This window comes from Pelecanus crispus, chromosome 21 (genome assembly GCF_030463565.1).
Source record: "Pelecanus crispus isolate bPelCri1 chromosome 21, bPelCri1.pri, whole genome shotgun sequence".
NCBI lineage: Eukaryota > Metazoa > Chordata > Aves > Pelecaniformes > Pelecanidae > Pelecanus > Pelecanus crispus.
This window is the reverse complement of record NC_134663.1, coordinates 775,033-899,069: the sequence shown is the minus strand read 5'-3', so window position 1 is coordinate 899,069 and position 124,037 is coordinate 775,033. Positions and strand designations below refer to the sequence as shown.

The following is a 124,037-nucleotide window of genomic DNA, read 5'->3' as shown; positions in this document are numbered from 1 at the left end:
GGAATTGCTGTAATAAAGTGAATTTAAAAAGCGATTCTCCTCCTCCTTAAATACAACAAGGCACCAAAAATGGAGGCGACCTAGAAAAGGCTTTCTCTCTCTCTTCTCCTCTCTTCTGTAAATTCTAAACACTTAATATTAAGCATTAATATTAAGGCTAATATTAATATTTGAGGGGTCCTGATGTTCCTGCAGCTGAAGCAGTCAAGGGATGAGAATATATTTTCTTTCTGATTCCTTTTGACAGCTAATGAACATTCTGACAGGAATTAGTTTTTCCTCCATTTTTCTCCCATTCAGTTTTCTTTCGCATTACTTTTTCCTGCTCCTGATACTCTTTACTGGAAATGATCTGTCAGTTGGGAAACTACACGCAGAGCTAAAGCTGAGTGCAGATGAGGGAAGCACCACAACAGCGGCTTCACCATTCTCAGTCCCCGAGGAAGGCGGGATGATCCGTGCAGGGAAACATAAAACGCCGTTTTGCTTGCCCTGTGCAGGGACTACAAGATACAACCGGCTACTCCCAGCAGAATGCACCATCACGGTAACGAGCGATCCTTGCCCGGATCACCACTCAGCCTGCACCGAGGAACCGGTGGTACTTGACCCCGGCCCTCAGACAAGCACTTCTGTTGCTCCGCAGGCACTCGGGACCTCACTGCCAGACTCCACATTTCCAGCTCTGGGAGACCATCGCACGCGGTTCAAGCCAGCGAGCGACCGCAGCTCCATCAGTAACAGACCCCAGCATTCCTTATATGCCACACACTCGAGTGCTTTACAATAACCCTGAAGACATACACGAGAGAAAACAACATTCTTGAACAATCAAAGAGGTGCTGTGCTCTCCCTGGGGAATGTTCCCCTTTAAATGCAGCACGCTAATTGCTTCCAGGAGCTGTGCCCCAAATCGTACTGCCTGTGTGCTTCAGAACAGTTCAGAACCGATGCCTGTTCCTGGACAAACGATCGGTGCCCGGTGCCGTTGCCAAAAAGAAGGGGTGGCATTGCTAAGGGGGCTCTGAACAGCAGCGCAGAAGCTGCAGCTCCTCAACAGGGCTTTAAGCGGGCAGTGTTGAGGAGGGGCTCTGCCCCCTCCCCGCTTTCGTGCCTTTCCTAAAGGCCCAGCGCTTAACATAGCGAGGGAGCGTCCATGTATCAGTCTCCTTTGAAACAGGAATGTCCAGCCCTCATTCATGCAGGAAAAACTCTTGAAGACGTAATCTACGTATGTTTAAATCACAGTTTTGAACAGCGTGAAAACTAGAAGGCAAATAAGCACGGCCAACAGACTCCGGTCCGCACTGTCTTAGAAGCCATCTCACGAATTCACATGGAAATACGTCTCTGAGGAGACAAAATCAGCGTTTCCAAGTTCTTGAAAGCCGGAGCGCTAGCGCAGTAATGCAGATCTCTCACTCTAGCATGATGAACAAAGGACACCTTCTTGAGCTGGGTGCAGAGGACAGGACTTTGTGTTTGCCTACTCATCTAGCTTTAATTTCCTATTCTGTCACCTCCCCAAGCAAGAACCTCTCCCAAGGGTAAAAAACCCAAACCAGAACCCTCTTCTGCAAGCCGGGGGACGTGGTTTTAGCAGAACCAACTCTGGAAGAATAAAGCACAGAGGAACTAAATTGTAGTATTACATGGTCTGCATTAACAATGCAGAAATGTTTTCGACAGTAAAAAAGTACTTGGATTAATGGTGGGGTGGGGTTTTTTTCAGAACTTAAAGGACTTGGAGACCAGCCCTTTATGGGAAACGTGCTTTCCAACCGATGGAAAACACAGCAATGTGCCGAGAGCTCTGGCGGCAGACCTTGGGAGCTTTCTGTCCCACTTCTTACCCATGTTTCCCAATTTTATTTTCTACTTTTTAAAATACTGTTCATCTGTTTAGGCACCCGTTAGCTTGGTTGCCAAAGTGTTACAAACCTTTTTCATTGTGGGTAATAAAATGTTTTTTAGTCTCTCAAACACAGAAGGCATTTCAAGAAACCAAGCCTCCTGTCACCTACTGAGAACGTTTCTCCAGCTGCCTGCGTGTTTCATCGGATCCGCAGATCCACAGTATTTGTCTCAAACACGTCAGGGCTTGAAACTTCCTTCTGACACCTAATTCCATGCAAAGCTGTTCTCAGGCGGTAACACACAAAAGCAGACTCTCCTCTTACATGCCCCATCGCACACGCAGCTGCTCGGAGTAGGCTCTGCTCTATATATAGATACAAACTGTGATCACTTGAACGGGAATCTTTTACATAGAAGCAAAGTTTTGTTCCATGCAAAAAACCCCAAAGGTATACTATCAACGTTTCGCTGGGTAGCACGGGCTGCTGAACTACCAATGGCGTTTGCCCTTTTGAAAAACCTTTCAATGCACCAGGAAACATCCGACACGGTCGCCAATGACACGACATTAGCATGCGAGCCGACCGCTCAACGAGCTCTCCTACCTTTCGCCACGACTCGAGCCAAGGCTTTGCAGGCTGCCGCAGGCACGCGGAGCGGAACCAGAGGGTCCCTTCCAGCCAGGAGCCCGTCTCCGTGCATGGCTCCCGATTTCTCCCCCGCTCTCCGGGCGCTAGGTAAATAACAAGGAAAAGGTGCGGCCGCAGGCAGGCCGGCAGCGGCGCCCCTCCGGCCTCGCCGTGCGGGTAGGAGCACCCCCGGCTCCCGAGAGCGCGCTGGGGCAGCCGGCAGCAGAACTGCGGGCAGGTGGCACCCGGGCGGGAGAGGGGGGGGCCCCGGGGCCGCGCCGAGGGCCCCGCGGCCTGCGCCTGCCCCGGGCCGGGGAGGAGGCCTCGCCTCGGGCCTCACCTCAGGCCCAGGGGCCGCCCCAGCCGCTGTCGCTCCCGCCGCCCCAGGCCGATGCCGAGCGCGCCCCCTCCTCGCTCTCCCTTACGTCACGCCTAGCCTCACCGCCTCGCGATGGCGTCACGCACCGGCCCGTGACATCACCCTCCAAGGCCCGCCCTCCCGCACGTCGCCCCCGCCGCCCACGCAGCCAATGAGCGGCTCCGCCTGAGGGCATCTCGGGTCAAGCCCCGCCCCACCCCGCTCCCATTGGGTGGCCTCCGGCAGGGCCGCGATCCTGCCTTCTGATTGGCCGCCGCCGCAGGGGCTGTGACGCAACGCGATGGCGTGACGGAGAGGGAACCATAGAGCGCCACCCCGCGGGCTAGAGCGCCGCGGCCGGGCGCGCTGGGGCGGCCCGGGAGGACCGGGCCCGGCGGGGAGCGGGGGGCCGGGGCCGCGCTCGGGGCCGCGCCGGCCCTGGGGAGGGCAGCGGGGCCGGGGCGGGCCAGCCGCGGGCGGGGAGGCACCGGGGCGCCGTGGCCCGGCCCGGCCGGGGCGGGGCTGTGGGGAACCCGCAGGCGGCGGCCCCGGTGCGGCCTCGTCGGGCGCTGTCCCGCTGCCAGCCCGGGCCGGGCGGTGCCGCGGGCCCCGCTCACGCCTCCCCTCGCCCCCCCGGCAGCGGCCCGGGGATGTGCCGGCGGCCCGGCGCGTCCTGCCGGGGCCCGGCCCCGCGGGGGCCGCAGCGCTCCCCGGCCGCTCGCCCCCGCTGCGGGAGATGAGGGTCCCGCCGCCCGCCGCGCCCCGGCAGAGCCCGTGGCTCCGTGCACCATGGCCTTCCGCGGCCCCCGCACGCTCCTTGCGGTAGCCAGGGCCAGGTAAGACGCGGGCGGTTTCGCAGGCGCTCCGTGCCTCGCATTCCCCCCGTTCCTCGTGCTGGGTTGGGATCATGGCACCAGGCTCTAACCAGCCGAGCTAACCAGGCCGGGGTGAGGCAGGCGGAGGAGCGTCGCGCCCAAGGGAGCGAGGGCGGCCTGATGACGCTTTTCTTGAGCGATTTATTTGCGGTGACTGGTGCCGTTCCGGCGTTTGCTAGTGTACGTGTTCAGTGTAATACCAGTGCTTTACACCAGAGCACTTTTGCAAACTTCTGCGAAAGATTACCTGGCTAAACGTGAGAATGACAAAGTTTGATTTATCCAAAACTAACGGATTTCGGCAGTTGTCATACCGCATAGCCGCCTGCGAGCTCTTAGCTCTTTTATAAATAACAGATCAAGCCATCTAACCACTTGCCTCTTCAGCGTGCAGCCTGTCTTTTCCAGCTGACGTTGCTGGGGGAGGGAAGGGGCAGGAAATGCAGGGAGCTCTGTTCTAAACGCTTGGTGAGAGGAGAAGGGGCTTTGGTTTTTCTTTCTTTGCAGCTGGCAAATTTTTGCCGATGCAATTGGTAGAAGGGCTTCCCAGAGGCAGTCTGAAGTCTTGAGTTATTCTCCCCCAAGAGAAAAGTTGTTAGCATGAGACAAATTCTCGATATTTTATCCACTGCTGAAGGATCAGAATCTCAGATACTGAGGCAGCCCCAAGATTAATTTCACGAGTTTAATTTGGCACTAAGAATGCTAATTTGTGTGTAATGCCTAGGTGCCTTAGCCACAACGCACTATGACTCGCTTAAATACCTCTCCAGTTTCAGAGGCTCCCACCTTCTTGCGCACTCCAATCCTCCATACTCTCCAGCAGTTGCTTTTGTCCAGCTGGTGGATTCTCAGTTCAACCGGACTCGCGTAAGAGACTCTGAACACCGGCCATCGCCGCACTGCGCGCGGTTGGGAGCTGGCCTACCTCGCTCACCGGCTAAAGTTGCGCGAACGTTTCACACGTCTGCCTGCTTGCGGCAGGAGCTCCGAGATGAACCCCCGCCCCAACGAAGCGCTGTAAACCGGGGTGCGAAGCCTGCTAAAACTCCAGCGAAACAAGTCATAGACACTCCCGTGGGAAAAAAGCCTTTACGCCAAAAAATTGTGGATGAACTGAAACACTATTACAATGGATTCCACTTGCTTTGGATTGACACTAAGGTGGCTGCCAGGATGGTGTGGAGGCTGTTACATGGTCAGGTCCTCACGAGGAGGGAGAGACGAAGGGTAAGCGCCAGACATATGAACACCTTGCTAAAATGATGCATTAAGAGGCTTTACAGTAAGCCACACTTCTTTGGAACACTTTTTTTCTTTTTTTTTTTTTCCTCTGGTTGAATAATAATTTCTGCTGTGCTCTTCCCTGTACAGTTGCTGAGAACTTGCGCAGATCTCTTCCGGCTGGTTCCCTTCCTGGTGTTTGTCATCGTCCCCTTCATGGAATTTCTGTTACCTGTATTCTTGAAACTCTTTCCTGAGATGCTGCCCTCGACGTTTGAGACCGAGTCAAAAAAGGTTTGTGTCCTTTCTGCAGGTGCAGACTGTGTAGTCCAGCTTGTTAGAACACCTGTACAGCTGCATAAAGAGCTGTTGTTTCCTGCCTGCTGCTGTAAATGAGCATCGGCCTCACACACACGTCTAGGTCAGACATTCCTAGACAGGGCAGCAGAATTTGAAGATGGTTCTGTAAACAGTGATCAGTAGGAAAGTGCACAGCAATTTCACTTTCTACAGTAACCAAAGCCTGTTTTCTTTCAGTACTGAAGTCTTATTTCATCTCTTTCCCAGAATCCCCTCCCTTCTGATTTTCAAGTGGAATTTCTAATTATGTTCTGTTTCCTAAATGAAGGAAGAAAAGCAGAAAAAGAAATTAAATGCAAAACTGGAGTTAGCAAAGTTCCTGCGGGAGACCATTGCGGAGATGGCCAAAAGGAACAAAGCGGATACAGGAGAAGGAAAACAATTCTCTTCTTACGTACACCAGGTAAAAGGGTCTGTGCTGGGGGTGGCAGCAATAGCACTTGTACCCGCTTTAGCGCTGCTGTTTTGGGCAGAGACCATGGGTTTTGTACAAAGATTGCAGAGATGTTTGACAGCACAGAGCTAACACTAGCTTTTGACCCCATGTGTCAGAGCCATCTGTACAGACAAGCATTTCCATCCTGGAGCAACAGTGAAAGTTTTACCATGTGAAATCCTTCAAGCTGCCATTCGAAAACACTGTTTCACTTTGGCCTTTTAACTATATCATTCCATTCCCATCAAGAGACGATAATGTGAGTGTGAGAAACAGGAAGGGCTTCGTCCTCAGAGGGGGAAGAGGATTCACAAACCGTGATTCTGTTTTAGTTTGGCTTTTGGCCCTGACACCTCTGCTTTGTTTAGATTCGTCACAGTGGCCATCAGCCCAGTACCCAAGAGATCGTACGCTTCTCCAAGCTGTTTGAGGATGAGCTGACCCTGGAACACTTGGAACGGCCGCAGCTGGTAGCTCTTTGCAAATTGCTTGAGCTGCAGCCCATTGGCACCAACAACCTGCTGCGCTTTCAGCTTCTGCTGAGACTCAGAACTATCAAGGCAGATGATGAAGTAAGTTTAAAACAGCACAGCTGTACTGCTTTGGTGGAATGCACGCTTTTCGCGATCTCAAGCTCTGCCCTCTGAATCACAGACTGCCTGCCTTACATAAGGCATGTGTCACTGCCCACGCCATCCTCAGATGTGAAGTTTAATATTGATGGGAGTGGGATTCTCCCCATGAAAGATTCTAGGAAAAAAACGGAATGGGAGGTCATCTTCCTGCGCCCTTGCTGCCTTTGGTGAACCCTAACGAGTGTGGCACTGCGGATACTGTCACTGTTTAGAACACCCTTACATTCTTACTCTGGAGTCTTACTAACTTGTAAAAAAGGGAGGTTCCAATTCTGGAATAAATATTTTTTTTTAATATTTAAAAGATTTTAAGCAACTGAATTCAGTATGAGTTTATATTAGTTTATAAAGTGGCTGGATTTATTTAGCCTGGAGAAGGCCAAGGGAGAATCTGCTTGCTGTTTTCAGCTGCCTAATGGGGTTATTAGGAAATGGAACCAGACTTAGAGGTGCATGGTGAAAGGACAACTGATAACGGTCATAAGCTGCAGCAAGGGAAATTCCAATTTGATAAGGAAAAAAAAATAATCAGTGAGTGCGTAAACAGTGGAATAGGTTGTCTAGAGGTTGTGAAATCCCCATCCCTAGAGAGATATGGAAAAGGCTGAGCAATGTAAAGAAACTTCTAAGGTAACCCTGTTTTGAACAGGAGGTTGGACTGGGGACCTCCAGAAGTCCCTTCCAGCCTGCATTTTACGATTGTGTTGGAACTGTAATTTGAAATGGTGTTAAGAATCCTATTACGACATGGAGGAAAGACCAGAAAACTTCTCGCTAGTAAGAGGTGACCAGTTCTGAAAGGCATGTGCAACTAACCGCAGGTTCAGCTTTAAAGCCTGCAATCTTCACGGTTCTCAGGGTTACCTGTCTTTGAGTCAGTTCTTCAAACCTATAGGATCACATGTGAAAGTGAAATTCTCAGTACTTGGGGGAAAAAAAAAATCAGGATCAAAGGTTTTCATCCTCTGTAGCTGAAGACTGTCAGCTTTCAAGGACAAAATGAATTATCTACAAAGTCAGTTCTGTCTCAGCTTTGTATTGGTATGACTTTATGCACGTTTACCTAAACAGACATTTCTTTGGGCTCAGACTCATCAAGTACATTGGTGTTTTGGCTTACTCTGCCTAGGTAGGAACGTGCCTTTTCGTTTCAGATGATTGCCAAGGAAGGAGTCAATGGCCTAAGTGTGTCTGAACTGCAGAGCGCATGCAGAGCCAGGGGAATGCGATCGTTGGGTCTCTCAGAGGAGCAACTAAAGGAACAGCTCAGACAGGCAAGCACACTCTGCTCTGGTCTTGTTTGACAAGGTTTCTCCTAGGACAGAATGGCGTGCAGCGTTCAGATAGAGCAGGCACAGTTTCACTAAGAATTCGTGCAAGTGTTTCTAGATGGATCCTCGCCTGCATAGCTGAGCTTTAAGGCATGAAGCATCCAAGTTGTGTCTTAGACTAAAGAGAAAACCAAGTAGCATCAGGGCCAGCTAGAAGCAAGATGAAGCCGGGGGGGCAGAATATGTTTTAAGCTTCTAAAGTAGCCAGGACTTGTAGTAGAGCCAACAGTAGCGTTTTATAAGCATTCAAACAGATTACAGATTTGGCTGTAGGTGCCTTATTTCAGAGAAGCTGTAGATAATTCAAAGTACTTAGCTTTCACTGTTGGCTGTTTGTCAGTAGTGATGTTGGTACCTCACTAGTAGATGGAAACTTCCTCTCTAGTGTGTATTCCATACGGTATTCTTAACTCTTCAAAACTATTTCTTCTCATTGTGGTAAAAAAAAAAAAAAAAAAACAAAACCAAAACTGGCTTAGCCAAACTCAAGATAGCTTTAAGATCTTTAAGGACAAAGAGTGCTCTATAAATAAGTACTGACATAGAGCTGATATGAAGTAACTTTTCCTTCTGTTTTCTTCTAACAGTGGCTGGATCTGCATTTAAAAGAGAACGTTCCACCTTCTCTGCTCCTGCTTTCCCGTGCCTTGTACTTGATAGATGTAAAGCCACAGTCTGTTCCGGTGCCACAAAATAAGGTGAGTTGTTTGAATAAAACTTTCAGGTTAATAGTTTAACCATTACACATTATAAAAATGAAGCACTGTGACATGACTCTTGTTCTTTGATCCTCCAGGCAGACTGAAGTTATAACTGTACTGAACTATATGTTCTTCCGTAGATAGGTGAAACTGCTGACATCATGCTGTCCGTTCCTAAAGGTCAAGAGACCCTAGTGGATCCTGCCCCCGTTGTACAGGGAAGAAAGGTTAGAAAATAGCAGGCTACAAGTAGGAAAATGTGTGTAGTGCTGTAATCTTTGGGAAGAGTGTGCAAACAAACCTTTCGGAAGCTAGACGAAAAACAATGTTTGACACCATTGCACAGAGCACGTAAGGAATGTATATTCTTGCATTGTGTACATGATTTTGCCTGAGAGCCTCACAGGTGCCTACTTGGACTTAAGAGACACTGAAAGGATACAGAGATGTGCTGTGGCACGTCTGGTCCTGTTGCTGAAAAGCTGGTTATTCAATACCATGTTCCTGGCTTCCAGCAGAGGAGCACTCACAGGCCTTTAAGTTGCTGTACTCACATAAATACAGAGACTTCAATCCAGGTGCATTTAGCTCAGAGAAGGCAGTTAAAGTTGACTTGTTTTCAGCTCTCCTAGTGGACTTGGGCCGAGTTGTCCAGGACAAAAAGAGCCAAAATATCTGGAGTAAGAAAGCCAGAGCATATGGTTCTCAGCATAAGGCCGAAGTGAATTCCTTAGATTAGTCCAAGCTGATAACAGCAGCAACAGAAATTCAAGGAGAATATTGCATCAACTGCTAGAAGTATTTCCAAATAGCTCTGTTAAATTGCATAGGGGAAGTGATGGAAATGACAACATATAGCTTTCACAAACAGGCATTGCAGGGAACAGCCTTATTCAGGAAGGAGATGGGACTGCATGGGGTCTAGCTAGAGCTTTGTTTTCTGAGAGGGTTCTGTGACTTAAAGCTGCTTTTTCTTTAAAGAATGAAGAATTTGTATCTCAGCCAACAGAGAAATTGCCAATCTCAGAAGTGTCAGTTAAGCCTCCCCCACGAGAGGTAAGCTTTTCAAAATCCTTAAGACTTTCCAAAGGAGATTGTTCTTCACACAACTTACAGATAAACTGTGGAAACTTGTGCTACAAGATGTTGTGAATGTCAAGTTCAGGGAGCGACTGGAGAAATTGTGGACGAGAACTGCATTGAGGGCTGTTAAATACAAAAATGCCGCGTGTGACTGAGAGACTGCAGTCAAATTGGGGAGGGTAGCAGAGCATTGTGGGGAATTACCAGCACGTCCTCTCCTTGTATTCTTCCTTAATAATCTGCTTTGGGCCACTAGGATAGACCAGCCTTCCCTCAGAACGACCATAGCGTTCAGTGCCATTTTGTATCTGTAAAAATATTTCTACAGTGACTTGCCTTTTCTTTCGCCAATTTTCTTTCTGTGAATAGTTTATTTCAATTTAACTGCTTATGTATAAATCTGGGATGCCCACTGACGGCACGTTTGGGCGTCCAGACTCACTTCTATCGAGAGGAGAATCCTCCTTTACCCTGAAAAACTTTGTTCTTAGTCAGCTGGTACATTCCAGAGAGCTTCCCATAGTAAATGGGAAGATCCCTTCTTCAGAAAAGGTTTTGAATTTTAAGCAGCATTTGTATTGGTACTGCCTAAAATCTGCAACTTGCTCTTACACCTAGACTAAAATGGAAGCATCTCAGAGCAGCAAGGCCGGCGCCAACGGAGTCTAGCCCGAAGCCAGCAAGGACTGTCTAACTGGGAGAGAAGAGCTTTCATCTCCGCACCTCCTTAAAAGGGCAGAGTGATTTTCCAGGAGGCTGCTTTACGCGAAAAGGTGTCAGTAGCCCTCAGGGGCCTCTCTGTCTATTCCAAGCTTATTAGCAGCGAGGCTGTGCTAAGGCTATCTGGATGGCACCGGCTTCTCATTTGTACTGGATCCCCTACCCCTGCCATTTTAACTTATCTTGTAAATATGTGAATAATGATGCTGCTGTCTGTACAGTTACTGAACAGGCATTTGTGCTCTTAAACCTTAGGAAAGGCAGCTTTTCATTGGCGTAAAGGCCTGGGTACAGAGTGAGCTAGGCTGCAAGTCTGGTAAAGCCTGTTCTACGGTTTGAAATCCTCTGCAGGAACATACCCACAAATCCAGGGCTTGCAGCTTGCCCTGCTGCCGTGGCTTTACAAGCTCAAGCTCTTGATCCTAGTTAGCGTGGTTTAACCAATAACTAGTGCGCAGAATGACCTGTGTGGCCATTGTATTTAACTGTCGCGTTTGCACCAAGGAGAATAACCGCAGCGAAGGGAGGACCAGCGCGCTCCTCAAGGGTGTGGTGGAACTTAACTGTTCAGAAAGACTTAAGAACTTGCTGGACAAGAGCAGAGCAGTGAAGAGGACAGCTTCTGCTGCCTGAGCGTTCGCATCCGTCAGTAAGAGCCGCAGCAGGTGCCAGACTGTTACAGAAGGCAGAGACTTGCGTTTTTAGGATCCCGCTGGGTCACGTGAGGTAGCAACCTGGGGACCCACACGCATTTCCCAAGTCCGATGTAAGACTTGGTTAAACCTTATCAGGCTCAGAGCTGCACAGCAGCAAGTGCTCTCAGGCTTACTGTACTTTACAAAATGATTCTTCACACACTCCAGCGTTGAGTGGTTTTTTTGGTAGACTCTACAGGAGGATACTGAAAAGCTGATTTTAGCATTTGTTAATTTTTTTACTTTGTCCTATGTAAATGTTCAGAAATTACATTATGGATTTTAAATAGGTATATTTATACTTACTCTAAAATTAAAGTTAGACTTGGTGCTAAGTAGAATGGAATGTCTACTCTAGAGGTCAGACAGCCTTTAGAACAATCCGACTCAAAAAAAGCCAGTCATCTCAAGGTCAAGTGTTACCAGCACTTCAAACGTGTGACTTCAGGCTTTTACTAGCAAGGCAGAAGCAGCTTGCAGAGGACGGCTCCCGCTGTACTGTGTTTTGAGTTCTCTACCTGCGCCCCTGCCTTGTTAGTACAGCCAGTATGCAGTGCTCAATATTTGTATTTAATCGGTGGTTAGTAAATGAGAACAAATATTATTTCAATAAAATAACAGCATTGCTCGAGTGTCACTCCTGTCTCCGTAGCGCGGATGAGGTGTTGCTGGTAGCCATTACTTTGCCGACTGAGACAGAATAGCCTTTGGCTACCTGTCTATTTAAAAGAAGCCTGGCCTCCTTGATAACACTGACAGTTGCTGTTATTTGAACTGAACTGTGACCTAACATCTGCAGAGCCCGCTTCGTCCAGAAAAGCATTTCACCCCCTAAAGAGCTGAGTGCAAATGTTGTTCACTGCAAGATTTCACTGGTGTCGAGCACCGAGATTAGTGTGCAGGAGTAAAAGAACGCAAGTAATGTCTGTGTTATGGCTAAAGCGCGTAAATAGTGAGGTGGAATTCCTGAATTCAAGGTAAGTGGGAAGAGCGGTGCATGGGAAAAGTCTCCCTGGTTTACAGCACACAAACTGCGCTTGCAGAGCCAGCCTAGTTCACTGAACCGTATCAAAGCAAGAAGGTCGCAGACAGGAGGCAAGCTAGTCTTTTTGATAAGGCAAACAAGCTCAGTGTGACTGTGGATAGCATTTCCTGAAGTGCCAAAGAAAAGAAGTGGCAGTGAAATAAGCTTGAATAAGTTGTTGCTGTGGGGACTGAGACAACTCCAGCCAAGCCACGCTGCAGGAACTTAGAATCATAGAATCGTTTAGGTTGGAAAAGACCTTTAAGATCATCCAGTCCAAGCATTAACCTAACACTGCCAAGTCCACCACTCAGAGGTCTGATGCGTGTAAAGTTATTTCTCAGCAGCACAATATGCAAATCCCTGCCTTTATTCAAAGCAATGATCGGGGGAAGGTATTTCATACTCTACAGATTTCCAATAGAAGCACTTAAATAGTATGCCACGTATATCTTGAATTGGATTACACAGAGTTGCATATTTACACAACTGGAAGAAACAGCAACACTAGCTCCCACTTACTGCTGAACTTCCATTTTATTACTCCTACACGACCTTAGTTCCTTTGTTACCTTCGTGCCACTGAAGCTGCTGTGTCAATTCAGAAGCCACGGTAAGCTGCGCGTGCTTTCGTGGAGCTGCGCGCGTAGCTTCAAGAGGAGTAGAAAAGCGGGTGCCATTAACCAAGGGGCTGCTGCTGCAGCGCCAGGGTTGGACACCTCCGATTTGTTCACAAATGGTGTTGGAAAACCGCAGCCGGAGAGCCATCCCCGCTGGAGGGGTGGCTCAGCCAACGCTAACGCAGTCGAGGGAATCGATCCCTGTCCCATGCTAGCAGGTACATGCAGTAATTCCATTACTATTGATGAATTTTTCCAGCTCTGCCACGCTGCCCCAAGCCCCCGTTCTCTGCCAGCAGTCAATAGTTTACATTCATGGAATCATAGAATCGTTTAGGTTGGAAAAGCCCTTTAAGATCATCCAGTCCTACCATTAACCTACACTACCAAGCCCACACTAAACCAATCAAGGGCAGATGAGACGGAACCATGTCCCCAAGTGCCACCTCTGCCCGTTTTTTGAACACTTCCAGGGATGGGGACTCCCCCACCTCTCTGGGCAGCCTGTTCCAATGCTTGACCACCCTTTCCGTGAAGACATTTTTCCTAATTTCCAACCTAAACCTCCCCTGGCGCAGCTTGAGCCCATTTCCTCTCGTCCTATCGCTTGTTCCTTGGGAGAAGAGCCCAACACCCCCTCCCTGCCCCCTCCTGTCAGGAGCTGCAGAGCGATCAGGTCTCCCCTCAGCCTCCTCTTCTCCAGGCTGAACACCCCCAGCTCCCCCAGCCGCTCCCCACCAGCCCTGTGCTCCAGACCCTGTTACTAAGGGACGCGTTTTTCTAGTACGACATGAAGTTCATCAGCCTCCGCACCAGCGAAGCCAGCCGGTGCTCTCCCAGGCTGGGAGCCGTCGCCGGTGCCTCGGCTGTGCCCCGCTCCCCGGCTCTGCCCCCCGCACACCCGGCTCCGCTGCCGGGGGCTCCCCGGCACCCACGCGTGGGCAGCGCCGGTCCCGCCCGGAGGCACGGCCAGTGCCGCTTCCCACCGGTAGATAGCAGCACCATGCAAGCCTTGTGCCGAATGAGGCCCGAAACGGGCTGCTCGGAGTTAAACCGCCTTGTTTGGGAAGAGCCCAGCCCCATGGGTGCCCAGCTGCAGCCCCGTGGGTGCCCAGCCCCGTGGGTGCCCAGCTGCAGCCCCATCCCTGTGGGTGCCCAGTCCCAGCCCCATGGGTGCCCAGCTCCAACCCCATCCCTGTGGGTGCGCAGCCCCGTGGGTGCCCAGCCCCATCCCTGCGGGTGCCCAGCCCCAAGGGTGCCCAGCCCCAGCCCCATGGGTGCCCAGCCCCAGCCCCATCCCTGTGGGTGCCCAGCCCCATGGGTGCCCAGCCCCAGCCCCGTGGGTGCCCAGCTCCATCCCCATGGGTGCCCAGCTGCAGCCCCAGCCCCGTGGGTGCCCAAGCTCCATCCCTGTGGGTGCCCAGCCCCATCCCTGTGGGTGCCCAGCCCCATGGGTGCCCAGCCCCAGCCCCGTGGGTGCCCAGCTCCATCCCCATGGGTGCCCAGCTGCAGCCCCAGCCCCGTGGGTGCCCAAGCTCCATCCCCGTGGGTGCCCAGCCCCAGCCCTGTGGGTGCCCAGCTCCGTCCCCATGGGTGCCCAGCTGCAGCCCCATCCCTGTGGGTGCCCAGCTCCGTCCCCGTGGGTGCCCAGCTCCAGCCCCATCCCTGTGGGTGCCCAGCTGCAGCCCCAGCCCCATGGATGCCCAGCTGCAGCCCCAGCCCCATGGGTGCCCAGCTCCATGGGTGCCCAGCCCCAGCCCCAGCCCCATGGGTGCCCAGCTCCGTGGGTGCCCAGCCCCAGCCCCAGGCCCGTGGATGCCCAGCCCCAGCCCCATGGGTGCCCAGCTGCAGCCCCAGCCCCATGGGTGCCCAGCCCCAGCCCCGTGGGTGCCCAGCTCCAGCCCCGTGGGTGCCCAGCCCCAGCTCCAGCCCCGTGGGTGCCCAGCCCCAGCCCCATCACCGTGGGTGCCCAGTTCCAGCCCCATTCCTGTGGGTGCCCAGCCCCGTGGGTGCCCAGCTCCAGCCCCAGCTCCATGGATGCCCAGCCCCATGGGTGCCCAGCCCCATCCCTGTGGGTGCCCAGTTCCAGCCCCGTCCCCGTGGGTGCCCAGCCCCGTGGCCGGAGCATCCCGCCCTCCGGGCTCTCCTGCAGCGGCGGGCAGGGCTGTTGGCCCATGGCTGGCAGCCGAGGCATGGCAGGGCCAGGCGTGGCCAAACCAAAGCCTGCAAAACCCTTTAAAACCAGGTGCAAAACCTCGCGCGTGCTGGGCGCAGGTACCGCTGCCTGCGAACCCTTCGGATTTAAGCCAGGATCCTGCCTCCAGACACAAGTGACGTTCAGCAACCAGTACTACAAACACTCAGACCCTGTAAAGCCGGGTCACGCTCCTAACTGCGCCAGGGTCTCGCTGTTCCTGCTGCTCCCCGGTGTCTGGGGGTCCCGGAGCCAGCGCGGGGGGGACAACCATGTGCTCTCTCCTCCAGCTCGCGCCCAGCCAACAGCCCTGCGGGGTTCAAGCTCCAGCTCCCCAAGCAACACATAAAAGCCACGTGTACAGGGCGCGTTGCGAGCCCTTTCTCATTTTAAAGAGCTGGCTGCAGCCCCGTAACAACAGAGCAGCACATGGAGAGTCTGGGCCTTGCACGCAACCCTACAATAACAAGCCGACGTCAGGGAAGGCAAAGTTTGGTTGAGAAATTGGTTTTATTTCCAGGGGCAATTAAGAGCCACAGGAGGGAGCATTACCCAGAAATGCCCTCTCGATGGAGCCGTCTGAAGGCACCCATCACGGCTGAGGAATTTCAAATTCCCAGAATCAGCCATTCATTAGCGCAGCGTAATGAAGTGTTTTCAGCACCAACCAGACTTCAAAGGTTTCTGTTTTCTCCGCGCCTGCAGCAGCAGCTGAGCTTCAAAGCTCAGACCCCGGCGCTGCGTCCAGGCCAGCTCCAGCCAAGGGAGGCAAAACAAACCCACGGGGCCGCGGTGCTGGCCCCACGCTGCGCGGCGCTGGCCCCAGGCTGCATGGTGCTGGCCCCACGCTGCGCGGCGCTGGCCCCAGGCTGCATGGTGCTGGCCCCACGCTGCGCGGCGCTGGCCTCACGCTGTGCGGCACTGGCCCCAGGCTGCATGGTGCTGGCCCCACGCTGCACGGCGCTGGCCCCAGGCTGCACAGCGCTGGCCCCAGGCTGCTCGGCGCTGGCCCCACGCTGCATGGTGCTGGCCTTAGGCTGCATGGTGCTGGCCCCACGCTGCGCAGCGCTGGCCCCACGCTGCATGGTGCTGGCCCCAGGCTGCGCGGCGCTGGCCCCACGCTGTATGGTGCTGGCCCCACGCTGCATGGTGCTGGCCCCACGCTGCGCGGCGCTGGCCCCACGCTGTATGGTGCTGGCCCCACGCTGCATGGCGCTGGCCCCACGCTATGCGGCACTGGCCCCACGCTGTATGGTGCTGGCCCCATGCTGCGCGGCGCTGGCCCCAGGCTGCATGGTGCTGGCCTCACGCTGCGCGGCGCTGGCCCCAGGCTGCATGGTGCTGGCCCCACACTGCGCGGCGCTGGCCCCACGCTGCGCGGCGCTGGCCCCACGCTGTATGGTGCTGGCCCCACGCTGCGCGGCGCTGGCCCCAGGCTGCACGGCGCTGGCCCCAGGCTGCATGGTGCTGGCCCCAGGCTGCTCGGCACTGGCCCCACGCTGCGCGGCGCTGGCCCCAGGCTGCACGGCGCTGGCCCCAGGCTGCATGGTGCTGGCCCCAGGCTGCGCGGTGCTGGCCCCAGGCTGCGCAGCGCTGGCCCCACGCTGTATGGTGTTGGCCCCACGCTGCATGGCGCTGGCCCCACGCTATGCGGCGCTGGCCCCACGCTGTATGGTGCTGGCCCCACGCTATGCGGCGCTGGCCCCACGCTGTATGGTGCTGGCCCCACGCTGCGCGGCGCTGGCCCCATGCTGTATGGTGCTGGCCCCACGCTGCATGGCGCTGGCCCCACGCTGCGCGGCACTGGCCCCACACCGCATGGCGCTGCCCGCGGGCCAGGCAAGGCAGCGGGGAGACGCTGCCTGCGACCCGGCCTCCCCACCCACTCCTGCCCCTTCCACAGCCCCCAGGGCAGCACATCGGTGGGCACAGGCGCGGCGGAGATGGGGTCCCCAAGGCTCCCGCGCTCGCGTGGGCATCGCCGCCCGGTTGCTGCTCCTGCAGCCTGCGCGGGAGCCGGTGCCGCAGCCGTGCCCTGCCGCAGGCTCCCCAGCCGAGCCCCCGCGCGAGCCACGCCAGCGCACAGACACGCTCCTGCAGCTCGCCAAGCTCGTCGCTACTGCGCTTGCTGCCTGGGGAAGCGAGCCTGCCTGCTGCAGCGGGCGAGCCCAGCAGGTACCTGCCGCACAGCCACGCTGAACTCATCTTTCCCCTCCCTTAACGCCGCATCCGATACGGACCGGCGTGCCGGCAGCACTAGCAGCTGAGTAGGATCAGGCTGTCAGCTTCTCAGGGTAAACGATCCAACAGGGATAGGCTTGGAAAAGCTACAGGGAGGAGAGTCACTAAAGCAGAGTTATCGGAGGTGTCTGAACACCTGACTCTGGGAACAAGGGTTTTGAGTGAAAGCACATGCCCACAGCCCTCCGGAGGGGCAAGGGCCGAGCACCCAGCTTCTCCACAGCCAGGCGTCGTGGCTCAGCCCCAGCCCCAGCTCAGCACCACGCAGCCATTGCTCCCCCTGCCCCGGTGGGATGGGGGAGAGAGTCGGAGGAGTGAGAGTGAGAAACACTCCTGGGCTGAGATAAGAACAGTTTAATGATTGAAATAAAGTAAGATAGTAATGATAATAATAACAATATAATAATAATAGTAACAATAATATCCAAAGCAAGCGATGCACAATGCAATTGCTCACCACCCGCCGACCGATGCCCAGCCAGTTCCCAGCAGCGATCGCTGCTCCCCGGCCAACCCCCCCAGTTTCTATACTGCCCATGACGCCGGATGGTATGGAATGGCCCTTGGGGCAGTTGGGATCAACTCTTCTGGCTGTGCCCCCTCCCAGCTCCTTGTGCCCCTGGCAGAGCCTGGGAAGCTGAAAAGTCCTTGACTGGCATAAGCAGTGCTGAGCAACAACTAAACCATCAGCGTGTTATCAATGTTATTGATATTCAATGTTATTCTCCTACTAAATCCAAAACACAGCACTGTGCGAGCCACTGGGAAGAAAATTAACTCTATCCCAGCAGCTGCGGGGAGAAGACCCCTCTCAGCCCATTCCACAGCCTCAGTTATGCAAAAAATAAACCATTCCCTAGAGAACAACAACAATAATCATAACAAGAGCACAGCCCCGGAGCTGGGGAGCACTTACCGGTAGAGCCCAGGATGCTGCGGGGGCTGCGGGCTATAGGGTGGCTATAGGGCAGGAGCCCTTCTCCTGCTCTGGATTTAAAGGGACCCGCTCCCCCCCCCAGCACAGGGCTCCCTGGGGGCGGGGTGAGCCCTGCTTCCCCAGGTGCTTCTGGCAGAGCCAGGGGGTCCCGGGGGCGGGCAGGGGAGCAGGGCTTTGCTTTCGGAACCGGTCCCGCTTTGCAGATGGCAGGTGAGCGGTGCTGTGCGGGGGGCACAGCGTCCTTGAGTGCACCCAGCCCGGGAGCTGGAGCAGACACCCCCCCCCCTGCCAGGGGTCCTGCTCGGAGCACGGCGGTCCCGGAGGCAGCACGGGGCTGCGACAACGTGCACAGCTCACAACGTGACAGCTCACGCGTCAGGTCACCCAGCAAAGCGGGCGCTGCACCCGGGTGCTCCTGCCCCCAGAGGAGAGGGAGAAACGGCTCCGTCCTGCCCACGCACGCTCGGAGCACGGGGGGGCTGCTGGGGCTGACGCCCCAGTCCCTGGGGACGGGCTGCTGCAGCCCTCCTCCCGCGCACGCCTCGGAAACGCTCCGCAGGCCTTGTCGCTCCGGGGATGCTCCTGTCTGGGGACGCTGCGCAGCTCAAACCCCAGCCCTCAGCCTGCTCGGCGGCGATCTGTGCGGGTGGAACGGGCAGGGACATCGCCCGTGGCCACCCAAAGCTTGTCTCCCCATTCCAGACCTCTCTGCCCCGGCTCCCGGTGCTCCTGCCCTGATACAGATGGGATTTGGGACTCAGCCAGGGAAGAACAAGCTCTGCCAGCGAGCCCGTTGGCCACGGAGGGGCAAAGACACGTGCCCCCCTCCCGGGGCTGCTTTGGCTCTGCCGGGCTCGCGGGGAGCGGGTGCCGGCTGCAGGGAGAGCCCAGCCAGCACCGGGGGATCCCGCATCGCCCCCGAGCCGCTCTGCTTCCCCGCTCCGGGTGGGAGCCCCTCCCACCGCCGGGCTCTGCGTTATTCTGGCAGCCTGGGAAGTTTTCCGGGTGTTTGGAGAATTTGGAGTTGAATTTCAAATTGTCAGGGGCTTTTCCGGTCTCGGCGCAAGAGGTAGGCAGAAAATTACTGAGATAATACCCTTAATTTCCTGCAAATGGGTAATGTTCCCTTGAAAGACTGCCACTCCAATAGTCCTTAAATACATCGTAGGAGAACATCTTATACCACGTAATACAGGATAATGAGGGAAGTCATCTTCTCCTGCCTGGTGTTCCAGGCCTGTGACTGCTCCGACTTCTGAACTCGACTGAACTCTTCCTGGCAGTGTTTAGCAACCGCCTAGGGAAGTTTGAGGTGAAATGCTCAGAGAACAGCTCCTTCGGCAGCCGCTTTGCCAGCTGGGCTCAACCGGCCCAGAGAGGAGCAGCGGGTTTGTCCGAAAGGTCCAGCATCCCTGGAGCATCCCGCGCTGCGTGAGAGATGCCTTTGGGTGGGGGACGGGTCCGTCCGCTGGGGTCAGGCATCCCCCCCAGCCCTGCAGCTCTCAAACTCCCCCGCCGCTGCCATCCTCGAAGGGGGGGCTTAAACACAGCACATTTCCTCCGGGTAACCCAAGATCCAGGGGAGCTGCTCAGCTCCGCAGCCTTGGCAGCTTCACCGGGGCGTCAGGGGCTGCGAGTTTCCCGGCCGAGGCGCGGGAGCACGAGGAGGCCTGTTGTCTGCTGGTTTTATGGTCGTTAACAGTAATTAACACGGGAAGCAGTGGCTGGCACCCAGAGCCATGCTGGCAGCAAGCTGTCCCCGTTGCCTACCTGCTCGCTCTGAGCGCCAAGCCCGTGCCGGCTCCCAGCAGCTCCCTCGGGATGCTCCTGCCCGGCAGCCCCTGCTCGAGGCGGAGGGAGAGGAGGAGGAGGCTGGCGGGGCGTCCTGGGCGGGACGAAGGCAGAGCCAGAGCCAGCCTGCGCCTGCCGCGGAGGGAGCAGCACATTCTTCTGCTGAGAGGTTTTGCAGATGGAGAGCGAAGAGGGGCTGGCGGGGAGCCTGCGGCATCACCTGGGCGCTGTGCTTCGGCCGCCGGCGAGCTAAGGGCGAGCTAAGGGCGAGCTAAGGGCGAGCTAAGGGCGAGCTAAGGCGCTCCCCGCAGCCCCGTCCTCCCAGCTGCGCTCTGCTGTGACCACACCACGCTGGCACGGGGTCGCTCCGTGGCTGTTTCCCTCCTGTGTTTGCAATTTAGAAAGATCTGGAAGCTGGGGCTTGCTCTTCCCTGGTTTTCCTGCGGTGACCCCCCAGCCGCGCGGCAGGGTTGCCAGCTTCGGTGTTCAGCCTGCAAGCGAGCACAAATCCTGAGCAAAGGCTCCCTTCTCGGGGGGAGCAGGGCACTGGGGCTGGGCGGAGGTGGATGAACCCAGAGCAGCCTTGCGCCACTCACGCATCTCTGAACAAACCCATTTCCAGACCAAAAATCTCCGCGCACACCCCCCAGCTGCTTCCCCCCAGCCCTCGCAGGTCGCCGGCCGCCGCAGGGCTTTTGGTGGGGCCGGGGCTCGACCTCCTCCCTGCCCCGGCAGGCAGCCGGCCCCTGGCCTGGGAGAGGCAAGTCCTTCCCGGGTGGATTTGTGCTGCAAAGCTGCGGAGAGGAGCTCTGGTCCCCCGTGCCCTCGGCAGGCGCCTGCGGGTGCTGCGGGGCTGGCAGCGCGTGCCCGATCCTGGCTCTGCCCGGCGTGCCGGCACCGCTGGCACCTTCCTGGGACCCCCTTACCCCACAGGCACAAGAAGGGGAGAGTCAGCGGTTTTGCTACACGACCCCCCGAGCGAGCGGAGGAAACGAACCCAGCAGAGCCCCATAAATTACTGGATTCTGTTCTGCAACATCGGGCAAATTAAACGTTGCAGAGATCCAAGGCCGTGTGTGCTTTGGCGTGGGGAGAGCTTTTCCAGCCACGCTGGTGCCAAACACCTTTCAGCCCTCCCCTCGGCCCCGAGAGCCGGCTCCTCCGCTGGTTTATCCTTCCCCCGGGCATCCCCACGCTATCGCTGCTCCCGGCTCCGAGCCGGGCTTTACTGCACCCGTGTCTGCCGCCATCCCGCCAGCGGACGCCGTGCCGGTGCGGGGGCAGCCGCTTGCCCGGGAGACGGGGGATTTGGGCTGGATGCTGGTCGCAAACACCTCCTGTGCCACCGCCAGCCCTGGTCCTTGCGTCAGCCTCTTCCACAGAAAGCTGTCGGGGAAAGATGCACTGGTCAGCACTTCTCGAGTAGATTAATATTCAGAGGGAAAAGCACTGATTTAGTGAGGCCCAAGCACAACAAAGGCGGAGATTTATAGCCTCCTGTATTCGAGCATTGCATTCCTAGCAGGCTTTCTGTCTCTGTTATAAATTTGTAACAAAGGAGACAGGGGCTTACACCAGCTTAAAGTAACGTAGAACAAGGGCTCGACGGCCAAACCTTGCGCGGAGCGTTACGGGGCGCAGGCGGCAACGTCCCCGGGTTGTCTGCCAGCGATGGTCCCGTCTCTGCCCGTCCTTGCACCGCCACGCGCCCCGGCTGCACCCGACGGAGCCCCGGCTGCAGCGCAGGGGTGCTGGGGGGATGCTCGGCCCCTGCCCGGGCTGCAGGGCTTCCCCCCGCGCCCGGAGCTGAGCCGCGGTGCCGCCACCGGCCCGGCACCGGCTGCGCTCAGGATTTGGGAGCATCCCATCCCGGAGCCACACTGCGAGAGCAGCCGTGGAGCAAGGCAGCACGCAGGGGTGCGGAGGGTGCAGGATCCCTTCGGAGCCCGCCGCACAGTGGCGGGGCTTGGCCAGGAGCAGGAATTGTCTGCAGCTGCCCTGGTTCATGACTGACGTTTTGTTTGGATGAAATGAAGCCGATCCGTGGTGTTTGACAGGGTCTGGTGCGCGAGCTGTCAGGGCGGTGATGTGCAGCAGGGGAGCCTCGCCGAGAGCCGTGCCAAGTTCCCGCCTCGGCAGGGCCGGAGCGGATGGTGCGACCGGGGCTGGGACGCGCGCCAGGACACCGACAGCCACCGCAGGGCTCGGCACGGGCACGGACCCCCGCGTGCCAGCGGCCCTTTCCAGAGCTGCCCTCCTCTGCCGCTGCCTCGCAGCCCCCCGCGCCCAGCAGCCCCCCACGGATGGGGCTGGGGTGGGAGGGGGTGTGAAGGGGCGCCTGCTCCTGGACATCGCCGGGGTTTTGGGGAGTGCCGCCCTGAGTGCCGGGCAGAGGAGGGCTGCCAGGGGCTGCGGCCGTGGCCCTGCTCCTGCTGAGCTTCCTGCGGTCTCCGCTCAGCAGCCCCCCACCTCTTGGGGCAGGGGGGGCAGGGTTATTTCCTCGCAAGGAAGCAATTTACGGCTGGAAAGCTGCCCTGGCTTCACCACCGCAACATCCCTGCCGCTCCGCTCGCCATCGGCCGCGCGGCGCGAGGGGCTGCGTGAAACCGCGCGGCGCTGGGGGCCGCCGGCACCCCCCTGCCCACCCTGCTCACCCGCGCTGCCGGCGGGGCTGCCCTGCCTGTCCCGCCGCCCGCACCGTGTGGCGTGCCACACGGCTGCCGCGGCGCGGCGAGGGTTCTGGGGGGAGCCGCGTGCCCCCTTGCCCATTGCCTCTGCCGCAGCTGCACACATCTGGCTCCGTCTTTGCTCAGCTGACACCGGCCCATCGCCGGGCTGTGGGTGGCCGGGGTGGGCTGCAGCCGGACCCCTGGGTTCCGCTGCCTCGCGGCGGCGCTGACCCTGCAGCTGGGTGGGAGGCACGGGGTGGGGGGGTCACTCCCCACGCACCCGCTGAGCCATGCCCCGGGAGCTGGGACCCCGCGTCAAGGTGGAATTGCAAGGAAGGTTTCCTGCCATGGCTGGCAGCCGGACAAAGCCCAGCTCAGCGCCGAGCGGAGCAGCCAGGTCCTGGGCGCGGGCCAAGAGATTGTCTCGGTCCTGCACAGCCGGAGGGCTTTAAAAGGAGAGAAAGAGGAAGGCGAGGAGTGGAAGAGACAAAGGATGCTGTGAGAGCCAAACATGCCGTCGTGAGCTGAGCGCTTGGCGGTCACCAACACCCAACGCCCCCGGCCACCCGCTCGGGGGGCTCCCGCAGGCAGTGACTCCGGATCCCCTGTTGTTTTGGGGTCGTTTCCCAAGGGACCCCGTCCCATCCACCTTCCTAAATTCAGTTGCAGCAGGGAGGGCCCGGTGCCGGGCAGCGCTGGCGGGGCCACAGGCACCCCCAGGCAGGGACCAGCAGCGCTGGGCGATGGGGACGGCGATGGGGACGGCTTTGGTCCTGCAGGTCCCCGCGCAGCCCCGAGCGGGGCTCTCCCGGGCGTCCTGCGCAGGGGTCGCAGGATTTGCTCCTGCAGCCTCGTCCCGGGCTTGCTGCCGCCCTCGGGGCTGGTGGCTGGGGGTCCTGCTCTGTGCGGGGGCCACCCGTGCGCTGGCTCTGTGAGCGAAGGGTGCTGCCGCCAGCTTTGGGGTACCTGCATCTCCTGGAGTTGCCCACGCGAAGAGAATGCCGTGCCGGGAAGAGCTGAGAGGAGCCAGATCTCCCTGCTCCGGGGCCAGCGTCCAGGCAGCACCGTCCCTGCGGCCCCCCGGGGCTTCGGCTCGCTGAAAGGCAGCGCAGCATCCCCGGGGCTCTGCCGGAGGGGCCGTCCGTGCCCGGGGCACCGGCTCCCCCAGGGGATGCAAAGAGGGCACCCGGCCGCGCGTGCCCGTCCCTTCCCCAGCCCTGCGGCGTGCATTAGCAGCGCTGCCGGAGTCGCTCTGCTTATTATCATATTTAATTGCCCTCCTGGTAACCCCAGGAAATGAGCAGAAGATTGTGATAGCAGCCATTTCTGATGATGTAAACACGAGCTCCATCTCTCCCCGCCGCCTTGCCAAGTCGGTCCCAGGGAGAGCGGTGATTTATGGAGACCCCCAGCCCTGCTCCTGGCTGCCTGGGCTGCGAGTTTAATCTAGGACTGTGAATTCAACATAAATCACTTGATTAAAAGCTCTACTTAATTTAGGGAGGGGAGGGGCAAAGCGCAGCTGATCGATTTAATTTGCACAGGGAAATAGCAACAAGCAGATGCTTTTAAAAGGGCCAGCGAGGCCGGTGAGCCTGCAGCCATTTCATCTTAACCATTTACGTGCTCGGCAAAGGGGCTGGCAGCCGCTCGCCCCTCCGGGCGAGCCAGCACCCCTGCCCGGACCCCGTGTGCGCGAGCAGCTTGGGGGGCTGTGGGGCGCAGGATGTCCCCATGATGCCCAAATTGAGGGTCCTCAGCAGCATCTTTAACTGCCCCGGGCTTCTCGGGCAATGAAACGCCTTTCCCAGGGCCAGCAGTTTCTGGAGGCAGCAGGTCAAGTTTGAATGCAAACAGGCTGGGGCTGGCACCGGCTCCATCCTGGGAGGAGAAAAAAAGAAGTGGAGAGATGGAAGCGGAGCCGCCAGCGGTTACGTCAGGAGGGGAGGGCTGCCCGGCTGGACGCCCACCGCCCCAGCCCCGCCGGGGGCTCGCGGGGCTGCCTCACCCCGAGCCCGCGGGGACGGCAGCACCTCCTGCCAGGTCCTCGCGTGGGGACCAGCGGGACCCGGTCCCTCGGCAGGCGGGCGGGTCGTTCCCGGGAAGGCACCCACCAGGCGACACTTTCTGACACCGTCCCAGTCGCGCACGCGTCCTTTTGGTAGCAAAAAGGAGGCGAATGGGTTTTGGTTGTTGAACGGGAGAATGTTTCGACGGGGAATTTTGAAGCCATGAAAAACAGAGCTCGCACAAAACCAGCCGCCACGCCTCGCCACTCTCCGCACATCGCCTTCCCACACTGGTCGCTTGGATCAGCTTTGGCGCCTGGACCCCTTACAGCCCCTTCCCCACCGCCCCCCCAGGGACGGGGCCATGGCTGTAAAGTCTCGGTTAAAGTCTTTAATAATTACAAGAATTCCAGATTCATTACAGAAGAGTTTACAACAAATAATATTTCTCCATACAAAGGCAAAATAAACTTTCAAGTAATAGTGTCCTGGCTCTGAAGTCTCAACGCCAGTGACGGGGAGGGATGGGGGCACGCGCGGCCCCATCCCCGGCGAGGGAAATGCCCCGGCCTCCCCGGCACAGCAAACCGGCACCAGCTCCGCGGAGCAGAGCTCGGGCAGCCAGGCATTGCAGCCACCCCCGAGACGGAGACCGGCGGGCACGGAGGGGCAGAGCCGGGGGGCACGGTGCCCTGGCCGAGGACGCTCCCCGGTAAGGCACTGGCGGCATCGCCCGGGGAGCGGGGGCTGCGCGGGGCTGCGACCGGGCACCGAGCCGGGCCGGAGGGGTTGGTGCCACGTGGCACCGCTCCGGCATCCCGGGGGCCGGCATGGGACCGGCGTGACCCCAGGCGCCCCGCTCCTTCCCAAGGGAGCCGGCCACCGGGGCGGGGGCTGCAGCCCCCTCCCCAGGGCACCGTCCCGACCCCTCGCCGCGCTGCCTAAAACGCGGGCACGCCTGCGCCCCGGCACCCCACGCACCAATATGGTGCCGCGGGCGCTTGGCAGGCGGTGCCCGGCCCCAGCCCCGCCAGAGCCCGGGGGGACGCGGGGGCCAGGGAAAGGCCAGGCACGTAATGACAACGTATTCCCAAAAGGCATCGACACATTATTATTATTGTTTAATACAACCCCATATAAAACTGAAGCAGCAGCAGCAATTCTTATTGAGGGACCTAAACTGAAATAGGTTTAGAACATAATTTAAAAAAATAAAAACAGCAAAAGTAGCAAAATATATGAACTTTTTTTTTTTTATAGCAACTGATATCTACCAGCCACTAGTACCTTACTACCAAACTGGTATATCTCTGGTAACAACCCTTTTAAAAAGACATGTAAATATATATTCATATTTATACATATTTTTAGCTATGTACACAGGACTTTCGTTTTTAGCACTGGTGTATTTGGCTGCCTCTACTATCAGTGCTGAGCAATGCACACGCTGCGTCTCCCGCTTCCAAGGTACCAGGGGCTTGGTCGGCGAAGCCCGTCGGTGCTGGCGCTGCCGAGCTGCAGGACCAGCCCCAGAGCATCCCAGGCAGCGAGGCTGCGGCACGCCGATGCTCCCCGGCTTGCGTGGCTGCGGTAACCCCGGCGCTGGCTTCGGCTTCGCGAGATCTCCAAGTCGCAGGGAAGCCCGGCTCTCCGCGCCCTGCCGGGACGTGCCGCCCCGGGAAGGGTGGCTGGCTCCCTGGCCAGGCGCTGCCCACAGGAGAGGATTTCAGCTTAACCAAGTGGAAATATTCAAGCACAGACTTCATGGAAAAGAGGGTTTTTTGAAAAAAAAAAAAATTAAAAAAAAGGAAACACCAAAAAACCACCAGAACAAAACCTTTGGGCTGCAGAGAGCTCACAACTAGGGCGGCAGGAGAAGCTGGCATGAGAGGTGGGTGGTTTTGGTTACGTGAGATGCTACGGTTGTGTCTCTGCACCCTTTCTGCAATAGCTCAGCACGACCGGGCTGCGCGGGCAGCGTCCGGGGGCAGCCCGCGGGCACGGGCACGGCACGGCACGGCAGTCCCCGCTGGCAGTGCCACCCTCAGTGTCGCTTCAGTCCGCCGTTGGTGTGCTGAGGGGGGAACTTGGGAAGGCATGGCTCGTCTGGAAGAGGGTCGTGAGAGAAAACAGAGTCCTCTCCCGAGGAGCAGGTGGAGCTGCGGGTGTCCGGGAAGCCGGGAGAATACTGATCCAGCGGCATGGAGAGGTCCAGGTACTCCTGGGAGGGACGAACCCCGAGGACGGGCTCAGGAGGGCACCGGGCACCCCCGCGGGAGCACCCACCCCAGGCAGGGTGGGTGCAGGCGGGGGCTCGCGGGTGCCGCCTCTCCTACCTGGTTGGAGGTCATGGCCACAATCCTGTCCAGGTCCTCCACCAGCTGCTTGAAGGTGGGTCTCTGGGAGGGGACGGCGTGCCAGCAATCCCGCATCATCATGTACCTGGGTGGGCAGAGGGGAGGCGAGGGCTGAGCCCCGAGCGAGCGGCTGGCGCTGGGGACCCCCACCCACGGGAGCGGAGCAGCGCCCAGGGACGGCCGCCGGCACTGGGGCTGGGACCTGCGGCCAGCAGAGACGGTACTGGGGGGATTTAGGGTTAATCCCCTGCGTGGAAGGAAGGGAACTCCCCGGCCGGGAGGCGTGGGGCTGTTTGGAGAGGAGGGTGGAGGGGAGCCGCGCTAGTCCCTGCTCTGGGGTCATCCTGGGATTCGCTCCTGCCGAGAAGCAACGAAGGGAGATGTTGATGATTGCAAACAGATTGAGCCGATGTTTTTGCAGGGCTGGGAACTGCTGGGAAAGTAACTCTGAACATCTGCCTGTCCCCCCCTGCACCTGCCTGCGCCCTGGGCTGGGCGGTCGCACTCGGAGGCTCCCGACCCCGTGCCGCCGCCGCAGCCCCGGCTCCGGGGGCGCGGGGAGGGGAAGCGGGGCCGGTCCGCGGCCGGGCGGGGGGCAATGGGGTGCCAGCGTCCCCCTCCTTCCCCAGCCCAGCACCGCACTCACAGCTCGTTGGTGCAGTTGCTGGGCTTGTCCATCCTGTGACCTTCCTTCAGCAGCTTGAAGAGCTCCTCGACCGGCACGCTGGGGTAGGGCGAGCCGCCCAGCGTGAAGATCTCCCACAGCAGCACGCCGAAGGACCACCTGCCCGGGGCAAACACAGGGCAGATGCTGGGGCACCGGCTCCGTGGAGCTGACACCCCCGCCTCAAAGCTTCGGGTACAGTCAGAAGTTCGTTCGCTGGGAGGGACAAGCGCTAGCAGCTCTGACTCGCTCTGCAAGACGAACGAGTCCCAGCGCCAAATGCAATTTGGATGCAATGTATTTTGTCTGCTGATGCTCATTATATTTTCATTAAATTAAGATGAACCACATCTGTCGCGCTTCGCCACGGTGCGTATCGTGTTCACCGGCGGGCGCTGGGCGCTGCTGCGTGAGATGCGGCAGGGCAGGATGGGACCGCAGCAAGACGCTGCAAGGTGCGGGCAGCGGTGCGGGCAGCAAGAGCGTTGCTGGACGGGGTGCCCAAGAAGGGCCACGTCCCCCAGCAGAGCGCCCAGCAGCCAAGCGAGGGTTCCCCCTGCGCTGGCAGTTTTGGCTCCCCGTCTCCCCCCGACCCAGCCCGCTGCTTGCAACACCCGGCAGGGAGCAGGCGTCCCTCGGCCGCTACTCACACGTCGCTCTGATGAGTGTATATTCGGTCGAACAGAGCCTCTGGGGCCATCCACTTCACCGGCAGGCGACCCTGGGACACGAGAAAGCCCCGCGTTGGCTCCGTGCCACCGGGGAGCAGGGGGATGTGGGGGGGGCCGCCCTGCACGCCCCTGGCATCGCCAGCGCGGGTTGGAGCATCCCCGGCACGGAGAGCGCTGCTGCCCTCGCCCACCCCGGCGAAGCCCCTCGCCCACCACTCACATTCGTCGTCTTCTTGTAGTAATCTATGTGGTGGATGTCACGGGCCAGACCGAAGTCAGCGATCTTCATCACGTTGTCCTCGGTCACCAGGACGTTCCTGGCCGCCAGGTCCCTGTGGATGCACTGACCGAGCGCGGGACCGTCAGGCGCTCCCCAAAGCCCCCGGATGGTTCCCCACGATGAAACGGGCTGGGAGGGAAGGGTGCATCCCCGCCGAGCCCAGTCGCTGGGCTCCCCGTCCCACCATGGCCCCCCAGGAGCTCCTCACCTTCTTGGAGGCCAGATACTCCATGCCCCGGGCCACCTGGTAGGCGCAGGAGACCAGGTCCTTGAAGGAAAGCTGCTCCTCAGGGATGCGGGCGGGGTTGTAGCAGTACTCCATGCCCGGGGGCCGCCGGGCTTGCAGGTACTCCCGCAGGTTGCCCTTGCTCGCGTACTCCACGATCACATAGAGGGGTCCTGCGGGGACGGCGGGATGAGCGGCCGGGCCACGGAGCGGGGGCTCCCGTCCCCGCGGGTGCAGGGGCACCCCCGCACCAGTGCCAGGACAGGGGGTGGAGGGGACGCCTCCTCCCTGCTCGCGCGCCCTCACCGTCCTGCGTGCAGGCTCCCAGCAGGTTGATGATGTTCTTGTGCTTGCCGATCATCTTCATCATCTCCATCTCGGAGATGAGGTCGGACAAGTCCTTCTCTGTGGCGTCGGCTAAAGCAGCGGAGAAGGCAGTGGTCAGCGGGGGCCAGGCTGGGCCCACCCATGTTGCACACACCCAGCCAGGGCTGCGGCATCGTGCCGGGACCCCCGCTTCTCACCGCCACTTACACTTGAGCATCTTCACTGCCACCTTGGTCACACGGTTTGGCTTGTCCTTGTCGAGGCCGATGGCTTCCGCCAGCACCACCTGCCCGAAGCACCCTTCTCCCAGGGGCTTACCCAGGATCAGCCTGGCGGGAGGAGAGACCCTGACGCAGGGGCCAGCGGCCACGGGGGGAAGCAGGTCGGCGGCCAGCGCCGGCAAACGCCATCGGCGGTGCCGCCATCCTCACCCGGCTCCCAGCCGGGCTGCTCCGGCAGCTCGTGCCCGGGGCAGAGCGCACCCGGCACGGACGGGACCTTACCTGTCCCGGGGCAGCTCCCAGCGCGGGTCCTCAGGGAGCTCGTACTCAGAGACGCCGGCCAGCATGGGGGTGCCGCTGGAGGAGAGCCGCGAGGGCCGGACCAGCATCACGCCCGAGTTCATGGAGGAGCTGGAGTCGGCCGACACCTGCAGCGGGGAGCGTGGGTTACCTTCACGCAGCGCCGGGCGCCGTGGCCGGCTGCCCCCGCCGGGAGGGAGATGCTGACAGGGAGCCTTCGCGCCCCAACCCGCAGCCCCCCTTCCCTTCCTGCCCCCCAGCGCTGCCCGCAGGCGTGGGGCCCCGTCAGCGCTGCTTCCACGTTGAACCCGGACTAAATAATTTTTAATTAATTTCCAGCGTGCTGACGGCCCAAAATACACAGCCTGGGAGTCCTCCTGTCTCCTCAGTGTGTAAAATATGCTCTTCTGCTCGAACATTAAATCGCTGCAAATCCTTCTGGTCCTCCTCATCGCCCTCGCTGAGCCGCGCTGGGCGGGGGACGAGCAGGGGCTGCGCAGATCCCCCTGCTCGCTGCGCTGCCGGTCGAGGGCACAGCCCCCCACGGTCCCCACACCGTGCCATGGACGGGCGCAAGGCTGGAGTGGGTGGCACATGCAGCAGGGCGAGATGGTCCTGCGTCTCCCCCCATCCATCCTCATCCAGAAAACTCCCCCCAAAAAGGGCAGGTCCCCCAGGAGGGGCAGTAGGTGCAATCAAACCCCCTCTCTACTTTCTGTTACCTGTCTGCGCAGGGGGATGCTCTTGGCCAGCTTGTGCACGGCCAGCTGGCTGTTGAAGTCCGTCTTCTTGGTGGTGCTCTTCATCTTGTAGATGATGACGGTCACCACCATGCAGGAGATGAGGAAGGCCCCCGTGCAGTAAATGATGATCTCCAGGTAGAGGGGGGACGTCATCATGGCCGGGGTGTCTTCAATAGCTGGGTCAGCGTGAACAGGGCGTTAGCACCCGCGAGCCCGCCCGGGGCCGAGGAGCAGAGCGGTGCTGGGGGAGCCCCCCCGGCTGCTCCCCGTGCTCGACGGGGACAGGCTCCGCATCGCCAGCGGCCTCGGCGCAGCGTGCGGCAGGGACTAGGGGGGCCGCCCCCCGGCCCCGGCGGGGAAGGCGTGTGCGTACCCCCAGGCTCCTAACCCCCGCAGCTGGGCAACGCCTCTGCCGCGTCCGCAGGCAGGTGCCTGGGGCGGGATGGGGCCCTGGGCTGGGAAGGGGTCAACTGAGGAAGGCGTGAAGTTGGGGGGACAGTGCCCGTGTCCCCTCGGCCGAGGCCGTGCGGGACAGCAGTGCCGGCTGCGCCGGGGCAGCGGAGCTCCCCCATCAGGGCTGCGCTGGGGATGCTCTCCTGCATCACCCCGCAGGGACAGGGCATCGCCGGCATCCCCGGGGACGGGTCCCCTTCCCAGCTGCTGTGCTCTGCCCACACTCGGAGCTGCGAGTCCCTCAGGGTCCGGGGGTTACTCGAGCACGGTGGGATGGAGGGGGCCGTCCAGCAGTGCTCGGGGCTGCGGAGTCCAGGCGTTACTGATAACGACCGGGCAGAGCTCAGGCAGAGCGGCCAGAAGCACCTCCAGCGGCCGCGATCTGCCGTGGGACCCCCAGGCTGGCGGGGAGGAGGGTCCCATCCCCACCGTGACGCGGGGCAGTCCTTGCTTTGGTGGCCGCAGGTGGCAGAGGAGGTGGCAGTGCTCTGAACCGCTCAGAGCAGCTGCAGCCATGCGGCACAGTCCAGCGCGGCCGCAAACCGTGGTGAATCTGGCAGGGTGGGAGCTGCCACTGCATCCCCGCCAGCAGCTCCCCCTGACCTGACCCCCCCCAAAGAACAGAGCCTCAGAGAGAGGTGTAAGAGGGAGTCAAAGCTTTCTGTCCCACCTCCAAGCACACCCAGCTGATAACGGGGAAAGTTTTTGGCTGGAAAGCAACCACCCACGCAGCACCCCAAAAACTTTCCCGGCTGCTGTTATCAGGCTTTGGTCCGTGCAGCATTGATGCCCGGGGAGCAGCATCAATAGGGACAGGCGTAGCTGACCCCGGCAGCGCAGCAGAAGCGACACACAGCCCCAGCACGGGTCCTGCGCCGCAGGGCAAGGCCAGCTCCGCAGCAGGCAGGCATGCAGGCAGCGCTGCCAGCACCCCCCAAACCCCGCTGCCACCCGGGCGCTCCATGCCCCCCTGCGAGGGCAGCGCTGGCCTTGCCCCGGGGTGTGGGACCGTCCTGCTCCAGCCGAGCAGCCCCTGGTTAAGTTCCCCCAGGTATGCATCGCCTGGGCCAGGGAGAGAGCGGGGGGCAGACCCCAATCGGGGGGTGTAAGGGGGGCACACAGTGGGGGGACGCGTGCGCCGTCCCGCTCCGGCTGCAGAAAGCAGCCCTGCAGCTCTCCCGCTGCACGCTAGCCAGCACCGGGTGGGCAGGGGCTGGGGAGCGCTCTCTCCCAGACCGCAATGCATACATTGGAAAGGAGGGAGGAAAGGGAGAGGAAGAGGAGTATATACCTTCGAGAACTGTCAACCATGCAGAGTGATGGGAGATCCCAATAGAATTACCCGCCAAACATGTATACTCCCCAGCATCCTCAAATGAGACATTCCTTAAGTGAAGGACTTCCATTTCTTTGTCGGTTGTGTTAACGCCAGCCGTCTAGAAGGACAAATGGAAGCAAAAAACGGAGAAGCAAACGACATGAGATCTTCTGGGAAGGAAGCCAGAGAGGAGGGAGAGCCCAGTCTCATTTGCCAGACCCCCGGGGAGCAGACAGAGACCACTGCAGACCTGCTAGAGAGACCCTCCGGATGACCACTCATCCAGGCGGACCTAAGGAGATGCTGGTTAAAAACCCTTCACCAAACTGCGTGTCCTGCCCATCTGAGCATGCTGGCAATGGGCTACATGGAGAAATAAACCTCAGGCGGAGGCGGCCGGCTGACGTGCACGACACGGGGAGGCACAAGGACGGAGACAGGACGGAGACAGGAGGGCAGCACGGATGGGGGACGCGGCACCGTGTCGTCCCCAGCCACGTGCAGACGGGGTGCCCGGGCCGGGTGCGAAGGCGCGGGCTGGCCCGACGGCAGCACCTGCGGGGACCTGGGTCCGGTGGTGCCGGACCCGCCAGGCATCCAGGCAGTCCTGGTGTCGGTGCGATGGGGTGGGAAGCACACAGGAGAAACATCAGGGGACACACGCACAGAGCACAAAACCTAGCCGGCCCCGCTGAGTATTTTTCCATGGCTTGTTGCACCAGAAACACAGCAGAAACAAGAGAGCCCAGAGTTTTGTTTTCCACCGCCGGGGACTGACGGTCCGAGGAAACACCCCGCCGGGCGTTCTTCCGATTACCTTTTGCCAGAGGTCTGGTGACAGTGAGCCACGCAGACTGGTTGGCCTCGCCAATATAATTGGAAACCTTACAAACATACTCCCCGCTCTCCGCCTCTGTCACATTATACAGGGTCAGCACCTCCGCATCAGAGCTATTAATCCCCGAGTGCTGGAACAGACCAACAACATGGAGTCACATTGACGCGGTCAGAATCGGCAGCGCCCGGAGCATCAGCACCGGCTCTGCCGGCGCAGGGGCTGCTCCCCGCCGATACCTGCTGCCGGGCGGGCTGGGGCTGCGCACGGGGGTCACGGGAGGCAGGGGCAGACAGCGATGGGGCTGTAATCCCGCTCTGCCCCCCGACCCGGCCGGGGGCACGGCTGGGGACGGCTGCGCGCCCCGGGGGCTGGCACAGAGCCGCGTCGCTCGCCGTGAGCGGGGCCGCTGGCGTGCGGAGGGAGCTGCTCCCGCCGGGACGGAGCAGGGGCTCAGCTCCCCACCTCCAGCGCCGAGCTGGCTCCCCGGGCTGGCCCACCCAGCCCCTCGGCACGTGCCTTTAGGGTTTCCAAAGGATTGCGCTGCCGGCACGCGGCCGAGGAGCCAGGCAGCCCTCCCTGCCCACCTCTCGCCCCGTGCTCCTCCGGGGCGGCCGGTGCGGAGCGGCGCACGCTGGCGACGGCTCTGGGGCTCCAGCTGCCTCGAGGCCGCTGGGCTGCCCGCCGGTGGTCCCAGCCCCAGGCAGCTCCTCTCGCCCGCCACCCCCCAGGGCTGCCCCTGCCCCGCTCCTGCCCCACGGGACCGGCGAGCCTGCGGGGCCGCGGGCTGGGGCGGCCCGGCGTGCGGCGTTACCTTCAGGATCTGCACGTAGGGCAGGTTGTCGGGGCCGATCTTGCTGCCGTTCACCTCGATGTGCTTCAGCCACTGGATGTGGGGCTGGGGGTCGCTGTAGACCTTGCAGACAAACTCCACGTTGCTGCCCAGGGCCACCGTCTTGTTGGCAGGCAGCCCTGCCTGCAGGATGGGCCGGTGCGGGGACCGCTCTGCGGGAGCCGGGGCCGCCTTACGACGGGGCTCGGGGTGCTGCGCCGCCCGCCCGCGGGGCAGGGGTGCGCCTTGCAGCCCCCCCCTCCCCCCCCCCCGCGCGAGGACCCCCGGCCGGCGTGGGCACCGATGCGCCTGGCAGCACCGCGGCGTCCCCTTCCCCAGGGGCCCCCCTGCAGTGGGGCGAGAGCGGCCAGGAGGGGCTGGGGACGGGGACAGGTGAAATTCGGAGATGTCAGTACCTATGCGGGGGGGTCAGAGGTCAAAGAAACCTAACGAGGGCCCCATTAACAAAGCGGCTGCCACTGTGGTGAGTCAGCATTAACAAACCCCTTTGTCCACCTTGCTGACTGTTCCCTTCAGTTTGCTCAGTGTAATCAAATTAAATCACATTTTTAATGGTTCATTTACTGGCATTTAGAGCAGCTCCACATGTGGAACTGCTCAGACCAGCCTTCCCAGCTGGGAATTATGGCTAATAAGGCGATTAGAAAAAGTTTCTGTCTGGTCTATGAAATTATTTCCACCACAATTAAAAATCCCCAGAACGGGCTGAGGTGAACCTTCCGCCTCGCCTGCTCGCCGGCCCGCCGTGCCGCAGAGGCGCGCACCGGGGCGGGCGGCCGCGGGGACGGCGCGCGTGCCCCGTCCCCCTGAGCGCTCCCCATCCCCATCTTCGCCGGGCGCAGCACCCGCTTCTGCTCGGGGAGGCTGGGGTGGACGGGGACCCAGGGCGAGCCCTCCCAGCCCTGCGCTCCTCACCCACGACATCCAGCTGGTAGGTGTGGTTGATGCTCCCGTATTTGTTCTCCACGATGCACGTGTAGTTGCCCTTATCGGACGGCACCACCGAGTCCATGATGATGCTCCAGGTCGCGTAGCGGACCTTGGGGGCGTGGAGATGACGACAGAGCCGGTTATGTGCGAAGCACCGGTGGGCTGGAGCACACGAGCCCTCGTTCCCGTTCCCGTCAGAGCTGGCTCAGCCCCCCGGCCCCCGCCATACAGGCAGGACATAAATCTCCCTTTGAGGTCACCTTTCCCCTTTCCTACAGAGGGACCGTAATTGCTCCCAGCTGTCCCAGGACAGCCTCGCCACGGAGCCAACTGCGCCGAGAAGCAGATGTTGTGAGCCGAACGTGATGGGCTCGCAGGGACACCCCTCTCCGGCGGCCCCAGCGTGCGGAGGGAATAGACCGGCATTGTTCCCCTGCTGCCGCAGCCCAGGAAGAGACGCTTCCCCTGGCTGACCCTGGGGCTCGGACCCGTGCTGCTCCCCGTGGCCAGCCCCGCCGGCAAGAGGGCACGGTCAGCGGGCAGCGTGCAGCCTGGGCGTTTTACCCCATGCAGCCGGGACGGCTCCGTGGGTGCTGCTGACCAGGCACATCTCCTCTGGGATGGGTCCCAGCAGCTCAGCGGGGCTGCGAGTGCTCCCCAGATCCCTCCCGGCCATGGGGCGCAGGGATGGCTTTCCTATACCCAGCCCCTGCCGCTGCCGGCTCTGGCTGCGGCTCCTCCTGGCAGGACCTCCCCAAGCCCTGCTCCCTGCCGGGGCGGGCTGCGTTCCTCCCTCCCAGCTGGAAACTGGTCATTTCCACAGTCCGGCATTTCAGCCCCATTAGCTATCCAGGGCACCACGCCGTCACCGGCCAGGGAGCCGCGGCGCTGCCAGCAGCCCCTCTCCTCCCCACCCTTGAGCCCGCGTCCCTCCCCAGGACGTGCCGCGCGGAGCCGAGAGCCGTGACGTGGCCGCATTCCTACTGCGCATCCCTGGCACCTGGCCAGGTCCCATGGCACGCAGGGCCGCGGCCGGATCCCGTCCGTGCAGCGCAGCACAGGACTCAAGCACCCAAAGCCGCGGCCCCGCAGCACCCAGCCAGGCTGGCTCGGGGGGTCCTACCCCTGGGAGGTGCCCGCCAAGGGGTGCAAGCCCAGGACAGGCTGCAGCCCCGCTCCAGAAAACTAAAAGAGGTGAAAAATGGGGACGGTGCTCCCTGCAGGGTCAGCCCGGGGGGTCCCTGAGCTGGAGCTGCCGCCAGCGCGACAGCAGCCCCGGATGCCGGGCAAGCGCGGCCACCCCTCTCCTTTGGGGAGGGGAGAAGCTCAGGGGGTCCCGGTGCGCGGGTCCCACCGCTGGGGCTCTTCTGCAGCGGGAGCAACCCCACCGCGAGACTGGAGCCGTGAGAAGGGGAAAGCCGAGCCCCCCATCCCGCCCCGGGGGGCCCTGCAGCCTGGACGTGCTGCGGGTGCTGGGAAGCAGCGCTGCGGCCACCTGCCCAGCTCGGGGAGCGAACACGGCCCCCGTCGGCGGGCTGGGGCCCCCTCCCCGCCAAGCTGGAACCCCTGTGCTGCTGGCACAGCTCCTGCTGACCACCGCTGGGCAACGGAGGGCCCCGTCCACCCCCGCAGCCCCAGGGCTGACCAGCCACCCCCGGGAGCCCCCACGCCCGCCGGGGACGCCAAGAGCCGCTCTCCTTGGCGGGGGGATTAGGCGAAGGCAGGCTGGCTTCGTCCCCCGCCCCCTCCCCCAGAGGTCGAGCTGGTGCAAACATGACCCAGAAGCAGGTCACTGCCGTAGGGCTCCTTTGCAACGGGAATGTCAGAGGGGCCCATCTGCCCCCGCCGGGGCTGCGTGGGCAGGGGGCTCGGTGCCTCTTAAGCTGCAGAGCCCCTTCCCGATCCTCCCCCTCCCCACGCCGCTCCGGAGCGAGCCCTCCAGCCCCAGCCTCTCGAGGTGCCCAGAGCCTGCACCCGGCCAGACTGAGCCCGGAGCGGCTGCCTGCGGCGTCCGCGCAGGCAGGGCCAGGGGCTGCATCCCCATCGCCTCCGCAGGGGGCTGCCCCGCACCCCCCCAGCCCCCCGGCTCCAGTACCTTGTACCCCCCGATGCGGTGGTCGGGTTTGAACTCCTTGCCGTTCTTCAGCCAGCGCAGCGTGGGGTTGGGCGTCCCGCTCGACGGACACTTGAATTTCACCGTTTTGGCGGCAGGGACGGCATGGAGCTTCTTCTCCATCTTCTCGGGATAGGTCCAGTAGGGAGCGATGGCCTCTGGGGAGCAGAGCGTCGGGGCTCAGCATGGCCAGCGTGGGCACCCGGCGAAACCCACTGGCCAAACCCACCAAAACCCACTGGCCAAACCCACCAAAACCCTCCGGCCAAACCCACCAAAACCCTCCGGCCAAACCCACCGGCGCTTGAGCCACAGGGAGCTCCAGCTGGAAGCCGGAGAGGTGCAGGCAGCTGAGCCCGGCTCTGGCCGGGAAGGGAGCTCCTGGACACGGGGTGTTATCCAGGAGTCAGAGCAGCCCTGTGTGGCCCTTTCTTTGCGAGGTGAACGCTCAGCATACGTGGCTGCAGCAGCAGTTAGCCCAATGCAGCCGTGCCGGCACGTCCCCTAGCTCCGACCAGGTTGCTTCGCCCGGGTGCGCTCAGACGCGCTCCCCGCACCGAGCCCTCGCCACCACCGGGCGCCCTGGGCTGGAGCGGGAGCCCCTGCCCATCCTCGCCTGCCTTCCTCCATCCCTGGACAATGCTTGCAACTGTGCCCAGCTTCTCCTCAACACCGCGCCCCCCGCCCAAAAGGCCAGGGCAGCATCGGGGGCAAACCCATCTCACACGTACGGTTCGGCTTGGTGTTATCCGCCTCCTTCTCCTCCGAAGAGGAATCATCTTCATCGTCATCATCCTCCGCAGAGGGGAGCGCGTCTGCAAGAGAAGAGACGGCCCGGCTGAACACCCATGCAGGGACCCTTCCCGAGCGGGACGAGCCAGGGACCGGAGCATCGTGGGCTGGTGGTGCGGGACTGTGCCAGTGGGGCGGCCGGGGCAGGGCAGCGCTGAACGCGGTGGGGAGGCGCGGGGATCCCGGGTGAACACCGTGCATGCCCACCAGCACAGCCAGGGCTGACAGCGCCTGCCGTCCCGGTGCTCGCAGCCCGTGGACACTGTGGAGCAATTTGCCCCCAGAGGTGATTTCAGAGCTCCATGCCGTGCGTCCAAGCATGGCTCCTCGCCCCGCGCCTGGTGCCACCAACCCCTCCGGGGCGGCAGCTGAGACCCTGCGGGCACAGAAACGCCCCAAGCCTCGGCGGACACCTCCTGACCTCGGGCGGTCGTTCTTCTCCAGCCTCACGCTCCATCAACGCCACCGTGGACCTCGGCTCACGCCCAGCACGCGCCCGCTCCTGCAGGCAGCCCCGCAGCCCTCCCAGCCCCATGGAGACAAACAGGCGACAACCTCCGGCTGCTTCTCCCTGCACCGCAGCAGGCGGGAAGTCACTGCACCGCGCCGGTAACTCCTCTGGGCACCCCCAAATCGCAGGTCCGCCCTGAACTCACCGGGCAGCCAGACAGATCCGTGCGTGGCCGGTGCACGTGCCGGCGAGCATGCAAAGGCGTGCAGAGGCAGCCTGCTCCTTGCTCCGCAGCCCGGGCCCGGGGCTGCCCCTTCCCTGTGCGCCCGGGGCCACTACGAACCTGAGACGTTCACGGAGAAGTAGGTGGTCTCGCTTCCCGAGGGGCTGTTGGTCATGCAGGCATAGAGCCCCGAGTCCTCGGGCACTGCGTCCCTGACCTCTACCTCCTCCCCGGTAATGCGCGTCCGGTTGTTCTCGGCCAGCTGGACGCCGTCGCGCACCCAGTTGATGCTCTGGACGTCATCCCTCAGCCGGCAGCGCAGCTGGAGGAGGTCACCGGGGTGGGCCGAGTAGGACTCCACTTCGATTTTTGCTTTGGGCAGAACTGGAGGAGTTAGGAGAGAGAAGAAGAAAAAAAAAAAAAAAAAGAAAAAGGAGAAAAGAAATAGAGACCAAAGGAAACCATGCTGCTGCTGCTGCTGCCGCGGCTCTGTGTTAATGAGGCAACATGCGCGGCTGGGATGCTCCCGCGGTGGCACCGAGGACCGGCGGCCCCGGCGAGCCCAGCGGAGGGGAGCCGGCGGCGGCGGCTGCGGAGCAGAGGGGAGGCAGAGGCTGCAAGCACCCCAAGCAGCACCAAGCACCTCACCCCCGCGGCAGGACCTGCTCGGTGGCCGGGGAGTTCAAAAGCACTCGCGCACCCCTCGGTCTCTTACTAAGCACTGCTCGGCCCAGAGGGAGCGTGCCACGGCAGGGGCTTTGAAATGGGGGAGAAAGGGGCAACTTGAGACATCCCAGGCAGCGCCGGTGGCTTGGGAAGGATCCAGCCTCTCCCAGGAGCAGCCCAAATCCCTTCTGGGCTCTGCCACTGCGCAGGGGTCCCGGGATCCCCACCACCACAAGCGGACAGCCAGCGAAGCAGGCCAGGGTCCCCGTGCCTGGCCCTGGTTAGAGCGTTTCGAGGCAGGGGCAGGAAGGGCAGGGGGATGCGGGGCTGCGCCAGGTCAGCAGGCAGCGGAGCGAGGGTCTGCGAGAGCGGCATCGCTGGGAAAGGTCAGCCCAGGGGGGCTCTGGCAAAACAGGCGCCGGCCGCGGCATTCCCATTCGCAGCGACCCTGGGCAGGGAGAGCTGCAGCTGCTCCCCGCTGCGACATTTGCGTGAGCAGCACAAAGATCCTTTCTCTCCATCCGCCGCTACACGATCTTGCCTCTCCTGGCCCTGGGAGCGCAGGCACAGCTCCGTCCTCAAGCGCTGCCTCCCACCCTCCGTGGTGGTGCGCGAGCGGCTCTCACAGGGCTGGGTGCAGGCGACTGGGTTTCAAACCATCTCTTCAAATTTCGCAGCCCAAGGAAGAGTTCCGGCTGTTGCAGCTCCGCGGGCGCTGAGGCTCCCTGCGACGGTGCCGGGCGTACGCAGCGCGAGCATCATCCCAGGAACGAGCACCACGGGCCGGCACGCACGGCTCCGGGTCCTGCTGCGGGAGCAGCACGAAGGGGCACCTGGCGCTGCTGCGGACCCCGCTCTCGGGGGCCAGAGCTGCTTGGCAGCGTCCTGGAAGGAAGCACCGCATCTCCAGCGCTCCCCGGGGCCGGCGGCAGGCCAGCTTCGGGCGGGCTGAGGGCAAGAGCCGATGGTGCCGTGGGGGCACGGCCGAAGGTCTCCGCAGCACAACTGCTCTGTATCAGAGGGGTCCGGCGCGGGGGCTGGAAAATCCCAACAAATCCTATGCAGGCAGCCCAGCAGAAACGGTCTGGAAACGTTCAACTTCAGCTGATCTGCAGCTCGAGGGCTGCCCCCGCCAAGGACCGAGGGGCTTGGCAGGCACACAGCCTGCAGGCACCGTACTCCGGCCACGGGGGCAAGAGCAAAGCCGCGGCTCTCCCTTGGGACCCACGCAGCCCGCAGCGAGGAGGGCGGCGATTTGCAAAACCGCAGCTAATTACGAACACCCGCAGCAGCCGAGCGCGCGTCGGAGGGGCTGCTCGCTGCAGAACTAACGCACGCTGTCACCCTCGCCTCTTGGTGCCCGCCGAGCCAGACGAGCGCAACCTCTTGCCCCCTCCTCTGCGCGCACCCCGGAGCAGCTCGGAGCAGCTCGGCCTGGGCCCATCGGCCGCCAAAAGCCGGCACAGGGTCTCCGCCTGCACGAAACCCTCCTGGTCAAACATCCCCGAGCTGAGCCAGCGCAGGCAGGGAGCGCAGGCTGGCCGCGAGCAGCACGGCACCGCTCCTCCCAGGACCCACCAGCGGCTCCGTATTCCCAAAAATGAAAGCTCAGCTCTTCAGAAACTCTCATTTACCGCATCGTGACCTGCACTTCGCTTTCTGGCCGCTTTTCTTTTCCTCGTAGTGATGAGAAGCTTCATGGGGGAAACATCTACGAGCAGCTTGAGAGTTTCTCCTTTTTCTTTTGCTTAGCACTTGAAGGAAAACAGCGTGCTGGGGAAAAATTCGCTTTCCTCAGCTGCTAGAAGAGCAAAAGCCAGGGCTCCAGATCCATCAGCAAGAGGTTACAAAGTGTTTTAGCGTGGCAGGTGAAGACTGGTGGGAGTCCCTTAGGTGCTGGGGGAAGGGTCTTGCTTTTGCAATCCTGTTTTCCCCCCAGTTTTCTGTCGCAGCCTTGCAGGACAGGCACTTCTAGTAGCTCCGATTTGTGTTTCAAGTGATTAGTCACGGGCATCTTCCAACGCACACAATGCAGCAGCGGTGTCCCGTCGCCGCCTGTCTGAACACCACGGGACTCGGTAACACAACGTCCTCCTGTCCGTCCTGATTCCCTTCTCAAACAGAGCAAGGTAATAAAGAGAGCGATAAATGGCCGCAAAAACCCAAACCAACCCGAAACGCAGCCACAGCCGTATCTGCCCTTATCTCGCTCCCTCCACCCCCGCTGCGCTCAGGTCTGCCCCTCCCGTGCACCGACAAACTCATTCCTTATCGAACAGAACAACCTGCAGAAGGCGGCTGGAGCTGCCAGGGACCCCCGCCGCCCACGAACGCCCCCCGACATCCCTGTCGCCCAGCCCCGGCCACCCGCACGCCGGCGCACGAGGAGCCACGCGCAGATCTGGGGTCCGGCGTCCCACGGCCACGGCGCGGTGGGTGCTGCAGGACCTGCGGGGTCCCGCCACGCTGCAACTAAACCGATGCTGGGCCAGTGCAGGATCAGTTCCAAGCCAGCGAAACACCACTGTGGTCCAAGAGCTCATACAGGTCACCCCCTCACCGAGCCTGCCCTCGGGACCACCACGGGCTCCTGCCCACCAACTCGCCCAGAAAGGTCTGCAGGAAAACCTGCCCGTGCTGGCGCTGGGAGGGAAGCTCCTGCCAGCTCCGTGCTCTGCAAACGCCTCTCAGCCGGACCTGCAGACTGGGGAGAAGGTGGCCTGGGGGTAGAAAAAGTCTTTGGAGGGAGGGAAAAACTTCGAGCTACCCCAGTCTGACGCGGGGGCTCGGGAAGGCAGCATCCCAGGCTGAGGGGGGTCCCTTCCCACGGGCACGGCATCGCGCGGGTCCCCGGACACCCCGTGCAAGTGCCACCGCTCCTTCAGGCCATCGAACCACGGGCTCCGCTGCGCCCGGGAGCCTGGGCAGGCGGGGGCTGGGGGTCTGCCGGCGTGTGGCCACATCAGCCCCCTTCCCCAGCCCCTCCGAGCCAGAGGCTGTTTTGCATTAGCAGCATGACCGGGGAGGCACGGAGGCGTCGAGCGTGATGGACGGGAGAGGGGAGGCAGAGGGCAAGGCAGGATCCTGCCCTTTGGTAACCCAAAGCACATCTCTGGCACTCAGGGATAAGGCGGAAAACGCGGCATGGTGGGAACAGCCTGAAAATGAATTCACAGGCTAATGAGCATGTCCAGGTTAGCTCACCCTCCGGGCGGGAGCGGGGCCGGGCCAGCGCGCGGGCTTGGACGATGCTGCTGCGGGGCGGCCCCGCTGGCACCGGGGCGGCCCAGCTCACGTGGCAGCTGATGCGCAGAAGTCCCCTTGGACATGCAGCTTCCCTGTAAAACCAGGGATCGCAGCGGGTGCAGCAGGAGCAGCGTGAGCTCGGGCTGCCCCTTGCCTAGGAGCATCCAGCGGCGTGAACCACGTTACCGGCGTGCCCTGCACGTATGCTAATTAGGGTGAGCCCGTTTGATCGCTGGGCTCCATCAGCCTGAAACGTCTCTTTCATAGGTTCTGCTTTTCTGTAACCTAAACCAAGGCACCAGGTGCAGCCCCTCTGCAGAGCCGCCAGCCCGGCCGGCTGCTCCCATCGGGGCGCGAGCAAGCCCCAGGCAGGCCACGTTACCAAAAGTTTAATCAGCCAGACAAACGCTTGGCGCTCCTCCCCAGGCCCTTGCCAGCCCTCGCGCTGCACAGCGAGGCTCTGCATGCCCCCAGCACCGCACAAAGGTTGCTCGGTGCTGGGCGATCCCCGGGGCGGGTGGGATTCCTCTGCCCAGCCAAGCTGCAGCAAAGCCAGGCTGCAGCAGCACCGGCCGGGAGCTGCGCGGCTGCAGGGGTGCTTACAGCCCGCTTTGAGCGGAACAGGGCAATGGCGAGGAGGAGAGCAAACAAAATACCAGCAGCGCCTGCTGCTCGCCTGCCTGGAGAAAGCAGCAAAACGCATGTTAGATCTGGCACATCTAGACTATCTGCGGTTCCCTTTTTAACAAACTCTTCTGGCCGGGGAGGTAGCTCCAGCTTCCCAGGCTGGATCCCGCAGGGCAGAGCCCCGTCCCGTCCCGGTGCCGCGGGGACAGGAGTGCTTACAGCCCGCGGGGAGCCCCGAGGGCCCGGGCGAGGCGGGGGGGGCAGCTCCAGCCCCGGCGGATTGCACCTCCGCTTTCAAATGGAGCCCAAAAAGATGCACGCTCCAACGGCCAGAGCAGCCCGCGGTGGTTTTATTACTTTATTCCAGCTTTGAAATGGAACCGAAAGCGGAGCCGAGCCTGGCGAGCGCTGGCCAGATGGAGAGTGTCACCAAGTGCATATAACTGTCAGGGGCTCCCCCGGGGCTGGCCCCCGACGGGGCTGGCAGGGGATGGGGACACAGGGCAGCAGCCCTGGGGAGAGGAGCAGCACAGACTGACCTTCACCCCCGGATTCTCCGCACAGCCCGCGCCCCCCAAGCACGCACGCAGCGGAGGAGCCCGGCGCGCAGCCCCCCAGAGCGGCGGGAGCCGCGGGCCGTGCCGGCGGTGGCAATGGCAATAAAGCGGCCAACAAAGCGGCGCGGGGACAATGCGGGCGGGGGGCGCGGGGCCGCGGCCGCCGGTTGCCCTGGAGACCCCAGCGGGGCTTTCCGAAGGTATTTCCTGAAGAAAAAGCACACACATGCCCAGCAGCCCCACTAATCCCAACAGGAAGCGCTTACCGGGACGCGGGGATTGGCTTCTTTCTTATTTAAAAAGCTCCTCGCCCCGTTGCCCCCCGCCAGAGTCCGGGCTGCGTCGGCGGGGGATGCTCCCAGCAGCATCCCTGCACCCCGGCCGCTCCCAGGGTGATGCACATCCCTGGCTCCCCTTCCCCAGGGAACTGCAGCAGGGAGATGCCAGCAGGCAAGCATCAGGGGCTGAAGGCACCCATGGCTCTTCCCGGGGGGGCTCAAAGCACCACCGGCTCTTCCTGACCAAGCCAGCCCGGGAGGCAGCCGGCTTCTCCCCACTCTCCGGTCCCTGGATGCTTCCTCCGGCAGGGAGAGAGGGATTTATGTACTGCTCCGGGCACTCCCGCTCTTCCGAGCCCGCACGTCAAACGAAGCAGCACTTAATTAACAGGCGTGTTGGTAGTTTGCAAAGCTGTCAGAATAAATCCACCCCTTTCCCCCCGGGACACCCCCGGCCACGCTCAGAGCTCTGCAGCAGAGAGGAGCCCTCGGGGGCAGCAGCTCGGGGCGCAGGCACCCACCCATTGGCTCCCCCCAGGCGTGGGACAGCCGGGGGTCCTGCCCATCCCGGGGGGGGCACAACCCACCCCGCAATCCGCACACGTGCCTCTGGCTTTTTGCAATAACCGCGGGCTTTGCCTGGGCCCCGGCTCCCTGCCGGCGCGGGCAGAGTTTGTGTTCCTCTCCCCGCGTCTCTTCTGAGCAGCCCCGGGGCCGTTGCACGTGGCGGGGCCGTTGCACGTGGCGGGGCTCCACAGCCAGCCCCAGCCACACGGACACCCCCTCGCACCCCCCTCGCGCGGCTCCGCTCACCGTGGGGCAGCTCTGCAGCCCAGGCTCCGGCAGAGCGCTGCTGCTTTTCCCAAAGACTCATATTTCTTTTTTTCCTCCTCAATTAAGGGCCGGAGTGACAGCATCCGAGTGGAAAGGCGGGAGGCGGGGAACAATGCCCGCTCGACAGGCTGGGAGGGGAAGGCCAGCAGCGCGATGCTCCAGAGGACACGGCGATGCCCCGGGGGAGCTGGGGACAGAGCGGCTGCAGCGATGGGGGTCTGGGGGGGAGGAGGGCTCGCAGGTGTGGGTGGGGGCTGCTGGGCCCCCCCCGAGCTCTGGTACCGAGCCCAGGCTGCTGCCATCAACAGCAAAAGTGCAGGAGGCTTCATGGCTTGGCAGGGGATCTCTAAGCTGCTCTCAGGGCTCCAGCGAGGAGTCGGCTGCTCCAAACCTGATCCCCTGGGACAAGGGGTGGGGTGACACCAAGGGCTGCGGGGGAAACGGGGAGGGGAGGACAAAGCCGAGGGCCAGCAGCCCACCTGGGGAGCAGCGGGGACAACCAAGGACCCTCGCCGTGCCACCTCCGGGGATGCTGTGGCTGGTGAGCGCACGTCCCAGGCTACGGCCGTGCCAAACAGCCCCAAACATCTTTGTGCTGGGAGCGGGAGGGGGGCGGATTACAGCCCCCGGGTTCACGCGCAACGCTCCTGCCAGCACCGCGCAAGTTTTGGGGAGAGGAGGAGGAGGAGGCGGCAGCAAACCCCACGCTCGCAGAGGTGCCCAGGGCTGCCCGGGCTGAGCGCTCTCCCAGCCCCGGACGTTTGGCTGCCGTTGGGTCCGGATCAAGACCCCCTGGACGAGCCAGGCACAACAAAGCCCCCGCTCCCCAGGAGCCAGGGCCCCCGCTGGCCCCGCAGATGGGGCCGGGGAAGGTTAAGCCTGCGGCCAGCTGGGCGGCCCGGGGAAATGGGGCAGCCCCCCGCCCCAACGGGGGCCCTGCGCCTCCGGCGGGGGCTGCAGCCCCGGGCGCCTCTCCCAAACCCTCCCTGCTCCAGAGGGCAGATGCATCCCCCGGGAAAGTATCTGCTGCACCGGGGCGGCCGTCGGGGTTCAGCGTGCCCCAAAACGAGCTGCCCGAGGCAGGACCCCCACCCCGGGACACGGCAGTGCCCGCCTCCCCACGAAAACCCGCTCAGCTGCTTCGCGCCCCCAGCACCCCCCAGGCAGGGATGAGGCAGACCCGGCGCGGTGGAAATGCCTGAACAGCGGCGAGGACAATAGCAGACAAGGAGAGAGGAAAAAAATCCCCTCGGCAATTTTCTGCAGGTTTCTATTTAACCTGAAGACAAAGACCGGCTTTGTGAGGGAGGGCGACGGAGGTTGCTCATGGAAATTTCTTGGCTTTCCCCCTTAGCTAGGGGTTTTTTTACCACCTCCAAATTTAGGTAACTATAAAATGCAGTAAGTGCCCATTAATATTTTATTTGCTGCAGATTTTTCAGTAACAGGAGTGAGCCCCTGACAAAGGCAGAGTTCCCAAGCCCCCTCCCCACGCCATGAGGAGAGGCGGGCCAGCGATCGAAAATCCTCTGCAGCGAGGCAGGGGCCGCTGGCTGGGCGCAGGGGATTACTCGCTCCCTGAGAAGGGAGCTTAGCTGCCTCAGAACCGGGAGTAAACTGAAACCCCATAAACATCCAGAACAAAGTCCGGGAAAGCTGCTGCCTCCGCCACGGAGGGGACCTGAGCGCGGCCGCCACCGTCCCCCGGCCGGCGCGGGCGATGCTCGCGAGCTGGCGGCGATGCAAGGGCGAGGACAGCGAGCCCGGCCCCGGGGACTCGATGCCCCACGGCACGGAGCTGAGCACCCATGCACACCCCGCGGGACCCTAAACTCCCCCCGGGGCTGGATCCAGAGCCTGCCCCGGCAGGTGACCTGCAAGGTGCCGGCGGCACAGCCCCGGCCGCGGGTCCTGGCCTGGCTCTTCCCATCCCGCGTGTCCTGCCGGGAACATTTTGTTCCCACCAGCCGGCCCTGGAGCCAAGGGATGGACTCTGCTCCAGCCAGGCTCCTGCTGTGGCACTAATTGGGCCGCCCTGATGAGAACCATGTCGGGAAGCGTTTCCAGAGGTTATTGTTAGCCCTGGCATGAGGCTGGCGAGGAACCAGCTCCCTCCTCTCCAACCTCTCCTCCACCGCCCAACGCCGCTCCCCAAACCCTCCGGGCACCGCGGGGCTCCTTAAGCACCCCGAGCCCCACCTTCGCTCAAATTAACCCTCGGCCCGAACACCCCGACAGCGTTCCCAAGGCGAGAGCCGGGGCCGCCGGCGCCGCTCTCCCGGCGGCACGAGAACCATCCTCACCCCAAACGCCACCAGGAAACCTCTTCCAGGAAGAGCGATCTCCAGAGAAAAACACGTTTACCGCTGTCAACCACGTCATCTACAGAAGTGGGGAGTAAGCATGCCAATGGAAAAATCTCGGAGATGGTCCCCGTGAGCGATGCTCTGCCCGGGCTCCCGTCTGGAGCCCGCAGCTCCCCAGGGACCACGCGCGGCTCCATCCCATCCATCATGGGATGGAGCTGTGCCCCAGGGTACCTGCTGCTCAGACCGAAGCACCGACCCCAGCCCGCCGGCCACAGCGTCACGGCTTGCTTCCAGCCGGGATCACCCAGTCGCCCCCCACCGAGGCCGGCGCAGGGACCCCAGCCAGTGGGTTTGCTCGCCAGTGCCAGCTCCCGCCCTGCCCCGAGCCGCGACGGGACCGTGGGCACGGGGAGCACGGCCGTTCACCGGGACGCCGCGCAGCGCCGGGACCGCGCCGGCAGCGCCAGCGATCAGCCTCTCGAGGTTTTGGTGGGAGGCAGAGGGAAGGGGGAGCGAGCCTTAGAAAGAAAAGCAGTACCCCACAGACCAGACATTCTTGGGTAATTAAAACCAAAAGGCAGTAAGTCAGAAGTCCTGCGCGGCGCTGCCTGGTCTGTTTATTCTCTGCCTCACCGAGGGGAAGGCCAAGGCTTTGAAATGCTAGAGTGGTGATTTCTGTCGGGGCCAGCTGTCTCCAGGGCCAGGTGACCCACTCAGCCCATCCACCGCACCTCGGGGTGCCACCGGGCTCCGGAGCTTTGCAGAGCTGCGGCAGGAGCGAACCCCCAGCCTGCCCGGCGCGGGCCACAAGCCCTCGTTAGGGGACAGCAGCGATGAAAAGCGAGGGGGATGCCCTCATCTGGGGCTGTGCTCTCCGGCCTCGCAGCAGTGCGGAGATCAGGGCTGCAGGAACCGCCTGAGCCAGCCCCGGCTTCGAACCCAGCCCCAGCCGGGAGCAACGCTGGAGCATCCCGGGGGTCTCCGCAGGGTGCGTTCATCCCACGCGCTGTCAGCTGGCAAAGCCTGCGCCGCTACCCTGCGCCCAAATCCTCGTCCCCACCGGCTGAAGCCAGGATCTCCCAGTGTCAAGCAGGAGTGGCAGGGGTGGGAGAAGGCTTCACGCACGCCTCGGGCTGCAGACTGTCACAGGGAACCGAGCGCCGTGACACGCAGCGATCCCCCTGCCAGGGACGCAGCCCCCAGGGCTTTGTATCCTTCTCCAAACCAACGACGACGGGATTTGCCACGGTTTCCCTCTGGGTTTAGAACATCCACAGGCAACGTTGGAAGCGCGCCCGCGCTTTTTGCCCCCGCGCGGATTGCTCTCAGCAGACAACACGAGCCACGTCCCCACTGGCACCAGCCGGCAGCTCCCAGGCAGCCGGGCGGCCACGCGGCACCGTGCCGCTGCCGGGGGACGCGCCCGCGCCCCGCTGCAGCCCCCGCGGCTGGACCTCGCACCAGCCTCTGCCGCTTCCGCAAGGGAGACCGGCTACCTTATCGCCAGAAGAGAAACGCAAAGGACGAGGGAGCTGGGCGCTCCCCGGCACGGCCGCGGCGGTTTGCTCGTCTTACCTTGGTCGGGCAGGGTGGGGGCTGGCCTGGCAGCTGAGAGCGCGGCTGTGACCAGCACAGCCCAAAGGATGAGGCACCGCCAGGTAAACATCCCACTGCTGCGGCTACTGCTCGGCGACTGGGCTCCGCAACTCCCACTCCATGGGGACCCCGGGCTGGCCCCGGGCGGGCGCGGGGGGGGGTCTCCGCCGGGCCGTCAGCCCCTCCGAGCTGCGAATGAGGAAAGCAGAGTCAGGGCAGGGCGAGAAGCACCCCCGCAGCCCACCACCACCCGGCCCCCTCTGCGCCGCACGGCTCCGCGGGTGGGACGCGCTCGCTGTCGCAAGCGACGCTCCTCGAGCATCCGGCCCGGGCAGCGAGATGGCCCCGGAGCTGCGCTGGCAGGTCCCCGCGGACCCCTCCGCAGCCTCAAGTGACCCAGCGCTGACTGGCAGGGTTATGCTTTCCTGCATAAAAGCGCTGATGTGTCGAGAGTAAAACCGCTGGCGAAGCAGAACCGAACGCAGCAAAATCTCCCAGAACGGTAGGAGAAATTTTCGAACGCTGGTTAAAAAAAAGGGGAAATTTTTGCTCTCCTCTTCCTGCACTTAGTTTGTGCTGAAAACAGGACCTCCCATTCAGTTCAAAATGCTGCAACATTTTTGAAGCAAAAATCCCCTTGGCCCAAGATGGGTCATCACAGCGTGGCAGCTCCCAGAAACGTCTTAAGTTTTCTTTAACTTTGCTCAGATGAAAAAAAAAAAACTCAAAATCTTGACAAGTTCTGTGGGACAGGAGAAATGTTCCTGTTGGGCTCTGAAAGGCCACTCCTCCCCTGTGCGAGCACACCTGCGGGCAAACGCCCTCCTGCCGCTCTCCCCTGTTTCCACAACATCTTCTGCCCCAAATGCCCTGGGACCCAGACTGGACCCCCAGGACCAGCAGCACCTTGCTCCGCTGCGGCTGACCCAAGGCTTCGCTGCGGCAAATCCCATGGATCCAGACCAAAATCTGATGTTGTTCACATCACCGTGCATCCCCGGCAAAACAGATCCTGCTGCAAACCCTCCATCCCCCATAGGATCTATAGGGCATACACGCAGCCACCCCCTATGGAAACGCCTTCCTGGAGCCGAAGGGGTTAGCCGGCGCCTCGCCCCGCTCCTGCATGCAGCGGATCTTTCCACCAACAGCTGTTTTTGGAGCGGCCGTTTGGGGAGAAATCCCCTGGCTTCCACGGCCCATACTGCAATTCGCGCTCGTCCCTGCCAGCTCTCACGCCGGGCTCTCCAGCCCGCCTGCCCCCTCGGGTCCCTGTCCCCTTCCCCTGCCTGGGCACCGCTCCGTGCGGGGAGGCACCAGAGCTGGGTTCTGGCACAGGGAGACCCCGCGGAGCCCAATCCCGGCTCAGGGTGCCCTGGGGATGTGCCTTCCACGGCCCCCATCCCTCCTTCCCTCTGACCATCCCTCCTTCCCGCCAGGCTAGGAGCGTGGAGCTCTGCCAAAACACGTTCGAGGGGGACGCTGGAGCCAAAGCCCAAGCCCAGCCGCCCCTGGCCAACTGCTCCCAGCAGCGTGAATGCGAGCAAACCCCCGTGCTCCACCCCCGCGACACATCTGCGACTCCGCGGGAGCCTGGGATGGAGGTCCTGACACCGGCTATCCTTAATTGTCCCACTGGGCTTTGCCGAAGAGCTCGCCAGCGAGATCCCTGCCCAGTTAATTGCACAACGCGAGCACGGACGTGCCGGTCCGGCCAGGGTGCTGCTGGCAGCGGATGCTCCGGGAGAAGCGCAAGGACCAGGGTGTGGACGGGATGATACCATCCCCGAAACCCTCCTCCAGGCTCCGGCAGGCAGGGGCCAGAGCAGCGCCCTGGGGTGCAGCCGTACCGCCGTGCCCCGGAGCCCTTGCCGGGTATCCTGAGCTCACCCCCTCCCTCTCCCGACCGCCTCGTGCTCCCCGAAGCCCCGTGCCGAGCCGTTCCCAACCTGCCGGCTGAACAAGCGCTTCCTTTTGCCATAAGACGTCTAACCTAAAGTATGCGCTGTTAAAAACAGTGAGTAATAATCGTAGTGAGTAATAAGCCGCTACTCATCCTCCCCACGCACTCGGTCCGTCAGCGCTCCGGCAGCCCGGCCGCTACCGCCTCTCCCGTGCCGGCGAGGGAGCGGGACCCTTCGCTCTCGCCCGAAGTGCCGGCTTTTCCCTGGGGATGGGCTGAGCAGCTCAGACCCCCCGAACAGCCTCTGCAGCCCAAGGAAAGCCAGCCAGGGTGCAGGTTTGGGGGCTCCAGCCGCCTCCTCCCTGCCCCAACCGCGCTGGCTCCGGCCGGCGCAGGAGCATTTGGGACCTAAAATATTGACACAGGCAGGCAGGGAAAAGCGGCACCCAGCAAACACCAGCGTTATCTCCAAGCGCCAGCGCTCCCAGTCGCCAGGCAGCGCGCTTTAAAATAGTTATTGAATGTTAACAATTTATCAGGGTTTGGAAGGGGGAGGTGGAATTCTTCGTGGAAAAAAAAAAAAAAAAAAAAAAGTCGTCTTTGGTATTTCTGGAAATTATTTTCTGTCTCTAAGTGGTTTTGTTTATCGACAGCACATGCTCCCCGGAACATGCCCTAATGCGGAGCGTCTGCGTGGGCCTCCCGAGCCGGCCCCGTGCCGAGGGGAGGGAGGGATGGAGGGAGGGATGGAGGGAGCGCAGCGCCTCCAGAAGTGGCAGTTCCTGAAAAATGAGTCAGTGCTGGCTCGGCGCGCAGCAAAGCCCTTCTCCAGATACACCTCGGAGTGGGCGCCTTCCAGCTGATTCAGGGGCTCGACAGCAGCATATTTCCATGGCGTACGGATCACCCGGCAGCGAAGAGCTGCCCCGCGTCCGGGAGAGTCTCTGGGAGGGCGAGGGAGGGACGGACGCGGGCCAAGGTCCGGAGGGAGTGCACGACGGATGCGCGGCTCCCCGGGGCAGAAAGGGAGGCGGCAGCGGCTCCGGCTTTGCTAGGAGGCAGCAGGTGCGGGACAGGGACGCATCCTGCACGCGGGGGTCAAACCAAGCATCCCGCCAGCTCCCCCCGGATGGGCTCAGCGGCACCCTCGGGAAATCCTGGCGTTCAGAGGGGAGCGGATGCTGAAGGGAAGGGGCAGCACGCACCCTTCCCTCCTTCCCAGGGGAAAAGGGAGCCCCGGAGCCCCACGGCGCCTGCCTCCCCGGGGCTCCTCTGCGCCCGCGCGGCGAGGAAGCGGGGAGAGCCCTCCTACCTGCGCAAACAGCGGCATGGCTCTTCTCCGTGTTTATACCGCTTTTATATAAATCCTGGCAGGAAACCGTTTGCCCGGGAGGATGGCAGCTCAAGCAGGGTGGGTCCTGGCTCCTGCCGGGCACCGTTCCTGCTCCCCGCGGCCCTGGCACACTGCAATTTACTGCTCAAGGGTGGACTCAACCAACTAAAAATGGAAGCAATAAGAGCGGAGCCAGGGCTAAGTGCCCCTCGGAGACCTGCCTCCGAGGCTGCAATTACAACCGGCCATTACACCCACGCGGCTATTTCGGAGCGGCGACAGGACGCCCCTGTGCCCACCTGGGCACCCTCCCAGGGGCACGCGCGCCCCGCACACCCGCGCGTCGGGAAAGATGCCGTCACACAGCCTCGGCACGCCGGCGCGTTCACGAGAAGCAGCCTCGTGCAACCTGTCTCCCCTGTCGTCCTCGGGGATCCCAAGGGCTGCACTTTTGCCTCTCGCCTCTCCCACGCCGCTGAGTCACAGGGCTGAGCTGTCCCAGGGATGCGGCGCGAGACGGGATCTTCCACGCTCGGACAGCAGCCTGTGCCAAACGTTTCTGAGCTGAGTGTAGCGGGGAAGCCCCTTCCCGTCCTGCGGCTCATCCCCAGAAATGCGCCCAAGGTGCCAAAAGCAGGAGCTGGTGCAGGAGCAGGGTGCCTGGCTGCGGCACCCGGGGGTCAGAGCCCAGGCTCAGCCTGGGGCTTCCCGCGACGCCGTGCTGTCCCGCGGGGGAGCCCCGACCCGATCCCCGGGAGCAGGCTCCGTGGGCTCGCGCTGCCGGCTGCGACGGGGCTGTAGCTGCCGCCGGTCGGCTTGGTGGGGCCGCGGCGGTTCTGGACCCAGGCAGCTTGGCCTCCGCTCACGCAGCCGCCGCCTGGACACCACGTCAGAGCGTCCCGGAGGCAGGCAAGCGCTGGGGTGCCTCGGCGCCAGCAACCAGCGTGTAGCGCAGCAGGCAGAAAAACAACAAGGCAAGGCCAAATTCAACAGGGAGAAGAGTCTGAGCTCGCCTCCCAGGTCTGCAAGGCTTCAGGAGCCCGGGGCTGCACCCAGCTCGGGGCCACACGTTCCTTGGGGTGGAGAAGCGGTGGCTGCCAGTGGGAGACCTTGCCTGGCACAGACGCCCTCCAGCTCCAAAATACAGAAAGGAGGAGACTCAATTTTTCTCCGAGGCTCAAGGCAAGCAGCCCTCCAGGCGCCCTTGGGGAGGAAGGGCACGCCAAAGGCAAAATTCGTGGGCGACGCCGAGAGAAGCCTTTCCTTCGCCCGGCGCTCCTTGCCCCAGCCTGCAGCTCAGGTCAAGAACCAAGTATTTGCTGAAATAAAAAGCAAACACAACTGCAAATGTAACTATAGGGAAAAACTATAATGCTTAAAGCAGACGCATGCTTGGAAAAATAAATATCCAACTGTGCAGCACAGATACTGAGTTAACCCTTCCCGGTCGTACGCGCTGCAGCCTGCCGCGAGGCCTTGCGGCTACCGGGGCTATCTCCAAGCACTGAGTTCACTGCACGCTGTGGGCATCCAGTGGCAGGGGAGCCTGGCACGTGGGGCAGGAGGGGTGGCGAAAGGCCCAGCCTCACCCACAGATCTCTGAAAAAACAGTTCCCTTTAAGAAGCATCCTCAGTTCAGGGCCCCCTACCCGAGGGCTTGATTTTCACATCTGCAGAGCATCCATTCGTACCCGAAAATCTCCACTGGGCTGGTACCGCTGACTGCTCTGGCAGCGGACTGGTCCAGGACAGGGACACTGGGACACAGCCACAGCCTGCCATCCCCTGGAAGAGGCAGACGCCTCTTATCCAGCCTCGGAAAGAGCTGGATTGCATTTTCGCTACGTTCAGCTCTCCCAAGGAAAGCTGCTGGGAGGGAAGGGCACCCACTTCTCCAGCACGCGTATCCCCAACTGTTCGCGTTTGCCTTCGTGCCCAGAAGCAGAAGGTCCCCAACGGGGGAGAAAGCTGAGTCGCCAGGATGGGACGAGCATCTGTGACCCAGCCCCGGTCGAGCGGCCCCTTCCAGCAGCCACGCTTGGGGGGGGCAGAGCGCCAGGGGGAAACCAGCTGGGGCTGGAGGCAACACAGCTCCTAGTTCCGTTTATGTTTTTAGGTAGATAAACAGGGAGCTCCTGTTCACACCTGAAAGCATCCTGGGCTCCTTCCCAGCACGGCTGGGGCAGGCACCTCGCACGCAGCAAAGCCCGGAGCCGACGGATGCGCACGCGGGGCTGCTTCTGCAACGGCGCTGCTCCTGCCTTCGCCCCGCCAGGGCAGGGACTATTTATTTTAATCCTCTCCGAGCAACACAACGAAAAGGCAACAGTGCATGCCAGCCACCGCAGAGATTAAGGGAGGAAGTGCTCCTGTGTGGGGAAAATGGCTGCTAGCCAGAGCGGTCTGCGGGGGCCGCGCTCCTGCAGCATCCCCAGGGCCGGGCAGGGCGGCTGCCCCCTGCACCCCGCTCCCCTGCGCGCACGCTCGCAGCCAGCTGGTCAGCACCCAGAGATCTCCGGCCAGAGCAAATCGCCGCCTCCGCCTGAACGCAAATCCCAATTTCACTCTGGCCGGGACCCCGGCAGACCAGCAGCCTCCGAGCCCGTCTGTTTTATTAATGCGAGCAATTGGGCGAACCGCACTGTTAAGGTTTAAACATTGACGGGAAGGAAGCCGCACCAGCCAGCCGTGACACTCAAGACACGGGGCAGTAAATCAACAATCCGGGCAGAGAAGGGAATCGCGAGGCAGCTTCAGCGCTCCTCGGCGTAACCTGAACACGGACACGCTCTGCTCCGGCCTCGCGCAAAGCCAGCTGGCCGCGACTGCGGCTCATGGCCCCAACAGCAAAAATCACAAAATGCCGCGAGCAAAACTGCCACCCAAAACCCAGCCCGGTGCTGGCGGGCTGCGCGCATCGGCCCAGCCGATAACCGAGCATCGCACGCGCAGCCGGCCGCCACGCCGCGCTCCCCGCGCGCTCGCCATGTACGAACGAGAGCGATTCCCAGAGACCTGCAAAGAGTTGGGATAAAGGAGGCTCCCGGAGCCCCCCACCTCCCCGCGGGCAGCTTGCAAACACAAAGGGAAACAAACTCCAGGACCGCATTATTCCGAGCACCTCCACCCTCCGTGACCACCGCAACGCCCCAGGATCCGAAATCTTAAACAAAACCAAACCCAGCTCCTCTTCCATCTCCTTCTGGAAGCCGCGAGGCTCCCGCTTAGCAACTTTTCGGGAACAGGGCCCAAGCAGCGACGCGGAAAACAGCCCCCAGCCCCCCGGCCCGGCTCCCCCGCAGCCGGGAGGGGTCTCGGGCCCCCGCCCGCCCCGGGGCCGGGGCTGCCGGGCGGTTTCCAGCCGCGGCTCGGCCCGAAGGACGGCTCGGACCCGCCGCCTTTCAAAACTGCCGCCCGCCGAGCGGCTGCAACCCGGGGGCTACAACCCGGGGCCCCCCGGCACACGCACACCGGACCACCCCGGTGCCCGCAAAGCCCCGCCGTCCGCGAACCGGAGCCCTCCCGGTGCCCGCAAACGCCCGGCGTCCACAAACCGGAGCCCCCGCAGCGTCGCAAACCCCCGGTATCCGCGAACCGGAGCCCCCCCGGTGCCCGCAAACGCCCGGGGTCCGCGAACCGGAGCCCCCCCCGGTGCCCGCAAACCCCCGGTACCCGCGAACCGGAGCCCCCCCGGTGCCCGCAAACCCCCGGTACCCGCGAACCGGAGCCCCCCCCGGTGCCCGCAAACCCCCGGTACCCGCGAACCGGAGCCCCCCCGGTGCCCGCAAACCCCCGGTACCCGCGAACCGGAGCCCCCCCGGTGCCCGCAAACCCCCGGTACCCGCGAACCGGAGCCCCCCCCGGTGCCCGCAAACCCCCGGTACCCGCGAACCGGAGCCCCCCCGGTGCCCGCAAACCCCCGGTACCCGCGAACCGGAGCTCCCCCCGGTGCCCGCAAACCCCCGGTACCCGCGAACCGGAGCCCCCTCGGTGCCCGCGGGCCGGGGCCGCCGATGGGCGCCCCGGGGCGGGGTGGGGGGGGTCCGGCCGCGGCGGGTCCGGCGGGACGGGGTGCCCCCGGGTCCCCGAGCGGGCCCCCGCCGCCGGCCGCGCTGAGCACCCGGCGACGCCCCGCGGCCCCGCTCCCCGCCGCGGTGCCGGCCCCGGTACTCACCGGAGCCCCGCGGGCGGCGCGGCGCCCGCCGCTCCCGGGAACAATGGCGGGGAGCCCCGGCCGGGGCGAGAGGCGCAGCCCCGCCGCCGCCGCGCTCACAGCGGCCGCCCCATGGCGGGGCCGGCCCGAGGTGGCGGCGGGAGGCGCTCCCGGAGCCGCTCCCGGAGGCGCGGCCGCCCCGACGGCCGCCGCTGCTCTGCCGCTGCCCGCGCCGCCGCGTCCCCGCCGTGCGCCCGCCGCCGCCGGACTGAGCCGCTCCCGCACCGCCCCGCCGCCTCCCCCCGGCTCCTCCCCCGCCTGCCTCCCACCCTCCTCCTCCTCAGCGGCCTGATGGGGCTTGTAGTCGCCGCCGGGCCGCCCCCCGCCCCGCAGAGCCCCCGGGCTGCGCTCCCGGCAGCCTCCGGCCGGTGGTGGTGGGGCCCCGGGGGTCCCCGCCGGCTTTGCAGGCGGCCGGCGCCCCGAAACCGGCCCGGGCTGCGCGTAGCGGGCGCTCGCCCCGCGGCGGGGGGATGCTGGCCCCCTCGCCCTGCTGCGCTGGGTGGCAGCGGGGAAGCCTCGGGGCCGTGGTGCGGGCGAAGGGGTCCCCTGCACACCCCCGTTTTCCCTGCCCGGCGCCCAGGGGTCCCCTGCGCCCCCCGTTTTCCCTGCCCGGCACCCAGGCAGCGGCACACAGGCAGCGGTGCGGGCAAAGGGGTCCCCTGCACCCCCCTGTTTTCCCTGCCCGGCACCCAGGGGTCCCCTGCACCCCCCGTTTTCCCTGCCCGGTGCCCAGGCAGCGGCACGCAGGCAGCGGTGCGGGCGAAGGGGTCCCCTGCACCCCCCGTTTTCCCTGCCCGGCGCCCAGGCAGCGGCACGCAGGCAGCGGTGCGGGCAAAGGGGTCCCCTGCACCCCCCTGTTTTCCCTGCCCGGCACCCAGGGGTCCCCTGCACCCCCCGTTTTCCCTGCCCGGCGCCCAGGCAGCGGCACGCAGGCAGCGGTGCGGGCGAAGGGGTCCCCTGCACCCCCCGTTTTCCCTGCCCGGCACCCAGGCAGAGGCACTCAGGCAGCAGTGCAGGCGAAGGGGTCCCCTGCACCCCCCCATTTTCCCTGCCCGGTGCCCAGGCAGCGGCACGCAGGCAGCGGTGCGGGCAAAGGGGTCCCCTGCACCCCCCGTTTTCCCTGCCCGGCGCCCAGGCAGCGGCACACAGGCAGCGGTGCAGGCGAAGGGGTCCCCTGCACCCCCCCATTTTCCCTGCCCGGCACCCAGGGGTCCCCTGCACCCCCCCGTTTTCCCTGCCCGGTGCCCAGGCAGTGGCACACAGGCAGCGGTGCGGGCAGGGCTTTGGGCAGCCCGGAGCCCGCAGCGTAGCCCTTCTGCAAAGCAAGACTCGGGGGCACCCGCTTTTTGTGAGCAGATTTTTAAAGGGTTACCAGGCCCAAATCCTTCCCGGGAACCACCGCTGCTGCAGCCCCTGCCCCTTCCCAGCTGCGTACATCGGGCAACCTTTCGCCAAGGTTTGGAGCGGGAACACGGCAGCTCTAACACAGAGCACCCCAAAAACTCTCTACGTGCACAGCAGCGCGTGTGCCTTCGGCTCAGTCTCAGCCGGGACCGCGCTGGGTCCCCGAGCCGGAGGGCAAGGTGGGATATTGCCAGGCCAGTGAACCCAGCCTGTCTCCTGTACTGGCCCACGCCGGAGCCCACCCCGCAGAGCCCCAGCTCGTGCAGCTCAGACGAGCTGCCCCAGCGCCGGGCTGGCTCGGGGTAACGCAGACGGTGCGGGGCGGCTCGGCCGCCGCGCAGGAGGCACGAGTACGGGAGCAGCCCCGAGTCAGGGCATCCCAGAATGAAGACATCTCTGGCTGGCAGTGAAAGACCTGCGCGAGGCAATGTGTGAGTGATTAAGTTATAGCAGGGAAGAGGACAGGCTGAATTAGCCCTGTCAATCACCAGAGCTATATTTGAACCAAATGCCGGGCATCCATCTTCAGCAGCAGCCTCTTGCTGGTTCAGGCAACTGTTCCGCTCACCATGCCAAGACCCACCGAATATTTTCTTTCCGGGATGACAGACATGTGGACAGGGAGAAGGGGGGAAGGTAACACACCTGCCGGGATACTGTTCTCCCGGCAAGCTGAACATGGGAAGAGTTTTGATGACAGCAGGGCAGCAGAGCCAGCCCCAGCCCCCCGCCAAGCACAGCTCACCCCACGCACCTTTGGGGCAGCCCGAGCAGCCGCTCAGCCTCAGCCCTGCTCTCCTCGCCCCTCATCGCCCACCAGCCGGGAGCCGGGCCACCTTGTGCTGAGGGTGCTCTGCTAGCCAGGCTGCTGGGGCCCTGGCCGGGCACCCACATGAGCTGGGGGAGCTGCCCTGCACAGCAGCTCCGGACCCCGCTCTCCTCCAGAGCGGCCGTGCCTCCCGCTGAGCTTTTGTCCCAGACTTATTAATGTTGGCCCCAAAGGGACCTTATGGGACTGCAGCCTCATGACGGAAAGGGGATGGGGTCATACCTCTGCTGCTGCTCTTCCTTGGGGATAGTTTTCTGCTTGACTTCTGCATCGACAGGGCACAAGTTCTCGGACCTTTATAAGCAAAGGTGTTTGCAAATGGCAGGAAATGGGGAAAACCATCCCCTGCTCCTGGGAGGCTCAAGGATTTGGCTGCATCCCCAGCCTCAGCATCGCATCGGGGCTCAGCGCAGGAGCGACCAAGAGCTGTCACCATCTGCGGAGCGTGAGCAGGTCCCCCAGGATGGACAGGGAGAGGAACGCTCCCCCAGCACGGATCGGGGAGTGCCGAGGGCCACGGCTGAGACCGAGGAGCAACAGGGCCCCGAGGACCAAGCTGGAGCTGCCTGCCTGTGCTTGCCGGGGCGGGCAGAGGGCTGGCGGGCTGTGCCTTGGAAGCAGCGGGCAGCACCAGCCCCTGCCAGCCCGTGGCCCTTCTGGACCGGGGGGCACGCGTGTGTGTGCGCGGCGGGGATGTGCTGGGCCCTTCCACACATGCATTTGAATTGGCGATGCAATTTCGAGGCAATGCAGATGCTAATTTCACGTGAACCTGGACTTGTTTCAGTTTAGCTGCAGTTAATCAGGAGCAGGATTAAGAAAAACTTAAAGTAGGTCTCAGTTACCACAACAGCTGAACAACTTACTGTGTGTCAGGCAAATCCCCGGGACAGCCTGCAAGAACCAGCTGGTGGGGAGCAGCATCAAACGCGCAGGTTCAGCTCGGCCAGGGAGGTTTTACCGTCCTGGCGGGTACTGCCCGGTGCTCAGCTCTGCTGTGGAAATTGGAGCACCCATCCTGGGCTTTGCACTGGTTCAGCAAATCCCACCCCCAACCCTACGGGCAGCAGGGCTGGGGCAGCTCGCTCCCGTGGGAATGCTGTGTCCAGGCCAGCACAAGGAAGCCAAGCAGGCACCCGGCTGTCCTGCTCTCTGGTCACACCACTGCCTGCTCCAAAGGGCACCGCGGTTCCCCGGGCTGAGCCTGGGGGTGTCCCTGTGCTGCGATGGGCATTGCTCCTCACATGGGAGTGGCAGGTTCTCAATTAAAAAGTAATTCTTTCTGCCTGGGAGAGTGAACCAGCTGCTGCTGAAAGAGAGGAGGTAGTAAGGCCATGGCAGGCTGGCATGGACACCGTGGGGAGGGTCTGCATCGCAGCAGAGGGGCTCCGGGCCTTGGGATGTGCGCGGCTGCGGTCCGGACCCTGCCTCCACGTGCGGTCCTGCCCCAGGCTGGCGGCTGTGTCTGCACCATCCACCTCCTGGGGAGGGTGGCAGGGAGGCGGCTGGGAACAGGGGGACGACACTGCGGAGCTGCCCTGGCACAAAAAAGAGTCGGAGAAAAAAAAGCGGCTTGCGAGGCTGGGGTTTGCAGGGTTTTGTCTTGGCTGTGGAGGAACAAAGGCACTTGGGGAGCAGCTCCCCAGCGACTCTGCTCCCAGAGCCTGCAGCTTTCACAGCCTCCCTGCAAGCCCTCCTCCCTCCCACAGCGTGGGACCGAGCGCGGGGCAGGGTGCAGGGGATGCACCCGCCGGCACACACGCACCCGCCTACCCTGCCTGCAGGGACACCCGGACAGGCGCCGTCCCATCCGCGTCCCTGCGGAGGGTCTCACGTGCAGGCACGCGCACCCCCTCCATGCTCCACGTGCGCCCGGCTGCGCGCTCAGCGCCGTCAGGCCGCCCGCCTCTGCTCGCCAGCCCAAGGCCGTGGGGTGGCCTTCCTCTGCCGCCCACCTCCGCGCGCCCGCTCCCAGCTGCAGCATCAAGAGGCAGCAAAGCCCACCGCGGGGCGAATCCACGCCGTCCCCGCGGTGGGGCACGGGGACAGCAGCGGTGATGCCCATGGGCACCGGCACAGCCCCTGCAGCGGGGCTGGGGGGTAGCCCGGCCTCCCTCGCCTGCCCAGGAGGGTTTCCCTGCATCTCCGGAGTGGTTTTAGTGGGAACCGGAGTGTGAAGAGGGGGCACGGAAAGGGCTGAGCTGGAGGAGGAGAGTCCCGGCACAATAGAGCTGCTCCCCCCTAACCTTGCGTTCCCAGTTAAAGATCTGCAACTCCCCCCTCCTCCCCACTACAAAGGGGCTCTTTTCAGTCCCTAATTCTGCATTTAGAAAACAAAAGCAGATGCATCTATTTTACGTTTGAAGAGGGGGAGGCAAGAGCAAATGCTGAAGAACAAAGAGCTTTCCCTGACAGATCCGACTGACAAAGACTTTGTCAGCTCCATCTCTCCCTGAAAAGGCCGGAGCACATCAGGGTGCGGGGCTCCTTGCAGGCAGCTGGCTGGCTTGCGGCTTCGAGCCCGTGTGAGAAAGGCAGAGCGCACATGTGCGCGGGCGCTGCTCCCCGCGGGACGTGCACGCGGGCGCTGGCGGCGGGCCGTGGGCCAGCCCCGCCGTGGGGCGTGCCGAGCGCGCACGAGCGGGCGCTCGCGTTAGCGGGAGTGCTGCGGGATGCAGCCTGGCGCCGGGGTTCAGGTGGGACACCCATGCCCACGTGCTGGACGGCAGCCGGCACCAAGGCTGCGCCCGTGCTGCCCTCGCTCCTGATCCCCAAGACACAACCGCTGCCTTTCCCCCGCTCTCCCCTCCCGGCGGGGCAGCAGGGCTTGCTCAGTGCTCCGCAGAGACTTCCAGGTGTGTTGTCTGACCTTGGCAAACTGCTTCCCGTCCGCCGGAACATCTGAGTCACGGAGAGCGACTCAGCACGCTGCCCCAAGGCCAGCAGCTCGCCGCTCGGCAGCCAGGCTGCAGGGACGGCGTTTGCTACGCTGCCTCCGAGAGAAGTCGAGCCCCTCTTGAGCAGCAGCAGCCGGCCAGGCCACCCTGCCAGCGGCCGGCAGGACCCTGCGGGGAGCTCTCGAAACACCAACTTTCCCAGGGAAACGTGACATGTGAAAATCAGCAACGCCAGGGATAAAGCATCAGCTCCCGGGCATGATTTGGAAGCAAAACGCTGCCTTTTACAGGAAGCCCCCTCTCCCGCCTCTCCACTCCAGCTCAATAAAGCCTTATTAGTAGCTCTGGCTGCAGCTACAGGCACTGCCGGTGCTCAGCTGGACTTCGGCTGCCCAGCCCGGCCGGGTCGGCGCTCGTGGCAGCATCGCTCGGCCGCATGCAGCCCCATCCCGGCCCCCCCCACGCCTGCCCGGGAGAGGCATCTCTGGGATGCTGCTGTGCCGGGGTAAAGCCTTGGCACGGGCAAAGCACCGGCTGCAGGGCTGCAGGCTGGCTCCCCAGCACTCCCCTTGCTCGGAGGTTTCCCTGCCGTCAGCATCAACCCAAACTGGCTTTTTCCTTCCTCGGTTGCATCTCAACAGCACCATAATATCCCCCATCCGCTGCTATTTGGCTGCTCTTCTGATGGTGATGAAGGGAAATGCATCCTTCAGAAGAAGCCCCTGCCCGCCAAATTGCCGGAGCATCATCTCGCTCACCGAGGAGAGAACCAGCTCGGGGGGCAGAGATGCTCAGGGCACCCACAGGGTCACAGCAGGGTCTGCCCACAGACGTGGCATTTAGGCGACCGAGCAGGAGATGTATCGAGCAAGCTTAGCCAGGGAGAACAAAACACCGAAGCCATCCTGCCTCTCCTTCAAATGGCCCAAGCCCAGCTTTTTTTTGCCACTTCCCTGGCATTAGTGCGGTATCTCATTTTAAATCACAGCCGATCAGAGCTCTCTGCCCCTGCCCACCGCATGCCCTCGCAGGGCAGAGCCGGGTCCGCCACGGAGCCTCCCGGCAGCTCAGGGCAGGGCAGCTCCTCCTGTCCCTGCACCGAGCTGCTTTGCAGCGACCGCTCACCGAGAAACCGGTGCTGGGAGCCCGGCGGGGTCCAGCCCCTCCAGCCGGGGCAGCGAGCTCCGCTACCCTGCAATTGTCAAATACCAAGGAGCTCATTAAGACATCACATGATATTTTATTGTCTGCAGACGGCTGCACGCGGTGTTTGCAGCCAGGCCAGCGCTTAGGCACGTCCCCGGACCGGTGGCCCTCCAGGACAGGCTCCCACCCGCACCGTGGGCAGGGGGAGAGGGGAGGTGGGGGCGAAGGGTGCTCGCTGCTGTGCATCCCCTCAGGCGCTCCCAGCACACAGCCGCAGCCTTCCCCGTGCTGCTCTTCTGCCAGAGCCGCCAGGTAAAGGGGGTGAAGGACTGAAACGGCCGTCTGAGAAACCTGTGGCCCAAGAGCCAGCTGCCAGCTTTGGTTCAGCCTGGGCTCAGCACCAGGGAATGCCCCGGGCAGCTCTGGCAGGGCGGTTCGGCCCCGCAGCAACTCACTGCGGCAGGGAATCCATCACAGAGGGCCTGCAGCCTCCTCTCGCCTTTAGCCCACGGGGGAGGCTCTTTAATTTGCTCGGAGGGGAGCGGCGTGCCCTCGGAAGCACGGCGTGGATCACCCGTCTGCGAGGATGATTATTCACTGCAGTGCATCTCCTGTACCAGGCGGGCCTGACTTCTGGCCCCCGATTGATTTGCAGAGGGAAATTAATTACGTTTGTTTGACATCGCCCCGCTCGCGCCAAAGCTGAGCTGGTGTATGAATGTCACGCTGTTCCAGCTGGGCTCTCTCACAGGGCTGTGATGTTTAATAAGCTGTCCCAGGGGACATCCAGCACTTCCCGCTAGCTGCACTGATGCTCTACTCATCCTGGGGCTGCTCAGGCTCCGAGGAAGCACCCGCACACCCAGGCAGGCTCAGAGACCTGGGGACAGAGCGGTTCGACCCCAGACCCGTTCCTTACGAGGGGGGAAAGGGACCGGGATCTCCAGCGGGCAGTGGCTGCTAAGCTGCCCTGGTGACACGAGATCAGGATATCTGGTGGCTGCCCAGGAAAGCCGCTAGCTCAAGAGCCGGGGCAGGGATGGGGACAAGCCTGTCCCCTTGGTTCCCCACCCTGGAAAAGGCTCCTGCTGTCTTTGGATTGGGCCCAAGAGACCCCAGGGGTGGATAAAGGTGCTGAAGTCGATCGGAGTAATAACAGCAACCTCCTCTGGCTGTTATCTTGCCTTAGCAGGAGGAAGAAGCTCCAGGTAACAAATGCCTGTAATTTACAGCATTTACAGTGATACAGGCAAAGAGCAAAAGACAAATCACTTGGGCAGATCTCCTCCGGCGCACAGGGACACCCTCCCTTACCGCACCCCTGCGGCGGCACCCACAGAGCCCAGCCTGGGTGCCGGCCCATGGGGGCTGCTGCAGCCCCTCCCCGTGCTGGGAACTGGGGACATGGGGACAGGTCCCTCAAGCTGGCAGGATCAGTGCAAGGTTCCAGGGGCAGCAAACAGCCTGGGCTGCCACAGAGATCCGCTCGGCCGCGGGATTTGCCTCTCCAGTTCTCACACTCCCATGCAGGCTGGGGCCGAGGATGGTGCTGGCTGCTCTTCCTCTCCAGGGCCGGACGCATTTTGCCTCCTTGTTGCTGCGAAGATTCTGCCACTCGGATAATCTGATAATAGCGTTTTCTGCACACTGTCATTTAGGAGCCCAATGGCAGCTCCTTTCATCAGGAGAAAGGCTGTAATTATGTGTCATTACCCATGGGCTATGATTTTTCTCCCACTACCTAGAGCTGTTTTTTTCTTTCAGTGCTTGGATATTTATAGTGAAAAAAGCCACAACCAGGAACAAAAACAACCGGGATGAGGACTTTCCCCCGCAAGGGTATAAAATGAAAGCAATGCAAAGCAAACTCTAACAGGTTCAGAGCCTGGAAGGAGGGACCCAAGCAGTTGGGTCCCTGTGTTGTTCCCCAGGCTCTGATGAGTGAGGGATCCAGTGGATCCACTCCCTAGAGCTGCTCTCACACATGTGCTTTGCAACGCTCAGTGTAAGGGCAGGAGGCAGAGGGGCTGGCTGGGCTGAGCAGGAGGAAGGCCAGAGCGGGATGGAGGGGGTGGTCACGGCTGCACTGATGGAATTGCTCCACGGCACAGCCATGCTGCCTCCCCATCCTCCTCCACCTCATCCAGGGCCTCGGATCCCCTGGATTTGGAAGCAAGGTGCTTGGCGCAGGGCTCTCCCTGTTCCCAGATGTGGGAAGAAGGAAGTTTTTTGGATTCTTTGCACTCTGAAAGATGCGATGCAGAGGGCAGGAGGAGCTCTGCACTGCCCGGGACGGCAGCAGGGCATGACATGGGCTGCAGGCAGCGGCTCCTGCCCAGCTGAGGTAGGGCCAGGACCTCACCACATCCAGGCAGCCTGGATCCCAGCCCGGCACCAACCAGGCTGCTGGGGTCCACAGCCCCTTTCAGAGGAGCTTCCTGGGCACATCTGACTATTTCGTTAGCCGATTTTCCCTGGGCTCCCAGCGCAGGCTGCCAGTCCCCTTTAACGCAGGGAGTTTTCTTCCAGTTCGCAGGCTGCTTCCTGTCTAGACAGCCCCGGAGAAGCCGCTGTATTTATAGACCAGGGCAGAGAGCTGTGCCCGCTTGCTTTTCCAAACCCACACAAGCCTGATGCTGCTGGTGAGGCCGGACGAAGATGCCTCCCACATGCTGGAAACAGGAGGAGGAGGAAGGCAAGCAAACCACAGACAGACCCTAAACTCTCTAACCCCCTCCAGATTGCAAACGGCTCCTCTTGCCTTCCCATCTGGGGCTGCTGGGCTCCTCTTGCCCTTTCCCCGCTTCCGCAAACAGCCAAACTTCTCCATCCTTCCCTGGAGGAGCATTGTTCCCAAAGCGGAGCCAGGGTTCCCATCAGACCAATGCACGCGCTCTGCCCAGGGCACCTTCCCCGAGCACCGCCGGGCACGCCTGTCCTCCCTCAGGACCGAGCCCCATCAACCTGCCCTGCCCCGCTGTCCTGGTTTCGGCTGGGATAGAGTTAATTTTCTCCCTAGCAGCTGGCACAGTGCTGTGGTTTGGATTTAGGATGAGAAGAATGCTGATAACACGCTGATGGTTTAGCTGTTGCTCAGCACTGCTTATGCCAGTCAAGGACTTTTCAGCTTCCCAGGCTCTGTCAGGGGCACAAGGAGCTGGGAGGGGGCACAGCCAGAAGAGTTGATCCCAACTGCCCCAAGGGCCATTCCATACCATACGGCGTCATGGGCAGTATAGAAACTGGGGGGGTTGGCCGGGGAGCAGCGATCGCTGCTGGGAACTGGCTGGGCAATGGTCGGCGGGTGGGGAGCAATTGCATTGGGCAGCACTTGCTTTGGATATTGTTATTATCATTATTGTATTGTTATTATTATCATTACCATTTTGCTTTATTTCAATTATTAACCTGTTCTTATCTCAGCCCAGGAGTGTTTCTCACTCTCACTCCTCTGATTCTCTCCCCCATCCCAGCGGGGCAGGGGCAGTGAGCGATGGCTGCGTGGTGCTGAGCTGCTGGCTGGGGCTGAGCCACGACACCCGCACGCCTGCGGGTCGCGCGTTCCTGCAGCAGCTCTGCTGCTTCCCCGGCTGCAGCCGGGCCCCGCGCAGGAGCCTGCGGGTTGGAAACGCTCCTTTGGGGTCACAGCTGCTGGAAGCCTCCAAGACACCTGAGGGCCATGGCTGGGGTCAAAGGCACTCTGCTAGGGGTGGCCCTAGCAAGGAGAAACACCCTGTCCCTGCTCACTGAAGAGCGTTACGTGAGAAGGAGTCCCTGGTGACTATATTTAGTTTTTTCCAGCTCATTTCTTTCACCACCTGCTTTCAAAACCCTGCCTGCCTTGCTCACCCTGCGCTGAGCAGCCCCGTCCCCCGCACCAGCCCACCCTCCCAGCACCTTCTGCAGGCCCTGGGGGACCTGCCCAGACCTGCCACCCTCACCTGCCCCGCACCGGCCAGGGCTGAGCACCCGGCTGAGGTTCGCGCCCAGCCGACGGGGAGGAAGGTCCCCACGCCAGCCCCAAGAGGGGTCCCTCTGACCCCTGCAGCAGGGACCCGGCACCCCGCAGCCAGCAAGGGACGAGCTTGGATCCCAGCCGGGACAGGGAGGGCTCCCACGGTGGCTGCAGCAGTGACAAGCCATTGCTGGGCTTCCCGCGGGCAGGGCAGGCAGTGAGGAGGCCTGGGCTGCCGGATCACATTTCCCATCACACAGGAATGTAAACTCGGGAGCAGGGTTAACCCCTTGGGAGGGGCAGCAGAAGATGCACTCTTGCTCCTGCATCCCGAGCCCCAGCTCCTGCATCCCCAGTAGTCCCCAGGCAGGCAGGGGAAGGGACTCACCACAGGGAGGGAATGGCTTAGCATGGTGCCTCCAGCTAGAGAGGAAGCAGTCACCAGCTCCCCAGGGCCTTATCCTGATCAGCAGCTTATAGAAGCACCTGCAGTGCTGGGGTAGGCAAGTGGTATGTATAGAGAGAGAGCAAGAGCTGCACAGGTGCATAAAAGCTTCTTAAATTAGACTCTTATCGATTAATTCCTTTGGGCTTAATCTGCAGGGGTAGGAAACATCCTCTGATATGCTCACCTGCCAATATCTGACCTCGAAATACTTACCCTTCTCTTTGCTGATGGGCCATGATTTCCAAGCAGGCTTTAAATCCTCTTTTAACTGTTTGGCGCTGAAGGACGCAGCGCGCAGCCTGGCTCAGAAGGTGGCCCTGGCAGAGGTTTCTGGCCAGCTCATGGGGGGCTGTTGCAGAGGGGTTTGGCGCCCAAAGGGTGGGAGCTCCTGTCCCTGCTGCTGAGCACTCAGAAGGTGACATTAGGGGGGACCTGGCCAGGCAAGCTGCACAGATGCGATGTGTAAAGGCCCTTCAGTTTGCCCTGCCTCCGCACTGGCAGTGGCAGGGGCTCCGTGCACGAGGAATTAGGGGAACAGAAGCTGAACCAGGCTTCCAGAAAGCTTCCCCGTGATGGATTTATAGGCACGGTGCCCTTTTTACAGGAGTTCACGCTGAAAACAAGCTGCAGATGCTCTCCTTGGGGTCTCCAGCAATGAGCCCAGATTTACTGCTGCCGCCTCGCAGCGAGCACTGGACGGCAGCTGCGCTCTGAGCCAGGGGGTCGGTGGCTGCACCCACCGCTCCCTGTGCTGCAGCTACTGGGGACCGCTCCGCAGAGCCGAGCTCCGGCTGATCACACCGCCCGTGGCAGCCCCCCGTGTCCGTCCCCCTCGGCAGCCTTGTCTCCATGCTGGGAGCGTGACCGCTGCCGCCGCTGCCACCGGGTCCAGCACCGCCGTGGAGCACAAGGATCTCTCTGTGCAGATCCAAGACCCGTGCCCGTGCCGGGGGGCAGAGGTTTTCCCTGTTGTTCCTGAGAGACCTCAAGGTCAGGCGTTCGCAGAGAGAGCGTGCCGGGTGGCGGCGGGGTCGGATGCGGCACGTTGAGGGGGGCCCTTCGCCCGGGGGTGTCTGTCTGCTCCCGTCAGAGGACCTGGGTCTGCCAGGCAGACTGCAAACATCACCGAGCTGCGCTTTTCACAGGGAATTACCGCAGGGCTCCACGCCTAACACGGTGCTGGGAAATCTCAGCTCAAGTATTAAACTGAGACTTGCAGGACCCTGCTTCGGAGCACCCCTTACCCCAGCAAACCATCCCTCCGTCTGTGGCTCTGCCCAGCCTGCAGCACTCATCCCCCTGCCCCGGCGCGCTGCGGGGCTGCGATGAACGAGCAGCCATGGTGGCACGGCCCCGCAGGGAAACACCTGCCCGAATTCCCTCGGGAGCTTGGTGGCTCTGGGAGCCTGTGGCCGAGCCATTGGCTTGCGCAGCAGCGTGCACCGTGCGCGGTGGTGGTGAGAGCGGAGCAAGCCCGGCCGGGGAGGGAGCCGTGCATGGTCCTGCCTGGCCGGCTGGTGCTTTCTGGGGTAGGCTGGGCAGAGGACAAAATGCAGGCTCCGTGCTGCGCTGCACGTGGGGGAGGCAGGTGACGCCCCAGCCTCTCAAAATGCAAACCCACCCTCGTTGCAGCAGCCTGAGCGACGTGAGGGGCGACCCTGTTGCTGCGGGGTGTCAGCCCGGCTGCTGACCCGCTGCGGCCTCGTCTCCGGCAGCTCTGCGTGCCGGGCTGCAGCGCTGCAGCCCTTCAGAAACAGCGACCCCCGGCTATGCCCTGTTCAGTAACAAAGGCAAATTCATGCTGAATAATCATGCAAATCACTAGCCCAGGAGCCTGGAGGGGTGCCCATGTGAGGTGCTCGCTCTGGTTGACAGAGTCGCTGGGCAAAACAGTCCCCACCCTCTAGCTGGGCGATGTGCAGCCCGGACAATCATCTCCCTTTTTGCTTAACATAACAACCTGCAGATGCCAAGTGGCCCAAACCTTCCTGTGGACGCACCCCCGGGCTGCCTGGCTGCAGCTCTGCAGCACGCCGGGCCACCTCAGGTGACAGGGCACGTGGGGACAGCGGCTGCCAAGCCCGGTTCCCACGGCTGCCCATCCTGCCCGGGGGCTTCGCTTCTCCAGAGTCACCATCCCACCGCTCACCCCCTGGCTCAGCCTCCTGGCTGCGGGGCTGCCCAGCTGCCAGAGCCCCGAGCCACCCCGGCACAGGCACAGAGGGGCCGAAATGCGGAGCAGACACCGGGAGTGGGGGTGGCAACCAAACCCCGTCCCCACGTCCCTGCGCTCCCGTGGCAGGCAGAGGTGCAGCCGCCCGGGCTGCAGCATTGCCCCCCATGCGCTGGGTCCAGCTGGACCCCTGCAAGCTCTGCAGCCCTCCCTGCCCGGCTCCCTCCCTCCTCGGCCATGGGTGCTCACCCCGTGCCCACCCATGGGGTTTTGGGTGACGCTGGGGACCGGGAGCTCCGCTGGTGCTGTGCGTGCGTGGACCCCAATGCTTTGAAGCTCTTGCCTGAAACGCCTGGGAACAGGCTTCATCCCAAACCGGTACTTCCCGTGCTCCGGCCATGCGGCGAGCAGCTGCAGCCCCAGGCGGGAGGAAACACGGAGCCGCTGGCAGAAATTCCCCAAATGTGCCGGTTTGTCCGGTGGCGACCAGCGCAGCACGGCACAGGCAGAGGAGGGGGAGCAGCCGCTGAAAGGGTCCCTCGAGCCCGCCGAGCGCTGGGGCGGGGGTTGCAAGGTCTCCCGGCCCGCCCTGTCACAGCCCCGTCACCTCCGTCACTGTCCGGCAGGCTACAAAGCTGGAAAAGGAAGGGAAGACCCCAAGGCTGGGGCCGGGACATTCCTGCCTGTGTGCGGAGCTGACGGCGGGCTGGGTAAACTAAGGAGATTAGTGCTGGGATTGGAGCTGGTGTGAAAAATTACTCCCGTTTTGAATGGATAAAGCTGCTTTTCTCTCCGGTGCGCCAGGACCGCGGAAGCAGATTCAAAGTTTAATCCCTTCCGCCTGATCCTTCTTGTTAGACATAATGTAATTAACGGGACGGCGAGGAGCTGCAAAGCTGTTTGTGCTCCAGGGTCACGTCGGAGAGCAACAGGGCGCCAACTGCTGCTGGGGCAGGGCGGCCAGCGTTGGAATTTGGGGGACTCGGGGCACGTGGAGCCTCTGCGCGGAGGGCACGTGGCGCGGGAGGCAGCGGCTGCGGTGGCTCCGGCCGAGGGCTGCAGGAGCTGAACGAGGAGCTGCCCCCGCGCTCATTAGGAGGAGGCCATGGGGCTGCCCCGCCGAGCCCCCGCGCGCCGGGAGCCGGGGCGGCCCGGGAGCTGCGTGCATCCCTGCCCGCGCCCAGCCCGCCGCAGCCCTGCCGTGCGCTGTGCTCTCCGCACCGTCCCGCTGCTGCATCTTGGCAGGCGGCTGCTGGGCTGGACCACCAAACCCTGCTGGGGCTGGGCTGGGGGTCCTGGCACCAAGGGCCCCTCGGGGGGGACCGAGTGCCCTCTCCCCCCTCAACAAAGCGAGGGGGGAAAGGTCTGGAAGCGGCAGGGAGCCCCCGGCCCCCCGGGCTGCCCCTCCCCACCTGTCACCCGCCGACTCCGCGGCCCCGCTGGAATAAAAGGGCCCATTTATTTGAGGCGTGCTAAATAACTCGGCGCAGCCCCGCTGGCCTGGCTGAAGACACCCCTGGCTGTCCTCGGGAATGCTCCCGGGGTGCCAGCTCCAAAGGCAGCTGTGGTGGGCCTTAGATCTTTATGGCCAGTAAAGGGGTCCGTGGCTAATTTATGCCCCTCCTATAATTTACAGCCTCTTTACAGCTGCTGTAAAATGACCTATAAATCACGGGCAACATCATAGGCCAGAGACAAAGCCCCAGCATCGTCACCTGCCAGCTGGCCCCGAGCAGGGGGCGGTGGCTGTCTGGGGACAGAGAGGTGCTGAGCCCGTGGCAGGTACCTCCACGCCGCAGCCAGGCGCTGGGAGCACTGGTCACGGTTTATCAGCTGCAACCCAGCGAGCGCAGGGAGAGGGGGGTGTCCGGAGGTCTTGCAAGACGGGCAGCCCAAGGTCTTGTCCACCTGCACGGTGCTGTCACGCGGGGACACGCGGTGCCTCTGGCTGCTGCAGCCATATCCCATGCGGTGCTGGCAGTGGGCTTCCTAGCCGGGGGTCCCGGGGTGGCCGAGGGTGCAGGGCAGTGGCTCGGATTCCTTGGCTGCAGAGGCGAGGCCAGCTGTCCCCCCGTCTACTCAGCTCAGCGGTAGCGTGAAGTTCACGCTAGCGTGAAGTTGGGTGCTGGTCTCTTCTCCCAAGAAAGGAGCGATAGGACGAGAGGAAATGGCCTCAAGTTGCGTCAGGGGAAGTTTAGGTTGGATATTAGGAGAAATTTCTTCATGGAAAGAGTGGTCAAGCATTGCAACAGGCTGCCTAGAGAGGTGGGGGAGTCCCCATCCCTGGAGGGGTTCAAAAAAATGGGTAGATGTGGCACTCTGGGACATGGTTTAGTGGGCATGGGGGTGTTGGGTTGGTGGTTGGACTGATGATCTTAGAGATCCTTTCCAACCTCAGTGATTCCTAGTTTTACTTTCATTAAAAAACAATCCAGCCACCAAGCCAGGAAGCGTGAAATTAATGAATATTCTCCCCTTAATTGGTTTAGTGGTGGACTTGGTCGCGTTAGGTTAATGGTCAGACTGGATGATCTTAAAGGTCTTTTCCAACCTAAACGATTCTCTGATTCTACGACTCAGAGCAGGCAGCAGCGTGGGCTCGTGGCGAGCGCGATGCCCCTCAGCTTGCAGCCCCAAGACGGAGCGCGGGTCCGGCCCCCGCAGCCTGGTGCGGCGCAGCACGTGGAGCACCACAGCCGAAAAGCCGCGCTCGTCCCACCCTGCCCTCTCCTACAGCCCTGACGTGCAGGATCCAGGCTGCGGCACTCGTTAGCACCGCTCCTCGTTTGCCCGGATGCTCTGGGCTCCCCGTCCCCCCGCCGCTGCCCCCGCCGGCCAGGGGAGCCCAAGGGGACGGGGCCCCGCTGGCCGCTCCTGGGCAGGGACTGCAGATGCAGCGTCGAGGGTCACTGGGGTCCTCGTGGGGTCCGGGGTGGGACCAAAGGGAAACTCGGCGGCTTCACGCGGAGGCGCTTGCGGAGGCCTTTGCTCCCAGCGCGCTGCGGAAAGGGCTGACTCAAACGATGGTGGGGAGGAAGCAAAAACCCCCAAAGCCACGGCATCCGAGCCGGCAGGAGGTGGTTTGCGCTCGGGCTCGAGCAAAGGCTCTGAACTCCGCTCTGCCTCTTCCCGCGGAGGCAGCAGCCTGTGTTGGCTTTGGCAGGGCTGGAGTTTCTGTTGCGCAAATCCCCGGGGAGGACGGGGCTCAGCTGGCGGGGGTGTCGCGTTCCCGGCACAGTGGCTGCCTTTGTGCCCAGGTGTAAGGGCAGAGCAGGTGCTGCCGGGGCACCCCCCGTCCTGGCATTCGGCATTTGCTAACGCTAAACGTTCCCAGGGCCGGTGCTGCGCAAGCCCCGGCTGCCCGTGGCTTCGGGGTGCTGCGGCACCGGGGCAGCCGTGCCCCTCGGGGGGATCCCGCGGGTGCGCTGGGGAGCGGAGCTGGGGCAGGGGGTTACCCGCAGCTCTGCCCCTCGCCGGGGCAGGTGCCACACGGCCGGGCTCTGCCCCGTGCCGCCTCCGGTGTTTGTTTAAACTTCCTCCAACCCCGACGTACGCTCCTATTTTTGCCAGGCGACGGGTCCGTGACCCTGGAGCACGGCCACCGGGCTGGGTCTGTGTCCTCAGCTTGCACCTATGCCCCGTTCCTAAAACCGGGCTTGGCGCTGGTCCTCCTCCTTGCCCGGGCTTTAAATAGCGCGCCCGCTCAGCTGTGTTTCTGGATATATATGTGTATATATTTATATGCACCAATTACAAACTACAACAGTGTGCAGGAAAACACAGGTGGCATTTTTAGGTGACAAACGTCCTAAAGGAACAACGGGCCAAGTTTACATCTGGTGTCACCAGCCTGGAGGCGCCTGGCTGCTGCCCCGGGGGGGTTCGGCCCCAGATTGTATAAAGCAGCAGAGGCTGGGGGCTGCCCCCCAGGCCTGGGGAGAGCGGGGAGCAGCGGTGCCGGTGGCCGGGGGAGCAGTCGGAGTGCCCAGCGTGGCACCGGCCCCTCTTCCCCCTGCCCACCCCTCCTGTCCGCGCAGGCACCGCGCGGCCGCCTGAGCTTCCAGGGCTTGATCGAGGCTGCTGCTGCAATGCAGTTACCAGGGGCGTTGAGGAGAGGTGACGCTCTCGCCGAGCTGCAGCGTGCCTGCTTTGCTGGCCGGGGAGTAGGAACGAGACCAGGAATAGCGCTGCCGCCGAGGGGGTGACAAGGACCCCGAATGCACCCCGCCGCGCTGCAGGCAGCGTCCCCTGCTGTGCCCAGCGCTGTGTGGGCGACGGAGTGGGCTCAGGCTCCGCACAGATGTCCGGCTGGCGCACGCCTTGCACCGAAGCCGGCGGCGGCTCTGGCAGCAATGCCCAAACCAGCGGTAGCGGGAAGAGGGGAGCGGTTTTGCTCTCAATTGCAAGACCGCAGAAATATTAGGTGGGCAGGAGGGGACTCCCTGGGGATGTGTCCTGCTCTCTCCAGCCGCAGCAGACCGCGGTCGCATCTGGAGCGCAGGGCGAGCCTGGGCGCCGCGACTCCCGCTGTGCCCTCGCACCGGCACGGCGGGAAGCGGTGGGGAGGAGCAGCCTGGGGCTGCTGGGATGAAGATGCTGGTAGGCATCTGGGGCTGGGCAACATAGCGCATTTCTGAAATGTTTTAGGTTATTCTGGTTAAAAAACAACAAACCAGAGAGTGAAATTTTATCTGCAAGAGAGAATGTGAGGTTTCAGTAAAAAAAATCTGCAGATTTTCTCTTCTGCTTTGTTTTGACAAAAAAGCCAGCTCAGTGATGAAAACATCTCAGTGCCCTCTTGCTGCTGCCGTACCTGCAGCAGACTTCACGTCCCGCTGCGCCGGGAGCCACCAGCACGCTCAGCGTGGCCATCCCACCGGATTGGCCCCGGACCCTGCCACGCCGGACCCTCCGCTCAGCCCAGCCCGTGCCCCCGCGTCCCCCCCAGCCCTGCCGTGCTGCGCCGCTGCGCCTGCGTCGCTGCTTCCCCTGGCACGGCACAGCAATTGTCTTTTGGTTACTGTGGCTTTGCGCAAACACTTGCGCGGGGAGGCACGGCAGCTCTGAAGTGGCCACCGATGGTTTTGGGGGCTCACGCAGCCCCCGGCCCTGTGCGGCCCCCCAAAGCAAGTGGTGTGGGGGCGTGGGTCCGCCCAGGAGGGCACTTGCTGCTGCTCCTCGTGCGCTGCAGCCTGGAAATGGCTTTCGCAGCCCATCCATTAGCAAGATCTACCGAAGGCTGCGCACGCACCGCTGCCGCTGCCGCTGCCGGGAGGGTCTCGGCAGAGCCAGGGCGCGGGGTGGAGGCTGCTGCCTGCAGCCACGAGGTGAGGCCCCGCACGGAGGCTGCAGGCTGAGGAAGAGCTGATTGATGGGCAGGAAAATTTTTCAGCATCTTAAATTTCATTTCACTCGGTTAGCAGCTGCTCAGCCTCCCTTTCCCAGGTGTTTCTCTGCAGGAACAACCTGCCACCCTTCAGCCATGCCCTGCTCAACTAGGGCAAGGTAACAGCCCCTGTTCGCCTGTAGGGATTTTTTTTTAAATCTGGGAACTTTGCCTTTTCCCTCTTTAGGACAAAGGCTCCAGCAGGCACATGGGAAGCAGCTCTGGACCCCGACGGTTCCAGGAGTGGGAAGCAGCTGGCCAAACGTATTTCTGGCGTGGCTGCCCGAGCAGCAGCGCTGCAGCCGGGGGAGGCTGCGGGGGCTGGATGTGCTGCGCGTCTGCTACCGTGCTGCGTGGCATGGAGGAGGGCGATGCCTGCTCTGCCACCCTTCGCAGGGCACACTGCGACGCCTCTGCCAGGGAGTCCCGGCACAGCCAAGACCCACCGTGAGGAGCTGAGGGTTTAGGGATAAAACGCAGTTTGGCTGCTCCTGTGTCTCAGTCTTGTAGAGCTGGAAATCGGGCTGCACTGGGCAGAAACGTGGCACAAGGTGCAGGGCAGCCTCCCGCGTCCTGCCGCTGCCACCCTGCACCGGGCGACTGCCACCTCTGCCTCGGGGCGAGCTCCCGCAGGTGCCCGAGGCTGGAGCCCTCCTCCCTGCGTTGTCCTGGGCAGGATGGGGCCCCTCCGCCTTGATTTGCGCCTGGGAGGAAGAAGCGTGTGCAGGGCGTTCATTGCAGGGATGTGCTTTCAGAGCAAAGCTCCTAATTACGAGGGCTGCCTCTGCACTGTAATTTAAGATGAACGCAACAGACACGTCTAATTTGCGGCCGGGGACAGATTTAACCTGCAGGATGGGTGCCAGGAACCTGCCAGCCGTGCCCCTCCGCAATTTCTGGACACAGCTTCACTTGGCTGCAGAGAGGAGCCGCTGCCCGGGCAAGCAGGGCTGGCACGAGCAGCCGAGGGATTGGCAGCAGCGAGCAGCAGCCGCCCTGGGGTGCAGCCGCTGCTCGGGGGCATCTGGCTCCCCCAAATGCTGAGCAAGGCAGGTGCCGAGGGATGACCCAGCTGGCTCTGCCGGGGCCCCGCAGCAGCCGGGCTGCAGGCAGGGCTGGCTCAGCCTCTCCCCGGGATGCTCCGGGGTTATGTGGAGGCAATGTAAGCGTGAGCTGTGCCAGGGGAGGTCCTGCTGCTCTCCTTCCTCACCCGGCTCCGAAATAGAAATACGAAAGAGGGATATAAGGGGAAAATGATGTCACAAAAGTTGCTGGAGGGATGGAGGGAAAATCAACAGGCGTATTATTGGAAGCAAAGCCACCCAGAGTTTTCCAAGCAGCTCTTGCCAACACAGAGCTTGCTGCAAAGTGGATACCTCACCGCAGCCCCGCGCTCTGGGGTCTGCTTGCATATTTGCTCTGCTGGGCTGCTCGTACCACTTGCTTTTCTTTGGCCTTTTCTGATGAATTATTTAGCAATTACATTATCTGTCGCTCTGACACCTCCGGTACACGCAGAGTCTCTGGCAGATGGGCACTGATGAGCTGATGTGTCCTGATCTCCGGGCTAGAAGGTCGCGGTTTCCAAAAGCAGAACCTGTTTTCCCTTCTCTGCTTTCTCTCTTGCCAGCAGACAGCTGAAAACACTGTTTTCCCCGGAGCATGACCCACGGTTCTGGGAACTTCTGCATCTCCCCTGGTGAAGCTTTCCTTGTTTTGCGCAGCGTTTCGCACCGGTGGGCAGGGCTGCTTGGGCGCTTTGCGGAGCAGGGGGTGTGCACATCCATCCCGGGGAAGGGCCGACACCGGGACCTGGCACGCTCAGCAGGTGTGGGGCTGCCGGCGCTGCCCCGGGACAGCTTTCAGCCCCGGGGGAGAAGGCAGGGCTGCCCGGGGCGGGCTGTCCCGCAGGACCCTGCAGCTCTGCGGCGCTGGCTGATAGCCCCGGATAGAATCATAGAATCACAGAATCATAGAATCATTTAGGTTGGAAAAGACCTTCAACATCATCCAGTCCAACCAGTAACCTACACTACCAAGTCCACACTAAACCAATCAAGGGTAGACGAGACTGAACCATGTCCCAAAGTGCCACCTCTGCCTGTTTTTTGAACGCTTCCAGGGATGGGGACTCCCCCACCTCTCTGGGCAGCCTGTTCCAATGCTTGACCACCCTTTCTGTAAAGAAATTTTTCCTAATTTCCAACCTAAACCTCCCCTGGTGCAGCTTGAGCCCATTTCCTCTTGTCCTATCGCTGTTCCTTGGGAGAAGAGCCCAACACCCCCTCCCTGCCCCCTCCTGCCAGGAGCTGCAGAGCGATCAGGTCTCCCCTCAGCCTCCTCTTCTCCAGGCTGAACACCCCCAGCTCCCTCAGCCGCTCCCCACCAGCCCTGTGCTCCAGACCCTTCCCCAGCTCCGTTGCCCTTCTCTGGACACGCTCCAGCACCCCAATGTCCTCCTTGTGCTGAGGGGCCCAAAACTGGGCACAGCATTCCAGGTGCAGCCTCCCCAACGCCGAGCACAGGGGCACAATCACCTCCCTGCTCCTGCTGGGAGCAGGATGGGATGCATGGAGCCAGGCTCGCTGGACTGCTCCTAATGGGATCATCTCTCGCTAATGCACAGCGCGCTCCGAGACAGGCATCATCCCTGATACTTACCAACTCATTAAATAGGAAAGAGGAAATGAAGAGTGAAAAGCACAGTTTGTGGGAGGAAGGAGCCCAAGGGAGGGGCGAGATGCTGCGCTTCTGTCTGCGGGAACCGCCGCAGAGGGAGCAGCAGCCCCAGCAGTAAGACAAACCAGTGTGCTGTGTTTTCAGACTCTTGTGAGTGCAAACTAATGCATTATTTACAAGACGCGAGTAAAGCGGCCTCTCACACCTCTCCTCCCTTCCCACCGCTGTGCTGGGGTGGGTCTCGTGTTGCAGGCTGCGGGATCAGGGCAGGCTGCGGTGCTGGGCTGGAAGAGGCAGCTGTGGGGCAGAAAGAGCCTATTTCTTGGAAAGCCCAAAGGAAATAGCATAGAAAGTTGGGGAAAAAAATCCACCCCAGTGCACCCAGAACGCCGTGGAGCAGCCAGCATCACCCCGGATGGGAGCCACCTTGCACTGTGCAAGCTCAGGTGTCCCCTGGCCACCACGGCGGGCAGGCCAAAAAGGGTTTCACAGTGGGAGTGATGGGAAGAGGGTCTGTGCCGAGCGCTGCCAAAGGCGGGCACAGCAGCTCCCGCCCAGCCTTGCTCCCCCGGGAGATGCTCACAGGGGCCCGGAGGTCCTTGCTGGCACTGGCCCCCCTCTGACAGTGCTCAGCTGCACGTGACCACGCACGTCGGCAGTTTCGGCCTGGGTTAGTGCTCCGGCTCGTTAGCATCCGCGCTCCCGCAGCAGCACACGGGTGAGGGTCCTGCAGCAGCACACGGGTGAGGGTCCCGCAGCTCCTGCCTGCGGCGGGTGCAGCGCCAGCCGGGCAGATGCGCGCCGTGGTACGCTGCTCTGGGCGCGCAGGCGTCTGTGTCGGCAACGCCTGCCTATCAACTGACCCGACGGTGTTTAATCGCTTCCTTTTCATGGGTGCTAACAGTGCAAAGGTTAATATGAACTCTTAAACTCACAGTTTTGCGCAGGCCTTTTTATGCTGCCCGACGGATGCTGTCAGCCCGAGGAGTGCTCCTCGCTGGCGCGGGGCATGAGGCTGGGCATGTCCCCGCAGCCCCTCTGGAGCCATTCAGCATCCAGGGACCATCCCAGGAAGCCATCTAAGAGATGCAGGAGATGCAAAAAGCTCTCCTCTGCGTCAGGAATCTCATGCACCGGTGCCGAGAGCCCCACAGGCAGGGGCAGGATCCCCGAGAGCCCTGTGTGCAGGAGCCAGGAACTCGTCCTTGGGAGAAGATGCATCCGTGGGCATAGTCCCCTCCTGGGAGCAAGCGTGCAGCCGTGCAGTCCCCAGCGTAAGTCTGTCCTGCAGGCGCTCAGCGCTCTGGCCCTCGTCCAGGGAAGCACTTAAGAGCATCTCTCTCTTTAAATACAGGAAATTCTTTGAAAATACTTAAAGACCATGGATTTACAGATTTGACAGACCAGAAGCAGCCACAAGGTCGGTGTGCCTGAGCCTGGCTGACGGGTCTTCTGCAGCCCCAGGGCATGCTCAACACCCGCTGTGTGCCCCGACACCCAGGGAGGGAGACGGGACTGCTCCCCGTCCCTCCTCCCCTCATCATCCTCGCTCTCACGAGCGTGCGCTGGTCTCCAGGCAAATGCCAAGTGCTCGTGGCTGCCGGCTCTCGCTGTGCCATCTTCTGCAGGGTTTGATTGAAGAGCTCTCCAGCGCCTGGCATTTTCTGCCCCCGAAGGTACGCAGTCACTGCAATCAAGTCGGCACTCTGTCTCCTTTTGATTAGCTGAACAGACTGTGCTCGGCAAGTCTGCGGAGCGGGGTGGTGCCTGGGCTAATCAGGCTGCGCGCAGCACCCCGCAGAGACACCCTGCAGCACCCGCAGAGATGCAGCACCCCGTGGAGATGCAGCACCCTGTGGAGGTGCTCCGCAGCACCCCGCAGAGATGCAGCACCCCATGCAGATGCCCCGGTGCTGGTGACGCTGGTCCTGCTCCCTCTGCCCGGCGGGGGACATTAGCTGGGTGCTGGAAGGGCCCTTGCCCGCACTGCGCAGGCAGCTCCCTGGGGTGGGCAGGGAGGGATTCCTCAGCCTCCTGGCTTGACTGGGACGCGGCTCAGCCTGCCCTCAGCCCCGGGACGCTGCAGAGCAGCCGGAGCCGCCTGTATAAGCAAATACCCCTGCAGATAACACGCAGCAGTTGCTAAGCAAGAGGACGGGCTCATTAAGGGTGCGCTTAAGCTCAGATATTGCTTGTACTTTAGAGCTGCTGCCTCAGCCGTGGGGCTGGAGATAGCTCTCACGCCAGAAACCTGGGGGCCCCCAGAACCCCCTCCCCGGGAGCCGGCGGCCCTCCGCCTCCGCCAGCGGCAACCCGCCCCGGCAAACCTCGGGAGCGGCAGGGAAGGGGCTGGGGGCGGCTGGCAGCCACGGGTTTCTCCAAAACAGAATTACTGAAAAGCAGGAAAGGTTTAAACCCTCCTCTCGGAACAAACGCAGGAGGCCTCCGGGTGCCGCCGAGACACGCTGCCTATAAATCAGGGCGATTAGTGGGTTTATGAAGCTGGGGAGCATCGATCCAGGCTGGAGCGCTGAGCCACACCGGGCAGCCGACCCATGGAGCAGGCGAGGAGCCACGTGCTGGCCTAACGGACAGAGATGTATTTGCAGAACCATCTTATGAGGCTGTTCCTGTGGTTTTTTTTTACTTTTCCAGAACTGTTAAATCAATCGCCCTGGCCTAGCGTCGCTGTCCCCGGGGTCCCACGCTGCCCAGTCCTGGCCCCACAGGGCTCTCCCCAGCCGGTGCTGTGGCAGCTGATTTTGGGAATGCGATACAGAAATCTGCTGCTTCTCACCAAGAAATAGGAAATTTAGGACACCTATACTTTTCCTCTAACTTTTTTAGCCCAACATTTCCTGCTGGAGAAAGGCCAAGCTCCCTTCACTCTCCTGCTGGACACAGATACCCAGACGTGCATGTTTACGTGTGCAGGTTCTCATGTACATTTAAATGCACGCATCTTTTTTTTTATTTAAAAAATCCAAGTCCTTATTTGGATGTTAAATAAGCTGCTGGCTGTGAATTGCAGCAATGGAACAAGCAATGGCAGCAGCCAGGGCATTACATCCTCCGCGAGGTTGGGGTTATACTGGTATGAAGCTGGACCCCTTTCTGTAACGTGCTAAAGGGCTTTGCCCACGATGACGGGGCAATTTTTAAAGACAAAATGAGAGGACAGATGGCTCTTTTGGGGGAAGCTATTCAGCAGTGAAACGTGATATTTTCTGAATGAAGTGCCCGGCCTTTTCGACACATCCCAGGTAGGGATGCATCGTGTCCGCGGTGCCTTGGCCCCTCGGCTTCCTTGGTGCCAGGGGAAGCCGGGTTGCCTCGCGCTGCCTGAGTGTTTTCCATGTACAAGCCATCACCCTGACGTCTGTCCTATCCATGTGCCAGGTTGCACTGACGCGGCTCCTTCCCGCATCCCCGCTGGAAGCCCTCAATGGGGCTATTGTGGCTGGGGACCGCCGAGCAGGGACCTTGTGCGCAGCTGAACCCTGTCACAGCTTGGAGCGACGCTGGGACCCTTTGGTGAGCAGGGAGCGCATTACCTCAGTGGCACTATTTCCTTTCCTGAGGCCTAATTAGGGTCTGAAATCAAAAGCATAACGACCTTATTTCCTCTCGCTCAATGGAGCTGTAAGAAGTAGGAAAGGAGCCTTCTACTTAAACGGCCTGTGTGAGTAACGCCAACAGAAGCGCTGCTGCACAGCCTGCCAGCGCATTTTTAAGCAAGATTTTTGTCTTGACCGTGTTCGGACACCTAAGTAAGGAGCAGGTTTCCCAACGCAATCCGGGCTGCTGCTGTTTGGAGCTGGAAGGAAATGGGGAAATTCTCCTCAGCTCTCAACAGGAACGGCTGTGTGCTAATGGCGCGCTGGAAACCTGAGCCCATCTGACCAGGAATTTGCTGGCAATAGCGTAAAACAAAGGCTGCGTCCCAGGAAGTCAAAATGCCGGCAGAATTATTTAGATGAATACTTCAGATTGTCTTCAAGAGAGACACTTCGCAGCGACCGGCCCAGCGGCTCATGCAAAGGGCCATGCAAATCAGGCTGATAAATATGTAGTAGGACGGAAAGGCGACAAAAGGTGTCTGTGCTCTGCTGGGAGGGCTGCAAATGCCACACCAGCATATGGCCTGTCCCGGCGGGGGCTCGTCCCTGGCGTGCAGCTGCCGGGCTCTGCAGCCCCAGGGTGCTCGACCGCAGCACCCTGGCACGCAGGCTCTGCTCTGCAGGAGCTTCTCTGCTCCCCGGGTGGGGAAAGAGCATCTTTCACATTCCCGGGCGCTGGGAGGGACCTGAGCACCTGCAGGGCTGGTCCAGGCTCAGGTGCCCCTTCTCACCGGCATCCCCTGCCCTGCAAATGCCCCCGCTGCCGGAACATTTGGGATTTTGCTGCAGGAGACTCGCCCTGTCTAGAAACCCCACCTTGGCTTCTCCTGCACAGCAAAACGACTGTCAAAAACCAGCCGGGGGTGAAGGAAAAAACCAGGCAAACACCGACTGGATGCTGCAAGAGGATGCAGAAGCTGGCTAAGAATAGAAATGCCTCCCCGGCCACCAGCCCGGACAGTGCATGTGGAGACGCCAACTGCTGCCATCAGCAAGGGACTTCTTCACTTAACAGGTCCGCGGGGAGCAATCGTGCAGGCAGCGACAGAGCTATTAGGAGGAAATGCACTGCTGGCTGAGCCGAGCAATGCCAGGTTTCCTTCTTTATTCTTTCCAGTAATCTGTTAAAATAACTGGAATAAATCAATAGCTGCATGCTCCATCTCCCCCTCCTGCTTTGCTCTCTGTAGAGGCTCCCGCAGCGGCGGTGGCCGAGGGACAGCTCTGCAGGCACGGTGCTGCCGTGTGCCGGCAGCGGCTCCTGCCCGCGTGTGCCAGAGGCTCCAGCGGCTGCGGGGGGCGAGGGGCCGCATCCAGCCACCCCCCCCAAGGGGTGCTGCAGGCGCCGCTGCCGCCCGCTTGGTGCTGGCTGGAGCACGGCAAGGGGCTCTGCACTGCGTCGACCAAACCAGTCCTTTTCCACGCGAGCGGCTTCCTTCACTCTTAAGGGTCTTCACCAAAAATAAAAAGCCTCTTGGGAGATCATGGCAGGGGCGGCTTCCAGGGAGCATGGGAAGCAAAGCAAGCTACAAGCCTGGGGCGGGTCAGCAAATTAGCACCAAGTCAGGACAGGAACCCAGGCACCCTAATTCCCACCCCCCCTTTTAGTCTCCAGGAAGCGCATCCTCCCATGCCGCCGCCTCTGGTGCTCGGCTCCGCGGCACGGCCAGCTCAGGGGACCCGGTCTGCTCCTGCTGAACATTTTTCACGCATGGAGCTGAAATTAATGCGCATCCACAATAATTCCCCGATTTTTTCAATCTTGGAAATGCCTGGTAAATCCTGATGTAACTTGGCAGAAAAAAGATCATGTTTTATTGTGCTGCACCCCAAGCATCTTCCTGGGAACAGGACCATTTAGTATGGCCAGAGCGTCTGCTTAGCTCACGACGGCAGTCGCAAATCTGCTGGTGTCAGCAGCCCCTTTCCTTTCATGCCTGTCCATGTTTTTCTTGTATTACGGGAGGAACAGGAAGTTTTGAGGAGCTGGGGGTGGGACAAGCTTGGTTTTGCTTTGAGCTCTGAGCAGCGAACGACTTCCCAGCCCTGTGGTACTCGATGTCCCAGGCTGGAGTACCCTGGCACGCTCCGAGGGCTCCGGGAGGACCTTGCAGTCAGTAACTTTTGAACTCCTTGTAGACAGGAAAAACAATGATTTAAAGATGTGCCAGCTGAACTCCCGGCTCCTCTTGACTGATGAACGTGATCTCAGGCTCCAGCGTCTCCCATGCCGGGGTGTGAAGCCCGTCAGGAGCCGTGCTGCAGGACGTCTCCCCTGCCAGCAGCCCCGCTTGCAGACGGGGGGCTGCCCCCAGCCCGGCTTCGCTGCCCCCAGCATCACCCCCTGAGCCCTGCTGCTGCGGTTTGCTGTCCAGGTCTGGGCAAGACCATGCTCTGCCCCAGCTCGCACCCGGCTCGCACCCGGCTCGCAGGCACAGCAGACAGCCCACGTGCGCAGCAAAGCTCCCCGCGATCCCCGGCCCGAGGAGGAGGAGGAGGTTTGGACTATTGGCATCATCGATGCTGGCTGCCTTCGTGGCCACAGTCATTCAGGAAAAAAGCGGGTGAGCAGCCTGGGCCAGGGCACCCCCGGTTTCACTGCAGGCTGCTGCAAGGGCTGGCTGAGGGGCGAGCTCTGCGTTTGCTCTTGTCTTGGCTCCAAGGAGCGGGTTAGCAGCTGAAGCTGGGTGCGATTTCCTCCTCTTTCCTGCTTTTTCCAGGCTCTAGCAGCAGCTCTTTCCCCCCTGCTCTCCACCCTGAAACCATCACTCACCCCAGGCTGTGTCTCCCCCGCAAAGCAATGCGCTCAGGCTGAAAAGAGCTCGGCGCTCGCGGTGGCTGCCGCGCCGCCACCTACATCCATCACGCTCTGCGCCACGGGCACGGCTCTCAGCACCCGCTGAGCTCACAAATGAATTATGCACCTTGCTGAGACCCATTTTTCTTTTATATAAGCTCCTTTTCGGCCCCCTGCGGCTCTGGGCAGAGCTTTACAGGGGCCTGAGCTCTCCCCAGGCTCTGGAAGCATCCTCCGAGGTACCCCGTGGGCACCGGCAGCACGCTCCTTCCCAGCCCTCCCCAGGAGAGGGTTCCCAGTGTTGCGGGAGACGGAGGAGAAAGCCGAGCAAAGCTTCTCCTTCCTCCCAGCCGCCCGCCATGAGGCCATGGGGAAGGGCTGCGGGGAAGGGCTGTGGGAGCCGCCCCGAGAGCGCTGCTGGGTGCCCCCGCTCCTGGCAAGCCCCGTCCCTCGGAGGTTTGTGCGCTTGCCGCAGCCTGCGCAATGCTGCCTGTCTCCCAATCTGTGTTATCATCTAAGTTAGGAAAGGGCTTTTGTTCCATTTGCCCTGCCTCATTTCACCGTCCTTGTTTTTCTTGCAAAGCCAGAGTTCTTGATTTATGCTAAATTCAGCTGGCCGGATAATAGCGTGTGTGTTTGCATAAGTTATCACCTCCCAGACTCTCACACCCAGAGGGCTGGGAGCTCAGGAAGGCTTCCAGCTCAAAGCAGCCCCTGTTCCTACAGCACGCCAGAGAAAACACATCTCCCTCACCGGAGAGTGACGGTGTTAGCAGGTTTTGCTGCTCATAAATCAGAATTTCCCTAGCAATTGCCCATCTGGTATGTGGCCCCTATTCCCACGGGCCAGCAGCAGGGTGGGGAGGTCCTGAGCCCCCCGACCGCGGTGAGAGTTGGGGCACAGGCAGCACCACGGCCCCATCCCGGCGTGGGGCTTCGGGGCTCTCTGGTGCTGCTGGCGCTTCCCACCGAGGGAGCCGTGGGCACCTCGCGAATCCCCCAGCAGGCGCGGATTTGCTCACGAGCCGGGGCACGAGGCTCCGGCAGCCGCACGCATCCCACCTCTCCCGCCGTCCTGCGCACCCAAAATTTCCTCCTCGCTCCCCCCACGCCCTACTCTTGCTCAGACATTTGCTTAAAAACGCGTGGCATGAGAGCAGCTCCAAAATCAGCCCCCTCCACCGCGCCGGTGTCATTTTCTCCGCGGTGCTTCCTCCCCATAATTTACCGCTGGATTGTGGGTTTTGACACTCGGATCGCTTGAGATAAGAATTCTCCAGCATTATTATGCAGATTGGCTTATGAAAGCCCCTAAGTGCTTCTTGCCTGGGCGGCGAGGGGGCCTAAAACAAAGCGGCGTTTATTCCTGCGACGACGGGGGAATGCTAAGTGGCAGCACGGGGCTGAGCATCGCCTGCCCCTGCCCAGAGCCAGGGGCTGCCGCCTGCTGCCCCCCGGCACCCCCAGCCCCACGGGGCCCGCCGGCTGCTGGAAGGGGCCAAACGCCTTTTCCCTCGCTCCCAGCTGCTTGCCCGGGGAAGCGGCGACCCGGCACACCCGTTGAGTTTGGTGGCTTGTCTTGGATCAGTTTAAGGCGGCTGGGAGGGTTTTGGGGTGCAGCGAATGCTGTCCCCCGCTGCAGTCCCTTGCTGCAGTCCCTCGCTGCAGTCCCCCGCTGCAGTCCCCCGCTGCAGTCCCTCGCTGCAGTCCCCCGCTGCAGTCCCTTGCTGCAGTCCCTCGCTGCAGTCCCCCGCTGCAGTCCCCCGCTGCAGTCCCTCGCAGGGCGCCTGCGGACGGGGCGGCAGGAGGCCAGGATGAATTTCATCTGGAGAGGTGCTGGGGGGAGGTGGATGGGGCAGGAGATGAACAAGACTGTTTTCTCCTCACCGGTACGTCCCTGTCTGTGAATTTACGTGGAACGCCTCGAGTGCTGATAAATAAAAGAGAAATATGCTTCCTGCCAGGCGCGGGTGATTGCGGCATACATCAGCATCACGCCGCTGCTGGCAGGCGGAGCAGGGAGCAGCGCTGACAGATCCCGCCTGAAGACGGATGGGACGGCTGGGCACTTTATTCAGGAAAGATGGAAGAAGTGAAAGATGTGTTAAATGGCAATAACCCCTCGATGAAGTATTTCACCATGTCAGGCACCAGTAAATGATGGCAGTTGTATCCAGCCTTGATTATTTCACGTCTGCTTGCAACCCTCCATTAAAAAACGTACACGCTCTCTAATTTAGCTCCCCTACCCATATATTACCTGTGTGGTCGATGTTCTACACAAATGCCTCAGATAATGACATTATAAGCAGGAGGAAATCACATTTTAATAGAAATCCTATCGGGCAACATGCCATGCCAGAATCACATTAGCAGGGCAAATTTTGTGGGGGAGTTCATTTCTCATATCAGGCTGGAAAAAAAACAGCCAGGGGTTGAGGGGCCCTGCCTTTCCTCAAGCCCGCAGCAGCGGCAGCAGGTCGGAGCAGGCTGGGGAAGCGGCTCCGGCCACGGGCGGCAGAGCATCCCCGCCAGGACGGTCCCACCGGCGCTGGGCTGGGTGGATGAAATTCCACTTTCGAGGGTTTTTGCTCTGTTGCAGTCTCCAGGTCATTTTCATGGAAAGTTTTGCTGCGACGCGCACGTTCTCCTAGAGCCAACCTGGGACTATTTTCCAATTTTCCATCAAAAAATTGGGCTGTTTTTCAAATAGAACAAGGCCCATTTCCAAGCAAATATGGGCTAGGCTTTGGCCTGTTTTCCAAGAAAAAGGGGATTTTTGCCTCAAAAACATGCCAAAAGATTGTTTTTTCAAGGCTTTTTTTCTGCATAAAAATTGCAGTTTCACTGAAATTGGAGGGAGAAGGGAGTGAAAATCCTCACTCGAGGTTCTTTGAAAGAGGAGCTGCGGCGCGGGGGGCTCGTCCTCCCCAGCAGCACGGCCACCCTCCATGCCGGCTCCGAGCCGCCGCTGCAGAGCAGGAGCACGGAGCGCCATGCGCCGCGCTCGCCGCGGAGCGCGGGAACAGTGGAGACGCAGCCCTCAGCGTGCTGAATTTTTCCCTTCTGTGCCCGCTTCTGGATCATGGTCAGGGAGGCAGATCTCCGCTGCTTCCCTTCATTTCCAAACGTATTCCCTCCTCGGCAGGGCTGCGGCGGAGGGTTTCGGGGCTGCTCACCTCCGCTGCCGCAAGCCAGCACCAGGAGCGTCGGGGGGATGTTTGCTACCATGACGTGCCTCCTGCAAAAACGATGACAGAGCACCAATGTCAGCTGCTTGGTTGAATGCTGGCGCCTGTTTGGATTTTTATCCCGGCAGCTCTGCCTTCCCTTGCGACGCATGATGCTGCCCAGGCACAGGACGGGGCACGGGAGGACCGGGAGCTCTGGACCACCGCTCCGGATGCTCCCGGAGCCGGGCAGGGAGCGGGGAGGAGGAGAGGTTTGGTGTCTGCTCCTCTCTTGCACCCCGTTCAAGCAGCCTCGCCTCTGCCCTTGACCTCGCACAGGGAGCAAAGCTCTTGGAGCACGCTCCTGCCCAGCGCTCCCCCACCTGCACGGCACCTCGCTCCTCTGCTGAGCCTGTGCCACCGCCGTTAGCGTCAATAATTAGATCCGCTTCTGCTCCAACAGGAACTTTCTCTTGCGCAGCCCACGTAACCAAATCACCCTCGAGGTGCGGGAGACGTCATGGCCGTTGCCATGGCCCCGGGGAAGGGACGGAGGCTGGAAAGGAGAGGGGCAGGCAGGGATGGGGTGCACAGGCAGGGACGGGGTGCGCAGGCAGGGACGGGGTGCGCAGGCAGGGAGGGGGTGCACAGGCAGGGAGAAGGGCAGGCAGGGATGGGCTGCGCAGGCAGGGATGGGGTGCACAGGCAGGGAGAGGGGCAGGCAGGGACGGGGTGCGCAGGCAGGGAGGGGGTGCACAGGCAGGGATGGGGTGCGCAGGCAGGGAGAGGGGCAGGCAGGGAGGGGGTGCACAGGCAGGGACGGGGTGCACAGGCAGGGAGGGGGTGCACAGGCAGGGATGGGGTGCGCAGGCAGGGAGAGGGGCAGGCAGGGAGGGGGTGCACAGGCAGGGAGGGGGTGCACAGGCAGGGATGGGGTGCGCAGGCAGGGAGAGGGGCAGGCAGGGACGGGGTGCACAGGCAGGGATGGGGTGCACAGGCAGGGACGGGGTGCGCAGGCAGGGAGAGGGGCAGGCAGGGAGGGGGTGCACAGGCAGGGAGGGGGTGCACAGGCAGGGAGAGGGGCGCAGGCAGGGAGGGGGTACGCAGGCAGGGAGAGGGACAGGCAGGGACGGGGTGCACAGGCAAGGAGAGGGTGCGCAGGCAGGGACGGGGTGCGCAGGCAGGGACGGGGTGCACAGGCAGGGAGAGGGGCAGGCAGGGATGGGGTGCACAGGCAAGGAAGGGGTGCGCAGGCAGGGACGGGGTGCGCAGGCAGGGAGGGGGTGTGCAGGCAGGGAGAGGGGCAGGCAGGGACGGGGTGCGCAGGCAGGGAGGGGGTGCACAGGCAGGGACGGGGTGTGCAGGCAGGGAGAGGGGCAGGCAGGGACGGGGTGCACAGGCAGGGAGGGGGTGCACAGGCAGGGACGGGGTGCACAGGCAAGGAAGGGGTGCGCAGGCAGGGAGAGGGTGCGCAGGCAGGGACGGGGTGTGCAGGCAGGGAGGGGGTGTGCAGGCAGGGACGGGGTGCGCAGCAGGGTGCTGCATCCCAGCAGTGCCCGCGACGGAGCTGTAACCACAGTGGAGATTTCAGTGATCCTGTGGGAACGCATGGGACAGAGCAGGAGGAAAGAGAGAGAACAGGACGACCCACTCTATTTGCACAAAAAGCTTTTATTTTATAGGAGTTTTTATTGACGTTGAGCACAGTAGTGTCAGAGCTAAAGCCAGCGTTCCCACGTCATGTAATGCATCCATCTGTGCAGATCACAGCATCTCCTCGCGGGGCACCCTGGGCCACCCGCAGGGCCGGTCCCCGTCACCCCGGGCAGCCTGTCCTTCCCCGGCCGGCGTCCCCTTCCCGACTGCAGGAACTGCAGCAAAATGGCTGGGGAGGAGCGTCCTGCCGCACCGTGTACGCCAGCCTCTGGCTAACAGGGTCAGGATGAATTCTTACAGCAGAAGATTCTGTCATTCCAGTATCACTGGACTTTTCTTCGAGGCGCCTGGCCAGGCTGTAGGGGCAGATGGGATATGGGCTCGGATGAGCCCCGTCTTGCTCCTTTTGGCCACTCCAAGAGGCCATCAACAACCTCAGTGCTTTGCCCATGCTGGGGGCTGCTGGCGGGGCAGCCCCGGGGGGTTTTGCACTGCCGGGCGCAGGGAATGCCGCTGGCAGCTGCCCCGGCTCGTCCCTGGGGGCTCTGGGAGCACTGACCGTCTACAGGAGAAACCCAAAGTTTTGTCAGGCTGCAAGGAGCAGCTGACAGCAAAAGTACTTGTCTGACAGCAAAAGCAAAGCTCGGCTGCGTTTCAACGTGCCATTAATAACGGGCTGCTGCAGAAAGCGCTTGGCAAGTGGCAGCCGTTCTGAATTATGATGAAAACTACTGATAATAACAACCACCTGACCACAATTGACTCCAGTCGCTGAGCTTGCTTAGGGACCTCTGGCATGCTCGCGTGCAGGGGGACCTGTCCTGGGCCCCTGGCTGTGGGGGTGTTTGGGCAGGGGCAGCTTGCACGGCTGGGGTGAGCGCGCTGCCGGGCTTGGGCGTGTGTAGCTGGTTTGTGTGCTGGGGGGTGCCACCAAGGTGGGGCAGGGGACCGGCAGTCCCTGGCCACCAGCTCTCCCTGGCTTGTGCGCCCCAGGGAAGGGCTGGGTTTGCCCGCCCAGGCTCGCTGTGCACAGCCGCCTCCATCCCCGCCGGGGTCTCTCCGCTCCCTCCCGGGCTGCTGCAGTGGGCTGCGAGGGGGAAAGCGGCAGCCTGCAGCCTGTGGGTGTTTGTGTCTCTTGTGGCTCTGGAACAGATTTATAGTCAAAGGAAAGAATTTGGCAGTTGAGGGCTCTGTGATGAGGACTAAGCCCTTTGCTGTTTCTGAACAAACTGGAAACAGTGTGGGGCTGGTGGGGGGAGGCTGCTGCCCCGGCCCTGGAGCCGAGTGGTGCGGGGGCGTAGGATAGAATGGAATCACAGAATCGTTCAGGTTGGCAAAGACCTTTAAGATCATCCAGTCCAACCATTAACCTACACTACCAAGTGTAGGTTAAACCAATTAAGGGGAGAGTAGCAACCCCACGCCTCCTGGCTTGGTGGCTGGATCATTTATAATGAAAGTAAAACTAGGAATCATTAAGGTTGGAAAGGATCTCTAAGATCATCAGTCCAACCATCAGCCCAACACCCCCATGCCCGCTAAACCATGTCCCCAAGTGCCACGTCTGCCCCCGTTTTTTGAACTCTTCCAGGGATGGGGACTCCACCACCTCTCTGGGCAGCCTGTTCCAATGCTTGACCACTCTTTCCATGAAGAAATTTTTCCTAATATCCAACCTAAACCTCCCCTGGTGCAGCTTGAGCCCATAGCATGGTGCAGGGGGGTGCTGCAGGCGGGTGCTGTGCTGGGGTTTGCATGCTGTCGCCAGCTCTCTGAAGGGTTTTGGGGGTGGCAGTGAGCTGGGGCTGTGCTGCCCTCTGCCCACTCTTATTCCAGTATTGATGCAGTCCCTCAGCAGGTGGGGGAGTTCCCACCAGCTGGTCTCGCTGCGGGATGTGGGAACAGGCTGCCCAGAGAGGTGGGGGAGTCCCCATCCCTGGAAATGTTCAAAAAAGGGGCAGAGGTGGCACTTGGGGACATGGTTTAGTCTGGTCTACCCTTGATTGGTTTAGTGTGGACTTGGTGGTGTAGGTTAATGGTTGGACTGGATGATCTTAAAGGGCTTTTCCAACCTAAACGATTCTATGATTCTGTGATTCTATGATTCTATCTGGGACTCTGCCCCAGCCCCCGCCCTCTCCCCTTCGCTGCAGCTCCCCCAGCAAGGTAAAGCCACTTCACGACCTGCCGTCCCCGAGCCCCGTCCTTTGCAGCAGCCTTGGATCAGTGGGACAAGCAATGAAAAGCTGCCCCAGGTCTGATCCCAGTGCTCCCCCCAGCAGCCTGTGAGTCTCTAGTGATTTAATAAGAAGGATGTTTCTCTGTTTGCTTTCTTCTCTCTGAGGAGCCCAAAACCAGCCAGAGCAGCTCCCTTGGGGGCTGAAGCTCCCCTACAATGCAGGGGTTAAAAGGGATTGAGGCCGTAGCTGAATTTAGTGGCTCCATTTTCCCAGTGAAGCATTTAAAGTGGGAAGGGCTTGCAGCAAAGCAAGGGGCTCTCGCGCTAATGGGAAACATCAACCGAGCTCCCGCCCTGTGACATTGGCGCTGTGAACAAGTTGCATCAGAAGTGAAATTACTGCCTTGCATCTGCCAGACCTTGCATTTAATGTAATAACTGTTTTCAGGCAGTTTGGGAAGTCTGGTAAGTACGCCCCTTGCTGTAAGTCACGTGCAGGACCTCCTCTGCATGGCAGAGCCCATCCGGCGGCTACGCAGGTGCCCGTGGCTCTTTGGTTTGTTTTGCTCAGGGATGTTTGGAGGGGATGCTCAAACCCCCTGGTCTCTTTGCAAACTGGGAGAGCCCCAGCAAGGGGTCGCGGGATGCCCGACAGACAGGCCATGGCTGTCCACAGCCTCCCCTGGTCTGCAGAGGGATCCAGCCCCAGGGGGGAGGCGAGGACGGGGATTGGGGCAGCGCTGCTCAGATCCCCAGGCAGCCCTTGCGAGCCGTGACCCACTGCAGGCTCCTGGGCTCTGCCTGGCAGCACCGGCTTTCCCGTCCTGCCCTCCTGCTTGGCTCTGGGGAGCTGGCACTGGTTGCTAACAGCGTTTGCTGCCATGTCCCAAGCTTGCCCGTCCGTGAAGGGGCTTCATTGCAAATCTCGGGTTTGAACGCTGTTTGATATAGATCTTCCCCACCAGCAATCCCCGAAGGCGAGATAGGTACAATGAGCCCTGTGCTGCTCAGAGGCTTTTGGAAGCCGACGCCTTCTGAACCCTTTGGTAGGTGGGGACCAAACGCTGCCGGGGGCACGCACGCCGGGATGCTCCTTGGCACCGCTGCATGCGCACAAGGGATGCAGGGAGGGGAACGGCGGAGGAGGGAGCGCTGCAGCCGAGCCCCAGTGACGAAGCCCCCTCCGGCGGGGGAGACCTGCCCGGTGCCGCCTGTGTGTGGCCTTTACCGCCCGTGACCAATGGCCCCTCTTAGCTTTTGCCGGCACCGGCAGCCGTGGGCTTTCATCCCGGGCAGGAATGCCAATTAAACTTTGACTTTTTTGGTGTCGCTTACCCAAGAGCTCAACTCTAACCCTTTGCCTTTCGTAGCGAAAATCGAGCCCCGCCACGCCTGTTAACATCTGCACAGATGTTTGGGGAGGGAGAGGAGAGGGGGAACCCGGCCCCAAAGCGACCCTGTTGGTGCCGCTCCACCCCTCGCAGTCCCAGCGACGTTTGCTCCGCTGCAGAGCTGCAGGCAAGGTGCAGGCAGGCGCCGGCTCCACCGAGACCCAGGCAGGGGGTGCAGCAGAGGCGCAGGCGTGCTGCCGGCTGCCACGCACCGTCCCATGAACTTTGGGGTGAAAGGGGGGCTCTGCCCAGCTCTTGTGTTATTTTCATATGACCTTGATGCACGGGTGGGAGCAGAGCCCCCCTTAGCAGCGCTGCAGGCTTTGCTGGGTGAGGTGGCGGGTGTTGGGGTGCATTGCTCTGTTTCTATCAGGGAGGAGGAATTTCCAGGGATGCCCGTGTCCCTGTGGAGGTTCAGTCCGTGCCTTCTGCATCCCCTGGCTGACGGGTGCCAGGCAGCAGCGGGTCCCTGCGGCAGAGGGTCTGCTGTGGTGACCCGCCTGGAATTCCTACATTCTTGCACCTCTCCTGCCTTTATCTCTTGAAATCTTAATGGAGCAGATGCTGTGTGCACGACCATAAGGCAGAAACTCTCTGGCTGGATTTGCAGCCTGAGTTTAATTAGCCACCTGAGCCCCATTCTTCCTTTTGGCAGCAGACTTGCACTTTAATTAATCATCTCATTTTATTTACAGTGAGAACACGCACTCTGCCTTTGCCCTGCCTGCATCACAAGCCCTGTCTGCTTTTATGGCCAGCGCGATGTGAGTGCACGGCACCGCTCCAGCTCCCGGCGGGGGGGAGCCCGCGGGGCTGTCGGGGCTCGGGGGGGTGGCTGGTGGTTCAGCAGCTTGGCTCGACCCAGGCGTTGCTGCTGTGGGACCCCCAGCCAGTTGCTCTCCTGCCCAGTTTGCCGTGGCGGGGGCAGGAGCTTAGGGCTCTCCCTTTCTGTCCTCGAGTTTACTGCCCTGTGCAGAAAAAGGATGGGATATCGTGGCTAGAGAAGCCACAAGTAGGATTAAAGGCTGCTGGCACATGGACTGCTCTCTTACCCCCGTTTGGCAAGGGCAGATGTCTCCATGACACCTTTCTAGCTCCCTTCCAAGCATTAGGTACTCTGTGGAGTAGGAAATATTTGCCCAGAGCCTGATAAAGTTCACTTGCCCCTGGCCTTCTCATCCCCAGGATCGGCGTGTTCCCTGGACCCTGCTGGTGCCTCTCTGGACGTGCCGATGCATCTCCCACCAGGCTGGGCTCCTGCACGGGTCCCTGCTGCCACTCTGCAGGGAGACATCAATGTGGTGTTGAGGGCAGGTACGTGCTTGCTCTGCCCGGGCAAAGTCGTGTAACACTGAGCTGGAGCCTCACAGGGAAGGAGGCAGAGGGCTGCACATGCCAGCAAAATATCCTGAAGACACATCCAAACAGATCCAGGCTCCCCAAAGTCCAGGACCTGCAGCTGGCTCCCGCAGGTAGCACCAGCAGTTTCTCTGTAGCATAAAAAATAGTAAAATCCTGTAGTAAATTGTTCTCTCATCACAGAGATTTAATAGCGGGGCCATGGGTGGGTTCAGACATGTCAGAGCAGCGATTACGTGGGAAAAGAGTCTTGTCTGCTTTTTTTCTTAGGGAAGAGGAACACAAGCTCAGCTGGCTGAGCCCAGAGCTGGTGCTCCTCATTCGCTGCTGCAACCTTCTGTTCTGACCTGCTGGCCTCGATGAGCTGCCCCGGTGCTTTCGGCACGGGTGGGTGTGCTGGGGGGATACACAGGCAGGGGAGAGGGGGCTGCGCCCAGAGGGTGCCAGCTCCCACCGCCTCCTCACCCTCGCCGGTGCAGCCACGAGCATGGGCTCACGTCGCCTGCGTTTTCTACACTGCGACATTTGCCGCAGCCAGGACCCAGCTCCCCGCGGCCGCGCTGCCCGTGCACAGTGTGCCGAGGGGAGCTCTCCCTGCCCAAGAAATCCCCGTGTAAGGAGGCGAAGAGCAAGCGCAAGGAGGGAAACGGCAATGCCTGGCACAAACATAGCGTGTCTGGGCTCATGGCAAGGAGCAGGAGGCTTTGGTCATGTTCCAGGTCCCCATCAGAGGACCTCAGGGTGCAATCCTGTGCCAGGAGCCACAGCAGAGAGCAGGAGGAGGGCCAAAAATTGGGGACCTGTCCGTAGGAGAAGCAGAGCTGCTCCCGCCCGCCTGACCCTTCCTTCCGCTTTCGGTTCCCTGCTGGAAATAGACTTTGTGGAAGCTATTTGCAGCAGTCAAGAGAGAGATGGGAGGGACCTTGCAAGAGGTGGAAGGATCAGATATGGGTCTCCCTCCTAGAAAAGGATGGGGAAGAATGGTGTTTGGAAGGTTTTGCACGGGCTCCTGTAGACACAGGCTTGAAAGACCTTTGCGGGGGAGAGGAGAGGAATTACATGGAATGATATTAGGACAGAGGAAAAAAAAAAAAGGAAAGGATTGCATAAAGATGTTTATAAAAACATAACCCGTTCCATATGTGACCAGCCGAAAATGTGCACAGTGACTGGGGCAGGAGGTGGGTCTGGCACAGGCAGCCGTGCTGTCGCTAACTGCTAAGCAAAGGCAGGCAGCTGCCTGCGAGAGCAGGGCACACGCTGCTCCCCGCCACGCCGAGCTGCTGGCACCGGGGAGCAAAGCAAATGCAGCGCGAAGGGTCCGCGCCAAGGGGACCTGGCTGCCCCCGCGCCTGGCCCCAGCCCCAGCGCCTTCCAGCTGCAGAACTTTCCATGACAAAGAAGGGTTTTCAGGAGAAAAGCGGGGAGGAGAAGCGGGAGGAAGGCTGGCTGCTGCACGGGCAGGGGACCGGTGACGACGGCTTGCTCAGCTCACCCACACTTGTGCCATTGACTCCCAGTCTCCCTCTCTCTGTGGCAGCAGAGATATCGGGGGGGGCAAAACGGCAAGCGATGCCCAGCCCGAGGGGGGCTGCGTGAGCCCCAGCCGCAGCATGCAGCATCACCTGCTGCCCCCGCTCACGAGCCCTTGGCATGCAAGTGGCAATTATTCCAGCCATAAAAGTCTAAAATCAGTCCTTTTATTGATCTGGCCTGCAACTGGATCCAGCGTGCAAACAGTAAAGGGCCCGTTCCTGCAGCCATCAGACCCCTCAAGCGTTTCCAAGCTGCCCTCGCTCTCCCTGGGAGCCCCTTGGGGTCTTGCAGCAAGGCAACCCCCGGCTGCTGCCTGGGGCAGGGGCAGCACTGAGCCGCGTTTCCCGGCCCCTCCGAGCACCTTGCCTGCAGCGGGGCAGAGATGCCTCAATCCTCGGAGCAGAGCTGGCTGGGTCTAAGCGCAGGGAAGCGGTGCTGGCCGGGTTTGCAGGTGGCTTTCTGGGTCAGATCCTGTTGCCAGGCCTTTCAAAAATAGATCCTCTATTTTAATCCGTTTGTTATTTCTTCATGGTTTCCACTAAGCACTTGTTATTTCTATGTACCGTGTCCATTTATCTTCCCCTTCCAAATCCTCACGCTGCCAGACCGACAGCTCAAAGTGGCAGGACGGTCCATCTCTGCCGCTGCTGTGGGAGCTTCCGAGAGCCGGATCGGGACCACGGGTTGGACCCCACACCGGTCCAGAGCCTGCTCAGAGTGCGAAGTCCCAGCCTGCGGCAGAGCGCCGGGGCAGCGTGGCCAGATGCTGTTTAGAGGCTGCTGTGCCCCATTTGGGCATTTTGGTGAGGCCCCTGCCTCCTACATTAGCAGCCGAGTCTGGAGCATCATCAGTAGGCTCCAGAGTGCACATCCTCTCGGCTGAGCAGGGCCGTTGCAGCTCTCGGGGTCAAAGTAACGCCGCAAGGCAAATCGGCCGGCAGAAGAGCAGCTGACTCCTGGACAAAAGCAGCGAGGCCTGATGTCAGACCACCCTCCGCAGACCCTTCTCCCTGCCCCCTAAAGCGGAGGTGCACACATGCGTGCACGCACGTGTGCAGAGGCGCACAAAGCCCCTCCGCCCCAAGCGCAGACCGCTGCAGCCCGGGGACGTGCTGGCTGGTGACTCGCCCCATGGCTGCAAATACCTTGCCAGCTGCCCAGCAATGGCAATTTTTATTTCCTATCAGATCTGGCGGGTTTTTCTTCCCCATTTCGGTGGTTTCTTTTCCCCTCTCTGCTCCAATAAGCCTTAATAGCCAAAAGCGCAGGGCAGAGGACAAGCGGCTCTTGGCTCCCCTTCTCCGCACTCTCCCGGCTCCCCGCGAGGCGAGGAGCCAGCCCCTGCCTGCACTCAAGCTGCCCAGGATGGTACCCAGGGATGCTTTGGGAGATGGATGAGGTGAGAGGAGGGTGAGGAGAAAGAGCTCACTGCTGCCAGAAGAGCAGGCTGGGATGCTTATCCCCTCCCGCAGAGGCACGCGGCTGCCCGATGCTGCTGCCTGCTGCGGCTGCCTGCTGCTCCGGCGGAGGCAGGAGCAGAGGTGCCCGCTAGTAATCCCCCTTCCCCCAGCAACCTGCTGCCAGCGCTGGTTTACAGCTCTTCTCGAGGTTTTATTAGTGCCTGGTACAGACCCAGGCCTGCTGCCTTTGCCAAATTATCAGGTTGCTCATAAACCAGAATGATTTAGAAATAACTAATGCTGAAACTATTCCATATCATAAAGAAACAAGTCCTCCTTCCCTGCCAGAAATGCTCCATGGCGACTGCGCTCCCGCGACCTGGTGAGCTATAGAAAGCACGGGACAGTTAATTAAATGGAAAGGCATCCCATTCCCAGGCACCAGAGGGAACGGTGCGGAGGATCCCACCGCAGCGCGGCGCGGGGCTTTGCTGGGTTGGCAGTGTTTAAAAACAAACCCCATGAGGGCGTGCGGCCGTGCTGGGCTCCCAGAGATGCCCGGCTGCTGCGGGGAGAGGGCTGGGTCCCCCCAGGGCTGCCCCATCCAGCATCCCTCCTGCTCCGGCACGGAGCTGGGGGTGTCTCCGGCCTGAGCTAACTCCCCACCGTGGGGCTCAGCCCCATCCCTCTTCCCAATGAGGTGCCGGCGCCGCACGCTGCCCTTCCTGGGAGGGGCTCAGCACCCGTCAGGATCCGGCTCACGGCGGGGGATGCTGGTGCTCTTCTCATCTGTTGGAGCTGGAGGGCGGGAGGAGGCTGCTGGGGCGAGGGATCGGGTTCTCCTCTCTGCGGTGCAGTATCTCCTTGAAGCGTGACAGCTGCAATTGCTTCCAGATGTGCGCCTCCTCGCCTCCAGCCGGCTGGGGTGGATGTGGTAAACGCCGCGATGGAAACCAAAACCCGGACCAGATGTACCGTGTCAGCCTCAGCAACACGCACATCTGGCCCCAATGCGCGGGCACCGCCAGAGCTAACGGCTGGTATTGCTTCTGCACCCATGGCGTCGGCGTCCAGCGCGGCTGAGCCGGGCTCGCAGCACTTCCCGCGGGATCCTCCAGCCCATGGGTACCGGCTTGTGCAGCCCCCGGGGCTGACGGGGAGCGTTTTGGGGGGCTGGGCAGCCTGTGAGCTGCTGCCCCGGGTTTGCTGACCGCTCCTTAACGCCATGCAGCAGGACGTCGAGCTGCTCCGCGGGGCAGGGCACGGCCAGGACCCCATCGTCCTCCCCTGCCCAGCCCCACGGCCGCACCAGGGACGGGGGGAAGGACTCGTGACGTCACCGGTGATGTCAGGAAGGACTGGGATTGGTGACATCATGGGATAAATCGGGAAGGAGGAGGGACATCTGCCTGCGCACAAGGCTCTTGGCAGGCAGCAGCGATTAGGGAAGAGCAGCAGGGAGCCCGAGGACAAGCCCGGGACCCCCCGCCTCCCAGCATCTTCCCTTGGACGAGCGCTGGCTCGTCCAAGGGAAGATGCTGGGAGGCGGGGGGTCCCGGGCACCCCGGGGCCGTGGGTCTGCCTTGGCACCGCGCTGCCCGCCTGGGCTTTGCCTTTCCCCAGCTGCTGCGGGAATACCCGTCAGAGGTGGAGCCCAGCCGCGGTCCCGGGGGCCTCCCCTGCAGCTCCCCCCTCCTCCCGTGCCTGCAGCCCCCACGAGCCCACCCTCTCCCTTTGGCGCTGCGGTAGCTCGGCTCCCCGCTTTTACCTTGGACCCTGCTTCTTACCTCGCACCCAGCACTAATAACAATTATCCCCATGTACCTCCTTCACAGAGGACTTGAGAGAAGCAATTAATCTCAGTAACAGGCTTTGAAGAGAAGAAGTGCTGTCTAAGCACTGTGCTCTTATCCTTTTGATGGGGTTAGCTGTGTTGGAATATGAGCGAAGACATTTGGAGTAAATTAATAAAGAGTTTAATGACATCCAAAAGTTAGGGAGATGAAGCATTTGAAAGGAGTTTATAGCTTTATGGGGAGGGAATAGCAATGCAAAGGGCATGTTTTCTTCATCAAGTCTGCTCTTTGGGCTCCAGCATGACTGAGTCTTTGTACCTTTTACCAGGGTGCATCCGTTCACCCCGGGTCAGCCCACGCTCCCGTGTCCTCCGCGGCAGGGGCCCAGCGACCGGTGCTCCGCCAGCAGCGCTGCCCATGCAGCTCGCGGCCGGGCAGGACAGAGCAGGAGCGCCCAGGGAGCTGGGATTTCACCCTCTGCACAACCCCGGGTGCTTTCTCGGTGACGACGGTCCCCAATTAAAAGACCTTCTGTCCCCAGCTGCTTGGGAAGCTCTCTGCAAACAACCCAGCCCACAGAAAGGGAAATATTTGGGGGGCACGGCTGCAACATCCAACAGCTCCTGCCCGGGCAGCTGTGGCTGTGCCGGCGGAAGCAGCGCTTTCCTTCATGCAGCGATGCAGGACACCACGCAGAGTGAAGTACACAACCCCTTGCCACCGTGCTCGTCTGCTGATGCTCCAAAATGGGAGGATTTGTGCAAATGCACTGGGCGCACCCCGGGTGGTGCTGGCACTGCCAACGCCAGCTTTCCCAGAGCCGTGGTGGGAAGGTCAGGGTGGCTGCAGGGCAGTTATTTAAATCTCAGCATCCCTATAGGTGATGGAGAAGAATCATTAACATGCAGCAGGTGCTTTGGACTGTTTTGCCCTGAAATCTAAATGGTCTTAAAGCACTCCAGAGATAATGCATTTTCCTGGCGGTGTATTTATGAGAGAGTCAAGGTACGAGAACTTGGCCCAGCTCCCAGACTGAGTGTCCGATGCCGTGCACCCCATAGATGGTGTTTTTCATGGTGTTTTTATATTTTCAGCCTGATTAATACCCTTGGAGTGGCTGGAGCATGGAGACTGCTATATGTTTTGCCAGCAGGCTTTAAAGCTAACGTAACTTGCACAGTGGCTGGCAGAGCAGGGAGGCACCGACAAGCAGCGAAGGATTTTTCACCCGCTTCCTCAGCACCTTCTGGCTGAGTTAGCCCTGCCCATAGGCTAGGATCGGCTGGCCAGGGCGTTTGCTGGGACATGACACCATCCCCGTACCAAATTGCATGGCACAGGCAATTTCACAGCCCTTCCAAGAAATGCTTTTTACTCCTAATCCCCCAGGTTCTCAAGCAGGGTGTGGGGCTGAGCAGGCAGGTCCCTCCCTGCGGATCTGCGCAGAGAAGCAATGGAGGGAGCGGGGAGCAGAGGTGGCGGGGGGTGAAGGGTGCCCAGGGTGCCCTCCCTCCCCTCAATACCCACAGCTCTGCACCAGCACCCGGTGATAGTCTAACACCCGGCAAGGAGAAGACCCCACAGGGCACGCACCCCAGCTCCGGGCAGCTGGGGCTGCTCCAGGTATCCGTCCGAGCACACGGACACTGGCAGTTCTTCTCTAGACCCCGGCACAGGGCAAAATCAGCCTCAGAGCTAGGAACACATGTTTAGGGATTGACCAGATTAGCTTTTGAAATAGTGCCAATTACTCTGAGTTAATTAGCAATCAGTTACCTCTAGGCTATAAAAGCCCTCAGTGAATGTAAAAATCCAGCTAGAAGGCTCTGAGAGCTGGGAATGGTGCTTTGTGTGGTTTTCTTTTTTTTCTTTTTCTTTTTTTCTTTTTCTTTTTTTCTTCTCTGCTGCTTTGTCTTTCTCTCTGCTTGGTTGGGGAAGTGGGAAGGCAAGGAGGGACTGCAAGGACTTAATGTGATCCCAGCTGCAATCAGACAAGTGAGTGGCAAAGAGAAATGTTGCCATGGTGTATTTAGGGATGCTGGCTGCAGGCAAGATGGAATATTGCTTCCTGGAGAGCACAGCCAGCTCCCAGCGGTGGAGTTAGAAGGAAGCAGCCCCAGGAGGAGAAAGAGATGTGAGCGATCTGTGGTGGCTCCGCTAGCTGTGGAGGAAAGGCTGTCTGCTTCCAGCTCAGCCTTTCGTGTAACGCTCTCCGGAGCAGAAGGAGCTGCATGTCCTGGAGCGAGATGTGACTGCAAGCGAAACTGAGGAACTGGGGCACTGCGAGTCAGTGCTGCTGGTGCTCTGAAACACACCTGTGGCCGAGGCACATGCACCTATGGATGTAATGGGTGCGTTAGGTATGGGCGTCTGTAAGAGATGCAAAGGTGTGTATGCACATGCATCTTCCAAGGCGTTGACAGAAGCAGCACATGGTTTTCTCTGTGTCTTGTGCCAGCAAAGCACAATCTGTGGGTTGTTTAAGGTGATTTGTTAGCAGGTAGTGAAGAAAAATGAATGTACTCATGCTGTATGTAGCACTGGGTGGCAGGAACCCCTCGGGCTGGCAGGGGTAGGGTCCTCCCCTCGCAAGTTGGGGAGCTACAGCAAGACATTTCCTTTGGTTTTGTGTAATTGTTGGCACCCTGACGCGGTGATTAATGCTGCTGGACCACAGTTGCTGGTGGCACATATGTGTGGAGAGCACATCACTTTTTCCAGTGGCCTCTGCCTACATACCTTCAGCCAAAGGAACTGGGATGCTTTCCAAAGCAACCAAGCGTTCTGCAGGCAGAGCACCACACCATGCCCGGAGGCCCTGTGACGCACGTCGGCTGCGTGCTCTGCAGCCCTGCCCGGCTGCAGGGGAGCGTGACAGGACCAGCCCCAGGACATGGCTGGAGGAGACCCAGATGAAATACCCTGTAGCCACAAATGCACCCTGAAAGGAGCAGTCCCGAGTATCCCCTGTGCAGCCTCTGATGTTGGCTTTCTCCAGGTAAGAGAGGAGTGGGCATGGGCCATGGGGCATCTCAAACGCCGCCTGGGCACCAGCGAGCCCCCACGGCAGCCGGCGGCGTGGTCCAGCCGCTCTCTTTGGTGTTGCATTTGTTTTCCTTGCTGCAATGACTCTGGCCAGATGTGGGTGACAGAGGGAGCAAGAGGGAGTGGAAAACAAGTTCGGGAGGAGACAGGGGAGCTGGGGTGGTAAAGTGGAAAGTCTCTTATGTGGCGGGGGACCACTCAACATGTGGACTGCGCTTTCCTCGCAGGAATGGGGGGGTTCCTGGAAGTGGGGTCCACTGTGGGGAGCAGCGGGCGGAGCGGTGATGCTCTGCCCAGCTGTGCACAGGCCCTGCTTGGTGGTCGTGGGCCAGCCAACGTGTGAGGAGCAAGCCTGAGCTTCTCAGTGCAGCAGCGGGAAATGTTGACTTGGAAAGCCAAAAAGTGCCTTGCATCCCACCCCCATGCCCTGGACCCGGTGCCGTGGGTGTCCCCAGGCTGTCGGGCTCACGGCAGGCGTTGCGACCACCGCTGCCCTGGGCTGTCTGCAGGCAGCTGCCAGCACCGCTCTCCACGGAGCTGTCGGTGCAACACAGGAGGGGACAAGGCCACTTCCAGGGCAGCCCTGAGCTACGTGGGGGAAAGAGGCTCCTCCAAGGCCTCGCAGGTTTCAGCTGAAGTGGGCTGGCATAGCAAAAGGGTGTTAGCTAATCTTTAAAAAACAAGCAGGAATACATAAAAGGCACATGTACCTTTATATAAACATGCAGATATGTGCTGCATATGTATACGCACATGTATCTGTTAGAGTCCTAGCATCTCTTTTGCAGCGAAGACATCTGTCTTCGCTTGGGCTGGATCACTACCATGTTCCACATTACTCCTGCCCTGATTTTTGCAGCACGTCCTCCCCCACCTCCCAGCCTGGCCCTGGCTCTCGCACTGCTCCGAGTGCCTTCCTTGGGCTTTGCGAGCGCTTGGACCTGGCAATCGGCCTCTGTGCCCTGAGCACGGCTTCCCGGTGCCGTGCCGGGGGCATGCTGCATCCCTGCCCAGGCAGCTCCTCCTTTGTCTTCTCCTAGCGGCATGGGCCAAAGCTCAGCTCCTGGCTTTCTAACTTCGTCGCTCCAGCGGTGAGCCCAACGGGGACGATAGCGGTTCATCCTTGTCCCCCATGCGTTGACTGTGCCAACTTGTGTTGAACGCAGCATCCCCTTGGCTCCACCACACCGAGCTCTGGGACCCTGTGCTGCTGCCCGGGTGCCTCTTCCCTGCTCCGCTGGGTTTTGTTGGCTTAATCCAAAGGGAGATCTGCTGCAGAACACAGGCAGGGCTGGGCCAAACTCTGCTGGAGTCTTCTCTTGGTCTTCAGCACTCTCTGGGGCAGCGGTCGCAGAACAGAGACAAAACCGTGCAGCCAAAACGCACCGTCCTGCGCTTTCCGTGGGGCTGACGCGTTGTGTTACAGAGCTGCAGTTACTGCTTAATTCCAAGCTGTAACTACGCAATCAAGCTCTCCAGTGCAATAATTCCAAAACCTTTCTTGATTCCTGTATTAAATAAAGTACATTTACAGAGTATATGAATTCCAGATTCAGCCCGGGACTCCAGGGACGCATATTCTTCTCCTGGAACTTGTATATCCGGCCCGAGGATGAAAACCCCCGAAGCCCCAAGCATAACAAGCATTTCTTGTATTTTTTCTGTCTCCGTCACATCGGGCATGTAGTGTATGCTTGGGCTGATAAACAGCATCTGGTTAGAGTCAGGTAAGGACCTCTCCGGGGAGTAGGTTTGTGGTCAGCTGCCAACCTTTCTCTCCCTCCTTAATGTGCTTTTGCAGATGGATGAAAACTGCAGCCAGTCGAGGTTATGGTTTCAGATAGCACTGGGGAAGGGGGAGAAGGCTGGGCTCAGTCTCTGTCCTATCGGCGCGGCTCTGCTGCCAGGGCTGTTGCTCAGGGCAAGGCGCACGCACCGCTGAGCCCCCTCATCCCCTTGCAGGGGGCTTTAAGGGGACCCCGCCGGCCAAGCAGCTCTGTGGAGCAGGGGTGAGGACGTGAAGACGCCCCAAAGCCCGTCTCCCCTTCTGCGGCTTCGGTCCAGGAGGAAGGTGCCTGCCCGGCCGCCCAGGGCGCGGTGCGAAAGGGCCGTGCCCAGGGAGCAGAAAGGTGCCGAGCAGCCGTGGCACTTGCTGTCCCTGCCAGCGCCGGCTCCCCACGCTCCCCTCGCCGGCGCTTTCGAGGAACGGAGGAGCGGTGTGCCGGTCCACTTGATTTTCGTTGGAAACCTGGAAGTCCCGCTGGCCCGCACGTGCCTTGTGGGATGCTTCGGAGCCTTTTTCCAGGTTCTGGCGAACTGTCTGAATTTGTATTTCTTACAAGCCCTTTTTTCTGCAGGAGGAGGAGGAAATTCTTGTATAAAAATGGAAATGCACCCCTTCTGCCAAGTTATTAATTCTGCTTCCTATGGAAACCGAGAGGTCCCTGCTTTTTACTCTGTGTTTCTGCACTGAACTTCCAAGTTTATTTTTATGCCCAGATTTGGCAAAGCATTTAAGCCCAAACACAGCGTTACGTGCGAGCTGAAGTCCGTCCCCGTGTGAGGGTGTATCTGAAACACCTTATAGCACACAGACACGTGCTTCAGCAAACACCTCCTGCGCTGGGTTTGTTCCTTACTACAGAGACTTTCTTTTTTTGTCCTTGCCAAGTTATCATTTGCTTTAATTAATTTTGCACAGCGAGCCTGGGAGCTGACTGGTGGCTTCAAGCCTCTAGAATAGCCAGGGAAACCAATTTAATTAGCTCAAGTGAGCCAAAGTTACTTAAGCGATTTGTAATAAGTTCCAGGCTCTCCCACACCAAAGAGGTTTCAGCCGAGGACAGAAACTTCCTGAGCCTGTTCTGCAGGGCGGCAGGGACAGGGCTCTTCATGCTGCATCCGATGAACACTTGTGCGGGGCCGTGGAGCAGCCCTAGCTGGGGAATTCAGGGGGTGCTGTTAGGGGTTTTGCATCCCTGATGACAGGGCTGTGATTTTGGGTACAGCGGGCGTTGCTCCCCCTCCGTGACCCACAAGAGTGCTGTGCAAACACAGCAGTTTCTCATTTGTGTGCACATTGCTTTCCTCTGCTGTCTGCCCCGTGGCAAGGGAAGGGCTGGGGAGATCGTGCCTGCACCCCTCGCGTCTCCCAACACCCGCTATGGGCTGTCTTCCGCAGCAGCAGCAGCTTTTGGCTGCCTGCATTTATGTTGTTAAAATCTGTGATCAAGACATTGTTTTCCCTCTTTCTCTGCTCGCTGGGAATTTCATGTATGTAAATCTGTGCGCGCTGCTTGCTTTTGCAGGCAGGCTGAGAGCGCGGATATCCGGGCTCCACTGACATCTGGGCTGCGGGATGCTCCTGTACTCCGATCACCTTCCCCACCTTGGAGGTAGGAGCTGCCACATGGCGTCAGCAGCTGATCCCTTGAGCCTCAGTGCAACCAGTGCCGCTTCAGTTCATCTCGGCGAATTCAGCGAGGACTTGCCAGGTAGGCTGGAGCGCCGTCCCAGATGTGCCGCGTTTGCTCTGCGACATGCCTGCGATATCCGGCGCAGGCAAAACCGCCGCAAGACCAGATGCTGTTCCTGGGGCTTCGCTTCATCTCCCCGTCCCGCTCCTGGGGGAGCCGGCTGCGGGCTGCCCTTCACGTGGCAGCTGAAGGGATGAGCCAAATCCCGTCCCCGGAGCTCTGTGCTGGGGCTGCAGAGCTTCAAAATGCCTTCTGCCAGGGCAAGCGCCCGGCCAGCTGTGAGGAAGAGCCAGGACATGTTTCCCCAGCCTTGGCGGCAGGGCTGAGACTGCAGCAGCACGGGGCAGGCACCCGACGGGGGCTGGTGGATCTCGGAGCGGTGGTGGGGAGAGCTCCCATCCGCAGGATTGGGATACCGGCATGAAGATGATCGCAGCTGCTGGCGACGAGACCCCCAGCACCTCTGCTCGGCTCCCGGCCGGGGAGGCCAGCGAGCATGGCAGCCCCTTTTCCTTGGCACGTGGTCCCCCGTAATTCGCTCTCTGGTGAAGCATCTCCAGCTGTTTGGCTGCAATGGGAAAAACAGCCTAGCTCTGCCATGGTGACAAAGCTGCCCTGACCCCCGGGGCCAAACCCCCCTTGGGAAATGGGGGTGCTTCCTCACCAGGCTGCTGTTTGGAGGTCTCCCCGCGTACACTGACTGCCTTTTCTTTGGGAAGAGGAGAGACATGAGCCAAGGCACCCTCCTGGCCATGCCCAGCTTCATCTCCAGCCCTCTGCAGAGGACTCCTGCGGGTAACTGCAGTCCTGCGGCTGCACAGTGTCTTCACCCCTTCCTAAACACCAGCTTTAGGGACATATTTGGCCTCTCTGCAGAAACCGCTAATAACATGTCCAACTGCAATGGCATGTTTGTCTCCCCGGTGCCCCTCAGGAAGGATGGAGCGGGGCCAGGCAGCGCAGTGGGCACCAGGCAGATGCCAGCGCTGCTCCCTGGAGCGCTGCACGGCTCGGGCATGCTGGTGCGACCCGCCGGGAGAGCTGCTCCGAGCTGCCGTGGGGAGGCTGAAGCAGCAAGTGGTGTTCGGCAGCCGTGGCTGACCTTGCCGGGCAGCCCTGGTGCTTGCTGGGGCCGGCTGTGAGCTCCTGCCCTTTACTTTTTTGATGGTGAACCTGACTTGCCTTTCTGCTGCCGCAGAAGTAGGGGCTGGGCTTTGCGTGCTGAAGCTTTTCTACAGCCCTCGCGCAGCACCGCAGCCGTCGCGTGCAGTGCAGCCCTGCCAGTCCCCTGCGCCCTCCCTGAGACGTGCCCGGTCCCCCGGTGCCCAGCTCTGCTCGGGTTCCCTGCCCACCCACCCCAAGGCCACGTTCCCGCAAGAGGCGTCGCTTTGCAGGGAAGGCTGGAACGGAGCCTAAATTAAACCCACGTAAAAATCAGCTTAATTATTGGGGAATAAAGATCCCATTATTCTCTCTGCCCTGAAGCAAGAAAAAGAAATTTCTATCATTTCCTTCCTAAATTCAAATGAGAGTGGGAGAGATTTATAGGGAAGGTGTGCCTGGCACGGGAGCCAGGAGCAACCAGCGGTGCACGAGCCCGGCGGTGACCTCAGGCGGGCTGGCAGCGCGGACCCCAGCGCCGCGATGTGACTTGTCTGTACGCCTTGGGAGGAGGAAGGTGTTACCAGGACAAACTCCTTTGTCTCCAGGCGTTTCTGTGATTATACCCTACCTGCACGGGCAGCTCAAGGATCTCGTCGCGCTGGCGCCTGTCTGATGATTTGCATTACGTTTGCACCAGCCTGGAGCCTGTGCAGGGAGAGGTCCCGCTTTAGCTCCCAAAAATGCAACCCTGGGCCATGGAGAGAGCGGTTATCCCGACCAGCCACGCAGCTCTGGACCCCCCCACACCCCGTCTTTGTGGTGATGCTGTTAATTAAGCGGTGCTTTTCCCACGGGAGTGAAAGCTCCCAGTCCAAGCAAGCCCAGCCTGCACCCCTCCATAGCTGCTGGTGCTACCAACCCCTGGGACAGGCTTAGGGGACAGGCACACACCTGGTGAAAATAACCATCCACTGGGCAAAACTGGTGCTTTGGGAAAAAAAAACAGCTGAAACAGCATTTTTCTGGCAGCACAACAGTTGGGTCTTAAACAAGACATTTTAAATTTACACTGCGAGCCAAAAAAAGTTGTAATTTGAATATACAGCATGGCACATTCCTCAGAAATTGATCATAAAGTTGTTAAAACACAGGCACGGCCTGAGTAAAATAAATATTTTTGCTTCCAGAGAAGTGAAAGGTCTGGCCAGCAACTCAATTTATAATATTTTTAGCAGGTGATTCATCGAAGAGGGAAAAAAATACCCAGGGCAGCTGAATCCAGCAATGGCTCTTTGTCTCAGCAGGGCTATCGCGTCCAGGCGTGCCGGTAGCTGGCTGAGGCGAAGCTCCCTGGGCCGGGGCTGCTCCCCGCTGCCGTGGCCCCACGCAGCCGCGGGCCCTTTCCCGGGGTCTCCCCGAGCCCCCCAGGATCTGCTGCCTTCAGCAAAGCTGGAGGAGCTGTGGCTGCAGCCCCTCGGGAGAGCCAGGCGCTTCTGGCCGCTCTGGGGACGGGGCTGTGGCCCATGGCAAGCACCGCGGCTGCGCGTCGGTCCTGCCACGGCCCGGTGCTGCTGCACGGCACAGCCAGGGCTCCCCGGGCAGGGGGAGGCAGCGCCGGAGCCTGGCAATGGGTCCCCCCTCCCTGCCGGAGCGGGAAACAGGGCAGGCAGGGACAGAGGTCCCTTTTGTGGCGTTGTTTGCCCAGAGCAGCCTCAGAAGCTGTGGGTTTGGATGGGTTTTCTTGACCGGGTTCCACTCGCCACATTGCTGCGGTCTGGGGATTGAAAACAAACCCTTTGGCCTTTCCTATCTCCGGCTCCAACAGAAGGTTTTCCTCTTTTCCTCCCCGCAGGTACCAACCCTCCCCAGCTTGCTGCAGACCTCGCAACCGCTGGACACGCGGGCGCTCTCTGCTTGTGCACATCCTTGTTTGTGCAGAGAAGGTGAGCGCGGGCGCAGGAATTGGTGGAAAGCACAGGCAAAAAGGAGTTTCTCCACAGCCCTGCTGCTGTATTCTTCATTTCACGCACATGCGGGTCAGGCCATAAAGCCCACGAGAGCCCGCACGCCCTCCAGTACCAAACCCGGCAGCTCCAAAGCACACGAGCGAGGTGCAGGCACACCAACAGCCCCGTGTCCCTGGCCCGGGGGTGCCGGCCGGTGCTGCGGCTGCACCCGGCGCCCTCCCTGCTCCACTCCCCGCTGCACGGGTGAGGATCGGGCGACGCAGCCGTGCAGAGGCACAACGTGCTGGACCATGGCCCCCCCAGGGCACCCAAAGGGTGGTGCTGGTGGCGTTGAGTTGTGGCCGATGCCTTCGGACTTCTCCGATGCTTGGGGCCAAATGAAAAGAGTGGGCTTTAAACTCGCTGCTTGTGATGCACAAGACACCTGCTGCCGGCTATAAAAATGGATTAGCTGCATTGCATCTGGAGCCCATCCAGGCAGCAGCGCCTTCTCTAGCATCCCATTTGGCACGCAGAACCCACCGCCTGAAAACGCAGTGAAGGGGAGCGAGGGGACAAGACGCAGAGTTGAAAGGAGGGTCTGGAAGCTGTGATCCTCTCTAGGTGGAGAAGCGGAGGGCTTTGAGCAGCTCCAGATGCAGCACTGTCACCGAGGGCTGGATCCTGCCTCTCCAGCCGCCCCGCACCATGCCTTCCCATTGTTCTTTGTGCTTGAGCCTGGTCCCAGCGTGCTCCCAGCTGGCCGGGTTTTCAGCCTGGATACGAACTCCAGAGCAGAAGATACTAACTCATTGTATTCTGAGTGTTGGAAGGACTCCATGGTCCAAAGCAAATTGAGTGGCGATATATTAAATAGGAAGAAAGCCCTCCTCCTTAATAGCACATCCAGGGTGCACGGGGCTGAAGGTGCTGCCTGTAGCCCTGCGCTGGGAACCTGCATCCAAGCCCATCCCTCAGTGCTCCAGGGCGATCCGCTGGGACCTGCTCCTGCCGCTGTGACCCTGACGTCCCTGAGAGCCCGGTGGGGTGAGCAGGACCCCGCCGCCCCGCGGGCGCTCGGGGGGCTCCGTGCCAGAGCGGACAGCTGGGCGCAGCCTTGGCGGCAGCGGTCTCCTGCTCTCGCTGCTGCTGCACAGCGGAGAAGCAAATGAGCAGCTCACTTCTCTTCAGCAGTGTTCAGAAATATCCCAAAACAAGAGTTATTTGCATTTCCTTCGTTCACCTGGAAAATCTTATTCCCCTGCTAGACGTCTGCCATAATGCAGTCCTGCCTGGATCATGAACAACACGTGGAGTTTTATTACGCTCTGAATACCAATTATTTCAGGTACTCATGCAGCAATCTCTACCCCAAATGATGCAATAAGGGAATTGGAGCTAAGATGAGACTATGTTTGGGCGATCGCTATAAATCTGTTTTTATTATAAGCTTTCTGGTCAGTGTGCCACTTGATCCTCACTGCTCTGGTTTTGACTGACACGCTCTGCGATCCTTCCAGCTCATGCAAGGCCAAATGCCTGGGACCAGCTCTTGGAAAACACGCAAGGCCAAATGGTTGGGACCAGCTCTTGGAACACAACTGGGAAAGTCAGGGCTGCAACTGGAGGCTCAGATTTCTGACTGATTTTCAAGGCTTGGGGAAGCTCCCAGAGTTGCAACATCATTCTGCAAGCCACCGTATCAAAGGTGGGATGCTGAAATGTCCTGAGTTTGGAGCAACCTGCTGAAGAGCCGAGGAAGGCAGGGAGCTGCAGAAAACCAGATTCTCTGAATGCAGACCCAGGAGGGACCCTTGCGGCTTGCTGGGCAGCGTAGGCCAGCCCTGCCCCATGGCAGCAGGTTTTTCTCCAGGACCCTCGCCTGGAGCTGAACACAAGCAGCGACCCCAAACAGGGCAGATAAACAGAGTGGACAGGAAATTAATGTGGCACAAGGCTGAGCTCGCTGACCGAGATGTGGCCAGGGTGATGCAATGGGGGTCAATTAAGCTGCCACCATGCAGCCTCGCAGGGAGAATTAAGTGCCAATTTTCTGCACTGCTGAAGAGGTAAAGAATTAAAATGATAACTAACGGCAAGTTTCAGCTGAAAAGAAAGAGCAAGTTGGGAGATGGGAGTTTGAGGCTGGACTCGGGCCAGCGATGAGACAACCGGGCGACTGCCACCGCCCTCTGCCGAAGCGAGCTCCAGGGAGCTCCTGCAGCTGGGAATGCTTTCCTGCCCCAAACCCTGGGGAGACGGCGGGGTCCACGGGGCTGGCATGGCCGGGGGGCTGGCAGGGGCTGCGGGCGGGGGGCTGGCAGCTCACAGAGCCAAGCCTGGCCGAGCACGGGCTCTGGTACAGGTAGGATGCTACGGCCATCCAAGCAAGACGAAGGAGTGAGACCTCTACTCCTTGACCGATGTACCCGCTCTCTGCCCTTCGGGCTGGAGGGGGCGGTGGGTGGCTGGGAAGGGTGCTCAGGCGTCAGAGGGTGCACGGACAGGGAGCTCCTCCGAGAAGGCAGAAGTGATGGGGGCTCCTGGGCCGTCACCCCCCACCCTGCTCTCCCCAGACGCATCTGTCCCACTCCACAGCAGCGTCCCTCCCACTCACTGTCCTTCTGCTTTTTGCAGGAGGTGGGAATGCAGGGAGCTGGTTTTATTCCCTCTGCACGGCTGCTCCTTGTCCTGGCTGTTTGGGAGGGTGATTCTGGCCAGGGCACAGGGCAGGGACCAGAGTCCAGCCCAGGGCTTTGGGAGCAGACTGCAGAACTTGTTTGCGGGGGGACGTTCCCTGTCCAAGCAGAGTTTTCCCCTCCCTTTGGGAAGCAACACCCCTGCCTGACGCTTTCCCAGGATGAAATGGCTGCGCTGCAGCCCATCGCTCATTCCCGCTCCTTGCGCTCCCTCTGCAGGAGCGGGGCTGGGGGGAGGCGGGGGCCGCATCCAGCCCAGGGGTCTGCAGCCAAAGTCAGGCTGGCTCCTCTCGCAGGAACCCTCTGGGTGAGGCCAGGGGCTTGTTTAATCAAATAGGCTTGAGCTAATTTCTGTACGTGTGTGGTGGACTGAGTCCTCTCCCGTGTGGTGTTCGGGGACCAGACTGCGGTTTGGGCTTGGGCAACCTGGGGGCTGCAATGCCCTCAGGGCTGCGGGAAGGGGCAGAGGTGGGGTCTGCCCCAGAGGGGAGAGCAGGAGCTGGCTGGAGCGGAGAGGCTGCGGGATGCGGGGATGCTCGCCAGAGCAGCCGCCTCTGCACCCCGGCTGTGAAAACCCTTGGCTGGGGCGGAGCCCAAGCCGAAGCCTTTGAAACCTCAAAGGGAAAAGTCTCCTCCGTTCCAAAACGCTTCCCCTGCTATTCAGGTAACACCCCTGGCCGTCCCACCGCTGCCCCGGGTCTGGTGCGCTGGGCGACGCCGCCTCCTGTTCAGCCTCTCTGGGGAGCTCAGTCTGTCCCTGTCCTCATGTCTTGCCCTCGCATGGGGCAGCTGGGGGGAAGCAGCCTTCCCGGGCGTCAATCTGCAAGCACGTCCACCTCTCCCAGCCCTCCTTCCCCTGTTGCGGGAGCTCCCGGAGCTCGGGATGCCTGACAGCTCCCCTTCTCCTCTCCCCGCAGCCCCGAGGCCGCAGCTCCCGCTCCCTCTGTAAGCGGAGAGGTTCCCTCCCCGCCAGAGGCCAGGCTGCCAAATTCCAGCCAAGAGCACATTTTTACGGCATGACACCAGTGGGGCCCCGGCAGGAGACGGCATGAGATCCAGGCGTTCGCCCGAGAGTCTCCGGTACCGGCGTGGCAGCAGCGTGCGTGGACGGCTCGCCCAGCGCCGTCTGCCCCGCCAGTTTCCTCTCCCTGCCCGTGGAAGCGCTCGCCAAATATTACAAAATATCCTCTTTCCTTTCCCCCAGGCTGCAGGGTGCAGAGACACCCCGCCGCTGCCCGGCCCTCCCCACGCTGTCCGTCCCCTTCCTTCCTCCCTGCTCCTTTTGCAGGCAGCTGCTCACGCAAGCGGCTTTCGAAGGAGCCCCGGACAGGTAGCGGAGAGTGACGGAGCCCGGGACAAGTCTGCAGCTGGAAAGGTAGGAAGGAGAAGGGAGCTGAGGGCCGGGACGCTCACCGAGCACTTGCCTGCATCAGGCTGGAGGGAGGAGGAGAGCAGGGAGCGAGGGCTCCTCAAGCCACCCCGGGGTGCAGAGCTGGTCTCCCGCTCCCACCAGCCCCGCTGCGCTGGCAGACCTTGGAAGACACGGTTGAATAGCACAGCCTCCTCCACGCTTCGAGCTCCATCTCACGGTGCTTTCCCAAGGCAGAGCAGGGCACCGGCACCTGCCAGCTGCCTGGGGCCGCGTGGGCACGCTGGGCTCCCCGCCAGAGCCTGCGTGCCGGGCTGCGATGCTATCTGCCTCCGAGGTCCGTGTTGTGGCTCTGTTTGCGTTGCTAAGGAGGAGCTGCCAGAGCACGGCGCGATGCCGTGTGCTGGCACGCAGCTCCGCTCTGCCTGCCCAGCCGGGCCAGCGGCTGCCCTCCCTCGGAACCCTCTCGGGAAACTGAAAGGGGAGATGCCACTGGTGACCTGAGCAAGCCGCAGGTGGAGAAGGGCTCGGGCACGGCGTCCTCCCTCTGCAGCGGTCTGCCGCTGCTCTGCAGGCGCAGCTGGGACCAGGCTGGGGTGCCAGGGAGCCCACCGCAGAGCCGGGGTGCTCCGGGCACTCCCCAACACCACCTCGCAGCCCAGCGGTGCCGGCTCTGGGCAGGTTTGGAGCCGGCGGCATTTAAATGGGAGGCTCCAAGGAGGCATTTAAACAGCATCCATGCGACAGACCCGGCTTTTTTAGTCGCAGTCCCCGGAAACAGCAGTGAACCTCTGCCCCGGGCAGCAGCAAGGGCTTGGTGTGCCTCTTTCCCAGGCACATGGAAATTTCCATGGAATTAGCGTACGGGTAATTATTACCATCTGCCTCCTCGCAGACAGCACTCACCCCCGCCGGCCGGCTCCAGCACTCTCGGGGTGCCAAATGGGCAGGGGGTGTGGGAGCCCCACCCAAGCCGAGCTCGGCCAGCGAAGCAGTGGGACGGTCCTGGACCCCCGGCTGCTGCCCTTGCAGTGAGTGGGACCCCACAGCTGGGGCACATCTGGCTGCTCTGCAGCGCTCCCTGATCTCTTCCTGCCCCTCTCCGCAGCGTGCCTGCTGCGCGTCTGTCCCACAGCCTCCGTGGGCATTGCCAGCCTCTGCCCTCAGGGGAACGGCTTTCTGGGCAGAATTTCGTGGCTGTGTGTGACTGTTAAAGGTCTTGTGACACTTTGCACAGCTGGGAAGCGAAGCCGTCTCACGCAGCCGTGCTCGCCTCCAGATTGTCGGAGTGGGGCCGTGCTGCGGCCGGGAGCTGGACTGGGGTTCCTGGGGGGCTTGAACGAGACCCGTCGCTGCTCTGAGGCTGAGGTTGTGGCTTGCAGGCGGCGGCACTGACCCTCACTGTTGTCCTGAGGGGCTGGGAAAGCTTAATTAGGTTTTTGATGATGTTTGTCAGGCTGAGGGAGGTCTAGGGAGGGTGGCGTGGGATGGCTCTCTGCGCTTCTTGGTGTTTGGCAACTGGTTTTCTCTCCTAGGGTGCTGCGTAATCCTCGTTTAATTTTCGTGCTTTCCCCCTCCTGATTTTCCCTTGCAGCATCTGACCGGAAAGCCTGCAGTTTCCCAGAGGTCTGCATGTGTTTATTGCTCGCAGGGAGGGGCCCCTTGCCAAGGAGCGCTGGGGCTGCAGATGCAGCCGAAATAGCCGAGCTCCAGCGAGAGCCGAGCACAGAGCAGCAGCGCTGGCGCAGTACCTGCTGCGCGTCCCCAGCTTGCTCAGCCTCCGGCGCAGCGACCGTCAGCCCTGCCCAGCATTTCTGATACCCGTGCGCTGACGCGTGCGTGTGTTGCTGGAGCCCTGGCTCCCTTGCCCAGCGCAGCCTGGTGAGGAGAGAGCCGCTGACGGGGGGTGCGTGTTGCATTTGGGTTCACCCCTTTAGTTCAGACCCCTGCTCCGACAGGACGGACTCCTTAGGAAATACTGAATTCCTGCCGCTGGGCAGAGGTCCTTGGCTCAGTGAGGCCTCATGAAAGCGTATTTCTGAGATAAATACGCTTCTGGATGCAGCATCCCAGCTTTGCAGTGTGTGCAGGTGCCAGGCAGCCCCCCCGTCTGCTTCGGGAGGTCTGAGTTGAAGTGCATCTATAACCCACAGCGTTTCAGCATCTGCAGGCGCACGGGGATTTTTGTCTAGGCTGGGAAGGGGCAGCATTTCTAAAAGAACCACCTGAAAATGGCTGCAGGAAATTCTTTCGAGACCAGAGGCATGGAAACAAAAGGGCCGAGCCCTCGGGAAGGCTGCCCATGCCAAAACCCGGCGCTCGGGCATGCCGCCTCTGCACACGGGGGCTGCGCAGGGACCACCGTGCTCGGGCGCTGCACAGCCTCGCACGGAGGTCGCTCCTGCCCCGGCCGACGGGCAGGGCTGCGCAGGCGCAGGGCTCGTCCTCTGCTGCAAGGTGGAGAAGATGAGCAGCGACGCAAGACGCAGCACACCACGTATGTGGTGTTCGGTGTTTTGAACGCACGTGGAACATCAGAGCAGCCAAAAGACCGCTCTGAGCTCTGCACCATGGGCCTGGGAACGCAAAAAGTCATCTCATTGCCTCCTTCGCCTGCCTGCCACAATGAGTCAGGGCTCTGGGCTCCTGTGCTCCTGAGAGCCCCCACGCGCTCCCCTCCCGGCACAGCCAGGTTCCCCCAGCAGCGGTCGGCAGGGGAAAGCAGAGGGGCCGGAGCGGGACCCGTGCTCCCCTGCGGAGCTGCCAAGCTGCGGAGGAAGCTTTTGGAGCAGACCTCTTCCCAGGCCACACTCGGAGCCGTTTGCTGCTGGGTTTTCTTTCACCCTTGGGGCCGTGGTGCGGTGCCAGGAGGCTGTGGACATCCAGGGGAGGTATCGCCAGCAGTGCAGGCAGCTGCCAGCACCTCCGGGAGGGCTCAGGAGAATCACAGAATCATAGAATCATAGAATCGTTTAGGTTGGAAAAGACCTTTAAGATCATCCAGTCCAACCATTAACCTAACACTGCCAAGTCCACACTAAACCAATTACGGGGAGAGTAGCAATTTCGTGTTTCCTGGCTTGGTGGCTGGATCATTTATAATGAAAGTAAAAACTAGGTATCATTAAGATTGGAAAGGCCCTCTAAGATCATCATTCCAACCATCAACCCAACACCCCCATGCCCACTAAACCATGTCCCCAAGTGCCACATCTGCCCGTTTTTTGAACCCCTCCAGGGATGGGGACTCCCCCACCTCTCTGGGCAGCCTGTTCCAATGCTTGACCACCCTTTCCATGAAGACATTTTTCCTAATATCCAACCTAAACCTCCCCTGGCGCAGCTTGAGCCCATTTCCTCTCTTCCTATCGCTAACTCCATGGGAGAAGAGCCCAACACCCCCCTCCCTGCCCCCTCCTGCCAGGAGCTGCATCAGGTCTCCCCTCAGCCTCCTCTTCTCCAGGCTGAACACCCCCAGCTCCCTCAGCCGCTCCCCACCAGCCCTGTGCTCCAGACCCTGCCCCAGCTCCGTTGCCCTTCCCTGGCCACGCTCCAGCACCCCAATGTCCTCCTTGTGCTGAGGGGCCCAAAACTGGACACAGCATTCCAGGTGCGGCCTCCCCAGCGCCGAGTACAGGGGCACAATCACCTCCCTGCTCCTGCTGGCCACACTATTCCTGACACAAGCCAGGATGCTGTTGGCCTTCTTGGCCACCTGGGCACAAGTGGAGTGCCCAGGCTGCGCGGTGGTGCACGGGTGCTGCCCGCACCGCTGCCAGGGATCATGCAGCCGCATGCAGCAGGCAGGGTCCCGCGCCGCGTCCCGCAGGGGTATCACCTGACTCGGCCGCGGTGACCGACCGCAGCCTCCAGCCTCTGCCGGCACGACAGCAGCAGAGGTAACGCTCCCTTCTATCAGTCAGATGCATTTCGCGGGCTCCGGGGAGCTCGGGGCGGTCGGGGCTGCTGGAACGACTGCGGCCGCCGCGGAGCCCCCGTGCAAGTGGAGGGGGGGTTCCCCCTCGGGACCTGCGGTGGCGTGCGTGGCTGCGGGCACGCCGGGCGCTTGCACAGGCAGGAGGGCGGTCAGGACATTTTATTTTCATCCAAGGAAGGTTTGGTTGGTTTTGACTGGTTTTGTGGTTTGGTAGTTGTTGTTGGGTTTGGTTTTTTTTATTAGGAAGGTGAAAGCTTTCAAGGGTATCAACGCTTTTCTTGCCAAAAAATAATGCAACCCAAGCCAGAACACCCTGACCAACAAAAAAAAAAGAGATTACTATTTGAGTTTTCAGTTTCTCAGAAGTAAAAAGCCCCAAATGGTGTCAGAAATGGATGTGTGCTCTCAGGCACTTTAATTGAAATAAATCCAACCAGGACGTTTCCTTAGCAGGGTCACCTCTGTGCTTTTAAACTGCTGGTGTTAAATCTTTCCCCCGCGAAGGGGTCTGGCTGCTGTCTGACCCCGGGGGTTTGCTACTCGTCCGGCTTTCCCTTCAAGGGACGATTTGAGGAGAGGTTGTTTTAAGGGGAGAGGCGGCATCGGCACTTTACCAGGGCTGCTTCACCGAGGTTGAGTGCCCCAGATAAGCGGCTCAGACCCGGTTTTCTCGCTGAACGTGCCGTATGAGAGGGTACGCTTGTGGCTGGGGTCTGGTGGGAGCCCTGCTCGGTGAGGAAGTTCAGCCCCTGCAAGCAGTTCTGGGGTGCAGCGTGAAGTGCTCTGGTCTCAGGACTAGACCAAATTTGCATCATTAAAATCTGCGTAATGTCAAATGCACTGAGTGAAGGAGGGAAAGAGAGTAAGTTCAACAGAGCTGACGTGAACACGCGTGGGATGCCGGTTCCTTGACGCCAGGCTGTGCGCTCACCCGTTATTAATAACCTGGCAGCACACTTACACCCCGGCAGCTCTGTCCCTGCAGCGGGACATGGCTACGGCATCCTCGCTGCCGAAGCCACAGCCTCAGCGTTGCCCTCTGCGGAGCACGGAGCGTAACTGGGAGGGCTGGTGAGTAGATGGTCAGATGCCATGGTGATGGGCATCTGGTGTAAGCCAGAGGAGCCGTGCTGATAGCTGGAGACTTCAGGTCACGGCTGATTTTTGTTAGCTCGGAGCGTGGCCCAGGGTGGCAGAAGCCATTGAGACCTAAGGACAGGTCATAAAAGCGGTGTGCGGGTTGCGACCATGAAGCAAGCGAAACAGCGTGTCTGTAGCGTTTAGCTGTGTGTAGTAGAGATAAGGGCAATAAACCAGGAGACAACTACCACTATGTGCGTGTGTGGCTGCTATTTTAACCCCAAAGGCACGTCCAGACTGTCATTTGTCACGGCTAATGGAAAGGGAAGAGGGTAGTGCTGAGGTTCGGTGGATCGCTGCCCAGCAGTGCATACCAAGAGCAGCAAGTCAGGTGTTCCTGGAGCAAACAAGAGGGTACGAGGGTCCGCTTCCCAATAGTGCCGTGTCAGACCCCTGCCCCATGCCAGCCCCCACCTGAGGCCCCCCAGCTACGAGCTGCCCTGCTCTGCAGGCGGCACTGCTGGGCTGCGTGACGGGCAGCTGCTGCATCCTTCCTGGGAGTGCTGGGCATGGTCCTGCCCTGCGGTAAGGGGTCCCTGCCCTGCGGTAAGGGGTCCCTGCCCGCACTGGGGTCCCAGCTCCATACTGGGGTCCCTGCCCTGCTGTAAGGAGTCCCTGCCCTGCTGTAAGGGGTCCCTGCTCACACTGGGGTCCCTGCCCTGCTGTAAGGGGTCCCTGCCCGCACTGGGGTCCCTGCCCTGCAGTAAGGGGTCCCTGCTCACACTGGGGTCCCTGCCCTGCTGTAAGGGGTCCCTGCCCGCACTGTGGTCCCTGCCCAGCTGTAAGGGGTCCCTGCCCAGCTGTAAGGGGTCCCTGCCCGCACTGGGGTCCCTGCCCTGCTGTAACGGGTCCCTGCCCGCACTGGGGACCCTGCCTGGCACTGGGGCCCCTGCCCCACAGTGGGGTCCCTGGCCAGCACTGGGGTCCCTGCCCGCACTGGGGTCCCAGCTCCATACTGGGGGCCCTGCCTGCACAGGAGCCGCCGCCCGCACTGGGGTCCCAGCTCCATACTGGGGGCCCTGCCCGCACCGGGGTCCCTGCCCGCACTGGGGTCCCAGCTCCATACTGAGGTCCCTGCCCGCACTGGGGTCCCTGCCCGCACTGGGGTCCCAGCTCCATACTGGGGTCCCAGCTCCATACTAGGGTCCCAGCTCCATACTGAGGTCCCAGCTCCATACTGGGGGCCCTGCCCGCACTGGGGTCCCTGCCCGCACTGGGGTCCCAGCTCCATACTGAGGTCCCTGCCCGCACTGGGGTCCCTGCCCGCACTGGGGTCCCAGCTCCATACTGGGGTCCCTGCCCGCACTGGGGTCCCAGCTCCATACTGGGGGCCCAGCTCCATACTAGGGTCCCAGCTCCATACTGGGGTCCCAGCTCCATACTGGGGGCCCTGCCCGCACTGGGGTCCCTGCCCGCACTGGGGTCCCAGCTCCATACTGGGGTCCCTGCCCACACTGGGGTCCCAGCTCCATACTGGGGTCCCAGCTCCATACTAGGGTCCCAGCTCCGTAGTGGGGTCCCAGCTCCATACTGGGGTCCCTGCCCGCACTGGGGCCGCCGCCCGCACTGGGGTCCCAGCTCCATACTGAGGTCCCTGCCCGCACTGGGGTCCCAGCTCCATACTAGGGTCCCAGCTCTGTAGTGGGGTCCCAGCTCCATACTGGGGGCCCTGCCCGCACTGGGGCCGCTGCCCGCACTGGGGTCCCAGCTCCATACTGGGGTCCCTGCCCGCACTGGGGTCCCAGCTCCATACTGGGGTCCCAGCTCCATACTAGGGTCCCAGCTCTGTAGTGGGGTCCCAGCTCCATACTGGGGGCCCTGCCCGCACTGGGGCCGCCGCCCGCACTGGGGTCCCAGCTCCATACTGGGGTCCCTGCCCGCACTGGGGTCCCTGCCCGCACTGGGGTCCCAGCTCCATACTGAGGTCCCTGCCCGCACTGGGGTCCCAGCTCCATACTGAGGTCCCTGCCTGCACTGGGGTCCCTGCCCGCACTGGGGTCCCAGCTCCATACTGGGGTCCCTGCCCGCACTGGGGTCCCAGCTCCATACTGAGGTCCCAGCTCCATACTGGGGGCCCTGCCCGCACTGGGGCCGCCGCCCGCACTGGGGTCCCAGCTCCATACTGGGGGCCCTGCCCGCACTGGGGCCGCCGCCCGCACTGGGGTCCCAGCTCCATACTGGGGTCCCTGCCCACACTGGGGTCCCAACTCCATACTGGGGTCCCAGCTCCATACTGGGGGCCCTGCCCGCACTGGGGCCGCCGCCCGCACTGGGGTTCCAGCTCCATACTGGGGTCCCTGCCCGCACTGGGGTCCCTGCCCGCACTGGGGTCCCAGCTCCATACTGAGGGCCCTGCCCGCACTGGGGCCGCTGCCTGCACTGGGGTCCCAGCTCCATAGTGGGGTCCCAGCTCCATACCGGGGTCCCTGCCCGCACCGGGGCCCCGGCCGGGCGCAGCCCCCCCGGCGGGGCGGTGAGTGGGCGCGGCGGCCCCCAGCGCCCCCGGCCCGGCCCCGCGGGGGGGAAGCAGCCTCCCGGGGCCGGGCCGGGCCGCCCACCCTCCCTCCCGCGGAGGCGGGGACGGCGGCGGGGCCGGCAGAGCGCGGCACGGCACGGCCCGGCCCGGCCATGGGGGCGGCCCAGAGCCAGAAGCCGCGGGAGCCGGGGTCCCCGCAGCGCCGGTGAGTGCGGGGGGGGTGTGTGTGTGTGTGTGTGTGTCAGAAAAATCAGAAAATCAGCGCTTGAAGGGTTAAAGCGGGGGGAGAAGTTCCTCCCCTCCTCCCGCCGCGCTCGGCGCTGCAGCCGCCGTGCAAACCCGGCCGCCCCCGCTCCCAGCTGCGGGGGCTCCGCGGCTCAGCCCCCGCCGCGGTTAACGGGGGGGAGGGCACCCCTGTCACCCCGTCACCCCGTCACCCCTGTCACCCCGTCACCTCCGTCACCCCTGTCACCCCATCACCCCCATCACCCCCGTCACCCCATCACCTGTCACCTCCGTCACCCCCATCACCCCCATCATCCCGTCACCCCAATCACCCCGTCACCCCGTCATCCCCGTCACCCCCATCACCCCCATCACCCCTGTCATCCCTGTCACCCCCGTCACTCCTGTCACCCCTGTCACCCCCGTCACCCCCGTCACCCCTGTCACCCTGTCACCTCCGTCACCCTGTCATCCCCGTCACCCCCGTCACCCCGTCACCTCTGTCACCCCTGTCACCCCGTCACCCCCTTCACCCCCGTCACCCTATCACCCCCGTCACCCCTGTCACCCCCGTCACCCCATCACCTCCGTCACCCCGTCACCCCCGTCACCCCCGTCACCCCCGTCACCCCCGTCACCCCTGTCACCCCCGTCACCCCCGTCACCCCCGTCACCCCCGTCACCCCTGTCACCCCTGTCACCCCCGTCACCCCCGTCACCCCCGTCACCCCCGCGTGTTGCAGCGCAAAGCCAGGACCCAGCGGTGCGGTTCGCGGTGTTGCCATCAGAAATGCAGGTGCGGGGAGGGGGGGGCTGGAGGTGCGGGGGGCTGTGGAAGCCAGAGCCAGGGCGGGGGGAGCTGCTGCCCACCAGCCGGCCTGGGCGCTGCAAACAAAGGGGAAAGCACGCTAGCTGCGCTCCAAAGGAAAACCGGAGACAGCTTATCTGTAAATCAACCAAAACACTTTCTGGAACATAGAAATAATTTTAAGTAAGCCACCCGGCCATAGCGATCGCCGTAGCTCTGGAGCCGTGCTGCTGCCTCCCCCAGCCAAGCCAACGCTGGGCAGAGCCGCGCCGCGCTCCGGGGTCGCGGGCCCCGCATCCGGACCTGGTGCCCGGCTGGGCGCTGCGCTTGTCCTGGAGCCTCTGCCAGGGTTTGCCGGGCAGGTGGCCTGGAGCCAGGCTGCTGCTCTGCTAAGCGTTTGCAAACATCGCTCCCTTTGCAACCGCTGGGTTCAGACTGGGAGAACAAGTGCTTTCTCCCCCTTGTAACTGCTCAGCCCTGCCTTTATTTCCCCGCAGTGATCTCCTAAACATAAATGAGAGGTGTTCCCAGGCAGAAAAACCATCCCGTTGTTCACTGTGTGCACTGGAGCCGCTCCTTTCTGCCCTGTCGGACTCGGCTGCTTCTCCTTCCCACCTGTTTGCTCCACCTTGAGCAAACTTTGGTTTGTTCCCCGCCCTTTATCATTTCCCTCACCGCGCTCCCTGTGCCGGCTGCCGTCCTCGCTCCCCGGCTGCCCCCCCTTCCCTGCCAGCACCCCAGGTTGTGGGGCTGAGGCGCTGCCTGCGTTTCCCAATATCACCAGGTCCTAACTAAAATCAGGGAGCCAAGGCCTGACAAACACCTGATAAGAGCATTCCTGCTGCATACCACTGATATTTTTAGCAAACAGAGCAAAGGAGTTGATAGGGGAGTAAAGAAACAGCAAAATGAAGGCAGATGCTTGTGTTCTTAACCCATCAGTGTGAAAATCAGGCTGGAACTCGCACGTCTTGAGCCTGTTTCTACTGAATCGCTTTGCATGAGCTCGCATCCACGCGAATAGCACCAGTGAGATTAAGCTGTGGTTGTCGTTTTTAAAATGCAGGAAGAGCAGCGCGTTCGTTTTCGCATCGGTCCTTTTTAAGGCAGTCGCAAATGGTTTGTATTTATTAATGTGACGGCGGTACGGTGGGGAAAGACAGCTGGAGCCCGGGGGCTGGTTGGTGGTGTCCGGGGCTCGCGCGTGACAGTTGTGTCCTTTACTGCTATTTTTATAGAGCTGTTTTGGTGGAATGTGTAGCGATGGGAACTGTCACATCCCAGGGCTGTGGAGGGTGCCGGGGGAGCTGAGCTGCTCCGCAGCGCTGTCCCACGCTGGGCATCGCCCTGGTGCCCTGGGGCACTGCCGCAGCGTGTGACGCCCGGGCTCCTGCTGCGCCCCGGTGAGCCGATGGCAGCGGCGGAGCCCGAGATGGGAGGAAATCGCGTTTTGTCCGCCCTGCCTTGAATCCCAGGGCATTCGGTATTGTGCTTCTCGGTCCCGTGATCTGTGTCCAGTCTGCGGCTCTGCCAAGGTCAGGAGAAGCACAAGGACCGTGGGAGCTTTGCCGTGGTGGATTTGCCGTCCCGTGCTCGGGCTTCGTCCCTGGGCAGGGACCTCCTCGCGATGGTGGGAAAGTGCCCCGAAAGACCAGCGGGGTTGGGTCAGGCCAGCTGCCGCTTTCCACCCCGCAGCTGCAGCAACTGCAAAGCGTTACGTGGGGCTGCTGCAAAACCTCCGGGCGCTCAGCTGCGCTCGGCCGCGGGCCCGTTGACGTGCCCGAGCGCTGCGGGAGGAGGTTTGGGGTGAGGAGCTACGAGGCAGGAGAGGGCAGCGCGGGGGGGAGCTGGGGGTCTCTGCCACGCAGCTGGGCTGGCTGCGGTGATGCCAAAGGACCCCCCCGAGGGCATCGCCTGGGCCCCGGGGCTCTGCTCGGCGCAGCCCGCACTGCAGCGCAGGGCGGGGGTCCCGCAGGCTGCCCGCCCCGCTCACACCGGCGCCCAGGGCGGGGGGCCGGCCGAGGAGCCCCCTCCGCTCCTGGGGCCGCGGGGCGCGGCGAGCCCGAGGGGAGCTGCGGAGCCCCGGCCCTTCGCTGAGCCCGGGGCCGGGGAGGCTCCGCCGCCCTGGAAATCCCATCCTGGAGTGCCCTCTACCGAGAGCACGGCCCGCCCGGCCCGGCCCTCCGGGGATGCTCCGGAAAACTCCGGGATGCTGCTGTGCCCGGGGGATGCTCCGGAAAACTCCGGGATGCTGCTGTGCCCGGGGGATGCTCCGGAAAACTCCGGGATGCTGCTGTGCCCGGGGGATGCTCCGGAAAACTCCGGGATGCTGCTGTGCCCGGGGGGTGCTCCGGAAAACTCCAGGATGCTGCTGTGCCCGGGGGATGCTCCGGAATACTCCGGGATGCTGCTGTGCCCGGGGGGTGCTCCGGAAAACTCCAGGATGCTGCCGTGCCCGGGGGATGCTCCGGAAAACTCCGGGATGCTGCTGTGCCCGGAGGGTGCTCCGGAAAACTCCGGGATGCTGCCGTGCCCGGGGGATGCTCCGGAATACTCCGGGATGCTGCTGTGCCCGGGGGGTGCTCCGGAAAACTCTGGGATGCTGCCGTGCCTGGGGGATGCTCCGGAAAACTCCGGGATGCTGCCGTGCCCGGGGGATGCTCCGGAATACTCCGGGATGCTGCTGTGCCCGGGGGGTGCTCCGGAAAACTCCGGGATGCTGCTGTGCCCGGGGGGTGCTCCGGAAAACTCCGGGATGCTGCCGTGCCTGGGGGATGCTCCAGAAAACTCTGGGGTGCTGCCGCGCCCGGGGGATGCTCTGGAATACTCTGGGGTGCTGCCGTGCCTGGGGGATGCTCTGGAATACTCCAGGGTGCTGCTGTGCCCGGGGGATGCTCCAGAATACTCCGGGGTGCTGCCATGCCTGGGGGATGCTCCGGAATACTCTGGGGTGCTGCTGCACCTGGGGGATGCTCTGGGATGCTTCGGGACAGTCCAGGATGCTGCTGTGCCCAGGGGATCCCGGGATGATCCAGGATGCTCTGGGATGCTGCTGCGCCTGGGGGATGCTCTGGGACCCCTTGGGACAGTCTAGGATGCTGCTGTGCCTGGGGGATCCTGGGACAATCCAGGATGCTCTGGGATGCTGCTGCGCCTGGGGGATGGTCCGGGATGCTCTGGGATATTCTGGGATGCTGCCACGCCCAGGAGATCCCAGGACACTCTGGGATGCTCAGGGATGCTGCCGTGCCCAGGGGATGCTCCAGGATACTTCAGGACAGTCCAGGATTCTGCTGTGCCCGGGGGATCCCGGGATGATCCAGGATGCTCTGGGATGCTCTGGGATATTCTGGGATGCTGCCACGCCCAGGAGATCCCAGGACACTCTGGGATGCTCAGGGATGCTGCCATGCCCGGGGGGTGCTCTGGGACCCCTCGGGACAGTCCAGGATTCTGCTGTGCCCGGGGGATCCTGGGACAATCCAGGATGCTCTGGGATGCTGCTGCGCCTGGGGAATGCTCTGGGACCCCTCGGGACAGTCTAGGATGCTGCTGTGCCTGGGGGATCCCGGGACGATCCAGGATGCTCTGGGATGCTGCTGCGCCTGGGGGATGGTCCGGGATGCTCTGGGATATTCTGGGATGCTGCCACGCCCAGGAGATCCCAGGACACTCTGGGATGCTCTGGGATGCTGCCGTGCTCAGGGGATGGTCCAGGATGCTTCGGGACAGTCCAGGATTCTGCTGTGCCTGGGGGATCCTGGGACAATCCAGGATGCTCTGGGATGCTGCTGCGCCTGGGGGATGCTCTGGGATGCTCTGGGATATTCTGGGATGTTACTGTGCCCAGGGGATCCCAGGATGCTCTGGGATGCTCCGGGATGCTCTGGGATGCTGCTGCATCTGGGGGATGGTCCGGGATGCTCTGGGACATTCTGGGATGCTGCCACGCCCAGGGGATCCCAGGATACTCTGGTATGCTCCAGGATGCTGCCATGTGCAGGGGATGGTCTGGGATGCTTCAGGACCGTCCAGGATGCTGCTGTGCCCGAGGGATCCCAGGATGATCCAGGATGCTCTGGGATGCTCCAGGATACTCTGGGATGCTGCTGCACCTAGGGCATCCCAAGAGGATCTGGGATGCTCCGGGATGCTGCCGTACCTGGAGGATGCTCCGGGATGCTCCAGGATGCTGCCATGCTCAGGGGATCCTGGAACACTCCAGGATGCTCAGGGATGCTGCCGTGCCCGGGGGATGCTCCGGGATGCTCCGGGATGCTCTG

The 124,037-nt window shown here is 61.5% G+C and overlaps 2 protein-coding genes across 6 annotated transcripts; one reads left to right on the top strand and one right to left on the bottom strand.

Annotated features, from left to right (window-relative positions):
* Positions 1–3,624: 3,624 nt before the first annotated feature.
* Positions 3,625–11,541, top strand: LETM2 (leucine zipper and EF-hand containing transmembrane protein 2). 4 transcript variants are annotated; one of them, XR_012831788.1, is made up of 11 exons: positions 3,625–3,680; positions 4,493–4,949; positions 5,094–5,237; positions 5,572–5,706; positions 6,108–6,311; positions 7,529–7,648; positions 8,293–8,403; positions 8,547–8,633; positions 9,388–9,462; positions 10,108–10,262; positions 10,714–11,541. XR_012831788.1 is itself a non-coding variant. In XM_075723971.1 (10 exons), the coding sequence occupies exons 1-10, from the start codon at positions 3,634–3,636 to the stop codon at positions 10,156–10,158; spliced, it is 1,431 nt and encodes a 476-aa protein (XP_075580086.1). In that variant the 5' UTR covers positions 3,625–3,633; the 3' UTR covers positions 10,159–11,541. The 4 variants fall into 4 exon arrangements, 3 of the variants coding, with proteins under 3 accessions (XP_075580086.1, XP_075580085.1, XP_075580087.1); XM_075723971.1 differs by having other exon boundaries at positions 10,108–11,541; XM_075723970.1 differs by lacking the exon at positions 10,714–11,541 and having other exon boundaries at positions 9,388–10,150.
* A 14,892-nt stretch (positions 11,542–26,433) lies between these two features.
* FGFR1 (fibroblast growth factor receptor 1) lies at positions 26,434–48,329 on the bottom strand. Of its 2 annotated transcripts, none has more exons than XM_075723918.1 (17): positions 48,239–48,329; positions 38,267–38,530; positions 37,412–37,495; positions 36,663–36,838; positions 34,553–34,676; positions 33,599–33,789; positions 31,923–32,067; positions 30,137–30,354; positions 29,418–29,563; positions 29,122–29,243; positions 28,894–29,004; positions 28,570–28,760; positions 28,302–28,424; positions 28,061–28,131; positions 27,393–27,530; positions 26,726–26,831; positions 26,434–26,610 (listed from the first exon to the last, which is right to left on the bottom strand). In XM_075723918.1, the coding sequence occupies exons 1-17, from the start codon at positions 48,327–48,329 to the stop codon at positions 26,434–26,436; spliced, it is 2,478 nt and encodes an 825-aa protein (XP_075580033.1). The 2 variants fall into 2 exon arrangements, with proteins under 2 accessions (XP_075580033.1, XP_075580034.1); XM_075723919.1 differs by having other exon boundaries at positions 30,158–30,354.
* Positions 48,330–124,037: the final 75,708 nt, after the last annotated feature.

Coding starts and splice junctions, on each gene's coding strand:
- LETM2 (XM_075723970.1), top strand. CDS start 3,634: ATGGCCTTCCGCGGCCCCCGCACGCTCCTTGCGGTAGCCAGGGCCAG. Junction 3,681..4,492: donor CTTGCGGTAGCCAGGGCCAG/GTAAGACGCGGG, acceptor ATACCTCTCCAG/TTTCAGAGGCTCCCACCTTC. Junction 7,649..8,292: donor TAAAGGAACAGCTCAGACAG/GCAAGCACACTC, acceptor TTCTTCTAACAG/TGGCTGGATCTGCATTTAAA.
- FGFR1 (XM_075723918.1), bottom strand. CDS start 48,329: ATGTTTACCTGGCGGTGCCTCATCCTTTGGGCTGTGCTGGTCACAGCC. Junction 30,355..31,922: donor ATGGTTGACAGTTCTCGAAG/GTATATACTCCT, acceptor ACGCTGACCCAG/CTATTGAAGACACCCCGGCC. Junction 29,244..29,417: donor TGGGAGCTGCCCCGGGACAG/GTAAGGTCCCGT, acceptor TCCTCCCGCCAG/GCTGATCCTGGGTAAGCCCC.